General features: G+C 45.3%; 1 protein-coding gene and 1 long non-coding RNA gene across 4 annotated transcripts; both read left to right on the forward strand.

The window, feature by feature from the left end:
* The first annotated feature begins 13,727 nt into the window (after positions 1–13,727).
* Positions 13,728–88,471, forward strand: LOC141083076 (receptor-interacting serine/threonine-protein kinase 4-like). Of its 3 annotated transcripts, XR_012230643.1 has the most exons (11): positions 13,730–13,920; positions 45,717–46,035; positions 57,490–57,626; positions 67,528–67,577; positions 74,304–74,462; positions 75,622–75,737; positions 76,046–76,094; positions 77,214–77,281; positions 77,479–77,536; positions 78,269–84,041; positions 86,706–88,471. XR_012230643.1 is itself a non-coding variant. In XM_073567247.1 (10 exons), the coding sequence occupies exons 1-10, from the start codon at positions 13,787–13,789 to the stop codon at positions 78,508–78,510; spliced, it is 1,332 nt and encodes a 443-aa protein (XP_073423348.1). In that variant the 5' UTR covers positions 13,730–13,786; the 3' UTR covers positions 78,511–88,471. The 3 variants fall into 3 exon arrangements, 2 of the variants coding, with proteins under 2 accessions (XP_073423350.1, XP_073423348.1); XM_073567247.1 differs by having other exon boundaries at positions 78,269–88,471; XM_073567249.1 differs by lacking the exon at positions 74,304–74,462 and having other exon boundaries at positions 13,728–13,920; positions 78,269–88,471.
* Positions 88,472–134,274: 45,803 nt separating this feature from the next.
* On the forward strand, positions 134,275–141,201 carry LOC141083077 (uncharacterized). Its single transcript, XR_012230644.1, has 2 exons — positions 134,275–137,775; positions 138,991–141,201. It is a non-coding gene; the product is annotated as an uncharacterized lncRNA (long non-coding RNA).
* The last annotated feature ends 2,978 nt before the right edge of the window (positions 141,202–144,179 follow it).

A 144,179-nucleotide genomic window follows, 5' to 3' on the forward strand; every position in this document is an offset into this window, starting at 1 on the left:
AGAAACATGTAAAAGTTACGGTTCTGGGAAGAATGGGCAGAAACGCAAAGATGCAAAAATGGAAATTGTCCGCGTTGTGAAGGGGTAAATCACAGGGTTTATGCCGGCATCTGACACACATCTTGTCAGTCATATCTCCTAGTATGCCGACATCTGACAAAGTCATGTCTGTCATGTCCCCTAAGTACGTCTTCGTCTGACACAGTCATGTCCCCTAGTACGCATAAAACCCCTTCCGTCACTGCCAGCTAGCCCACCTGCCCAGAGCACACTTCGCTGCCACCAGCTCCGATTCTATATTAATATTACTCACTTAATAATAATTAATAGAGGGGTCCGAAACCAACCCAAATTAGTAGCGTAATCACTTCAGGCACATAAGAATTCACAGAGCAAGGAGACAGAACTGATAAATTTTATGTTTACAGAAGGTATAGAAAGGATTTTACAAAATGAGACAATTAAATGATGTACAATGCAATTACAAATAAAAGAAAGGATTAGCAGAAGAGGCACTCACATGTTACTTAGATCATCTTAGGCAGAACCATGTTGGGGGAGGAGCCAGATGTCACAATGCATTGGGGTCTTGAGGCACCAGTTCCCCAGGCTAGAAGTGACTGCACATTGAGGGAAAGTACCTTATAGTTAGGTCCATATATATTTGGACAGAGTCAACATTTTTCTAATTTTGGTTCTAGACATTACCACAATGAATTTTGAACAAAACAATTCAGATGCAGTTGAAGTTCAGACTTTCAGCTTTCATTTGAGGGTATCCACATTAAAATTGGATGAAGAGTTTAGGAGTTTCAGCTCCTTAACATGTGCCACCCTATTTTTAAAGGGACCAAAAGTAATTGGACAATTGATTCCAAGGCTATTTCATGGACAGGTGTGGGCAATCCCTTCGCTATGTCATTCGCAATTAAGCAGGTAAAAGGCCTGGAGTTTATTTGAGGTGTGGTGCTTGCATTTGGAAGGTTTTGCTGTGAAGGAAACAACAGTCAAAGGAGCTCTCCATGCAGGTGAAACATGCCATCCTTAAGCTGCAAAAACAGAAAAAACCCATCCGAGAAATTGCTACAACATTAGGAGTGCCAAAATCTACAGTTTGGTACATCCTGAGAAAGAAAGAAAGCACTGGTGAACTCATCAATGCAAAAAGACCTTGGCGCCCACGGAAGACAACAGTGGTGGATGACTGCTGAATAGTCTCCATGGTGAAGAGAAACCCCTTCACAACAGCCAACCAAGTGAACAACACTCTCCAGGAGGTAGGTGTATCAATATCCAAATCTACCATAAAGAGAAGACTGCGTGAAAGTAAACACCGAGGGTTCACTGCACAGTGCAAGCTACTCATAAGCATCAAGAATAAAAAGGCTAGAGTGCACTTTGCTAAAAAAACATCTAAAAAAGCCAGCACAGTTCTGGAAGAACATTCTATGAACAGATGAAACCAAGATCAACCTCTACCAGAAAGATGGAAAGAGAAAAGTGTGGCAAAGGCGTGGTACAGCTCATGATCCAATGCATACCACATCATCTGTAAAACACGGCGGAGGCAGTGTGATGGCTTGGGCATGCATGGCTGCCAGTGGCACTGGGTCACTAGTGTTTATTGATGATGTGACACAGGACAGAAGCAGCAGAATGAATTCTGAGGTATTCAGAGCCATACTGTGTGCTCAGATCCAGCCAAATGCAGCCAAACTGATTGGTCGTGGTTTCATACTACAAATGGACAATGGCCCAAAATATAAAGCCAAAGCAACCCAGGAGTTTATTAAAGCAAAGAAGTGGAATATTCTTGAATGGCCAAGTCAGTCACCTGATCTCAACCCAGTTGACCATGCATTTCACTTGTTAAAGACTAAACTTCAGACAGAATGGCCCACAAACAAACAGCAACTGAAAACCACCACAGTGAAGGCCTGGCAGAGCATCAAAAAGGAGGAAACACAGCGTCTGATGATGTCCATGAGTTCAGGACTTCAGGCAGTCATTGCCAACAAACGGTTTTCAACCAAGTACTTGAAATGAACATTTTATTTACAATTATTTAATCTGTCCAATTACTTTTGGTCCCTTTAAAAACAGGGTGGCACATGTTAAGGAGCTGAAACTCCTAAACCCTTCATCCAATTTTAATGTGGATACCCTCAAATGAAAGATGAAAGTCTGAACTTCAACTGCATCTGAATTGTTTTGTTAAAAATTCATTGTGGTAATGTCTAGAACCAAAATTAGAAAAATGTTGTCTCTGTCCAAATATATATGGACCTAACTGTACCTCTGGGCTTGTGACATCACTAAAGGGGCTGAGTCATGGCGGCCCTCCCCTTCTCTCAGAGTACAGACTTGGTTCTGAAAACTTATATTAATCATAACTCGCAGAGGGTACCTCGCATAGAAATGCACATAGTATCATCTTATCCAGCTTGTCACTGGCATTCATTCAAAACCAAACACGGAGCGTCGGGCTTCCCCGGCTGTGCAGGAATCTACTTCTCGGTTTCTGTTGAAGTTAGAACTGGGGAAAACACAGGTTAAATAGTCCTGTCGAAGAACATTCCAAAAATGTAGTTTTCATCTTTCTAGTACAACCGCACACCGTTTTATGACCAAATGATTAGAATCTCATTATTGTCTATGGGCAGTGAGAGCACATGAGAGGACAAAGAAGTCCCCTGCTGTGAGGAGGGAAATCAGTCACTGGTATTTCAGGTAAGGCCTGTTTCACACTTCAGTTTTTCAGGTCAGTTGAAAGCCGCCAAAATGGCAGAAAACGGATCCGTGGCTGACGAAACACCAACGGGAGCCACCGGACCGTTGGTGCGCTGGGATCCGCCGATACTGTAATGTTAAAGGAACCGCGCCAGGCAAAAAAGAATAAATAATACCGGGGATGTAGCGGGCTCCTGGAGCAAGCATCTGCATCTCGCGGGAGCGGGCATCTCGGGGATGATGTGGATCTCGCGGGAGCGGGCACTCGGGGATGAAGTGGATCTCGCGGGAGCGGGCATCTCGGGGATGAAGTGGATGTGAGGGGGAGAGGAGAGAGAGAGAGATTTTTTTTTCTCCAGCGGCCAGATTGGATTTAGGGTTAAACATGTATCAAAAGGCAAAATGCGGATCCGGGCACAAAAAAAACGTTGCATTGTCCGTTCGGTGTTCTCTGCGGACACCAAAATTTTGGTGGATCCGCAGAAATATGGATGCAACGTACGACCGTCAGTCAAAATCCGCCGATAATGCAAGTCTATGGGGAAAAAAACGGATCCGCCAAGAAAAATGGCGGATCCGTTTTTTTTGCAAAACGGTGGATTTTGACTGATGGTGAAAAACTGAAGTGTGAAACAGGCCTAACACTGATTGCGTGTGAGCTGAGGTGGGGGCGGAGGAACAAGGGGGGTGAGTGACTGCAGTCTCAGGTTACAGGCTGGGAGTGAGCCGAAATTTTCAGGCAAAGGGAAAAGCCTCACCACTGACATAGCAGAGTTCAGTATGTGAATAGAAGAGTCTGGACTGTGATAAACAGGGGAATCTTACGTCATATTTTACAATATAGTTACACGTATCTCCTAGTATGCCGGCGTCTGACAAACGTCATATCCTCTAGTACGTCGGCATCTGAAACACTTCGTGTCCCCTAGTATGCCGGCGTCTGAAACGCATCGTGTCCCCTGGTACACCGGTGTCTGATACACATGGCATCCCCTGGTATGCTGGCGTTTGACACTCGTTGTGTCCCCTCGTGCGTCGGCATCTGACACGTCGTGTCCATCATGTCACCTAGTACGCTGGCGTCTGAGAGACGCCATGTCCCCTAGTACGACGGCGTCTGACACATGTCATGTCCCCTAGTACGCAGGTGTCTGACACACATCGTCTCGTGTAGTATGCTGGCGTTTGAAAGATGTCGTGTTCCCTAGTACGCCGGCGTCTGACACATGTTGTGTTCCATAGTACGCTAGTGTCTGACATACGTGTCCCCTAGTATACCGGCATCTGACACACATCATGTTCCCTAATACGCTGACATCTGACACACATCGTGTTCCCTAGTGCAGGCGTGTGACACACGTCGTGTCCCCTGGTACGCCGGCGTCTGACATGCATCGTGTCCCCTGGTACACCGGCGTCTGATACGCTTCGTATCCCCTGGTACCCTGGTGTCTGACACGCGTTGTGTTCCCTAGTACGCTGGCATCTGACACACGTTGTGTTCGTCATGTTTCCTAGTACGCTGGCGTCTGAGACATGCCATGTCCCCTAATACGCTGGCGTCTGACACACATCGTGTCCCCTAGTATGCTGGCATTTGACACATGTCGTGTCCCCTAATATGCCGGTGTCTGACACACATCGTGTCCCGCAGTATGCAGGCATTTGAAAGACATTGTGTTCCCTAGTATGCCGGCGTCTGACATACATCGTGTCCCCTAGTATACCGGTGTCTGACACACATCGTGTTCCCTAATACCCTGGCGTCTGACACAAGTCGTCGTCGTGTCCCCTAGTATGCCGGCGTCTGACACACATCGTGTTCCCTAGTACACCGGTGTCAGACACACGTCATGTCCATTAGCATGCTGGCATGTGACACACGGCGTGACCCCTAATATGCTGGTGTCTGAAACACGTCGTTCCCCCTAGTATGCCGTTGTCTGACACATGTTGTGTCCCTAATACGCTGGCATCTGACACACGTCATGTCGCCTAGTATGCTGTCATCTGACACGTCGTGTCCCCAAATACGCTGGCATTTGACACACGTTATGTCCCCTAATATGCCGGCGTCTGACACACATCATCTCCCGTAGTATGCCGGCGTTTGAAAGACATTATGTTCCCTAGTACGCCGGCATCTGACATACATCGTGTCCCCTAGTATGCCGGCATCTGACACATGTTGTGTCCCCTAATACGCTGGCATCTGACACACGTCCTGTCCCCTAGTATGCCAGTGTCTGACACACGTCGTGTTCCCTAGTACGCCGGCGTCTGACATACATCGTGTCCCACAGTATTCTGGCGTCTGACACATGTCGTGTCCCCTAATACGCTGGTGTCGGACACACGTCCTGTCCCCTAGTACGCCGGCGTCTGACATACATCGTGTCCCATAGTATGCTGGCGTCTGACACACGTCGTGTCCCATAATACGCTGGTGTCGGACACACGTTCTGTCCCCTAGTATGCCAGTGTCTGACATATATCGTGTCCCATAGTATGCTGGCGTCTGACACACGGCGTGTCCCCTAATACACTGGTGTCGGACACACGTCCTGTCCCCTAGTATGCCAGTGTCTGACATATATCGTGTCCCATAGTATGCTGGCTTCTGACACACATCAGGTTCCCTAGTACGCCGGCGTCTGACACACATCAGGTTCCCTAGTACGCCGGCGTCTGACATATATCGTGTCCCATAGTATGCTGGCTTCTGTCATATATCGTGTCCCATAGTATGCTGGCGTCTGACACACATCGTGTTCCCTAGTACGCCGGCGTCTGACATATATCGTGTCCCATAGTATGCCGGTGTCTGACACACATCAGGTTCCCTAGTACGCCGGCGTCTGACACACATCATCTCCCGTAGTATGCCGGCATCTGACACACATCATCTCCCGTAGTATGCCGGCATCTGACACACATCATCTTCCGTAGTATGCCGGCATCTGACACACATCATCTCCCGTAGTACGCCGGCATCTGACACACATCATCTCCCGTAGTATGCCGGCATCTGACACACATCAGATTCCCTAGTACGCCGGCGTCTGACACACATCATCTCCCGTAGTATGCCGGCATCTGACACACATCATCTCCCGTAGTACGCCGGCGTCTGACACACATCATCTCCCGTAGTATGCCGGCATCTGACACACATCAGGTTCCCTAGTACGCCGGCGTCTGACACACATCATCTCCCGTAGTATGCCGGCATCTGACACACATCATCTCCCGTAGTATGCCGGCATCTGACACACATCATCTCCCGTAGTACGCCGGCATCTGACACACATCATCTCCCGTAGTATGCCGGCATCTGACACACATCAGATTCCCTAGTACGCCGGCGTCTGACACACATCATCTCCCGTAGTATGCCGGCATCTGACACACATCATCTCCCATAGTATGCCGGCATCTGACACACATCATCTCCCGTAGTACGCCGGCATCTGACACACATCAGGTTCCCTAGTACGCCGGCGTCTGACACACATCAGGTTCCCTAGTACGCCGGCGTCTGACACAAGTCGTGTCCCCTAATACGCTGGTGTCGGACACACGTCCTGTCCCCTAGTATGCCAGTGTCTGACACACGTCGTGTCCCCTAATACGCTGGTGTCGGACACACGTCATGTCCCCTAGTATGCCAGTGTCTGACACACGTCGTTTCCCCTAATACGCTGATATCGGACACACGTCCTGTCCCCTAGTATGCCAGTGTCTGACACACGTCGTGTCCCCTAATACGCTGGTGTCGGACACACGTCCTGTCCCCTAGTATGCCAGTGTCTGACACACGTCGTGTCCCCTAATACGCTGGTGTCGGACACACGTCGTGTTCCCTAGTATGCCAGTGTCTGACACACGTCGTGTCCCCTAATACGCTGGTGTCGGACACACGTCGTGTTCCCTAGTATGCCAGTGTCTGACACACGTCGTGTCCCCTAATACGCTGGTGTCGGACACACGTCGTGTTCCCTAGTATGCCAGTGTCTGACACACGTCGTGTCCCCTAATACGCTGGTGTCGGACACACGTCCTGTCCCCTAGTATGCCAGTGTCTGACACACGTCGTGTCCCCTAATACGCTGGTGTCGGACACACGTCGTGTTCCCTAGTATGCCAGTGTCTGACACACGTCGTGTCCCCTAATACGCTGGTGTCGGACACACGTCGTGTTCCCTAGTATGCCAGTGTCTGACACACGTCGTGTCCCCTAATACGCTGGTGTCGGACACACGTCGTGTTCCCTAGTACGCCAGTGTCTGACACACGTCGTGTCCCCTAATACGCTGGTGTCGGACACACGTCCTGTCCCCTAGTATGCCAGTGTCTGACACACGTCGTGTCCCCTAATACGCTGGTGTCGGACACACGTCCTGTCCCCTAGTATGCCAGTGTCTGACACACGTCCTGTCCCCTAATACGCTGGTGTCGGACACACGTCCTGTCCCCTAGTATGCCAGTGTCTGACACACGTCGTGTCCCCTAATACGCTGGTGTCGGACACACGTCGTGTTCCCTAATACGCTGGTGTCGGACACACGTCCTGTCCCCTAGTATGCCAGTGTCTGACACACGTCGTGTCCCCTAATACGCTGGTGTCGGACACACGTCCTGTCCCCTAGTATGCCAGTGTCTGACACACGTCGTGTCCCCTAATACGCTGGTGTCGGACACACGTCCTGTCCCCTGGTATGCCAGTGTCTGACACACGTCGTGTCCCCTAATACGCTGGTGTCGGACACACGTCCTGTCCCCTAGTATGCCAGTGTCTGACACACGTCGTGTCCCCTAATACGCTGGTGTCGGACACACGTCCTGTCCCCTAGTATGCCAGTGTCTGACACACGTCGTGTCCCCTAATACGCTGGTGTCGGACACACGTCGTGTTCCCTAGTATGCCAGTGTCTGACACACGTCGTGTCCCCTAATACGCTGGTGTCGGACACACGTCGTGTTCCCTAGTATGCCAGTGTCTGACACACGTCGTGTCCCCTAATACGCTGGTGTCGGACACACGTCGTGTTCCCTAGTACGCCAGTGTCTGACACACGTCGTGTCCCCTAATACGCTGGTGTCGGACACACGTCCTGTCCCCTAGTATGCCAGTGTCTGACACACGTCGTGTCCCCTAATACGCTGGTGTCGGACACACGTCCTGTCCCCTAGTATGCCAGTGTCTGACACACGTCGTGTCCCCTAATACGCTGGTGTCGGACACACGTCCTGTCCCCTAGCATGCCAGTGTCTGACACACGTCGTGTCCCCTAATACGCTGGTGTCGGACACACGTCGTGTTCCCTAATACGCTGGTGTCGGACACACGTCCTGTCCCCTAGTATGCCAGTGTCTGACACACGTCGTGTCCCCTAATACGCTGGTGTCGGACACACGTCCTGTCCTCTAGTATGCCAGTGTCTGACACACGTCGTGTCCCCTAATACGCTTGTGTCGGACACACGTCCTGTCCCCTAGTATGCCAGTGTCTGACACACGTCGTGTTCCCTAATACGCTGGTGTCGGACACACGTCCTGTCCCCTAGCATGCCAGTGTCTGACACACGTCGTGTCCCCTAATACGCTGGTGTCGGACACACGTCGTGTTCCCTAATACGCTGGTGTCGGACACACGTCCTGTCCCCTAGTATGCCAGTGTCTGACACACGTCGTGTCCCCTAATACGCTGGTGTCGGACACACGTCCTGTCCCCTAGTATGCCAGTGTCTGACACACGTCGTGTCCCCTAATACGCTGGTGTCGGACACACGTCCTGTCCCCTAGTATGCCAGTGTCTGACACACGTCGTGTCCCCTAATACGCTGGTGTCGGACACACGTCGTGTTCCCTAGTATGCCAGTGTCTGACACACGTCGTGTCCCCTAATACGCTGGTGTCGGACACACGTCGTGTTCCCTAGTATGCCAGTGTCTGACACACGTCGTGTCCCCTAATACGCTGGTGTCGGACACACGTCGTGTTCCCTAGTATGCCAGTGTCTGACACACGTCGTGTCCCCTAATACGCTGGTGTCGGACACACGTCCTGTCCCCTAGTATGCCAGTGTCTGACACACGTCGTGTCCCCTAATACGCTGGTGTCGGACACACGTCGTGTTCCCTAGTATGCCAGTGTCTGACACACGTCGTGTCCCCTAATACGCTGGTGTCGGACACACGTCGTGTTCCCTAGTATGCCAGTGTCTGACACACGTCGTGTCCCCTAATACGCTGGTGTCGGACACACGTCCTGTCCCCTAGTATGCCAGTGTCTGACACACGTCGTGTCCCCTAATACGCTGGTGTCGGACACACGTCCTGTCCCCTAGTATGCCAGTGTCTGACACACGTCGTGTCCCCTAATACGCTGGTGTCGGACACACGTCCTGTCCCCTAGCATGCCAGTGTCTGACACACGTCGTGTCCCCTAATACGCTGGTGTCCGCTGGTGTCGGACACACGTCCTGTCCCCTAGTATGCCAGTGTCTGACACACGTCGTGTCCCCTAATACGCTGGTGTCGGACACACGTCCTGTCCTCTAGTATGCCAGTGTCTGACACACGTCGTGTCCCCTAATACGCTGGTGTCGGACACACGTCCTGTCCCCTAGTATGCCAGTGTCTGACACACGTCGTGTCCCCTAATACGCTTGTGTCGGACACACGTCCTGTCCCCTAGTATGCCAGTGTCTGACACACGTCGTGTCCCCTAATACGCTGGTGTCGGACACACGTCGTGTTCCCTAGTATGCCAGTGTCTGACACACGTCGTGTCCCCTAATACGCTGGTGTCGGACACACGTCGTGTTCCCTAGTATGCCAGTGTCTGACACACGTCGTGTCCCCTAATACGCTGGTGTCGGACACACGTCGTGTTCCCTAGTATGCCAGTGTCTGACACACGTCGTGTCCCCTAATACGCTGGTGTCGGACACACGTCCTGTCCCCTAGTATGCCAGTGTCTGACACACGTCGTGTCCCCTAATACGCTGGTGTCGGACACACGTCGTGTTCCCTAGTATGCCAGTGTCTGACACACGTCGTGTCCCCTAATACGCTGGTGTCGGACACACGTCGTGTTCCCTAGTATGCCAGTGTCTGACACACGTCGTGTCCCCTAATACGCTGGTGTCGGACACACGTCGTGTTCCCTAGTACGCCAGTGTCTGACACACGTCGTGTCCCCTAATACGCTGGTGTCGGACACACGTCCTGTCCCCTAGTATGCCAGTGTCTGACACACGTCGTGTCCCCTAATACGCTGGTGTCGGACACACGTCCTGTCCCCTAGCATGCCAGTGTCTGACACACGTCGTGTCCCCTAATACGCTGGTGTCGGACACACGTCGTGTTCCCTAATACGCTGGTGTCGGACACACGTCCTGTCCCCTAGTATGCCAGTGTCTGACACACGTCGTGTCCCCTAATACGCTGGTGTCGGACACACGTCCTGTCCCCTAGTATGCCAGTGTCTGACACACGTCGTGTCCCCTAATACGCTGGTGTCGGACACACGTCCTGTCCCCTAGTATGCCAGTGTCTGACACACGTCGTGTCCCCTAATACGCTGGTGTCGGACACACGTCCTGTCCCCTAGTATGCCAGTGTCTGACACACGTCGTGTCCCCTAATACGCTGGTGTCGGACACACGTCGTGTTCCCTAGTATGCCAGTGTCTGACACACGTCGTGTCCCCTAATACGCTGGTGTCGGACACACGTCGTGTTCCCTAGTATGCCAGTGTCTGACACACGTCGTGTCCCCTAATACGCTGGTGTCGGACACACGTCGTGTTCCCTAGTATGCCAGTGTCTGACACACGTCGTGTCCCCTAATACGCTGGTGTCGGACACACGTCCTGTCCCCTAGTATGCCAGTGTCTGACACACGTCGTGTCCCCTAATACGCTGGTGTCGGACACACGTCGTGTTCCCTAGTATGCCAGTGTCTGACACACCTCGTGTCCCCTAATACGCTGGTGTCGGACACACGTCGTGTTCCCTAGTATGCCAGTGTCTGACACACGTCGTGTCCCCTAATACGCTGGTGTCGGACACACGTCGTGTTCCCTAGTATGCCAGTGTCTGACACACGTCGTGTCCCCTAATACGCTGGTGTCGGACACACGTCCTGTCCCCTAGTATGCCAGTGTCTGACACACGTCGTGTCCCCTAATACGCTGGTGTCGGACACACGTCCTGTCCCCTAGTATGCCAGTGTCTGACACACGTCGTGTCCCCTAATACGCTGGTGTCGGACACACGTCGTGTTCCCTAGTATGCCAGTGTCTGACACACGTCGTGTCCCCTAATACGCTGGTGTCGGACACACGTCCTGTCCCCTAGTATGCCAGTGTCTGACACACGTCGTGTCCCCTAATACGCTGGTGTCGGACACACGTCCTGTCCCCTAGTATGCCAGTGTCTGACACACGTCGTGTCCCCTAATACGCTGGTGTCGGACACACGTCCTGTCCCCTAGCATGCCAGTGTCTGACACACGTCGTGTCCCCTAATACGCTGGTGTCCGCTGGTGTCGGACACACGTCCTGTCCCCTAGTATGCCAGTGTCTGACACACGTCGTGTCCCCTAATACGCTGGTGTCGGACACACGTCCTGTCCTCTAGTATGCCAGTGTCTGACACACGTCGTGTCCCCTAATACGCTGGTGTCGGACACACGTCCTGTCCCCTAGTATGCCAGTGTCTGACACACGTCGTGTCCCCTAATACGCTTGTGTCGGACACACGTCCTGTCCCCTAGTATGCCAGTGTCTGACACACGTCGTGTCCCCTAATACGCTGGTGTCGGACACACGTCGTGTTCCCTAGTATGCCAGTGTCTGACACACGTCGTGTCCCCTAATACGCTGGTGTCGGACACACGTCGTGTTCCCTAGTATGCCAGTGTCTGACACACGTCGTGTCCCCTAATACGCTGGTGTCGGACACACGTCGTGTTCCCTAGTATGCCAGTGTCTGACACACGTCGTGTCCCCTAATACGCTGGTGTCGGACACACGTCCTGTCCCCTAGTATGCCAGTGTCTGACACACGTCGTGTCCCCTAATACGCTGGTGTCGGACACACGTCGTGTTCCCTAGTATGCCAGTGTCTGACACACGTCGTGTCCCCTAATACGCTGGTGTCGGACACACGTCGTGTTCCCTAGTATGCCAGTGTCTGACACACGTCGTGTCCCCTAATACGCTGGTGTCGGACACACGTCGTGTTCCCTAGTACGCCAGTGTCTGACACACGTCGTGTCCCCTAATACGCTGGTGTCGGACACACGTCCTGTCCCCTAGTATGCCAGTGTCTGACACACGTCGTGTCCCCTAATACGCTGGTGTCGGACACACGTCCTGTCCCCTAGCATGCCAGTGTCTGACACACGTCGTGTCCCCTAATACGCTGGTGTCGGACACACGTCGTGTTCCCTAATACGCTGGTGTCGGACACACGTCCTGTCCCCTAGTATGCCAGTGTCTGACACACGTCGTGTCCCCTAATACGCTGGTGTCGGACACACGTCCTGTCCCCTAGTATGCCAGTGTCTGACACACGTCGTGTCCCCTAATACGCTGGTGTCGGACACACGTCCTGTCCCCTAGTATGCCAGTGTCTGACACACGTCGTGTCCCCTAATACGCTGGTGTCGGACACACGTCCTGTCCCCTAGTATGCCAGTGTCTGACACACGTCGTGTCCCCTAATACGCTGGTGTCGGACACACGTCGTGTTCCCTAGTATGCCAGTGTCTGACACACGTCGTGTCCCCTAATACGCTGGTGTCGGACACACGTCGTGTTCCCTAGTATGCCAGTGTCTGACACACGTCGTGTCCCCTAATACGCTGGTGTCGGACACACGTCGTGTTCCCTAGTATGCCAGTGTCTGACACACGTCGTGTCCCCTAATACGCTGGTGTCGGACACACGTCCTGTCCCCTAGTATGCCAGTGTCTGACACACGTCGTGTCCCCTAATACGCTGGTGTCGGACACACGTCGTGTTCCCTAGTATGCCAGTGTCTGACACACCTCGTGTCCCCTAATACGCTGGTGTCGGACACACGTCGTGTTCCCTAGTATGCCAGTGTCTGACACACGTCGTGTCCCCTAATACGCTGGTGTCGGACACACGTCGTGTTCCCTAGTATGCCAGTGTCTGACACACGTCGTGTCCCCTAATACGCTGGTGTCGGACACACGTCCTGTCCCCTAGTATGCCAGTGTCTGACACACGTCGTGTCCCCTAATACGCTGGTGTCAGACACACGTCGTGTTCCCTAGTATGCCAGTGTCTGACACACGTCGTGTTCCCTAGTACGCTGGTGTCGGACACACGTCGTGTTCCCTAGTATGCCAGTGTCTGACACACGTCGTGTTCCCTAGTACGCTGGTGTCGGACACACGTCGTGTTCCCTAGTATGCCAGTGTCTGACACACGTCGTGTTCCCTAGTACGCTGGTGTCGGACACACGTCGTGTTCCCTAGTATGCCAGTGTCTGACACACGTCGTGTTCCCTAGTACGCTGGTGTCGGACACACGTCGTGTTCCCTAGTATGCCAGTGTCTGACACACGTCGTGTTCCCTAATACGCTGGTGTCGGACACACGTCCTGTCCCCTAGTATGCCAGTGTCTGACACACGTCGTGTTCCCTAGTACGCCGGCGTCTGACATATATCGTGTCCCATAGTATGCTGGCGTCTGACACAAGTCGTGAACATTAGTATGCCGGCATCTGACACACATCATGCTCCCTAATACTCTGGCTGTCTGTGTCACATACACGGATAGACTGTTGCAGCAAAAATGGTGACCAAATACTCTTCCTGCCCGACATGACTGAAATTGACTATTTTTTCCTGGCAGAAACCATTTTGCGACGTCAGTGACCTCTCTCTCAATAATGTATGGCAGTAGCTCGGTCAGGGTGATTGTGACACGTCAGTCTACGTCCTTCCCCCTACAGGGCCTGTACACGGGGTTTCCCAGCCTGCCCCTGCCGTCACAACGCAGCCCCGCAGGACGATGCAGCCGCTGCCGCCTGGGGACCTGACCCAGCTGGAGCTGGTGGGCTACGGCGGCTTCGGGGTGGTCTACAGGGGGCGCAGCACGAAGCTGGGGATGGACATTGCCCTGAAGAACACACTGAGAGACGACTTGTGAGTCAGCCAGGCGGTGGCGGGTGGGCGGAGTTTGGGGGTCACGTGGCCGCACTCTCCTGCAGTAGTCACAGTGGCCGGTGCTATATTATTACCTCCCCCTTGAAGGAGGACAGACCATAGACTATAGCTTCGCTTTAAAGTTTTTTTTTTTCAGGTCTTTGGTACATGTATGAATCCTTTATCTTCGTCTCCTCCATTCTCTTTTTACACCTGTCAGACGAAGATGCGCACTGGTGTCTCGTGCTTTGGTGGTCTCTGAGTCCCCTCAATCCATCACTTTAAAGGGTTATTTCCCAGTATAGTAAGTTATTGTCTATAATAATAATCTTTATTTTTATATAGCTCTAACATATTCCGCAGCGCTTTACAGTTTGCACACATCATCATCACTGTCCCTGATGGGGCTCACAATCTAAATATCCCTGCCATCCCGAGAACGGGGGCTCTACCCCATCTTCAGAGGAGCGGAGGGGCTACGAAACTGCTCCGACTGGAGGAGCGATGTGCGCGGCTTTGTCTGACTGTCTCATGGAGGTCACGTGCTCAGGACCGGCCCTGCGGAGCATGTTTCCTGGTAGTCATGGCCAATCTGACTCTTTTTGGTGACCTGGATCATTTTTCTCCGCGTTTTTGGATCCCGATGCAGTAGAAACCGCCCACCTGTAGCTAGCCAATGGCAGATCTTGGTTTAGGTTGGGTTGGCGCATCCACTGCCAGGTCATAAGGGTCATTTAGAAACACTAGGGACTCTCACTGCTCTGCCAGCTCCCAGTGCTCAGAGAAAGGAGCCAACTGTGCTGGATCGGTCACCAATGACCCATCACTATTTCCCAGCCTTCTGTGGGGTTCCCAGGAGTCAGACCCCAAACTATCAATGAGCTATCCCAATCCATGGAGTAATAACCCTTTAAAGTGAACATGTCACCAGGTTTGGCCGATATAAGATGCGACCACTGCCTTTCAGGGCTTATTATCTACAGCATTCTATAATGCTGTAGATAAGCCCCCGATCTGACCTGAAAGATAAGAAAAATAAGTTTTATTATACTCACACAGGAGTGGTCCGGTCCGATGGGTGTCGCAGGTCCGGGTCCGGCGCCTCCCATTTTCTTATGATCACCACCCTCGTGCTTGAATCATGGCTCCTCGGCATCGTACTCCTGCGCAGGCGTACTGATCTGCCATGTTGAGGGCAGACCAAAGTACTGCAGTGCGCAGGCGTTGGGAAAGGTCAGAGAGACCCATTGCCTGCGCATTGCAGTACTTTGGTCTGCCCTCAACAGGGCAGAGAAGTACGCCTGCACAGGAGCGCTATGGCGGGAAGCCATGGTTCAAGCAGGAGGGCGTCAATCATAAGAAAATGGGAGGCGCTGGACCCAGACCTGCGACACCCATCGGACCGGACCACTCCTGTGTGAGTATAATAAAGCTTATTTTTCTTATCTTTCAGGTCGGACCAGGGGCTTATCTACAGCATTACAGAATGCTGTAGATAAGTCCTAAAAGGTAGTGGCCGTATCTTATGTTGGCCAAACCTGGTGGCAGGTTCCCTTTTAAAGTATTGTCCAATCAAGACAAACCCTTTCCTTGAATCTAGGTTTCCGATGGTGTCTCTTGGTCACACGGTGGTCAGGTCTTTTGGGAAGTAAGTCACGGCAAATTGTGACATATTGAGGCTGTGTGATAAATAAAAGTTACCATGGACCTGTGGTCTAACAGCTTTTTCTGGGTTACGTAAGGTCCCGAGCATGGGATCTCCTTGTATTGCATTCATATGTCTCATTTGGGCACATGGCCATGGGTTGTCCTCAATAGACAATCCATTAACCTCTTAATGACAATCGATACTTATTAAAAAGGCGGCCACTAAAGGGCCTTATTCCCAATCGGGAATAAGTCTATAGCACCCCGAGAGTCCAAAAATCTCTGGGGTCTCAGCCAAGAGAACACAATTGATAAGCTGGATGATGCGGTTTCTGTTTCCTTGGGAAATTGTCTTCATGCTGCTCCTCGATTCAAACCTGCGACTTTTGCTTGGGAACCAACCTAATAACACACTGAGCTATTAGATAATGTGAGAGAGAACAGGTTGTAATTTGTAGTATTCAGGGAGAAAAAGATTATTCCACTACTAAGAGCAATACAGTAACAATGCAGCGACATGATGAGAATCTGCATAACTAATCATATGTTGAATGGTTGCAAATCACATTTATGTACAGTATAAGACAGCCAAAATATTTTTTCATTTTCACAGTTCAACGTTATACTCTTTTGTGAAGGACCTGTGGGTTCAAGGTGCTCACCACAAATCTAGATACATTCCTTGACAGGTCTAGTTTCCAAAATGAGGTCACTTGTGGTGGGTTTCCGCTGTTTAGGCACATCAGGCCTTCTCCAAATGCAGCATGGCGTCCACTCATGATTCCAGCACATTTTGCATTCAAAAAGTCAAAAAACGCTCCTTCCCTTCTGATCCATGCCATGCGCCCAAACAGTAGTTTTTTCCCACTTAAGGGGTATCAGCGTACTCAGGAGAAATTGGACAACAAATTGTATTGTCTGTTTTCTCCTGCTGCCTCTGGTTTCCAAAATGGGGTCACTTGTTAGGGATTTCCACTGTTTAGGTACATCAGGGCCAATTTTTTTCCCGCCTTTTTGTTGGAGGAAAAAAAGATTAGCTGTAGCAAAATGGCAGTGACGTTTGCCCAGTAGCATCTAAGGGCAAGCGATAGATGCTACTGCACATGCACCCCCATCGGCGCCATTTTGCTGAAGTTACATTATTTTTTTCAAAGCCAAAGACTATTATGTGCAGTATGTAAAATAGGCAGGTCACTGAAGGATCAGTGACCTGTCATAAGCCCATAAGGATGAATAAGTGAACAGAGCACCAATTAAAGCCCCGCTCACAGACTGCTCCAGAGCACAAGAATCTCATTAACTGAAAACTATAAGGCTGTGTGCCCACGATGCGATTTTTAAGCATTTTTGGCGCGAAAACGTTTAAAAATCGTGTACATGATGCACCCCATGCATTCCTATGGCATTCCGCACATGCTGTGCTAATGCTGCTCTTTTTTCCGCGGCGGAAACGCATCGCGGAAAAAATTGCAGCATGGTCATTCTTTTGTGCGGAATCGCAAAGAATTGCCGCGATTCCGCACCCATAGGAATGCATGAGAATCGCTTACTTCCCGCATGTGGCTATGCCCACCATGCGGGAAGTTAAGCGTCTCATGTGCGGTTGGTACCCACGGTGTGGAGGAGAGGAGACTGTCCTCCAGGCCCTGGGTACCATCCCCCTGTAAAAAAAAGAATAAAAAATAAAAAATCGGGGTATATTTACCTTCCGACGTCCCGCGCTGCATTCCCGGCCTAAGCGTTCCCAGTAATGCATTGCGGCAAGGTCCTGTGATGACGTAGTCTCGCGTGACTCTACGGTCTCGAGAGATCGCTATAGTAAAGCGAGACCAAAGTCATCACAGGTCTCGCACGGCATTACTGGGAACGCTGAGGCCCGGGATGGCAGCGCGGGACGTCGGAAGGTAAATATACCCCGATTTTTTTATTTTTTTATCATTTTTAACATTTTATCTTTTACTATTGAGGCCGCATAGGCGGCCTCAATAGTAAAAAACTGGTCACACTTGTCAAACACTATGTTTGACGAGTGTGACCAACCTGTCAATCACTTTCCAAGCGATGCTTCAAATCGCTTGGAAAGTGCTTGAGAAAATCGCGGCAGAATCGCGGTGAAATCGCACGGAAAAAAACATGCGATTTCTGGGAAGGAGTCCGGTTTTTAGTGTGCGTTTTAACACGCAACGTGGGCACATAGCCTTAATACAGAGAAACAACAACAACATGACTGATTTCTTCACCCCGGCATCATTTTAATTACCGTATTTTTCGCTTTATAAGACGCTCCGGATTATAAGACGCACCCCAAATTTTGAGGAGAAAAATAGGAAAAAATGTTTTTTTAATAAAATGGTGGTGCTTCTTATAATCCAGGCGTCTTATTGCTTACCGGTCTGTCCCCGGGGTGCTGTCGCCCACTCTGTACCTGGTGCTGCCGCCACCGCGCTGGGTCCTCCGGGTGCCGCCGCGCTGGGTCCCTCGGGTGCTGCCGCCGCCGCGCTGGGTCCCTCGGGTGCTGCCGCCGCCGTCGGGCTCTGTCCCGTGCTGCGTGGGAGGCTCTGCCGTTCCATCCATGCCTGTGCGGTGGCTTGCTTCCTGGAAACCCAGCGCGGCGGCGGCAGCACCCGGAGGACCCAGCGCGGTGGCGGCAAGTATCGGACACCCGCAGCGGCAGCACAAAAAAACGTATGTTTGCATTGTAAGACGCACCCCTATTTTCCCCCCAAATTTGGGGGAAAAAAAGTGCGTCTTACAAAGCGAAAAATACGGTAGTATAACAGCGCCAACCTAACACTGTCTGTAGTTTATTTAGCAAAATCCTGCTGAAAGTTTCGCTTTCAGACCAAACTTAGCTCCATCACTAGGGGGTTAAAGTTAGGGTTGGGCTTAGGATTGAGCTTAAGGTTGGGGATAGGTGTTTTTCAAAAGTTAAAAAAAAATTGCGATATGACTTCTGCTGTGTGCATGTGCTCGCTACTCAAGTTTGCTTCGGATGTTGCTGGTGCTCGATCAAGTGGCATGCTCTAATCCCCACATGTTTTGCAGCTGCTAGGCTACTTTCAGACTTGCGTTAGGAGGCGCAGTGCAGGGCTGCCGCTAAGCTCCGCCCCCGACTCCGCCTCCTCCGGTCAGCTCCTCCTATGGCGCATGGGCAAAAAGGGCGCATGCGCCGGCAAAAACATACCAGCGCATGGCCAGCGTACCCAACGCTAAATATAGGGTGCGCCGGTCACATGCAGCGTCATGCGCACATAGGAGGAGCTGACCGGAGGAGGCGCGGCTGGGGGCGGAACTTAGCGGCGGCCCTGCGCTGCGCCCCCTAACGTAAGTCTGATAGTAGCCTTAGACACCCAAACAATATGCGTGGATTGCCTGCTATAATCCCGCATGTATTTTGGCTGTCTAACAGCCACTAAATATGCAGGGTGGGGACTCAAGTATGTCACTCGAGTACCCGCGATACTCGGTGCGTACATGAGCACTCAATGCAAACTCGATCAGCGAGCACATGCTCTCAACATTAATGACGACATATTCAAAATGATGACATAAAATTATCAAATTCTATAAAAAAAAATGATGCAGATGTAAAGTAGAAATATGGAAAATGTTATTAATTATATATTTTTTACAGCATGACTAACTGGTATAAGAATCTAAAGATTGAAAATTTGAAAATTGCATTTTTCTTCAAAATTTTTGCCAAAATTCCGATGTTTTTGAAAGAAACGCAAGTCAACGAGAAAAAAATTCCACTTTCAAGAAGTACAATAGGTCACGAGAAAACATTTTCAGAATCAGTGAGATCCGTTGAAGTGTTCCAGAGGTATTACTTAATAAAATGGCACTGGCTAATATTGAAAAATTTGGCCAGGTCATTTAAGTCAAAATTTGCTTGGTCACTAAGGGGTTAAAGCGGGGGTAGACACAAAATCAAAAATTGTTCTAAATATTGACCGAAATATACCTCTTAAAGAGGACCTGTTACCAAAAGTATATCAGATTTTTTTCCTGATATAACCCACACCTTCTGACAGTATCACTTTCTCTAAAAAGTAAGGCTGTGTGCACACGATGTGGATTCTGCTGCGTTGTACAGTATCATTGTTTCCAATGGTAAAATCAAAAACGCTGTGCACATGCTACGGATTTTTCCGTGCGGATTTGCTGCGGGTTATAATCCATAGCATGTCAATTGTTTGTGCGGAATCCGCTGCGGTTTCACATCTCCTCCATTGTAGAAGTGTGAAACCGCAGGGCTAAATCGCAGATGTATGGCAAAATGTTTCCAAACTGTTAGGGAAGAAATGGCAGCCTTAAATATGTTATTTTATACCAGCTGTGAATGCCAGTGTTCTTTTGAATTAGGACTCTGTGTACCTGAGAGATAGCCCTCTTTTCCAGGCATATAAAGGTAGTCCTGTTAGCCAATTGGAGCTGGTTGTCCAGAAGACACCAACAGGGAAGAGTTTCGAATTCGAACCACTTTCCCTTCACTGCAAATTCTACATTTGTATACAGGGAAGAGGGTGCCATATCTCAGGAACGGAGAGGCTCAGAAAAACAATGCCGGAATCAGGAGAACAGTAGCATTCCCAACAGTTAAAAAATTACATATTTATGGCAAGTGAAAAGTCCCCTTTAAATCTACAAATTGGTCACTTCAGTTTGGAAACACTTTGCAATAAATTGGAAGTCCCTATATTACTTTATAGAGAAAGTGATGCTGTTAACAAGTGTCAGTTAATCTAAACTTATCTACAGTTTTTTACCCTCCTTAGGGTTTGTGCACAAAACATTTTTAAGATGCCACCACACCCACCGAAGTTTCCCTAGATGATGCCATTTCAGGAAAAAACCGGCTGTCCTTTTTCCTCAAGCGGCTTCGCTGGGTGATTTGGTGTCATTCGTCGTCACCATTGTCTTCTTTTAGTATTCAAATTATAATTAGCAAGTGAATTCCTATTGGCATCTGCCTGACAAATGGACATGTTACTTTTAAGGGTATATGCACATGTTGCGGATTAACAGTACAATGCTATTCTATGGTAAAAAACAAATGCTGCGGAAAAATCCACACGGAAACGCTGCGGTTTATTTTCCTCAGCATGTCAATTCTTTGTGTGGATTCCACAGCGTTTTTATACCCATTCCATTATAGGAATCCGCAGGTGTAAAAACACAGGCCAAATCTGCAATAAATCCGCAGGAAATCCGCATAAATAATGTGCGGATTTTGACCTGCGGATTCTGCCAAAAAAGCAGATTCCACGTGGAAAATTCCGCACACGAATCCGCAACGTGTGCACTTACCCTTATAACCACCTCACGGTTTCCGACCTCCAAAGTGGGGAAAAAGGAGTAACAAAAGACTACAGAAGTGTACGGAAGTGTAGTTTTTAGCACTATGTGTCAGGAACACTGCACTGCATGCCCCAACCACAGCCATTTCACAACTAGTCACACCCATGTCCACGCCCAACCACACCCTTTTAGCACTGCTGATCACACTGGTACTGAGGGCACAGTGGCTGGCATTATGGGCACAGTAACTGGTACTGTGGGCACAGTGATAGGTACTGAGGAAAATAAAGAAAACAGAGAGAAAAAAAGAAAACAATAAGAAAGAGCGAGAGAGAAAGAAAAAACAGAGAGTGAGAAGAAAGGCCAGAGAGAAAGAAAGAGGGGAAAGAGAGAAAGAAAGGGGAAAGAAAGAACAGAGAGAAAGAAAGAGGGGAAAGAAAAAAAAAAGAACAGACAGAAAGAAAGAGGGGACAGAAAAAAAGAATGGAGAAAGAAAGAGGGGAAAGAAAGAAAGAACAGAGAGAGAAAGAGAGGAAAGAAATAAGAGAGAAAGAATGAAGTAAATAAAGAAATAACAGAGAGAAAGAAGGAGGGGAAAGAAAGAACAGAGTGATAGAGAGAAAGAAAGAACAGAGAGAAAGAAAGAGAAAAGAAAGAAAGAACAGAGAGAGAAAGAAAGAGGGGAAAGAAAGAAGACAGAGAAAGGAAGAACAGAGAGAAAGAAAGGGGACAGAAAAAAAGAACGGAGAAAGAAAGAGGGGAAAGAAAGAACAGAGAGAGAAAGAGGGGAAAGAATGAAGAGAGAAAGAATGAAGTAAAGAAAGAAAGAACAGAGAGAAAGAAAGAGGGGAAAGAAAGAACAAAGTGATAGAGAGAAAGAAAGAACAGAGAGAGAAAGAAAGAGAAAAGAAAGAAAGAACAGAGAGGGAAAGAAAGAGGGGAAAGAGAAAGAAAGAATGAACAGAGAGAGAAATGAAAAAAAAGATTAGAGAGCGAAAGAAAGAACTGAGAGATAAAGAAACAGAGAGAGAAAGAACAGAGAAAGAAAGAAACAGAGAGAGAGAGACGTAAAGAACAGAGAAAGAAACAGAGAGAGAAATAAAGAAAGATTCTATAAAGATACTATAGCAGCCCAGCTCCCATTGTAATGCCCTCCTAAGCCTCCCGGTGTATCATGATCCGCTCACATTGTCGGCATTCCCGATTCCAAGGTGATCCCGCTGTCCGCGCTGTCGGAGGAGGACATGGTGATGGATCTGAAGCATTCCCTGAAGTGCCTCCATGGTTCCGTCACAATCTCCTTATGAAATTACCTCATTTCCGGTCAGCTTCCAGCGCATCACTTCCAGTGGAACGTCATGTGCAAGTTTTAAAGTGCTCCTCATTTCTCCGCCGTGTACTCCTGTGTCCGCGGGAAAAGCCTACTTTGTATGGCTCGTACACACTTGGCTCTGCTCCATACATCCTGTACACACATGGCTCCACTCCGTACACACACGGCTCCGCTCCACATACCCCATACACACGCAGCTCCGCTCTGTACACCAAGTACACACACGACTCCGCTCTGCACACCTCGTACACACACGGCTCCACTCCGTACACCTCATACACACCTGGCTCTGTACACACGCGGCTCCGCTCCGTACACTTCGTATATGCGCGGCTCCACTCCGTACATTTTACAGGGGGACCCCCTAAAAAATTACGTGGAGTCCCCCTACAAATTGAAGCCAGCAAAGGCTAGCCTCTTTGCCTTTTATGGCTACTATACAAGGAGACCCCAAAAAATGACGTGGGGTCCCCCTATAAATTGTAGCCAGCAAAGGCTAAGCGAACAGCTGTGACCTGATATTAATAGCCTAGAGAAGGGCTATGGTTATAGGCCCCCCTAGGCTATAATGTCAGCCCCCAGCCGCCCCAGATTTGGTGCATCATTTTTGTGCGTCAAATCTGGTGATTAGCCCCGCTCTTCCACACTGCCCTGGTGTGGTGGCAGGGGGTAATGGCGGTGGGGTTCATGGTGGCGCCAGCCGCCATGAAGCCCAGGTTAGTAATGAGGGGCGTCTATAAGACACCCCCATTACTAACCTACAAAGAGTTAAAAAAAAAGGCACAACACCCAGAAAAAAATATTTTATTTGAAATAAGACACCATTTTATTTGATTCTTAATTAACTTAAAATAAAATATTTACCTGTCCATGTTCCTGTGATGATCTCCCATGACAGCTGTCACATCTGCAGATGTTGCAGCTGTCATGGCTGCTGCATGCTCACACTGCCGGGAACACGTCCGCTCCCTGCATCGTGAGCCTCCGAATGAGGTCACCTGAGTGCATTGAACTTGAGCTGCTTCGGTGACCTAACTTACGGCCCTGCTGTACCGTTCGGGTCCGTAACGAGTTCACCTGAGCAGCTTTACGGCCCCTTTCATTGTATCGGCGGCAGCAGTTTAGAGCAGCCACATGTTATGTGGCTGCTCTAAAGTTTAGATCATCGTGGGACACTCAACTAAAATGGATTCTACGGAGGGTAGATACCTTTTGTGGTTTGTTATTTTACTTTTTTTTCAGGTGAACCAGGGCTTCGGGGAATTAGGTGTCTAGGTGAGTATATGCTATAATTTTTTTTTTATTTTATTTTAGGTGGCGATCGGCGGGGACAGTAAAATTTATTTACACAGGTAACCACTGGCCACCAAGAAAATTTATTTTTGGGGACAAATAAAAAAATAAAATAAAAAAGGGGGACATAAAAAAGGGACAAAATAATAATGTTGGGGCAGGCAAAAAAAAAAATATAAGGGAAAAAATATTTTTTAAAAATAAGGGGGAGTAAAAAAATAGGGACAAATATTAAAAAAAAATATATAGACAAACAATATATGTGCCAAAAATTAAAAAAAAAAATAGGGGACAATATAGTCTTCCTGGAATATGGGATGCTCATGGGATGGCAGGAACGCCTTCCATGATGTCATTTCCCGTTTGCTGCGGTTTTGATTTACAAAACCGCAGCAAATGTGCTTGAAATCCGCAAAAATTTTCATATTTGCGGATTTCAAGCTTTCCAATGCAAGAAATTTCCAACGGAATTCGGCAACTCCCTGCTGCGGGAAATACGCTAGAATTCCGCATGCGTAATTCCCGCGTATTTCCCGCGTTGTAACTAGCGTTTTGCATGCGTAATTAGCTTGCAGAATGCTAGCGTTTTCCAAGCGATCTGTAGCATCGCTTGGAAAACTGATTGACAGGCTGGTCACACTTATCAAACATAGTGTTTGACTAGTGTGACCAACTTTTTACTATTGAGGCTGCCTATGCAGCATCAGTAATAAAAAGATATAAAGTTTAAAATAATTTTAAAAAAATTGTGTTTTTCTCACCTTCCGGCGTCCCATGCAGCGTTCCCGATTCGCGCGATGCTCTCGGCAAGTCCCATTCCCAGCGATGCCTTGCGACAATGACCTTTGATGACGTAGCGGTCTCGCGAGACCGCTACGTCATCAAAGGTCATTGTCGCAAGGTATTACTGGGAACGGGAGTTGGCGGGAGCATCACTGAGGCCTGGGGACGCTGCGTGGGACGCCGGAATGTGAGAAAAACACCATTTTTTATTTTAATTCTATTTTTACCGGGATATGGTACCCAGAGCCTGGAGGATAATCTCTCCTCCAGACCCTGGGTACCATCCGCACATTTTCCGCTTACTTTGCGCATGGTGGAAATAGTCACATGTGCATACGCAGCATTAGCCCAGCATGTGCGGAATGCCATTGAATACAATGGCTTGCTTATTTTATGCGTTTTCACAGTGTTTACGCCGTGTTTTTGCGGCGAAAAAACGCGGCAAAAATGCATAAAATACGCAGGAATTCCAGACGTGTGCACATAGCCTAAATCTTCTGCCTGGGCAAGTGTGAACGAAGCTTAAGTGCGAACGGTGGTAAATGTGTGACTTGTGATTCAGTGACTTTGGATTCAGGGAGGTGACAAGGGAGTTATTACTGAATTGCTGTTATATTTTATTAATCTTTTTATTTCTTTTTACTTAGCTTTTCTGTCTGGTGCAATCCCCATTAGGAAATGTGCTCCATTATTGACAATGCCATCCAGTGTACGTCTTGCCACATGTATGCAATCCTTGAACAGCCAGTCGACGGTGCATACTGCTCTGCGAGATGTGAGTACGTTGTGCATTTGGAAGCCCAGATACTGGATCTAAATGTGCATCTGGCAAGACTGAGATCCATACACAATATGGAAAGGAGTCTTCTGCTCACTGAGCAGATGCTCAATGGGATAGATGTGGGGGAGGATGGTAGTATGGAGCTGCAGGACAGTGAGGCAGCTAGCTAGGTGACAGTAGTCGGGGGTAGAGGGAAGAGTGCCAGGGAGGCTAGTCCTGATCTGGCACACCTCAATAAGTTTGCTAAGTTGGCAGCCCAGGGGAGTGTCAGTACGGGGGTAGTAGTGCTGCTGCAAGGCAGGTTCTCTGAAAGCCGGAGGAGTGTCTGCTCCAGTAAGGGGGGAAATAGGAGAGCAGGGCAGGCCAGACATGTGCTGGTAGTGGGGGACTCAATTATTAGGGGAACAGATAGGGCAATATGTCACAAAGGCAAGGATCGTTGAACAGTGTTCTACCTACCTGGCGCTCGAGTCCCGACACATCGATGAGGGGCTGGTGATGATCCAGGGCATGGTGCACATTGGCACAAATGACAAATTTAGAGGTAGGTGGAAGGTCCTTAAAGATGATTTCAGGAAATTAGGCCGCAAGCTTAAAGCAAGGACCTCCAAGGTGGTATTCTCTGAAATACTGCCTGTGCCACGCCAGACAGGCAACAGGAGATTAGGGAGATAAATAAGTGGCTCAGGAATTGGTGTAGGAAGGAGGGGTTTGGGTTCCTGGAGAACTGGGCCAACTTCTCAGTTGGCTACAGGTTCTACTCTAGGGACGGGCTGCACCTCAATAGGGAGGGTGCAGCTGTGTTGGGGGAGAAAATGGCTAGAAGGTTAGAGGAGTGCTTAAACTTGGGATTGGGAGGGAGGGTATACATTTTATAGGACGGGAAGATAGTGACCTGGGCACAAATAATGAAATGGGAGGTGGGGTTAGAACAGTTAAGATTTTAGGGAAGCATAGAGGTAATGAGAGATACATAAAGTGCATTTATACTAATGCCAGAAGCCTCACCAACAAAATGGAGGAATTAGAATTAATTTTGTTAGAACATAATTATGACATTGTGGGGATATCTGAGACATGGCTGGACGAGAGCAATGACTGGGCTGTTAATTTACAGGGCTATAGTCTGTTCAGAAATGACCGTACAAATAAGCGAGGGGGAGGCGTGTGCTTCTATGTAAAACCCATCCTGTGTGATAATTTATGTGAATCTAACTAAAATGTAGAGTCCCTGTGGGTGGAGATAAGGGGAGGGGGAAAAAATAATAAATTACTGACAGGGGTTTCTGATAAGTCTCCAAAAATAATGGAAGCAATGGAGAATATCCTCGTAAAGCAAATAGATGAATCAGCGACTCAAGAAGGCATTATTATGGGGGACTTCAACTCCCCTAAAATACATTGGGGAACCGAAACCTGCAGTTCCAGCACAGGTAATAGGTTTTTGACAACTATGATCTCTCATAGTTACCTTTCACAACTAGTTTAGGACCCAACAAAAGGGGGGGCACTGCTAGACCTAATATTAACCAACAGGCCAGACTGCATATCGAATATAAGGGTTGAGGGTCACTTGGGTAATACTGATCACAAAATAATAAGTTTTCATGTATCTTTTAAAAAGATGTGTGTTATGATTCGGTCACCGAGGAGGATTACGGGACATTAGCTAAGCAACCAGGAAACCAGAAAGGTTGGCAACTTAGCGGATTGCAGACCCCTAACCCTAACAACACAACTAGCATTAGCCGTGGGATGTGCCTACAATGCCCTAGACGCCTCGGACAGCCAAAGAGTTAACTAAGCCTAAAGCAAGAAAGGGGAAAGCTAAACTGCCCCGGAGCAGAACCCCAAAGGAATAGAAAGCCCCCAAAAATATATTGCCGGTGAGTCAAGATGAGGCACAAACGCAGGCAGAAAATAGAGTGAGCAAATAATGGGGCCCAAAGTGTCTAGATAGGACAGGACAGAAAAGGTACTGTTTGCAATCACGCAAAAACCCTAAAAAATCCAACACGTCTGATATACAAAAACACTGAGGCCACATGACCTCTCCCCCGCTAGATCAGCATTCTGGTGTGAACTGGAAGCAAAGCAAAAGATACTAATATAACAGGGGATTAGCAATACTGAACAGAATGACATAAGCTGTGACATATAAGCGGGGTCCAGCACAAATCCCAGCAGGGAATAATGCTGAACCCACACTGCAAAGCAGAAATCATGATTACGTGACTAGTACATGTGATATCTTAACCTGGACTTGTGGTTCAGTCTGTGTGTTTATTGGGAGAGAGGTGGAACTCACATGTGGCTCCCATAGGAGCTAAAGACGATGCGTGCATTAGGCTAGTTTCACACTTGCTCCTTTTTGCGCAGCGTATCGAGCGCACATGAAACGCGTGTCAAAAGCGCAAGCAAGCGCTTGTAAACGCTGTGTTTTTTTGTAGCATTATTGTGCACATTATGACAAAAAATCGCAGCGTTTTTATACGTTTGTAAGCGTTTTTCATGCGTTTGCATTTTTTATGCGCAATGGTGTCACTTCACAGGAGAAAAAATCCTTGAAAAATTCTTGCAACACACTCCACCAATGGGACAGCAGTGGGCGTGTCTTATGGAAATTCTTTATATAGACCCTGTTTACAGCTGAATTCTTCACATTTGCTTGCATTTGCCTTGATAAACATGGATCTGGACATGAGGATGGCTCAGGCTTATGCAGTTGCTTGCCATGAACAAAGGGAGAGAGAGAGGCAACGAAGACGGCAGCAGCGGCGTTTGTGGATACATCCCATTATTGAAATCCGGGAGAGCCGTGGAGCGTACCACACCCTCTACAGTGAGCTACAGGCAAACCCGGAGAAATTTACGGATTATACCCGGATGTCCCAAGAAACCTTTAACTATTTGCTTGGTTGGGTCCAAGAAGTCATCCAGAGACAGGACACGCAGCTCCGGTGTGCGATTACTCCTGAGGAACGTTTTGCAAAACCAATGCCTTCATAATTTTCTTTGTTGTGACATGTACTCTTCCAAATCTGGCAGAATTATAGTAATGCCATGTAATTAACAAAAGGCTGCGGTAATTTTTTTATGGCATGTATTGAACAAAAGGCTGCAGGTATTTTTTTTTAATTTTTTTTTTTTATTATTATTGAGTTTTAGGTGTGTACAAAAATCCCTATACACAAATATTAATTTTTGTTTTTTTCTTTGTGTCACAGATTCCTGGCTACTGGAGAGACCCTCTCTTCACTGCACTTCCAGTACCGTATTGGAATCTCCACGTTGTCTGGAATTGTAGCGGACACCTGCCGGGCTTTGTGGAACGTTCTCTGTCCAGAATTCATGCCCCTGCCCACCGCAGAAAAGTGATTGGAAATCGCCGAAAGATTCTGGACAGTATGCAGTTACCCCAACTGTTTGGGAGCGGTGGATGGGAAACACATCCGTATTATCAAGCCCAAAAGATCTGGATCTGAGTACTACAACTATAAAAAGTACTTTTCTACTGTACTCATGGCCATTTCTGATGCAGACTGTATGTTTATTGCAGTGGACATTGGGGCATTTGGCCGTGGGAATGACTCCCAGGCTTTTAAGAACTCGGACATGGTCAGGAGGTTGTATGGCAACCACTTCAATTTCCCCATGCCACGGCCTCTTCCCAACACCGAAGGTTCGCCTCAGCCCTTTGTAATGGTTGGTGATGAAGCATTCCAGATGTGCCAAAACCTGTTTAAGCCCTACTCCAGCCGGGACTTGGACCACAACAAAATAATTTTTAATTACAGACTGACCAGGGCCAGAAGAACTGTAGAGTGTGCATTTGGAATACTTGTCTCCAGATGGCGCATTCTTGGCACAGCCATTAGTCTGAAACTGGAAACAGTGGATGAGGTGGTGAAGGCCTGTGTCGTTCTACATAATTTTGTAATTGCTAGAGAGCACCCGAACTTAGATCTTGATGATGTTGCTCCTAACCCATTGCCTGAATTTACTCAGCACCCTCTCAGGTCATCCGTTGAAGTTGGCCAAATGAGGGACCAATTTGCAGCCTACTTTAACTCAGATGTAGGACGGGTGGAATGGCAAGAGCAAATGGTGTAAAAAAATTGTCTTGTTGGTATGTGAATAAAAAACACTGTTTTGATACCTGTACTGAGTGCATTCTGTGTTTTTTCACTCCCAATACTATTAGCAAGTAGCCAGGTGTATCAGTGAATTTATGATGCTGTGTTTTGTGCATCATGAATTCACAAATACTCCTGAGTAGGTGACTATACATACACACACAAGTTGTATTACCTTTATAATCTCTAGCGACGGTGGAGATAATACAACTAATATTTGTGTCACATGGGGCGATTTTACAAATAGTGATTTTTGGATGCATTGGCATAATTCACTTTTTATGACACCGAAACATGTGACTATAAATATTATTTGTAGGATCAGCACTGTGGCTTGGATTTTGAAAGTACACTGGTAAAATACCCAGGCCTGGTGTTATGCTGAAGTGACGAATACTTCACAAAGTTATCACAAATGGGCAGGAGAATTCACATTAAACTGCAGCATCGCTACACTCCTCTTCAAATATATGGAGAGTTAAGCAACGCTGCATGTTAAAACTCATGTGTATTCACCTGCCCAGGTGTAATAGTGATGATGATACAAGATCAGGGTATTTGTGAAGTATATATAACATTTATTTTCACCATCATGTCATCAGTTTCTTCAACACACACGTAATAGAGTATGTGGTTAATTACAAGTTATATCTACAGTTCCTTGCCTTGTCTCTAATAGTTAAATGATGATGGTACAAAAAAGGCAAGGTAACAATAGATATGCCTTGCACTCAACACCGTCCTCTATGCCAGGGTTTCCAAAATCTAGTCCTAAATGTCTACCAACAGATCATGTTTTAAGGATTTAATTTTTTTTTTTGCTCAGGTGATGCAGTCATCACCAGAGTAATGGAATTACTTAAAACATGATTTGTTTGTTGGAATTGAAGACTGGAGTTGGGGAACCCTGCTCAATTCAGTCTGTGCAATACACCAGATATCTCCATTACTGATGTTTCTTGTGTCAGTCTTGGAGATATGTGTTGTCAAAAAAAACAATCTATATGACTTGTCTTTTCCACACCAGTCTCTACATTCTTGTAATATTGCACAGACTGGATCCAGCTGGGTTCCCCAACTCCAGTCCTCAAGGTCCACCAACAGATCATGCTGTAAGGAAATCCATAGCTCCGTTGATAACTGCTTCACAAGGGCAAAAAAAAAAAAGAATTCCATACAACATGATCTGTTGTTGGCCCTTGAGGACTGGAGTTGGGGAACCCAGCTGGATCCACTCTGTGCAATATTACAAGAATGTAGAGACTAGTGTGGAAAAGACAAGTCTTATAGATTGCTTTTTTTTTGACAACACATGTCTCCAAGACTGACACAAGAAACATGTCTCAGTAATGGAGATATCTGGTGGCAAAAACGCTAAGTGTATGGCGCAGTGTGTGTAGTCAGCGATTGACACAGTAACCAATCCAAATATTTTGAAAGCAGAATTGCACATTTATTTTTCCACCAAAAAAAAAACAAAAACAAAGATTTTATTAGGAATGACGTTTGGGGGAAGATTGGGATACTTTGGGGGTGTGGAGAGACGAGGAACGGCTGGAGGTTGAGGAAGGGGTTCTAGGAGAAGGGGCGACAAAAGTACTGGGTGAAGGGAGCTCTGGAATGGACATGGAGACAGGTTGAGACACATTAGGAGGAGAGGGTGGATGGACGAACAAAGTTTTTTTTTTTTTTCTTTTCTTTGGCGCAGGAGTATCCTGCCTGGACCGACTTCCACCGTGTTACCGCCTTACTTTGCTCGACCGCTTGACGATGATGGACCGTGGCGTTGACCTGTAAAATATCGAATGCGGGTCACCACTCTGCTGCTCTGTGGTGGCGGTGCTCCTAGAAGTGGCTGTGGCGGTGCTCCTAGAAGGAGACAAAGTGTTGTCGGTGCTCATAGTAGTGGCGGCGGTGGAGGTGAAACGAGGAGACAAACTCGTGTCGGTGCTCAAAGAAGTGGCGGTGGCGGTGATCCTTGGAGATGTAGTCGTGTCGGTGCTCCTAGAAGGAGGCTGCGTGTCGGTGATCTGAGCAGCAGTTCTGGCGGGACTCTGAGGAGTGGATGAGGAGTGCTGGTGGTGCTCCTTTGATGAGGCGTGCTGGTGGTGCTCCTTTGATGAGGAGTGCTGGCGGTGCTCCTTTGATGAGGAGTGCTGGCGGTGCTCCTTTGATGAGGAGTGCTGGTGGTGCTCCTTTGATGAGGAGTGCTGGTGGTGCTCCTTCGATGAGGAGTGCTGGCGGTGCTCCTTTGATGAGGAGTGCTGGCGGTGCTCCTTTGATGAGGAGTGCTGGCGGTGCTCCTTTGATGAGGAGTGCTGGCGGTGCTCCTTTGATGAGGAGTGCTGGCGGTGCTCCTTTGATGAGGAGTGCTGGAGGTGCTCCTTTGATGAGGAGTGCTGGCGGTGCTCCTTTGATGAGGAGTGCTGGCTGTGCTCTTTTGCTGAGGAGTGCTGGCTGTGCTCCTTTGATGTTGACTGGTGGTGTCGGTGGCCCAAGCAGGTTCTGTGGTGGTTTTGCTCCAAGCAGGTGGTGCTGTGGCGGTGGTGGTGCTCCATACAGGAGCAGAGCTTGCCATAGTGGTGGTGGCGGAGGAGTGTCCAGCAGCACTCAGACTTGGTGTGGTGTAGTGGTGTCCGGCTTCACTGGGAATGCTGGTGGCCGTGCAGTGGTATGCAGCAGAAGTCGGTAGGGAGGTGTAGCGAGTCAGCGGTGGCTCTGTTGGAAATGACACCACTGACTGCTGCACATACCGATTCTGCTGCATAGCCTGCAAGTAAGCAGTGTTGCAGGCCTGTAACACACTCAGCTGTTTCTCAGGACTAAGGTGTTCCGCCATGCCCTGTTCAATTTTACTGGAAAAATGGTGCGCTGGTCTGTTGAGTTCGGCCTCCAGACGGTCAAGGCGCTGGTCGACTGAGTGGAAGCGGTGTTCCATGTGGTTAAAACCACGTTCAATCAGGGAAAAAACGCTTTCCATTCTGGTGGACAGCGTCTTGAGGCTGGCCTGAAAGGCCTCGCTCAAGTGCATGAACTCGGGCATGACAGGCCTGTCCAAGGCCCTCTGCCGCTGGCGGGTAGTGCCCGCATAACCAGTGACAGAGACCTGGGACAGGGGAACACCTGATGGACCAGCTTCCTGGTCACCAGCTGTCCGTGTTGCTGACCTGCAAGATGCTTCCTGGCTGTCGGATGGCTGGGACGGGTCCGAGGTCAATTGATGAAGAACCGCTCCCGGGACAGGTTGCAGGGTGCTGCTCCAAGTGCTGTGGAAAGAAAGGGAAAACATTACTAACATGCATTAACAAGAAGCATCAGCTGTGGAATAGAAAAGCACATAGTAATAAAAAAAACAAAAAAAAAACGCTCTGCTGGCAAGGACCGGTCTCAGGAAAGCCAACTCATGATGATAGCGGTACTTTTTTCTGCTCCTTTGCCGCTGAACCACTCCGAACATGTCCCTCAGCACGAACATCAGTGTTGAAGCGGTCCTTCATCGAGCGCCAACGTGTGCGGACTTTGTTTCACTGTTGGGCAAAAAGAAGAAAAAAGACCATGCAATAAAGGCAACATAATTATCAGCACACACCTTATAGAACTTTGCAAACAGTCAATGCTGCAGCCCCAAAAAATTCTATACCCAATGCAGTCACTGTTGATCCTGAGGACACTGTTATGTGTCCTGCTAGAATATATGTGTATCAGCCAAAACAACAGTATCATCAGGAGCAAGAGTGAAAGCAGGATCAAGACAGCAGTTCAATACACAAAGCAATCACTGTTTTCCAGAAGGCATTGTTGTGTTTGATGCAAGAATATATCTTGCCACAAACACACCAGTACCATCTGGACCCAAAATCAATTCTGCTTCAAGACAGCAGTTCAATACACAAAGCAATCACTGTTTTCCAGAAGGCATTGGTGTGTTTGATGCAAGAATATATCTTGCCACACACACAACAGTACCATCTGGACAACAAGTACATCTGGACCTTCAAGACAGCAGTTCAATACACAAAGCAATCACTGTTTTCCAGAAGGCATTGGTCAGTGTTTTATGCAAGAATATATCTTGCCACAAACACACCAGTACCATCTGGACCAAAAATCAATGCAGTATCACTGAGCATCTTTTTACTTACTGAACGCCCTTTTTGAAGTTGGAGAGGCGCTGTCCCAGCCATCCATCATCGCTGTGGCTACCTCATTCCAGAGCTGCCTGGTCACCACTGTCTTTGTACTGCTGGTCACGGCTGTCCAACAATGGGATGCGCTCCTCAACAAGGCGGATCAGGTGCTCGTTGTCTATGTACACTTCGTCATCCCGTTGTGGTACCTAGAAAAAAAAAAATATTAGAAACTTTGTAATTTTGGAGAGTGAAAAAGATAGAAAAAGAAACAGAGAAAAAGCAAGATAAAAGATGAAAAAAGGGCAGATTATATACTAACATTGCGTCTTCTCGCCATGACTTGACTACGCTGCTCCCGCTCAGAATCCTCCCGCTCAGACTGCTCCCGCACTTCAACTTCACTGGCCATGTCCGATGTCTGTAAAGAAAAAAAAAATTATTACACATTTCTAGAGGCAGCTAAACTTACCCAAAGGCAGCAACATCCTCACCTCACAATCATCTTGGGCCAGTTCTTGCCGAGATGGCTTATAGACCGATCCAGAAGAAGACATGCTGAAATTTAAACAAAAAATACATTAGTACATTATAAAATTGTACAGGGCACACAGACATTATGTTGAAGAATACTCACATTTTGGCTTCTGAAGTTTGAATCCACATTTGGAAGGCTCTTCTATTCTTGTCTGGTCTCTGCAAGGCTGTCTGTAGAGTATTGGTCTGGCCCTGAATACACATTCTTTTATCTAGACTCCTCTCAAACAATTAAAAACATATGTGACATGCACAAGTGTGAACAAGTCGGTCAGACAATGCTCACACCACCCAATGGCTGAAACACAAGAAAGCACAAAATGACAAATTTGCAAAAATACTCTGCAGTAAAAAACATGACAGTAATCAGCAAGGGCTGTATAACGAATACAGGGTATTTAGTCGATACGTTTTTTGCAAAAAATGTACTGTATACCAAGCCGCTTCACCACGTCACGGTAACCCTTCACGAAGCAGTCCCTATCTAATGTATTTAAAACCTGAACATGTGAACATTGTCTAAATGAACAGGATACAGACAGGCGCCTCCTAGCATATGGGCTTGTGGTGTAAGATAGCTCATTTATGTGCATGTCACACAGGAGAGGGGTGGGGTCTCCCAAACCATGCTGAGCAAGGCAAAAACGGATTAAAAACGTTTGTGACATGAACAAGTCGGTCAGGCAAAGCTCACACCACCCAATGGCTGAAACACAAGAAAACACAAAATGACAAATTTGTAAAAAACTCTGCAGTAAAAAGCATGACCGTAATCAGCAAGTGCTGTATAACGAATACAGGGTATTTAGTCAATAAGTTTTTTGCAAAAAATGTATACCAAGCTGCTTCACCACATCAAGGTAACCCTTCACGAAGCAGTCCCTATTTAATGTATTTAAAACCTGAACATGTGAACAGTGTCTAAATGAGCAGGATACAGACAGGCGCCTCCTAGCATATGGGCTTGTGGTGTAAGACAAAAAATGTATCGACTAAATACCCTGTATTCGTTATACAGCACTTGCTGATTACTGTCATGTTTTTTACTGCAGAGTATCTTTGCAAATTTGTCATTTTGTGTTTTCTTGTGTTCCTCTCAAACAGTGTTGCTTGTTTAGGGGGAGGTTTAGACAAGTGTCTAGACATTGTTTACTGAAATCGCGTGCGCTCACAAAGCGCTGACGTACGCGCATCTAAGCGCACGTCAGCGACAACATAGACTGTAATGTTATTTTTGGGCGCACACCGTGCGCACACAATTTTTTTAACGATATAGGCGGAGCAAAAAATGCAACATGTAGCGTACGGCGCGTCTGGGCGCACACCTGCAAAATGCGCAGCGCACACTAAATGCTGATGAGCACGTGCAATCGCAAGACCCTGTGACCACCATGTTAGAGATAGGGGAACATTGCGCGTGCGCCCGATAGCTCACAATACGCTGCGCGATAAAATGTTAGTGTGAAACCAGCCTTACCTGCAGTGAAGCCTGCAGAATAAGGACGCTGAGAGACGTCATTTTTGTTTTACCATTATGCCAGAAAGGCCCTGTTTATGTTTATGAACTCTGATAAGGTTCATGTTGTCTATAATAAACCAGCAGCTGAATTATGACCAGAACTGTTCCTCCTGTGACTACCTTGTGAAGCAGCAGAGTGAGTCAATTCTTCACAACTCTTTTATGCTTTGTTTTGCACATGCAGTCGAGTGATCATGTAGCTATTTATACTGTTTGTTAAAATGGAAATGAATCATTTTTTAGCTTCCCATATTGCACAATGTCATATCATCTTCTGAGCAAGAAAAAAGATTCCACTTACATTAGCTACAGTTTCTTTTTGTTAGTAAAAGGTTATTAAAAAAAACTCAGTAAATGATCCCATATCTGTAACATAACTTACTCTCCACTGAAACCCTCAAGAATGTGGCTGTTGAACACTGGTACTAGGATGTGCAGAGTCCCTACTTTAATTTAGTGCCGGTGCTTATGCTTGACTTCTACTCCATTCACTACTATTTCAAGCAGTCTCTTAGACAATGAATGAAATGATTATTGAAAATGTGCACCACTGCTCCATTCAAGATGGAATTTTCAGAGTCCTGTTCTTGGGATAACTGGTGAACCCAGTTGTCTACACTTTAAAAACCCCCTTATGACATGCGCCGTACTAGTACGGCGCATGTCGTGTCTCCCCCTTTGATGTGGGCTCCGACGGTGAGCCCACATCTTACCTGGGACATGTCAGCTGTTTTGAACAGCTGACGTGCCCATAATAGCTGTGGGTGGAATCGCGATCCACCCACAGCTATTAACTCATTAATTTCCTCTGTAAAACTCTGACAGCGGTATTTAACGCGCACTTCTGGCCATCGGGTCGGAAATACTCCCACTGATGACCCCGTCACGTGATCGCTGGAATGACAACCCGAGGTCTCCTGCAGAGCCAATCGGGTTATGGCAGCTTCTAGTCTTCCGTGGAGACTATTGAAGCATGCCAAAAGTAAAAAAAATATTTTTAAAAATATTAAAAAATAAAAAAGATATAAACGTTCCAATCACCCCTGTGATGAAGGAGCAGCCGCCATCTTGGATATGGGGCATAATTCTCGCCTCATGTCTGAGCTTGGCCTGTCCCAGTGATACCAGTTTGTCTGACACCTAACTGCTCCTACCCCCCATGGCCTGCAAGCATATTGAAGAAAGCAGGATTTGGTGCTCCAATGTTGAATAGCAAGGTCTTTTAGTATGATAATGAGATAAGGCCAAAACAGAACTTCAAAGCTTGAGTAGGAGCCACGCCAGCATGGGGCATGAAGGTGCCTGGGGGCTTCAATTAGAATATACCTGTCAGCTGGACACAGAAATACACATCCATTGTTTCTCCCAGCCACTCCGACTCCATCCTAGGATCATGGATTATGAACACACCTTTCGAGTTACAGACTCATAAAAAATATCCGCGTGACCCTGAGGAAATCGCGCATCTGGCAGTGCGACTCCTGAGTCGGTGAGGGCTCTGGGACCTGAGACATAGAGATTGGCCCTCCACAGCAACCCAATGGGGCCATGTTTGCTCTCCACATGACAGGCAAAACAAACCGCATTCACTGGTACCTCTCGTGTCCTGATCCGATCATCCTGGAGAAAGTTACCCCCTTTCTTAGATATTGGGAATAAGTTCTGCAGGGAGCTAAAGGGTGGAGATTATTAGCCCACCCTCTGACACGGGGAGGAACCCAGCATGCTTAAGAACTGGGAGCACATGGCAGAGACTCTCTCACAGAAGAACCAGATGATGATCTAAGAAGGAACTGGGGACAGATCTGCCAAGGGAGCAGCAGCACGCGCTTTGGGGTCTGTCCGGCAACTAAGATTCTTGTACCTGTGGACTGCAGAGCTCCCGGCATCCACATGCAACCTACAACCTGGTAAATTGACCTCCAGCTTAATATCTCTAAGTCTTGTACCATTATTGTTATATTTTACTCTGACTGCAAATCCACTGTAATTCCGTTGTATAGCTTACTGTATATTTATGTAATTATCTAGTGAGCCCTTAAGGCAGTTAAACCATAAAATTAATCTTGGGCTGATGCTTTTACTCTGATTACGGATCTTAGAATACCCAGCGGGTAACAGGACATCCTCCCCGGCGGCCATTTGCTCTAGGTGCAGTTCCCTTACTGACCTGAGAGACAAAGGGGGCGCCAGAGAGCTGTGCCTGTGTAGTTACGTCACATTGGTGATGTGGGAGGAACCGGTCTTCCTTCACATTGGTTGCAGCACTGGGATCAGAGTAATAGTGTGCGTGGGACCCATACTCCCAGACACTAAAGACTACCAGCGGTAACTTTCACTGCTGGGGTCTTAAGGTCAGCCCAGCACTAGACGGTCAGAGTGTAAATATAATAAGTTGTGTGCGAGGTCAGGGTTGCAGCTGTGTCAGTAACCAGAGGTTCCGGAAGGCACCAGGAGTAAGACAAAGGGGGAGGCCAATGCTATGGTCTATGAGTAGGTGGTGGAGGACAACACCAATGAAGGCGAGGGGGAGCTCAGCCACAGTGGACTGTCCACCACCTGCCCGCCCCAGCCTGTCCAGATCGGAGGCCCTTTGCCAAGCGGCTATGGCACAGCTAGAGGCTGGTAACGACGCCGCTGGTAAGCCCAATTCTGCCCCTGTCCCACCCAGCCTCCGGAGTGCAAGGGGTGTACCCCCCTGCTGCCCTCTGCAGACCAGGAGCAGAACCCATGCGTTGTCATCATTGCAACCAGCCGGGACACTTTAAGGCTGCGTGTCCCCAGCACCATAAGGCCCCATCCCTGTCCCAGAAACCGTCCACTGTTTTGTGTGTGGGAGGGGGTGGTGGGAGGTCCCTGGACAATTACGAACCCGTCACCATCGGCCGCTCAGCGGTCATGGGACTGCGGGACACAGGCGCTGAACGAACCCTGGTATGTCCTGAGGTGGTGTCCCCTCAAGGCTTGGTGCCTGGGAAAACTCTCCGTCTCCAGAATTGGAGGCGTTGAACCGGCACTGCCTGTCGTCAAGGTGTTTTTGGACTGGGGCGCCATGGAAGGGAATGCGGGAGGTGGGAGTAACGCCAAATATTCCTGCCAATGTGTAGCTTGGGACTGATTTGGGGTGGCTAGTGTCTCAGTATGTGGCCACTGAACCCCCAAGTCCGGCTCCCCAAGAATGTCATGACTCTACTGTGAATGCTAATGTTAATGTGTTGAATGTGCCTCCCAACAGTGGAGGAGGGAGTGAAACCTGATGGTAAGCCATGCACTGACACTACGCACATAGGGCTCGCAGTGAGGACAGGTGAGAAGACTGCAGGGGAGAGCTCAGAGGTGGAGGGGGGGGCTGCTATGGGCAGTGTAGGGCCCCTAAGTGAATCCAGCCTGCTGAGTCTAGGGCCTCCGCAGAAAGAGGAACAGGCCATGGTGGGAGGGGGCGTCCCGGGAGAGGAGCCACCAGGTAAAACCCCAGGGCAGGAGTTCCCCGCATCCAGGATGTCAGGAGGCCAGGGAAGTCTGCCTGACCCGGTGACTTGGTTGGGGGCCGAGGGGAAGCAGACGCTACCTGTGGTCTCAGCGGTCATAGCCGCTGTAACCAGGAGTAGGAGCGCCGGAGCCCAAGGAGCCTCGCGGAGGTCCGACGGTTTCCCCCTCTCCGACCAAGTGGCTGCCGAGTCAGACAGCGGCCAGGAGACAGATCCCGGGGAGCTGACAGAGGATGTGGCAGTTTCGTCAATATTTGCCACATCGAGTCAGGGATTTCAGGCAGCGTTGGAAGCTGACGCTAGCCTGAAAGCTCTCAAGGAGCAGGTGGCACAGCACCCCCTGGAGTCCGACCGTGAGCGAGTGGTCTGGGACCAGGGACGGCTGTACCGGGTAACAGTCCAGCAGGGTTCACCGGAGGCGTGGCCCAGGGACCGACAGTTAGTGGTACCCTATCCGTTCAGGGAGGAATTGTTGCGGATCGCACATGAGATTCCCATGGCCGGAAATCTAGGGTTCACTAAAACCAGGGCCAGGCTAGCTCAGCATTTCTACTGGTCGGGAATGAGGACCGAGGTGATTACTGCCGTTCATGTGACACCTGTCAGCGGGTGGGGAAGGCGGGGCGGCGCCCCAAAGCCCCACTGGTAACTGCCCATCATCGAAGAGCCTTTCTTTAGGGTGGCTGTGGATCTCATTGGACCTCTGTCCACTTCCAGCCGCTCCGGGAAATGCTTCATACTAACGGTAGTGGACTATGCCACCCGGTACCCGGAGGTGGTAGCTTTGTCGTCCATTCGGGCCGACAAAGTGGCCACTGAATTACTGGAGATTTTCTCCAGAGTGGGGTTTACCCAGGAAATGCTCACCGACCGAGGGACCCAGTTCATGGCGCAGCTGATGGAGTCTCTCTGTAAGCAGATACAGGTGCAACATCTGGTAGCCAGCCCGTACCACCCACAGACCAATGGCCTGTGTGAGCGGTTCAATGGCACCTTAAAGCAGATGCTGAAGATGTTGGTCGACTCCCACGGGAGAGACTGGGAGCGGTATCTCCTACACCTGCTGTTTGCCTACCGGGAGGTCCCACAGGCCTCAACGGGGTTCTCCCCCTTTGAGCTCCTGTACGGGCGACATGTACAGGGGCCCCTTGCTCTGGTGAAGGAAGCATGGGAAGGGGATTTGGCCACCCCTGGAGTGTCAGTCATTGAGTAAGTCGTGCGCTTCCGGGACAGAATGATGGCCTTGACACGGCTGGTGCATGACAATATGGCCCCACCCCAGGCTGACCAGAAGCGGTGGTATGACCAGAATGCTTGTGAGCGGACCTACGAGGTGGGTCAAAAGGTGTGGGTACTGGTCCCCGTACCTCAAAACAAGCTTCAGGCAGCCTGGGAGGGTCCATACCTCGTGCACCAGCGGCTCAACGCTGTCACCTATCTGGTCACCCTGGTCCACACCCGTGGAAGGAGGAAGGCCTTCCACGTGAACTTGATGAAGGCCCATCATGAGCAGGAGGCTTGAACCCACCCAGTGTGCAACCTTCCCGAGGAAGGAGAGGTAGAAACCCTCCCTGACCTGCTCACCCAAGCCAAGGTGGGTGGATCCATCGAAGATGTGGGGATTGGCCACCAGCTCTCAGAGGACCAACTTTCCCAGCTGGGGGTCACCCTACACCCCTTTCGGGAGCTGTTCAGCAGCCTGCCCGGAAGGACTGAGACAGCCGTCCATGACGTGGACACCGGCAATCACCCCCCGATCTGGCGTTCAGCATATCGGGTCTCTTGAGGTGCAGCAGCACATGTGCCAAGAGATAGACGAAATGCTGAAGCTGGGGGTGATCCAAGCGTCCAACAGCGCGTGGGCTTCGTCTGTAGTCCTCGTCCCTAAAAAGGACCGAACTACGCGGTTCTGCGTGGACTACAGGGGGCTCAACGCTGTGATGGTCACCGATGCGTACCCAATGCCACGCATCGATGACCTGCTCAATCAGCTGGCCGGGGCCAAGTACCTGACCATCACATTGGCAGATTCCCCTGACCCCTGGGGCACGGGAATGCTCTGCCTTTATCACCCCATTCGGACTGTATGAGTCCACGGTGATGCCATTCGGCATGAAGAATGCCCCTGCCACTTTTCAGAGGATGGTCAACACGCTGCTCGAGGGACTGGAAGGGTATGCGACCGCGTACCTGGATGACATTACCATCTTCAGTCCCACCTGGGAGGATCACCTAGAGCACCTGGCGCAGGTGCTCTGGCGGATCCAGCGAGCAGGCTTGACCATTAAGCTGGAAAAATGCCAGCTGGGTATGAGTGAGGTCCACTACCTGGGACACCGGGTAGGTGGGGGAGCTCTGAAGCCAGAGCCCGGGAAGGTGGATGGCATCGCATCCTGGCCCACCCCAGGACCAAGAAGCAGGTGATGTCCTTCTTGGAGACTGCCGGGTACTATAAGAGGTTTGTTCCACACTATAGTGCCCTGGCCAAGCCCCTGACGGACCTCACCAAGAAGAAGCTGCCCCTCGCAGTTGACTGGACAGTCACCTGTGAGACAGCTTTCCAGGCGCTCGACCGCCCTTTCTAGCTCTCCTGTACTACAGGCAGCCGACTTCACGCGGCCGTTCGTAGTGCAGACCGACGCCAGCGACTTCGGCCTCGGTGCTGTGCTCATCCAGGTCGACACTACAGGCCATGAACACCCAGTTCTGTACCTGAGCCGGAAGCTTCTGCCGAGGGAAGTGGCCTATTCTACGATGGAGAAGGAATGTCTGGCTATTGTGTGGACCCTGCAGCGTCTGCAGCCTTACTTGTATGGACGCCAATTCACCATGGAAACAGACCATAACCCGCTCAACTGAGTACACATGGTCTCTGGGACGAAAGGGAGGTTGCTAAGCTGGAGCCTCGCTCTCCAGCAATATCACTTCACCATTCGCCACAAAAGAGGAAGGGACCATGGTAACGCTGATGGGTTGTCCCGGCAAGGAGAGGGTGCGGAATGGCGCATGGGCGCACACAGGAATGTGATACCCCTAGCGCCCTCTTAAGCAGGGAGGTGTGATGAAGGAGCAGCCGCCATCTTGGATATAGGGCATAATTCTCGCCTCATGTCTGAGCTTGGCCTGTCCCAGTGACGCCAGTTTGTCTACAGCTAACTGCTCCTACCCCCCCATGGCCTGCAAGCATATTGAAGAAAGAAGGATTTAGTGCTCCAATGTTGAATAGCAAGGTCTTTTAGTATGATAATGAGATAAGGCCAAAACAGAACGTCAAAGCTTGAGTAGGAGCCACGCCAGCATGTGGCATGAAGGTGCCTGGGGGCTTCAATTAGAATATACCTGTCAGCTGGATACAGAAATACACATCTATTGTCTCTCCCAGCTACTCCGACTCCATCCTAGGATCATGGATTATGAGCACACCTTTCGAGTTACAGATTCAGAAAAAATATCCGCGAGACCCTGAGGAAATCTCGCATCTGGCAGTGCGACTCCTGAGTTGTGAGGGCTCTGGGACCTGAGACATAGAGATTGGCCCTCCACAGCGACCCAATGGGGCCATTGTTATGAATGGGTCACCGAGGAGAAAAAACAACACAAGCTAAGTCTCAGAAAACCAGAGAGGCTGGTAACTATGCAGATTGCAGATCCCTGATCTTAACCACACAACTAGCAGCAGTCGTGGAGCGTACCTACGATGATCCTAGATGCCTCGTCACAACCGGAGAGCTAAATAAGCCTAAAGCAGGAAAAGAGGAAAACTAACTGCCCCAGAGCAGACCCCAAAGGAAAGACAGCGCCCCACGTGTATTAATGGTGAAACAAGATGAAAACACAAACAAAGGCAGGAAAATAGGCTGAGCAAACGATGGGGCCAAACTAACTAGAAAGGACAGGAAAGGAAAGACACTGTCTGCAATCTGCCAAAAACCCTACCAAAATAATGTCCAACACTTCTGATAGCAAAATTAACCCTGAAGTCACTAGACTTCTCCCACTATATCAGCACTCTGAAATATTCTGAGACAGAGCAAAAAGAGGCCAATCTAATAAGGGACAAAAAGGCAAATTGGCAAATACAGATAAATAAGAGTGGAAATTCAGCACAGCCCCAGTCGGGGCTGGCTGACCACACAAAAAACTGAACTGACAAACAAGAGCAAGTGTGAACATTAGCAAAAACAAACTTAGCTTTCAAAAACTGGAATAGAGCTGAAGTCCAAGACCTGAGAAGCAGACTGAATCACCAGCACCAGGATAGGGCGTCGGCTGTCTTATATCCAGTCTGATACTCCAGAGATCCAATCGTTATCCTCGTCATCAGGTGGCAGATCACTACCAATTAAACCAACCTCACTACCTCCTGTCACCACCAGAGGGAGAAGGAAGGAGAACTCTCAACTGGTGGAGCAGAAAATGAGTTCACAACAGGCCATGTTTGCTCTCCACACGACAAGCAAAACAAACCGCATTCACTGGTACCTCTCGTGTCGTGATCCGATCATCCTGGAGAAAGTTACCCCCTTTCTTAGATATTGGGAATAAGTTCTGCAGGGAGCTAAAGGGTGGAGATTATTAGTCCACCCTCTGACACAGGGGGGAGGTACCCAACATGCTTAAGAACTGGGAGCACATGGCAGAAACTCTCACAGAAGAACCAGATGATGATGATCTAAGAAGGAACTGGGGACAGATCTGCCAAGGGAGCGGCGGCACGTGCTTTGGTGTCTGTCCGGCAACTGAGATTCTTGTACCTGTGGACTGCAGAGCTCCCTGCATCCACATGCAACCTACAACCTGGTAAATTGACCTCCAGCCTAATATCTCTAAGTCTTGTACCATTATTGTTATACTCTGACTGCAAATCCACTGTAATTCCGTTGTATGGCTTACTGTATATTTCTGTAATTATCTAGTGCGCCCTTAAGGCAATTAAACCTTTAATCTTGGGCTGATGCTTTTACTCTGATTACGGATCTTAGAATACCCAGCGGGTAACAGGACATCCTCCCCGGCGGCCATTTGCTCTAGGTGCAGTTCCCTTACTGACCTGAGAGACAAAGGGGGCGCCGGAGAGCTGTGCCTGTGTAGTTACGTCACATTGGTGACGTGGGAGGAATCGGTCTTCCTTCGCAACCCCCCTTTTGCCCCATTCAAAATAAAACAATAAAAAAACAAACATATACATATTTGGTATCGCCACATTCAGAATCGCCCGATACATCAATTAAAAAAAGGATTAACCTGATCGCTAAACAGCATAGCGAGAAAAAAAGTCAAAACTCCATATTTATGGTTTTTTTGGTCACCACAACATAGCATTAAAATGCAATAATGGGTGATCAAAAGAACATAGAAATGGTATCAATAAAAACGTCAGCTCGGCGTGCAAAAAATAAACCCTCACCCAAACCAAGATCACGAAAAATTGAAATGTTACAGATATCGGAAAATGGCTCAATTTTTTCTTTTATTTTTTAACAAAGTTTGGAATTTTTTTTCACTACCCGAAGAATCATAATGGCAGGTCAGTTTTAGCATTTAGTGAACCTAGCAAAAAAGCCAAACAAAAAACAAGTGTTGCATTGTATTTTTTTTTTGCAATTTCACCGCAATTGCAATTTTTTTTACTGTTTTCTAGTACATAACAAGGTAAAACCAATGGTGTCTTTCAAAAGTACAACTCGTCCCGCAAAAAACATGCCCTCACATGGCCATATTGACGGAAAAATAAAAAAGTTATGGCTCTGAGAAGAGCGAAAAACATGAACGCAAAAACTAAAAAGGGCTGCGGAGTGAGGGGGTTAAGGATCAGTAAGTTATCCCCTGTTTAGTGAATAGAGCATTACCCTTTCTGAATGGGGATAGCTGGGACTTTAAGGAAAAAGTGTGCTAACAGAGGCAACTACCTGTCTGTTGTACCTGGCATCGGTCATTGACCCTTTCTGCCAGAGATTCAGCTACTCCCTGTCAACAGAGCAGCAGTTACTCTTCCTGTTAACAGGGTGGGACTACTAATGTCATCCTGATTTACAGCCGTCTCTCTGCTGCCTAATTGGGGGAAGCCAGCTGTCAATAAAAAAAATAGCTTGGATATCTGTGTAAGTGCCTCTGAGTAGACAAAAAAATATTCAGGATTGAGAGTCCTCAGTGGTTGATACCTTTTAATGGCTAACTGAAAAGATGGTAATACATTGCAAGCTTTCGAGACTACTCAGGTCTCTTCATCAGGCTAGACTAATACAAAATCTGAAGTCACATATTTATGCACAATACAGCCTAGAAAAAATGCAATAGATAAGACAAGTGACGTTTACATCAATTAAGGAATTTCCTTTTAAAACCTTGCGGGGCAACACAGAACTAGACCCCAATCAGAGGACCATAAAACATCCAGACTCCTTATCTATGAACTGGTCCAATGTTTATATTTATGTTTCTCCCTCTCCCATATTGATAGTTCTGCTTCACGTCACTTGTCTTATCTATTGCATTTTTTCTAGGCTGTATTGTGCATAAATATGTGACTTCAGATTTTGTATTAGTCTAGCCTGATGAAGAGACCTGAGTAGTCTCGAAAGCTTGCAATGTATTACCATCTTTTCAGTTAGCCATTAAAAGGTATCAACCACTGAGGACTCTCAATCCTGAATATTTTTCTATCTACTGGCTAACACGGTACAAAGATATACATCTTTCCTGTATCTGAGTAGACAAGGCTTAAGTAGGAATGTCCTATAAAATGCATAGATATGCTCTGCTATTTCTTGTTATGCAAAATGCCTAATTTCCACTAAAACATTATGATCCTTTCAGGAATCCAATTTTTTTTCTTTTTCTTTTTTTAGTGACAACTTTAAGAGCCTCATGAAAGAGAAAGAGATGATGGCCCAAACAAATTACACCTATGTTCTTCGTCTACTTGGATTGTATGAGACGCAAGGAAGAACAGCCTGTAAATATGGCCTGGTCATGGAATACATGCCTTACGGTTCTATTTGCACCCTTTTTGACCGCATCAAAGAAGTTCCATGGGCATTAAAGTTTCAGATTATTCACCAAGTGGGGCTAAGTATGAATTATCTCCACCACGTTCTTGAGCCACCCATTATTCACCGTGACCTGAAGCCGCATAATGTTTTATTAAACAAGTCCTTAGATGTTCAGGTAGGTGTGTGATCATAGTATTGTAAGCAGGGGCGGACACTGACAGCTTGGGGCCCCTCCTTTTATGGCGACAAAGCTACACACATATACAGCTCTGGCAAAAATTAAGAGACCACTGCATAATTTTATAAAAATCAGCTTCTCTACATGTCTGACAGCCATTCCAATCCAGTGTCAGTTGAATTCCAACCAGAGTACACCTCATTCTACTTAATGTGCTTCTGATTAGGTGATCATCTGAACCAAATCTTATTTAACGAAGGAAAGTATAAAAAACCCTGCTGTGGTGTTCACAATCTTGTAATAGGGCAAGCTGGATGGCAAAACAAGTGCTAGTAATATCCCAAAGTAATAGGAATGAAAAAATAACTTTTAACCATGCTAAAGGAGTTGAAAAGAAAAGTCTTGAGTGAGGAAAAGAAGGGCTCTATTCTGGTTTTACTACTAGAGGAATACAGTGAGCATCATGTTGCCTCCATCCTTAAAATTTCTAAGACGGCAGTCCATTACAAAAAGGTCAGGCAGCAGACTTTGGGGACAACAAAGCTACAGACCGGCAGGGGGCGAAAACGACTCTCCACTGACCGGGATGACAGTCATCTTATTCAAATGTCACTCAGCAACTGCAGGATGACATCAAGTGACCTACAAAAGGAATGGCAAATGGCAGCTGGGGTGAAGTGCACGGCAAGAACAGTTCGTAACAGGCTCCTAGAGGCAGGGCTCATGTCATGTAAAGATAGAAAAAAGCCTTTCATCAATGAGAAGCAAAGTAGAGCCAGGCTGAAGTTTGCCAAAGACCATAAGCATTGGACCATAGAGTGGAGTAAGGTAATCTTCTCTGATGAGTCTAATTTTCAGCTTTGCCCAACACCTGGTTGTCTGATGGTTATACGGAGACCTAGAGAGGCGTACAAGCCACAGTGTCTTGCACCCACTGTGTAATTTGGTGGAGGATCGGTAATGACCTGGGGATGCTTCAGCAAGGCTGGAATTGGGCAGGTTAATCTTTGCGAAGGACATATGAATCACCCACATACAAGGCAATCCAGGAAAAACAGTTGATTCCTTCTGCTCAGGCAATGTTCCCAAACTCTGAGGACTGGTTTTTCCAGCAATACAATTCACCATGCCACAGAGCTAGGTCAATATGTGGATGAAGGACCCCCACATCAAATCCCTGTCATGATCAGCCCAATCTCCAGACCTGAACCCCATTGAAAACCTCTGGAATGTAATCAAGAGGAAGATGGATAGTCACAGGCCATCACGCAAAATAGAACTGCTTAAATTTTTGTACGAGGAGTGGCATAAGGTCACCCAAAATCATTGTGAAAGACTGGTGGAAAGCATGCCAAGACACATGAAAGCTGTGATTAGAAATCATGGCTATTCCACAAAATATTGATTTCTGAACTCTTCCTGAGTTAAAACATTAGTATTGTTGTTTCTAAATGATTATGAACTTGTTTTCTTAACATTATTTGAGGTCTGCAAGCACTGCATTTTTTTTGCTGTTTTGACAATTTCTCATTTTCTGAAAATAAATACAAAATTTAGTGCTTGGAAATTCAAAGACAACATCACTAATTTATAGAATAAAAGAGCAATTTACACTTTACTCGAAAATATATCTATAAAGTGAAAAATCAGACAAACTGAAAATTTTGCAATGGTCTCTTCAGTTTTGCAAGAGCTGTATATAACCTAGTCTCCTTTATTATGTACAGGGTGGGCTATTTATATGGATACACCTAAATAGGATATGAATGGTTGGTGATAACAACTTCCTGTTTATGGCACATTACTATATGGGAGGGGGGAAACTTTTCAATATGGGTGGTGACCATGGTGGCCATTTTGAAGTCAGCCATTTTGGATCCAACTTTATTTTTTTCAATGGGAAGAGGGTCATGTGACACATCAGACTTATTGAGAATTTCAAAACATACACGGTTACAGAGCTTCCAGCCCTACATAATCCAAGATCCACAAAAAGTGTAATAAAAAATATATCTTTTATTGGTAATCATATAAAAATACAAAAAATTGCAGTAATTGCAGATACAATGGTTGGTAAGAGGAGACAAAAATGACACCTGGAAACACTCAAAAATGGACACTAGAAAATGCACAGCACAAATCCTAAAAAGGGCAATCCAGGGGAATAAATTGCAAGGCAAGCCTTACTCAATCAGTGTACCATTTCCACAACAGAACCTGTACCCATATATATCTATTCAAATTTCTCATCAAGTGAAGTACAAAATATGCCAAAAATAGAAGTTTTTGGGAGGTAATAGGGCTGTAATGGAATTATAAATGGTGTGGCTTCCATAAAGCAAAAATCCCCAGGAAAGATTACATATAACTGAATGTCAGCCAGAGTCAGATGGAATAAATCCAATAAATCAAAACATCTGATAAAGTGATAGGAACAGTGCAGATTAAAGTGCCGCTAGTGCTCACCCATATAGGAGAGCGCCCCAACGCACGTTTCGCCAGTATGGCTTCCTCGGGGGGCAGTGTGGATAGGTATGCTGGCCGGGAATAAATAACCCATTACCCAGGTGTGTGAGAATTAGCCACGCTAAAGCGGCACATGAGGGGCGGGACTTCCACGATTATCGCGTCACTGCCAGCCCTCCAATGATAGCGTGGGTCAGGAAAAACTTCCTGTGACGTGAGTGACCCGCGCCGCCATTACAAGGATGCCTTCGGCGACGAGAGACAATGGAGCCGCCCGCGCATGCGCACACCCGCGGCAGCCATATCCGTGACTGGCAGAAAGGAAGGGCAGAAGATCCCAATGCATGGAAATGTAAAGAATCGTAATCCACTATTATTACAGGGACATATGACCCATTGTGTTGCACAATTATGAAAAGGGAGGAGAAAAGAAAAAGAAAAAAATGAAAGAAAAAGAAAAAAATAATAAAGAATGAAAAATAAAAAATAGCAAAAACCGAAACAGTAAACTAATATCATGGACTGGTATTAACAATAAAAAAGTCATCCATCTGCATTATACATATTGGGAAAAGAACAAAATGTAAAAATTAAACATTTCATGCAATGCCAGTCCATAGTGATTCTCAGCACCTAATGATAATAATAAGTGCAGGTACAATTAGTACAAAGGTTGTTTCGATCCAATAGGTTGTCCACATGGGAATGTACAAAATCCATGACACAGGAGCTGATGCCCATCACTGCTATCAATCACACATCTGGATAAGTCACTTGACCCATTTGAAATTACTACAATAAATGCAAAAAGAAAAAATTAAAAAATTAATTAAAAACAGCACACCATAAAACGAAGGAAAGAAGAGAGAGGTGCGAGAATACCATATTACAAAAAACAGGAAAAGGATAATTTTTCATTTAAGCCATTGGGTACCATAGTACCCAAGGTGACGATCCAGCGACACTCCAGCTGCGCAAGTGTGCGTTTGAGATCACCACCTCTGATGCCCCCACGCACACGGTCAATGCCAATTTCAATCCTGAAGAGTTGCACTTGTGGCGCAGCCTGAAATGTCGAGGGATCGTCTTTAAGGTAGCAAGATCTGTAGCCTCCTCAGCGGCCCTAATGTCTCGAATTTGTTCTCTAACGCGAATACGAAATTCGCGTGAGGTCAAACCTACATAGCTCAGTCCACACGGACATGTGGCTAAATAAATCACGTAGCAGGTGCTACACGATATGTAGTTGGTAATCCGATGGTTCCCACCTCCACCCGCAGCTGGAAAGGATATAGCCCGATTGATGTTCTTGCAAGCCAGACATGAACCACATGGATAACAACCCCATCTCTGCACAGCGCATGGGAAGCGGCACATGCACCATCCCCGAAAAAATCCCAATGGCCAAGGAAGAGGTTTGCGTAGGATGGCGCACATGCCGCCCCCATCGCCGTGCCCCGTTTCTGTAAATAAAACATATCCTTGAAAGTAAAAAAATTGTGAGTAAGAATGAATTCCAGCAGCTCCATGATCAGGGAACGCAGGGGTGGCTCAAGATCACCCATATTGAGGAAGAAACGTACAGCCTCCAGACCGTCCGTATGATTGATGCTGGTGTACAGAGACTCTACATCAGCCATAACAAAGAACATGTCCGGCTCTAACACCAACCCGTCTATTTTTCTCAGGACGTCCGTAGTGTCCCTGACATAGGAGGGCAGGGTCTCAACTATAGGATGTAAATAATGTTCAATGAACTTGCAGACCGGATCACATAGCCCCCCCGTGCCAGAGACAATAGGACGCCCAGGAGGCTCAACTGGATCCTTGTGGATCTTGGGCAATAAGTAGAAGGTGGGAACCACCGGACTAGTCACTAACAGACCGTCAAAGATCTTTAAGGTATAATCCCTTGGGAGAAAGCTCTCTCCACAATGTCCAGAATGACCCCTGAAAAGGCCTTCATAGGATTACCAGGGAGAAATGTGTTGGAGTCCTGATCTCTCAACTATCTATAGACCTTTTCATGCTTCATTGTTGGCCAGAAATCAAAAACTAACAAATTAGAGGTAATTAATTTATCAAGCCACACATTGACAGAGGCCCAATTAGATGTATTGGGTTTGGGCCTAACTTTTGTCCCCTCTAACAGATTTGACTTTTTTGCAGCTATGAAGGACCTACAGCTCTTTTTGAGAAAGGTTATCCTCCGGAAATTGAATACCAAAACAGTTAACAATCAGGGTATGAATACAGTTGAAGAACAGGAGGCACTATCCATTTTGGAGGAACTGGAGCGGGAGAGTTCCCCCAATTTTTCAGGTACCTTCCCCAGTTCAATTTGTCCTAGATCCGCCACATTTCCCCCCTTCTCCTTATGCCCACAGGTGGAGATCTTCCACCAACTAGTATTGGAGGATTTCAAAGCAATCCCAAATCAGTGGAAGGGTGATAACCTTACCAGAACATAAAGGGAGGCTTTAAAACAATTAAGAACATTACGTGATGTGGTAATTAAGCCAGCGGATAAGGGGGGGAATGTGGTGATCTGGCCGACAATGAAGTATGAAAAGGTGGTCTATAGACAGTTGAAAGATCAGGACTCCTACACACTTCTCCCTGGTAATCCTATGAAGGCCTTCTCAGGGGTCATTCTGGACATTGTGGAGAGAGCATTCTCCCAAGAGATTATACCTATTTTACATCCTATATCCTTATTTACATACTATAGTTGAGACCCTGCCCTCCTATGTCAGGGACACTACGGACGTCCTGAGGAAAATAGACGGGTTGGTGTTAGAGCCAGACGTGTTCCTTGTTATGGCTGATGTAGAGTCTCTGTACACCAGCATCAATCATACGGACGGTCTGGAGGCTGTATGTTTCTTCCTCAATATGGGTGATCTTGATCCACCGATGCGTTCCCTGATTATGGAGCTGCTGGAATTTGTTCTTACTCACAATTTTTTTTACTTTCAAGGATAGGTTTTATTTACAGAAACGGGGCATGGCGATGGGGGCGGCATGTGCGCCATCCTATGCAAACCTCTTCCTTGGCCATTGGGAGAGGGATTTTTTCAGGGATGGTGCATGTGCCGCTTCCCATGCGCTGTGCTGGTACAGGTATATTGATGATGTTTTGTTTATTTGGCAGGGTCCCGAGCCTACTCTTCATGAATTCATCAGTAATCTCAATCATAACAACCTTAACATTAAACTTACATATAGGGTTTCCAGAGAGGCAATTGACTTCCTGGATATTAAAATAACGGTGTCGGACAGTGGCATGGTGTTGACTGATGTCTTCCGGAAGAAGACCTCGGTCAACGCGTTGCTACATGCCACGTCAGCATACACACCTTCTGCAATTCGAGCCATTCCAACTGGCCAATTTTTGAGATTGAAGCGTATTTGTTCCACCGATGGAGTTTTCGAGGAGCAGGCCTGGGACCTTTCCCAGCGGTTCTATGGTCGGGGATACAGTAGGCGATCTATTAAAAGGGGTTATTTACGGGCAAAAAAACACCATGTAACCAACTGTTAGGGGTGAGACATAAAGCAACAACTCAAAACCAACCTATTAGGTTTATATCTACGACAGGTCATGTCTAGGTATTGGCCCGTTTCACGATCAGACCCGATATTGAGGAATATTCTACCTGAACGTCCCCTTCTTACAGCTAGGAGAGCTCAAAATTTGAGGGATATCTTGGTTAGGAGCCACTATGTGGCCAGTCCTCCGGATCCCTTTGGTGCTGGTGTGCAGAGATGGGGTCTTTATCCATGTGGTTCATGTCTGGCTTGCAAGAACATCAATCGGGCTATATCCTTTCCAGCTGCGGGTGGAGGTGGGAACCATCGGATTACCAACTACATATCGTGTAGCACCTGCTACGTGATTTATTTAGCCACATGTCTGTGTGGACTGAGCTATGTAGGTTTGACCTCATGCGAATTTCGTATTCGCGTTAGAGAACATATTCGAGACATTAGGGCCGCTGAGGAGGCTACGGATCTTGCTACCTTATAGACGATCCCTTGACATTTCAGGCTGCGCCACAAGTGCAACTCTTCAGGATTTAAATTTATCGGCATTGACCATGGGGGCGCAAGAGGTGGTGATCTCAAACGCACACTTGCGCAGCTGGAGTGTCGCTGGATCGTCACCTTGGGTACTATGGTACCCAATGGCTTAAATGAAAAATTATCCTTTTCCTGTTTTTTTGTAATATGGTATTCTCACACCTCACTCTTCTTTCCTTCGTTTTATGGTGTGCTGTTTTTAATTAATTTTTTAATTTTTTTCTTTTTGCATTTATTGTAGTAATTTCAAATGGGTCAAGTGACTTATCCAGATGTGTGATTGATAGCAGTGATGGGCATCAGCTCCTGTGTCATGGATTTTGTACATTCCCATGTGGACGACCTATTGGATCGAAACAACCTTTGTACTAACTGTACCTGCACTTATTATTATCATTAGGTGCTGAGAATCACTATGGACTGGCATTGTATGAAATGTTTAATTTTTACATTTTGTTCTTTTCCCAATATGTATAATGCAGATGGATGACTTTTTTATTGTTAATATCAGTCCATGACATTAGTTTACTGTTTCGGTTTTTGTTATTTATTATTTTTCATTCTTTATTATTTTTTTCTTTTTCTTTCATTTTTTTCTTTTTCTTTTCTTTTCTCTTTTCATAATTGTGCAACACAATGGGTCATATGTCCCTCTAATAATAGTGGATTACGATTCTTTACATTTCCATGCATCGGGATCTTCTGCCCTTCCTTTCTGTTAGTCACGGATATGGCTGCCGCGGGTGTGCGCATGCGCGGGCGGCTCCGTTGTCTCTCGTCGCCGAAGGCCTCCTTGTAATGGCGGCGCGGGTCACTCACGTCACAGGAAGTTTTTCCTGACCCACGCTATCATTGGAGGGCCGGCAGTGACGCGATGATCGTGGAAGTCCCGCCGCTCATGTGCCGCTTTAGCGCGGCTAATTCTCACACACCTGGGTAATGGGTTATTTATTCCCGGCCAGCATACCTATCCACACTGCCCCCCGAGGAAGCCATACTGGCGAAACGTACGTTGGGGCGCTCTCCTATATGGGTGAGCACTAGCGGCACTTTAATCTGCACTGTTCCTATCACTTTATCAGATGTTTTGATTTATTGGATTTATTCCATCTGACTCTGGCTGACATTCAGTTATATGTAATCTTTCCTGGGGATTTTTGCTTTATGGAAGCCACACCATTTATAATTCCATTACAGCCCTATTACCTCCCAAAAACTTCTATTTTTGGCATATTTTGTACTTCACTTGATGAGAAATTTGAATAGATATATATGGGTACAGGTTCTGTTGTGGAAATGGTACACTGATTGAGTAAGGCTTGCCTTGCAATTTATTCCCCTGGATTGCCCCTTTTTTAGGATTTGTGCTGTGCATTTTCTAGTGTCCATTTTTGAGTGTTTCCAGGTGTCATTTTTGTCTCCTCTTACCAACCATTGTATCTGCAATTACTGCAATTTTTTGTATTTTTATATGATTACCAATAAAAGATATATTTTTTATTACACTTTTTGTGGATCTTGGATTATGTAGGGCTGGAAGCTCTGTAACCGTGTATGTTCTGATTATGTTGGGAGTTGCCCATTCCCTTGGTGAAATATGTAGGTTTTCTATTACCCATTATGTCGGCTGTATTAAACTTATTGAGAATTTCACAAGAAAAGCAATGGTTTGCTTGGTTTTAAAATAACTTTATTCTTTCATGAGTTATTTGCAAGTTTATGACCACTTATAAAATGTGTTCAAAGTGCTGCCCATTGTGTTGGATTGTCAATGCAACCCTCTTCTCCCACTTTTGACACACTGATTTGTCCCGCCTCCAGCCACTCCCTCGGTTATCACGTGTTGCGGGTCCTGTTAACCTGTGGCGCACTCTAGGCCGCGGCCGCACGTTACAGGAGGAGTCCTTCGGCTTCCGCCACAATTCCCTGTGCACACATTCTGACTCTGTTGCTGTGTCCATTACACATCATTTCCTCCTCCCCACCCCCCCACCCCCATTATTGCCCTTTTCACCACCCCCATCATTGTCCATTCCACCACCTCCATCATTGCTTTCTCCCCCATCATCCCCATCTTTGCCTTCTCCCCCATCAGCTGCATGATTGGCCTCTCCTCCACCTACACACACAGACACACACCATTCATCTCTCTGCACGTTCCCCCGCAGTGCTACGCACGCACACACCACACCACCACTACTCATCTGTACAACTTTATATTAGTTTACCCCCCTTGAGAACAAGCAATTTTTTTGTTATTGGTCTTTCATTTTTTTTGCCTTCTTCCAAGTGTCATAACTTATTAAATTTTTATAATTTTTCATTGACCTAGCTGTACAAGGGCTAGTTATTTGTACAATTTTGATTAACATAGTTATGTTGTAAATAGTGAAAAAATGTTCAATTTTGGTGACACGGTGAACAAAAAAAAAGTTCTGCCACCACTTTTTTGGGTTTCATTTTTGGTGTTCTGATTTGTGGTAAAAAGGTCTTACCAACATGATTTTCCATGTCAGAATGATTATGTCGATGCCAAACTTGTAAAGTTATTTTTTTATTTAAGTTATGAAAAAATTGCATATTTGCTTAAAAAAAAATTTGTCTCCATTTCCTGCTACATATAACTTTTATTTTTGTATCAATTTAAGTGTGTGAGGCCTGTTTTATTCATTGCAAGCTGACCTTTTTATTGATACCAGTCTGAGTTTCATACAATATTTTTATCGCTTTGTATTAGGAGGTGCACTAACCGAAAAATTGCAATTTTTTTCATTTTACCGTAATTGTTTTTCATTATGATGTTTACCATGCATGTGAATTATTTCTTTTTATTAGTTTTTATTCTCTTTAAGCGGCTTGGACCTGTTATCACTTGTACCATACACTGCAATACCACCATATTGCAGGATATAGTCAAAATAATGTTCTCCTGTAAAGTCCAGCCACAGGTCAAAGGCACTGCTTTTTATTAGTAAATGGCAGCCATGGTGGACTTAGTTAGGCCTCCAGCTGGCATGGCAATTTATCGGCACCTCTGATCACATTTTAATAGTTAAACAGCCATGATCAGAGCTTGCTCCGGTTGCTGATGTTACAGAAAGCTTTGTAAGGCATCCTTCACATGTCAGTGTCTCTGGAGACACATAGACCAATTATAATCTGTGGTTCTGCGCACATGTACATGCGTTCACATGGACCACGTGTCCGAATGCAAAACACATAGATATGTCCTTTATATGACGTTAAATAGACATGTGAACATACCGGCACCTTGGAAAATCAGTATAATTAGCGCTTTTTCCAGACGTCGTGTGTTGAGTGCAGCTCATCATTACCACGAGACCAGGCGACGCTAATGGGAGTTGGAGTCAGCACCCGATGTCTGTGTAGTGTGTGTTACAAAAATAATTAAATTAAAGAAATGGCGTGCTGTACCCCGTAATTTTCCTAACCAGCTGAGGTAAAGCTGACGGCGGGGGGTTGGTGTTGACCACTGGCTCTGTCTATTTAATTACAATACTCCACACCTCCCCTTGTGTTGATTGACAGCACTTGCTTCAAAGCGCGACCGATCTGAATCTCCAGCCCTGCACACACTGACACTGCAGAGACTGGAAGCTCACAGTGTCAGTGTGCACAGGCGTGTTCTCATTCCTCTCGTGTGTAGAGGCCACTCACTGCACATAGCCGAAGTTAACAGGAGAAGGTGGTGAAAATGCGGACACACGGATCTCCCTTTCTTGTAGGCATCGGCCACCCATTACTGTGTGATCCTGTGTGCAGCGAGTGGCCATGCACATAGAAGAGGGATTGGAATGCATCTCCATGCAGTGACACTGTACACTCTTGGTCCATTCAGTGTCAGTGTGCAGGACTGGAGATTTAGATCAGGGAGTACTCCACAGCAAATGCTGTCAATTAACACAGGTAGAGGTGCGGAGGATTATAGAGGGCGGAATAGTGCACTGAACCAATGGGAATGCCAAAGGGGCACCAAAAGCCTCTCATTACATATCTAATGAAATTGTTTTTATCTAAAACATACAGTGCTGTGCAAATTAATTGGGACAAAGCATTTTTTTAAGTAAAAATGTAAGTTGGTTACCAGTCAGTGATTCAAACCAGTTTTAACTGCTTTGAACAGAGCACTCACACCTGTTCAAAGCAGTTAAAACTGGTTTGAATCACCAACTGGTAACCAACTTATGATTTTACTTAAAAAATGCTTTGTCCCAATTAATTTGCACAGCACTGTAGCAAGTTAAATCTGAAGGTACAAGTGTAATTTTTATAGTGGATTAGTGTCCTCATATGAATGTACAATTGGTTCAATTTGTGTTTTGGGGGTGACAGACTCACTTTAAGGCCGGGAGCACACTACCGTGTGTGATGCGAGAAACTTGCATGAGTCTCTCGCATCAACACCTGGCACTGCCACCGGCACTCAGGACTGGAGCTGCGGCTGCATGTATTTCTATACAGCTACAGCTCCAGTCCCGAGTGCTGGCGGAAGTGTCGGGTGTTGATGCCAGAGACTCGTGCAAGTTTCTCGCATCACATACGGTAGTGTGATCCCAGCCTAAGACTAATAATAGTTACCTTAGATCTCCTAGGCTGATTGGCACTAGGATCTGATATTGATCAGCCATAAAATTGGTGAAAAGTGATTCTGTATTCTGAATGTGACATGTTTCAAGGGAGGAGATATACTAGGCAGAAACTGACTAGTTAGTTCTTGAAATTGACAACTTGGAAGCAGGAAAAATGAGCAAGCAGAAGGATTTAACAACTTTGTCAAAGGGCAAATCGTTCTTGTTAAATGTATGGATCAGCTGAGATGCTCTTACTTTTTTGGCCAAACGCAAGCTGATCTTAGATGTTGTAATCATCTTCTTATTCTAGTTAACAGATTTTGGCCTTGCTAAAAATGAAACCTCTATCTCTTTGAGTCAGTCTATGGTGGGCTCTCTGCCTTACATGCCACCTGAAGCCCTAAAGTCCTACACTTGCAAGCCTACAAAAGAGTTTGACGTTTATAGGTGAGGTTTTTCTCTTGTAATTTGCAAGTTTCATTTTCTGTAAATTTGTCTCAAGGGCAATTTTTCTGTTTCAATGATAAGAGGGTCAAGTAAGTCTTACGGGATTATCCCATCTAGAATAATTATGGCATATTGCTTGCCATAAGTGGCTATTAGAAGCGTGCCTTATCGATTTGGAGATTAAATTGCAATACCAAGAAGGAAAACATGGTATGATGATGTGCAAATGATGAAAACATGGAAACATCATTTTACAGTTCATGGACTGACAGCACCATGGAGGACGTTCATCTTATCCTCATTGGGACAGGAAACAACGAGAGGTTAAAAGGACCCTGCCTTTACCACTCTTCAGTGTTTTTCCTGTCCCACTGAGGATAGGAACGATGAGAGCTCCTATTCCTGGCTGTACCTGGCAGATGGTGAGGATCGGGGAGCCCAGCCTTCCTGCCTCAAGAGATCTGTGGCAGACACCCTTCCTTTTAGTCCCTCAGCCTACCTCAGTGTAGCGCTGCTCCTGAGGATTGGGCCACTTCGTCCTACTTGGGGGCTCTCGGCTCAGGACGATCTGCCCCCCTACTTGCTGCGGTCCCCGGGGCGTACTTCCAGCTGCCACCTCGCGGACCGACGTGCGCCCGCGGTGGATCCGGGCATGCGCACTTCCGGCCCCTTCTCCCCTACACTTCCAGTTCGTGGCCGGCTACAGCCTATACTGTGGCAGCGTCTCCTCTGCTGGCTGGGCAGAGGACTTCCAGGTTACGGTCAGCGGTGCGCTCCAGTGTGCCTTCCAGGAAGCCAGCGCTACATCAAGGAGGGTATCATATAAATAGGGTCATTTGCGGCGTGCAGGCTACCCTACTGTAATCAGGGACCGCTTCCATCAGGGACCCCACTAAAGCGGAGGTTGGCTCAGAACAAGGCCAGGGGCACTTGAGTAGGCTTCCAAAGCATTACCACCATTAACCCCTTCCCTACACTTAAAAACACATATCCTGTACGCTGTGTATTCTAGGGGGAGAAACCTACCTTGACAGCTGCTAAGAAGGATAGCAAAAAATCGGGGAAAAATAAGAAATGCCCCATCGGTACTACTAAGCTACCCGAAACCTGGCAGAAGCACCTCTGCGATGCTTGTACTATGAAGATTGTCGGAGAGGAACAAACCTCCTTAATGGCCAATATGAGATCCATCATAAGGCAGGAGGTCCAAGCATCTATTTCGGGCCTATTGTATTCCCAGACCACGCAATCGTAACCTCAGTGATCTCGTAAGAGACAGAGGGAATCTGACATATCCTCTGAAGATGAATTTTCAGAGGGATCCGACCAGGAGGAAGGGGATGCCCTTATTGATCCAAAGGAAGGGGGGAAGCAGTACCTCTTTTTATCCGAAGACACAGATGAACTCCTCTGTGCAGTGCGTGATACTATGCAGGTGGAGGAAACCCCGAAAGCCTACACGTAAAAAATGACACCATCAGAATAGGGGGTTGACTAAGAGGGTTCCTGGGAGGCTGGGAAAAAGTATCTAAAAATCCATGGGTTTTACAGACTGTCTCCCAAGGTTACAAGATAGATTTTGCCTGTCTACCTGCAGAGAGGTTCATAATAACCAACCCTTGCCTTCCCTCAACCTCCCCAATGTGGTCAGACACTCAGGACCTAATAAGAACTGGGACTATAGTCCCGGTTCCCGTTCAGGAGAAAGGCAGAGGTCATTATTCAAGCCTTTTCTTGATAAAGAAACCTTCGGGAGAAACCAGGACAATAATAAATCTCAAACCACTAAACAAATGGGTAAAGTACAAAAGATTCAAGATGGAGTCCATAAGGTCCACAATACCCCTCATAGACAAGGATATGGTGATATGCACTTTAGATTTGAAAAGTGCATACTATCTCGTCCCGATTCATGAATCCTTCCAGAGATATCTGAGGTTTGCCCTGAGAGTTCAGGGGAGCGTCCGTCACTACCAGTTTCGGTGTCTTCCCTTCGGTCTAGCTATAGCCCCAGGGTGTTTACCAAACTAATGGTAGAAGTGGTCGCCTATCTGAGAAATCGCGGCATCATAATTGTACCTTATTTAGACGACTTCCTGATAGTGGCCAATTCCAAAGATCAGCTCAGGGCCAATTGCCATATGTCGATCTCCTCACTGCAGAATCTAGGATGGATCATAAACTGGGAAAAGTCTAACCTGGTCACAGAGCCAAGGATAAAATTTCTGGAGGTCTTGCTAGACTCCCATCTGAGAGCATCTTTTTTTACCAGAAGAAAAACAGACGATGATGGTAGAAATGGTTCACCAGTTCGCAAGAGACCGCTGCTGTATCAGGGAAGAGATGAAGATTCTGGGCCTGATGACATCTTGCATCCCCTGCGTGAGGTGGAGTCAGTTCCTCTCTCGATAACTACAGAAAGCGGTCCTATCAACCTGGGACAGAATCAGCTCTTGCTGGACAAGGGAATGTCCCTATCCGCCCGGGTGAGGAATTCCCTGCGCTGGTGGACCATTCCGGGAAACCCCCAGATGGGAGTTCTGTGGATTCTCTCCCCGTGTGTCATCATCACCACTGACACAAGTCAGCTAAGCTGGGGCAGTCACGTGGAAGGGAGATACTTCCAAGGAGAGAGTTATACGCAGTGTGGAAAGTGCTTCTCCAAGTTCGTTCGCTGGTCAAAGGCAAGCATATAAAAGTTTTATCTGACAACACAAATGGCAGTGGCATTTCTGCATCACTGAACGGCAGGTCCAAAAGTCCAGAGGTCTGTCCATGGATGTAATCTCCACACTTCAAGCAAGTAGGAAACCAGTGACCTCCGCCATTTACAACAAAATATGGAAATAATTCTGCAGTTATTGTGGAGAGGCGCCAGTAGATACTACCCATCCAAGCATTCCTAAAATTCTTGACTTCCTGCAGTCAGTATTCAAGAAAGGCCTTAGACCCAGTACTTTGAGGGTCCAGATCTTGGCCCTTAGTGTATTCTTTGACTCTGTCCTTGCACCCTTGGATAGCTAGGTTTTCCAGAGCCGTACAGAGGCTGAAGCCTTTCATACGAAGGTCGGTTCCACCATGGGATCTTAATCTAGTCCTTAATGCCCTGTGTAAACGCCCATATGATTTGTCAGAGGATATAGATATTAGCAAGCTTTCATTCAAAACTGTCTTGGTTCCTATTACGTCAGCAAAAAGACTAGGGGAACTGCAAGCCCTGTCCATTCAGAACCCGTACTTACAAGTGTTTGAAGATCGTTTAGTTTTGAGACTTGACCCAGCTTTTCTCCCTAAGGTTGTCTCAAACTCAAACATAAATCAGGAAGTTGTTCTTCCTTCATTTTACCAACACCCTAGAAACCCAAAAGAAAGGGCCTATCATAACCTAAATGTTATGGAGACGGTTCTCAAATGCCTAGAAGCAACGGAGGGTTGGAGGCAGGCCAACATTTTTTTGTATAGTACGGGGGTCCAAATAAAGGTAGAAAGGCAGCAAAATCCGCTATTGCTAAGTGAATCAGATCAACGATAAGTCTAGCCTACGAAGCACAGGGAAGTTCTCCCCCCGGATGTTCTCAGAGCCCATTCTACTAGAGCTATGGCCACTTCATGGGCAGAAAGAGGGGGGCATCAGCGGACCAAATCTGCAGGGCCGCAACTTGGTCTAGTCTTAGTACCTTTTGTAGACATTATAAACTAGACGTAGTCTCAGGGCAGTTAGCCTTCGGTAGGAAGGTCCTTCATGCAGTAGTCCTGCCCTAGACTATCATGCTTTGGTACTTCTCCATGGTGCTGTCAGATGGTGAACTGGAAGACGGTAATTAGACCTACCGGCAATTGTATTTCCAGGAATCCATCCTGACAGCACTACTAGTTCCCTCCCTACTGCAAATATTCTATACTCGTGATGTAACGTTTGTATAAGATTGTTTAATAGTATTTCTTTGCATCCATCCAGATGTGGTACTTGGTAAAGACACTCAAGGGTGGTAAGGGAAGGGTCCTTTTAACCTCTAGTTGTTTCCTGTTCCAATGAGGGTAACAAGGACGTCCTCCATGGTGCTGTCAGGATGGATTCCTGGAAACACAATTACCGGTAGGTCTAATTACCGTTTTCAAAACACCTTGATTTACTCAGTATGGAATATGAGCAGCATGCATAGATTATTCATTTTTATCTAAGAAATGGTCTGCCACACTAAATGCACTTGGCCAAAAAATCAAGATCCACTGCTGGCAGCCCTCTTTGCAATTGCTAATGATGTCACTAATGATGCTCAATGGAAGACAAGTCCAGAAATGCAGGCCTTGGAAGCACACAGGCTGCTTACAGTTGCATCAGAAATGGTGCTATGTTGAAATATGGGGCAATGTCACATTTCCTCGTGAATAACTCTTCTTAGACCACCGATGTGGTCCCCTGACCAATCTCTGTTTATCATTGCATCCAAAAGAAAATCAGAATTCAACACTGAAGATGATATGCCTCCATTCCAGCCTTCATTGCCGGCTTGCTCTGCACCAGGATAGCCTTTGAAAGTGGTGGTGTGAGATCTTGATCATAGTCCAATGTCATGCAAACGCCTTCTAACACTGTTTAAACCCTTAGACTAGGTATGTCATGTCTAATTTTACTTGCAGTACAAAATGATCCAATGCAAGCCACTCTTAAAATCAGAATTATGTGGACCACGCCATGAAGAGACCTTAACAAAGTAACTCTACTCCAGTTCTGATTTTGGGATTATTGTGTCTGGTAGCTTAATATGGTAGCAGGACCTCTCTAGTCTTCTACTCTTCATTCCAGATACATTAACACCTAGTGCTAACGTCATTTCTCCTAAGAATCCCTGGAGCTGTTTTCCAACAAAGCAGCACCAAGCCGCAAATTGCTTGTACCACTCTAGGCAGCCTGCGTGGCATGAATGTGCGTCTCCAGGCTTGTCTTCCACCAAGCAAATCTGGGACATCACTGCCTGGCAGCTGCGAAGAGAGGTTGATGATGTGTGTGACCAAGTGCATTCAGCGTGGCAGAATATTCCTTGAGCAGCTATTAGTATCCTCATTGATAGCGTCCAAGGCTGTAAGTGTTTGTGATTCTGTTCATGACGCTCATGCTCATGCTAAATCAAGATATTTTGAAAAGTTTGTTTCATTTTTGTCATCATTTGCATATCACTAACATATCCATTGATCATATGATCGTCATACTGCCATTACTTTATCCTAATGGTGTTGCAATTTCAATGTTGAAAAGTGTATATAGTTACCATATTTTTCGGACTATATGACGCACTTTTTTCCTCCAAAAATGTGGAGGAAAAGGGGGGGTGCGTCTTATAGTCCGGTTGTACTGGCTCTGGCAGTGGTGGGGAAGTGGGGGTGCGGCATCGGCAGAGCAATGGGTCACAGAGGCAGGAGCCAGCTGCTGCAACTAACTCCTGTGCCCGCTGCTAAAGAGAAATTAATATTCACTGCATTCCACACCCATGGGCGTGGAGGGCAATGAATATTCATTTCTCTTTAATAGCATCTTGGTATGATTGGCCTCCAAGCCCGGTCCTAGTATGCATGGCCCCATCAGAAAACATTAAAAAAAAAAAATTACACTTACTGTCCTGGCGCTCCCATCGCAGTATCTTGTTCCGATACCTGCAGTTGCTTTATGCCTGTAAGGCATGGCAGGGATGTTACAAACTGCTTGCTAGCCGAAGGGCAGCTGCCAGAATACTCACTGCTCTGCACACCGGGACTGTGTGCGCAGAGAGCAGTGAGTATTTAGTAGCGCACAGTGTCAGCTGGAGCCTTCCTGCAGCTGCCGGGCAGTCACGTGTGCCGCTACTTAAGAGAAATGTAATTTTTTTTTTTTTTATGTTTTCTGGTGGGGCCATGCATAACAGGCTGGGATGAAGGCAATCATACCAGAATAAGGATGGGGCCATGCATACTAGAATGACATGGGGCCCCTGCATACCAGGATAACGATGGGGTCCTACATACCAGGATAGGGATGGGACCATGCATACTAGGATGAGATGAGGGCCCTGCATTCCAGGATAGGGATGAGGCCATACATATTAGGATAGGGGTGAGGGGGCCATGCATACCAGGATAGGGATGAGGGGGCCATGCATACCAGGGTAGGGATGAGGGGGCCATGCATACCAGGCTAGGGATGAGGGGCTATATGTATCAGAATGGGGATGAGGTAACCAGGAAAGGGGATATTAAGTACAAAATTGACCACATTTTTTGCTTCAATTTATTTTTTCCTAATTTCCTCCTCTAAAACCTGGGTGCGTCTTATGGTCCAGTGCGTCTTATGGTCCGAAAAATACGGTATATATCAAAATAAAAGTAGTTAACTACATTACAGGGGTAATCCAATGGCACAAATGTTAGCTGTGTTATTAAATAATTATTATTTATTGGCACTAGGCTTGATCTCAAGCCATGGAGACTTGATAGATGAATGCTCTGTAGGATGTTCTATTTTGCCTAGATAGGTCCACCAGGGTCTTGTCTGTCATTATATTCAAAGTATCAAGCCATTGGGTTGCTGGTCTTCCTTTTTGATTTGTTTCTTCTATTAAATAAAGAAACTTCATAACTGCACAGATCATAGTCACGAAATGTGGAAAGTTTAAGATAATGGAGTTTTCCAAGCAACCCGCCCATTCCCATGAAAAAACGATTTGGCTGTCCCAGTGAAGAGTCATTAAACTCCTTGTTACATTTGTTTTCTTTTCTTAGCTCCCATTCATTTTTCCTGCAGCCATCCTTGTGGTTTGTTATTATTGACATCCTGAACTTCTTGCCAGCTCTCCCTACTTGCCCCTAGACTACATTTTCCAAAAGGTTGAGTTGTATCTGTCCCACACACTTCCTACCATTAGTGTCTGCCCACTTCACATACAAAACACCTTCCTGAGACTTCTATACAGTTTTAAGATGGATACATCACTGAACGTACAGTTTTCTCCTTCTTAATATCCCACTTTACCTAGGATGTGTTAACTGGAAACTTTCATGCAGTCAGTAATTTTACATGGGCTGACAATGGCTGGCACAGTGTACTGTAGGGGGAAATTACTCACATAATGTAATAATTTATTCCATTGTAATCCAGCCCTGTGAGTCTCTTAGCATCATCGCTTCAGGACATAGTCACAAATAGATAACGCTAACTTGTTTTAGTATGGAGCCTACAATCTGCTCTCCTTCCCTCCCTGTGCACATCCCCAGTCACTGTAAACTTGCTGAAGATCACAGGCCTAGTGATGGGTCATTCGCGAATGATCCGAGACAAAGAGCTGGCTCCCTGCTGTGAATCATGGGAGCCGGCACCCCAGTGAGAGCCACTAAATTCACTGAATGACTCACTGGGCTTAAAATCCTGGTGTTCAGCAGACGTATCCGCCCACCTGAGCAAGACTCCACCCACTCACCAATTGGTTACTAGCAAGTGGGTGGAGTTTTTGCCATAGTTGAGTGGGGTTTCGGGTGCATTACGTCAGCATAAATATGTGTTCACATATTGTAAATGTGCAAATTGCCTCTTCAGAGAGATAGAGGACTTAAACTCTATAGTGCCACCTGTTGGTAGTAGCGATCCTACAAGTCACAATCAACCCTTTAACAAGTCTTGTAATATGACTTTGGGTAAAAGCCAAATCAATGTATGGAGGGGGCGGTTGCCTGGTATGTTAATGCACAGCAAAACACTTGTATGCGGCGCTGTTCACACTAAGGCCATGCACAGCATCCAGGCCAGCCTAGTAGTGACACCCTTCTATTAGCTCAGGCGGGCTGGCCCAGCGCTATCAAAATGCATGCCATGTGAACAGACGCCGCAGTTTACAAGACCAGATGGGCCCAACTGCACCCTGAATAATAAGTGAAAAAAAACACATTAAAAAATACATTAATAATGTGGAGTATTAGCTGATATTTTGGCCAAAATACGTGAGCCCGTAACCTACGTCAAAGATCTCCACGCTTACGGGTACCTAACACTAATCCTAAGACTAATACAGCACAAAAAGAGGACTTGAAAGTCCACCAATAATGTGAAACAGCAAAAAGAGCAAAGAGGTTTACCCGTATAGGCCTCAAGACAAATGCACTATCAGGGTGCAGTGGACCCATATAGTTAAGATGGCAACACAGGTGCATGAATACCGATATAAAAAAACCGCTCACAGCCTACCAATGTATGGAGGGGGCGGTTGCCTGGTATGTTAATGCACAGCAAAACACTTGTATGCGGCGCTGTTCACACTAAGGCCATGCACAGCATCCAGGCCAGCCTAGTAGTGACACCCTTCTATTAGCTCAGGCGGGCTGGCCCAGCGCTATCAAAATGCATGCCATGTGAACAGACGCCGCAGTTTACAAGACCAGATGGGCCCAACTGCACCCTGAATAATAAGTGCAAAAAACACATTAAAAAATACATTAATAATGTGGAGTATTAGCTGATATTTTGGCCAAAATACGTGAGCCCGTAACCTACGTCAAAGATCTCCACGCTTGTACCCGTAAGCGTGGAGATTTTTGACGTAGGTTACGGGCTCACGTATTTTGGCCAAAATATCAGCTAATACTCCACATTATTAATGTATTTTTTAATGTGTTTTTTGCACTTATTATTCAGGGTGCAGTTGGGCCCATCTGGTCTTGTAAACTGCGGCGTCTGTTCACATGGCATGCATTTTGATAGCGCTGGCCAGCCCGCCTGAGCTAATAGAAGGGTGTCACTACTAGGCTGGCCTGGATGCTGTGCATGGCCTTAGTGTGAACAGCGCCGCATACAAGTGTTTTGCTGTGCATTAACATACCAGGCAACCGCCCCCTCCATACATTGGTAGGCTGTGAGCGGTTGTTTTATATCGGTATTCATGCACCTGTGTTGCCATCTTAACTATATGGGTCCACTGCACCCTGATAGTGCATTTGTCTGGAGGCCTATACGGGTAAACCTCTTTGCTCTTTTTGCTGTTTCACATTATTGGTGGACTTTCAAGTCCTCTTTTTGTGCTGTATTAGTAAAAGCCAAATCAGAACAACAGGTGGTGCTATAGAGTTCAAGTCCTCTTTCTCTCTGAAGACGCAATTTGCATATTAAATTTCCCAGAGGAGCATTGTACGGCGAATAAGCCTTCTTACCTTGACAAGCCAGAGCTGGTATGCCACTCTGCACAAGGAGAAACCTTACCACATATTGTGAACACATATTTAATAGGGATCCATTTAGGATCCAAAAAGAGCCGACTCTTTTTGGTGAGCGAAGCCATGAGAGCCGGGTCACCAAAAAGAGGCGGTCTGCCCATCACTACACAGGCCACGTCCCTATGACATCATCATTCAGAGCTCACTGCAAAGCTACTGGCTGAGCAAATCAGAGCCAGGAAATCTCTGTAGCAGGAAGTAAAGAGCTGGAGCTCACATCATCACTTGACAGTTCAGGAACAGAGCCGTATTTTAACACCAAGTAAATTATGAAGTTTCTTTATTTCTGATAGGCCTTACAATGCTTTACTTGTCTGTGAGCCCAGAAAAGCGCCTTTAGATGGGAAGCGGCATCAAACCCTTGAGCATTACAGAGGGCTAAATCTGTGGAGGCATGTTACAACTTACTTAAAGACCTCCGAACTTTCTTGCTAGTTTAAAAAAATGAATGGCTTTTAGCCACAAGATTACCTCTGTAATCTAGTATATATGATCTTCGGAACCAAAAAATGGCCATACACATTCAAGTTGACTGAAGACAAGATCAGCTAATTATTCAATGAGGAAGCCTACAGCTCACAGATTGTAGACCACATCCAGTTTTAGGAGCACTAAGGTTTGAATGTGATGTCACTTTCCATATTATTAATTCCCTCTCATTATATTGCAGTTTTGCAGTCTTGTGCTGGTACGTCTTGTCTGGTCAGGAGCCTTATAAAAGTAAGTCCCGGACATTGCTATTGCTATACTTTTTACAAAATCAGCTATGGTTCAAGATTCTTACTACCATACGAAAACCCTCAGGGGTTAAATCATCAATAGCTTGGATTCCCCACTTCATAAAACATAACCTTTAGGTTATTTGCCCACGTTAGCGTTTTTAAACACTCAGAAAACCGGACTCCTTCCCAGAAAACGCGCGTATTTTATGCGTTTTTTCCGTGCGGTTTCTGGGAACATTGGAAATTGCTAAAAATGCGGACCTATGCAGAAATTAATGAGCATGCTGCGTTTTTAGCTGCTAAGCGTTTTCTGAGCGTTTAAAAATGCATGCATTGGCACAAAAAGCCAAAAATGCATTAAATTTAATGGGAAGCTTCTTTTAAGTGTTTCTGAAGCGTCTGAGCCGGCACAAACGCTGCGGAAACGCTTAAAAAAACGCAACTTGGGCACACAGCCTAAATCAGTCATTAAAACCTGAGAAAACACAATAGACATGATAACAAACAAAGTAGTGCTCGGGCAAATCAGTGCTCATTAAAAAATGGTTTGGTCTCACCACTAATAACGTTATCAGTGGTGAGACCAAACCATTTTTTAATGAGCACTGATTTGCCAGAGCACTACTTTGTTAGTTATTGTGTCTATTGTATTGCTATACTTTTTACTCTACAAATATCAAAAACTGACCGTCACATCCAAACATAGTGTGAACAGGTGCTTAACCTAGAGTCACCAACTCATATACATTCAAGCAAAAAAGGAAGCACACTAACGTCATAACATGCAAATATGAAAAATGAATTGCATTACTGCATTAGAAATATGAAAAATTGAGAAAGTTTAGCGCATAAAATGGCCAAGTTATGTGTACCTGGAAGCCACGTTATGGGATTTCTCGTTTTCCAGGTCCCTGCCTATGCCAATCCTCACTAAAACTGAATGGGAACCTATGAAAAATCCTCTGTTTAACCTGTTAGCCACAGGCGTTTTTAATCAAAGCAGGGCCACTTCCCCTCCACAGAGATATAGACTTCAGTCTAAACAGAGGATTTTTCATAGGTTCCATTTCAGATGGAGACTTCAGTCTTAGTGAGGATTGGCATAGACAGGGACCTGGAAAACGAGAAATGCCTTAACGTGGCTTCCAGGTACACATAACTTGGCCATTTTATGCGCTAAACTTTCTCAATTTTTCATATTTCTAATGCAGTAATGCAATTCATTTTTCATATTTGCATGTTATGGCGCTACAGTGTGCTTCCTTTTTTGCTTGAATATACTTTTTACTCTGTTAGGCTTCATGATTCCTGGAAACGTCTCTAAGCTCATTGCTTGTGTTCTTCTTTTGTCTGGGTTGCATCAGTTTTGACAATCATTCTGCATCATCTCGGATTTTCCACATACACAATTCAGAGAATAGGACTGCTTGAAAGTAATGGTGTTCCTTATCTGTTCAATGGTCACCTTTAACAATCTTGTTTTTCATCCATTGTGGTTTGGGACTCCAGCCATTTTTTAAATCAGAATGGGTGCTGATGGTGATATTAACACCTTCACCCCTCAAGCCTGTTTTTACCTTCATGACAAGCCAAATTTTACAATTCTGACCACTGTCAATTTATGAGGTAATAACTCTGGAACACTTCAACGCATCCCACTGATTCTGATATTTTTTTTTTCTGACATATTGTACTTCATCATAGTGGTAACATTTGTGCAATGTGACTTGCATTTATTTGGGAAAAAAATGGAAATTTGGCGAAAATTTCACAATTTTCAAACTTTTTCTATGCCCTTAAACTAAAGAGATATGTCACAAAAAATAGTTAATAAATAACATTTCCCACATGTTTACTTTACATCAGCACAATTTTTGAAACATAAATTTTTTTGTTAGGAAGTTAGAAGGGTTAAAAGTTGACCAGCGATTCCTCATTTATGCAACAAAATTTGCAAAACCAATTTTTTAGGGACCCCCTCACATTTGAAGCGACTTTGAGGGGCCTATATGGCACAAAATACCCAAAAGTGACACCATTCTAAAAACTGCACCCCTCAAGGTGCTCAAACCAACATTTATGAAGTTTATTAACCCTTCAGGTTCTTCACAGGAATTAATGCAATGTGGAAGGGAAAAAATTAACATTTTACTTTTTTTCACAGAAAATTTACTTTAGCCCTAAATGTTTTATTATTACAAGGGTAACAAAAGAAAATGGATCCCAGAACTGTTTTTCCTGAGTACGCCAATACCCCATATGTGGGAGAAAACTACTATTTGTATGCATTGCCGAACTGATATGCTTAAACAGTAGAAACCCACCCACAAATAACCACATTTTGGAAACTAGACCTCTCAAGGAATATATCTTAAACTTTCTGGTACTTCACAGAGGTTTATAATGTTAAGCTGTAAAAATAAAAAATCATACTTGTCCCACAAAATTTTCTTTTTATCCCCAATTTTTTAATTTTCATTAGGGTAATAGGAGAAATGTGTTGTGCAATTTCTACTGATACCCCATATGTGGGGGAAAACTACTGTTTGGGAGCACGGCAGGGCTCGAAAAGGGAAGGATTGACTTTTTGAACGCAAAATTATCTGGAATCATTAGTGGACTCCATGTCACATTTGTAGAGCCTCTGATTTGCCTAAACAATGGAAACCCCCACAAGTGATGCCATTTTGGAAACTAGACCCCTCAAGGAATTTACCTAGACGTGTGGTGAGCACCTTGAACCTCAAGGTGCTTCACAGAAGTTTATAATGTTGAACTGTGAAAATAAGATACATTTTTCCCACAAAAATGGTGTTTTTTCCCCCAAATGTTTCATTTTCACAAGGATAACAGGAGAAAATGGACCATACAATTTGTTGTGCAATTTCTCCTGTATACCCCATATGTGGTCAAAAACTACTTTAGAGGCATGGTGAAGTGCAAAGCTCAGGAGGAAAATAGCTCCATATTGGAGTTCATAATCCCCACAAACTTTTAATTCAGTAAAAAGTTTATTTCTTTATCGCTTCATTGGGGGACACAGGTAACAACGGGTGTATGCTGCTGTCGCTAGGAGGCTGACACTAGGCAAAAAAAGGAAAAAGGCTCCTCCTAAGCAGTATACACCCACTGACAGACACAAAGCAACTCAGTTTTAGCTTAGTGTCTGTAGTAGGCGGACCTGGATCTGATCCCAGATCTGCAGTTTTTTCCTTTACAGGTTCCCTGTTTTGTGTGTATTAATCTTTTCCCTTTGTCTTTCAGATTCATCTTTCTAGTGTAACAGGGTGTAAAGCCTCACCCTGTTTTCCCACACGTATGCGACCGAGAGAGCAGTGTGGTGTCACCCACATTGCCCACTCTCGGACCTGCAGGCAGGTCTTTATCCTCTGTCACCCTGACCGGTGCTTCAGGGCGATTCCCGGTGGCCAGTACTTGCCTTATCCCCACCTCACCCCTCTCCTCGGAGAGGGCTGAGAGGATGACGGTGGTCACCAGCGGTGGCTTCCCCCCTTTTTGTAAGGGGTTAATACTGTCTTCTGCACTGTCTGGAGACAGTGCAAGAATGAGGATCCCCAATGCCAGTAACCCCCACCAATCCGAGGGTTCCTGATGTGATCCTCAGCGGTGAAGAGGACTAGTGGACTCACCTGTAGGTAGATATGTTTCCTCCCCAAGCAGCGCAGGCAGGACTTGTCCTCATTCCTGTCCTTTAACAGAGACAGGGCACCCCCAGCAGCAGTGGTTCCTTGTCCCTCTCCTTCACTGACAGCACCGCGCATGCAGACTCCTTTTCTTTTAGCCCTCTTTGAGCTATGGCCATTCTCCGCTGTCGGGGCGACCCCAGCAGCAGCAGCTACATGCCCTTTCCTTCCCTGGCACCGCACATGCAGAGATATCAGATTTTGCATCATCTTCAGCTGGCCCTCTTGTCTGCATGAGACAAGAAAACCGTCTCCCTGGACCGACCATTACTTCTGCCTCTCAAGGTGAGGCAATCTCTGACTTGGTGCTCACTATCCGCCTCAGTCCTGCATGGGAGGTCTTTTCTCCCTCTCCGGTGGCAGGTCAGCACCACCGACACCAGTGTCCTTGGTTAGGGAGCGGTCTTCTTTCATCACATAGTGCAGGGTCGCTGGGACGCTCAGGAAGTCCTTCTCCCCATCAATCTCTTGAAGATCAGAGCAGTCTTTCTTGCCCTTCTCTGCTGGCAGTCCCTCCTCGCAGGCAAGCCAGTCTGCATTCAAATGGACAGTGCCACGGCTGTGACTTACATAAACCACCAAGGCAGGACTCGCACCAAACAGTTTATGACAGAGGTGACAAAGATTCTGTGATGGGCGGAACGTCATGTCCCTGCCATATCAGCCGTTCACTTTCCGGGGGTGGAAAATTGGGCAGCCGATTTTCTGAGTTGTCATGGTCTTGCATCATGTGGTCTCTCAACCCCGCCATCTTCAACCAAATATGTCAGAGATGGGGCACTCCGAACATCGACCTAATGGCATCTCGGATGAACCACAAGGTTCCTCAGTTCGTAGCCAGGTCTCGGGATCCGATGGCCATTGGTCGCGATGCCCTAGTGATCCCATGGTCCCAATTTCAGCTGCCTTATCTTTCTCCTCCTCTCCCCATGATTCCGAGAGTCGTAAAGAAGATAAAGGCAGAAGGGATTCCCGTTCTTTTGATAGCTCCAGACTGGCCAAGACGGACCTGGTATGCGGAGTTAGTGAACATGCTCATGGACTTTCCCTGGAGGCTTCCAGACCGGCTATATCTTCTCTCACAAGGCCCCCTCTTCCACCCGAGTTCTCAGTCTCTGAGTTTAACGGCATGGCAGTTGAGGCCTCAGTCCTGAAGGAAGCTGGTTTTTCTCACAAGGTCATCCAGCCTATGATTAGGGCGAGAAAACCAGCATCCTCAGGCATCTACCACAGATGTTGGAAGGCCTTCTTCCGGTGGTGTAAGGAGAACAGTTGTTTCCAATGTGCTTTTCCCTTCCTTCCGTCTTTGGTTTTCTTCAAGCGGGTCTCGACTCAGGCCTTTCGCTCGGTACCCTTAAAGGTCAGGTGTCCGCTCTGTCAGTTCTCTTCCAGAAAGAACTGGCTTCTCGTTCCCAGGTGAAGACTTTTTTCTTCAGGATGTCTCCAACCTGGCGCCACCTTACCATCCTCCGGTAGATCCATGGGATCTCAATCTCGTTCTCGGCGCTCTTCAGCGCGCGCCCTTTGAGCCCATCCAGAATATCTCGTTTTCTCTCCTGTCATGGAAAGTGGCCTTCCTAATCCCCCTTACGTCTATCAGGAGGGTTTCCGAGCTAGCAGCATTGTCTTGTTCTCCTTTCCTGATCCTGCACCAGGACAAAGTAGTCCTCCGACCTGTTCCTCCCTTTCTGCCCAAGGTAGTTTCTGCTTTTCACATCAATGAAGACATTGTCCTCTCTTCTCTTTGTCCTCCTCCAGTTCATCCCCTGGAAAATCCCTCCACAAGCTGGACTTGGTCAGAGCTGTTCGAGTCTACCTTTCTAGGACTGCTTCCTTTCGTCAGTCTGATTCCCTGTTTGTCACCTCTGAAGGTCATCGAAAGGGGCTCCCAGCTTCTAAGTTCACTATTGCTCTTTGGATTCGTTCGGCGATAATGGAGGCATACCGCGTTCAGGACAAACAGCCTCCTTCGGGAGTGATGGCTCACTCCACCCTGGCCGTGGGGGCTTCCTAGGTTGTTCGTCACCAGGCTTCAGCTTTGCAGATCTGCAAGGCTGCAACCTGGTCGTCCTTACAGTCCTTTACGAGGTTTTACAGAGTTAATACCCACACCTTGGCTGATGCAGGCCTGGGTAGGAAGGTATTGCAGGCGGTGTCCCACCGGCCGACCTAAGTCCGTTTTTTCTGTACAAATTCTTTTTCCTTTTCCCACCCTTGGGATGGCTTTTGGATGTCCCATGGTTACCTGTGTCCCCCAATGAAGTGATAAAGAAAGAGTGATTTTTGGTACTTACCGTAAAATCTCTTTCTTGGAGCCTTCATTGGGGGACACAGCACCCTCCCTGGATGTTTGTACCGTTGTTGGCCTATGTGCCGTTGTTTTGGGTTGGTACATATGTTGATCTTCTGGTTCTTTCTCTTTCTTCTTTAACACCAACTGAGTTGCTTTGTGCCTGTCGGTGGGTGTATACTGCTGAGGAGGAGCTATTTTCCTTTTTTTGCCTAGTGTCAGCCTCCTAGCGACAGCAGCATGCACCTATTGTTACCTGCGTCCCCCAATGAAGACTCCAATAAAGAGATTTTACTGTAAGTACCAAAAATCTTTTTGACTGGTGGTCTACCTCATTGAACTGTTCAACATCTGGAACTGGTCAACCAAAGTCATCGGTAACATCGGTCTGCAAGACCATATCGCCCCTTAATTCACACATCCAGATAGGACCTGCATTTTCATGTAACATGCCAGGACACAAGAGACGAGTACATCGCCCATGGCTACCGCCCTGCGTCACGTTATAAAATCATCAGAACACCGGTGCTAAAGCAACGGTTGGGGGGCAAGAAAAGATGAGTAAATTGCTCAACAATTGTATAACTGATCATATGGAATTTTGGAATTTTGCTTAAAACGTTCATTTTCTTAAGGGCCGGCACATGGCTTGACGAAGTATTCAATAATATTGCTTCAATAGTGTCAATGGTACACCTTTTTACTAAGAATATTTATTTTCATATTTTAGATGCAAACAGTGAATTGATTAAAGTTCTGGTTCCGCGGAACCATCGACCAGATATGAATCTTCTCAGTCGGACAACATGTCAGAAGAACGTTCCTGAAGCTATGCAACTGATACAGGAGTGTTGGGATGCTGATCCGGGCAAAAGACCCAGCTTCTCCAGTAAGGATTCATACGACTGGAGATGGATGAATTTATTTAAGTGGAACTTATTTCTACTTGAATTTAACCAAAATCCATATTTTCAGAATACAGATATTTTTGTATTTCGCTCTGCAAAAATGTAGCAAAATTGTAACTAGTCGGCTTATATTTTGCTAAGCTATAAAAGGACAGTAAAACGTTAGCAAATAAAAGAAATACTAATGCTGACCTGACCACTCAACTCTCCAGCCATCTCTGATGCTCACTTCAACCTGTCATCTCTATTTACCCCTGCCGTATGCTGAAACATTGGGCCTCTTCAAGTTTGGCCAGGACATCCTGGACATCAATAAGTTGTGACCAGGTCAGTATCGTCCCTGTGCATGCTCGTCTTAAGGTCGCAACGCATGTCATGACATCACAACTTTACCATAAGCAGGGATGTCTCTTGCCTGATTACAGTGGAAGGCCCGGCTTAGCATGGAGAGGCCCTGGCTTTCAGTGCCTGATGGTAGTAAGAAGAGGCCCAAAAGATGAGTGGTGAGGTGAGTATTAGTTATTTTTTCTTACATCTTACATTTATTATGCTCTGAAGTCTTCAGAAACCCCAGAGATTAAGAAGGGACATTAAATTTTTCATACAAATCGAAATTCCTGGTAAAATCTGCACTGTTTGGTGAATTCACCATGTCAACATCAGTCTGTTACTGATGTGTGATGAAATAACCTGCGGTAAGAACCAACCCATATCTATGCTTTACTGATGGGCAATTAACAGTGAGCAGGCTCCTGCTGCCCTAAACATAGGCAACCTATCACCTATCCACAGGATGTGCACTAGAAGCAGGTACCCAACGACATCTCTAGTGCCTAGTCTCACAGCCTTAGGATTGCAGAAGTTGCCTGGCATATGTAGCTCTCTTTATGAAAAATGGGGCCCATTGATGAGACCTTCATATATCAAAATAGAAATGTCCAAGATGGGACTACCACCACTTGAAATACTGACTGGTGCCCATGTTGCAAAGAGCTATTACTTATTCTATTTTGCACTACTGTATCTGTAGTGTTTCCAAGAAACACAAGGTTCCTTCTAGCCAATGTGTCTTTGGTGGTCACGAATTAGCCTAGCTTTGATAGGGCTTTGTAACTTATGGCAAATGTCTGTGTTTCATAGAAATTATTGAACAGACCAGAGATATGAACAAGGCCTACACTGCTGAGATCCAGGATGAAATTGATAACGTCTTGGTTCAACTTCGAAAACCTACCAGTAACGCTTCACATTCCCAGGTACAGGATATATTACTCAAATGTCATATGTATCACAAACTATGTACGATTAGTCTTGATTGAAAATGTTTTACCATTTTGGGTCTACAGCTTCTGTACAGACATAAGCATCTCCATGGTAACAGACTACAAACAAACCTTGTGCAGTCAGCTCCTCCCATACAACCCTCAATTCTTCCCATCCAACCTGCTTATAGTTGGTTAGAAAGAAGTAGAGTGCTGATGGAACAGCGTTTCCTTGTAGACTGTTTCCACCAGCTGTAGACAATTGATTTCCTACAATTTTCTTCTTGGTATTGTTCCTACAGAATACGGACAGCCCTCATGGTGGCGTAGAGATGAATCCTTGTATCCCAGGTGAGTGACTATGGTGTATCACTCATTCTCATCATTTGTCATATCATGTGTTAAAGGTAGAAATGATCGAATCTTCCCAGATTCAAATTTTGCAGTTAAGAGTTAATTTATTCCATGCAAATTATATATTCCTTATGATACTATTATCTATACTCAATCCAGACCTAAAAGCATAATATAGGTGGGGTGTTAAAAAAAAAAATACTCACTTGTCCCTTTGCCGTCCCTCTTTTCCACCGTCTCCCACTGCATGACATCCTATTTGTCCTTTACTTTGCTATGAATAGGCCTTAGATGCAAGGTTGCATTTCATGCGTCGCTCGAGACCTACTCAGTGCCTCAAGTGACTCACTTGATAATGCATGATATTATAGGATGTGCTCTGACAGGGCATGGAGGGAAGAAGAGGTGGGACTGAGTGGATTACCTGATGGCATTGTGCAGTGGCAGGACAGGTGAGTTTTGAGGTATTATTTTTTTACACCTTTCCAGGTTGCCATTTCCCTTGAATTTAAAGGTGAGGTCTGCTTTGGCAACAATTTTTTCTTACTGAAACTCATGCAAGTGGGGCTAAAGATCATTTTTGCAATTGGGTTGCATTACAAATTTTGCACCATTTGCCTTCTTTAGCCGCTGGACTACACGGTCTGTTGCTGTCTGCAGAATGTGTTAACACGTTCGCCACATTTTCCTTATTTTATTAGATTTGTTGGACACCTGATTTCGTGGCACTTACTATTATATACTGTAGGTATGACAGATTCTCCTTCTGCCCGTGTTACTGCAGATTTCCTCACTGACTGCACAGCTCTCCAGTTCACACAATGGCTGCTGATGGATGATCATGTGATTACACCTCCTCTAATAGAAAAGCAGTTTTCTCATGTGAGGTTTGCAGTTGGAAAATGCTGATGGACAGGTCTGTAATACAGCGGCTATAGGAGGCAAACGGTGAAAAAATTCTAATAAAACCTAATTGCAAAAATGAATTTTAGCTCAATTTCTGTGCATTTAAGTAAGAAAAAAATTTTCCACAAACCCCTTAAAATTGGAAGTGGACACATTTGCTCATTTCTAGTCAAAGATAACCAAAATGTAACTTCTTGAATTATTCTCCAGATACCAATTCCATCAACATAAGTATCTTCAGAGAAATTTTTATGCAAGCTGAAAAGGAAGCAGCACAGGTGAGTGTGATGTATGTTACATGTGATTGTGTATGATAGTACATCATGATGTAGGCAGACCGCGCCTTGTGCTGCAGCTGTCAGCCTGGTGACTGCTACATCTGAATTAGTTGTATTTGCAACTATTACGTTTATGGTTAAGTGGAGAAATCTATAATATTCTAATTAATGAGTCTGAATCTTGTGATTGCTTTCAGGTCCCACCCAGCTCTGTTACCCCTGAACCCTCCACTCAGGACACTGTGGATGCAGAAGGTAGGTGCTTTGTTCCACGATTTCTTGTGTGGCTTTTCATACTTTCCGTGGATACACTTGTACGAGGGTTGTTTTTTTTTTTTTTTTTGAAATGCGAGCTGTAGTTATTATTTTTATTTTGGAATCCCATACAAATTTTTAATCTCATTCATTTCGGGGTGGAAGTGTCATTTACAAGGAACAGCAAAACTACCATTTGATTTTTTTACTCCTTTTCAACACTGAATAATTATTTTTCTATTTTATTAGTTTCGATACTTGCACGCGAGTAAACCCATTTTTTTTTTAATTAGCTTGTTAGTTTATTACATTGTTGTCGCCTATGTACCTGAGTTTTAGAGTTTTAGGCTGGGCTTTATAGGTGTACAAACATGTCAGATACATGTTTCCCATGCATGTTAATGGATGATGGAAATGCCCAATTCCCCGTTCCTAACCTGTTAAATGCCTCTCATTATTGACAGCTCCATCTTTGAGGTTAAACTGTTGTGATCTAAGCTAGCTGGTCCATGCCTGCACTGTATGGGGTGTGATGAAATCTTCATCATGCTCCATACATAAGAGCACACATCATTCATAAATGTAATATGGACGTCGCCCGTTCCATCATGACATCACATAAGGCCTAGCTGCTGGTCCTCATGCGACGTCATGAAATGCGTTGCTCCCGCTTCCCTGTTTACTTTACATGTTTATTGAGTGTCCCCATAACACATTTTCTTCTTTTCTCAGATTTCCTACAATCACGTTTTTCTCAGATTGTTCAAGCCAAACCTGACCTGGGTGAAGTATTAGATGTCCTCTTCTCTAAGCGTATGATCACACAAGAGGAACTGGACTTCATAACAGCCGGCACCGTCCAGGGACAGATCAGAAACACTTTACGCATGATCATGAATAAGGGACCTGAAAGCTGTATGGAGTTCCTTCAGCTCATGAACCGCCTCCATGCAGAATTGATGAGAACACTGTAGGAAGATGTCATCTGAAGGACAGCCTGAAATAATAGACTTGCTGCTTGGGAAGGATCCGAGTCCAGACAACAATAATACAAAAACATCTGGCACTCCCATGATGGTGAACATTTTCTAGGAAACAATCCAAAAGAATATATAACGTTTTGGTCTCACATTAGACCATCATCATATAATTTTTCATAATGTTATAGTATCTACCATGCTACCACAGAAGCCAGGATATTTTATAGTTGTACTACACTAACTGTAAAGAACCTTTTCTTATGTAGAGGTCTAAATCCTGTTTTCTTCAAGAATATACCATTGTGCAAATGTTTCAGGTCGTTCCCAACATCTTGGAGAATTAACCGTAGACCTTCTGTGGATTTAGACTTGTGCAGGGCTCTATGGGGCCGGATCATTACTGCCAGGCTCCTCGTTCTTCCTTACCCTAATGGCATTGGCTGTATGTTTGGGGTCATCGTCATGCATAATGACACTTTTGACATGGAAACAATGATTTTTGTATGTTAATTATTACTACTTTGTTAGTAAAATTGCAGTTTAACCTCTTTCTGCCATATGATGTACTATCCCGTCCATGTGCCCTGGGACTTAATTCCCAAGGACGGGATAGGACGTCATAGCGATCAGTGGCGCCCCCCGGGTGGAGCGCCGTTGATCGCGGCCGAGTGTCAGCTGATTATCACAGCTGACACCCGACACTATGTACCTAGGGCGGACCGCCCCCAGCACGATAACCCCTGGCACACTGCAATCAAACATGATCGCAGTGTACCGGGGGTTTAGAGAAGCATCAGCGGTGAGGCGGCTCCCTCCGTGCTTCCCTGAGACCCCCAGCGCAGCGCGATGTGCTGCGCTGCACTAGGGGCCTCCTTCCCTGGAGGTCCCCGGATCCAATATGGCTGGGGGGGCCTGCAGGGAGGCGGCTTCCTCAGTGCCTGCAGAGAGCAGGTAGTGAGGAAGCCTCTGCAGCACCTGTCAGATTGCTGATCTGACACTGCGCTGTGTAACGTGTCAGATCAGCGATCTGACACATGACAGTGATGTCCTCCCCTGGGACAATGTAATAGAGTGAAAAAAAAGTGTAAAAATAATTTATAAAAAATCGCTAAATGTAAAAAAAAAATATTCCCTAATAAATTCATTTTTTGGAAATAAAAAAAACAATAAAAGTACACATATTTAGTATCGCCGCGTCCGTAACGACCCGCCCTATAAAACTGTCCCACTAGTTTACCCCTTTAGCGAACCCCTTAAAAAATAAAAATAAAAAACAAAGCAAAAAACAATGCTTTAACATCATACCGCCGAACAAAAAGTGCAATAACGCGCGATCAAAAAGACGAATATAAATAACCATGGTACCGCTGAAAACGCCATGTTGTCCCGCAAAAAACGAGCCGCCATACAGCATCATCAGTGAAAAAATAAAAAAGTTATAGCTCGCAGAATAAAGCAATGCAAGAATAATTATTTTTATATAAAATTGTTTTCATTGTATAAAAGCGCCAAAACATAAAAAAACTACATAAATGAGGTATCTCTGTAACTGTACTGACCCGAAGAATAAAACTGCTTTATAAATTTTACCGCACGCGGAACGGTGTAAACGCACCACCCAAAGGAAATTCATGAAATGCTGTTTTTTTTTTTCATTCTGCGTCCCAAAAATCAGAATAAAAAGCGATCAAAAAATGTCACGCACCCGAAAATGATACCAATAAAAACATCAACTCGTCCCGCAAAAAATAAGACCTCACATGACTCGGTGGGTCAAAATACGGAAACATTATAGCTCTGAAAATGTGGTGATGCAAAAACTATTTTTACAATAAAAAGCGTCTTTTAGTGTGTGACAGCTGCCAAATATAAAAACCGCCATAAATAGTAAATCAAACCCCCCGTTATCACCCCCTTAGTTAGGGAAAAATAATAACATTTAAAAAAATGTATTTATTTCCATTTTCCCATTAGGGTTAGGGCTGAGATTAGGGTTAGGGGTGTGTTGGGGTTAGGGTTGGAGTTAGAATTGTGGGGTTTCCACTGTTCAGGCACAACAGGGGCTCTCCAAACGCAACATGGCGTCTGATCTAGGGATGAGCGAGTAGTGAAGTATTCGGACTCGCTGTACTCGTTACGAGTACCTCCTAATACTAGGGTGCTCGTAACGAGTAGCGAGTCCAATGTAAGTCTATGGGAAATGAGATTAATGGGCTATGTGTGTGTGCTGGGCTAGGCGGGGACCTTGCGAAAACTGTGCGGGACTGTGCTGGCCTGTGCAAAGACTGTGCGGGACTGTGCTGGCCTGTGCGAAGACTGTGCTGGCCTGTGCGAAGACTGTGCCGGGCTGTGCGGGACTGTTCTGGGCTTTGCAGTTACTGTGCGGGCACTATGCCAGGCTGTGTGGGACTGTGCTGGGCTTTGCAGGTACTGTGCGGCCACTATGCCAGGCTGTGTGGGACTGTGCTGGGCTTTGCAGGTACTGTGCGGGACTGTGCTGGGCTTTGCACGTACTGTGCGGAGACTATGCCTACCTGTGTGGGACTGTGCTGGCCTGTACAGGACTGTGCTGGGCTGTGCGGGACTGTGCTGGGTTGTGCGGGACTGTGTCGGCCAGTGCAGGACTGTGCTGGGCTGTGCAGGTACAGTGCGGGACTGTGCTGGGCTTTGCAGGTACTGTGCCGAGTTGTGCGGGACTGTGCTGGCCTGTGCGGGACTGTGCTGGCCTGTGCGGGGATTGTGCCGAATATTGCGAGGCGAGTAGTGAAATACTCGCCAGGATTCGAGTACCGCATTACTCGCCGAGTACCAAATCCTAACGAGTATACTCGCTCATCCCTAGTTTGATCTCAATTCCAGCCAATTCTGCATTGAAAAAGTCAAACGGTGCTTCTTCCCTTCCAAGCTCTGCCATGCGCCCAAACAGTGTTTTACCAAGCAATGTATATGTAAGAGAATGGTCAGTCATAATATACTGAGCGGCCATGTTGTCTCTAGCAGCCATTTTGTTGAAAGTTAGAGAAGATTCAACTTTTACAAAAGAGCTGATAAAATGTATTAAATGGAGGATGGAAAATGAGATCATGTCTCCTAGCAACCTCAGCCGATGTGCGTAGAGGAAGATTGGATCAATCAATAGGGTCACAGGTTACCAAATATATGGTCAGTATGCTTATACGTGATAGTGTGGTAGCGAAGAGTAGAGTAGTTAAAATGTCAGGATGTAAGAATTTAGGGACCTAGACTTGAGACAATGATAAGATTTTAGGACAGTAGCCATAGATACCAATGACTTATGGGTTTTAGTGTTGCTTGAAGAAATGTTAATTAATATCTTCGTATTATGTCATTATATTCTCTTTTCTAAACCACGTTTCTGTAGATTACCATGAAAACGCCTTAGAATTATAATGTTAACGCCCTCTGCGGCAAAATGCAGCTTTCTTTGTTCTAATAATGTATAAGAAGCCCCTGTTACTGTCGATTGGGGCCATTCCATCGCCATCATGCCACTGTGCCTCACCATGGCCAGGGCACAGAGCCTTATCATCGCCAGACTTCCTAGCGAATCTCTGCCTGTCTGTATTCCTGTTTTTGCCCGCATATTCCAGCTCCTCTGTTATTCTGTATCTGTCTTGCTGTGTATCTCCGAATAAACCTTCAACCTCAGCTTGATAAGAGATCGTCTGTGGAACTTCTTCCCGACTCTTCCAGCTCTCAGTAGGACTTTTTCTTACAAGTGGCGATTGCCAGCCAGGAGGAGCAGCTCCGGAGAGTGGCCTCCAGAAGAACCTTTGTGGAAGAAGCCGCAGATGAGGGCTTGGAGGTGGGAAGAGGAAGAGAAAAAATAAAAGAAACGCGTGTGGCCACACGTGAAACCGATCAAAGTAAGCCAGCCTGAAGGAGAACCTCTCGTGATCGCTCCGAGACCGCCTGCCCGATTTTTTTTATAAGAAAACCACGGACAAAGAAAAAGACTATAAAAGATGAGTAACTAAGAAGAAGCTATCTACAAGGACGTGAGAATTTTTTTGTGCCCGGTAGCAAGAAGCTTTAAAAGGGCGTGGGGAGACGCCTGGCAAGCTAACGAGTGAGGCTGGAATCACGGCTGCACCTCTTTTGATATCTGGTCGACCCCCAAACAGCCGGCAGGAGGTCTTCCATTCGAGAGAGGTGTGAGTATCTAACTTTGCTTAAATTGCATTTGTTGATACTAGGACAGAGTAAAACTCGTCCTTGTAGACCACTGTAAATATCGAGTGGTTACGGAAGCAGGCAGAGAAATATGCTGGCACACCCCAGCTGGAGGGGGTTAATGTGGAAACCACGTGGTTAAATTGTATGCGATGGTTTACCACAAAGAACAGGGAACTAGATAGAAAAAATTCGCTAGGTTAAGCTAATAGCCAAGTAGTGGCTTTGTGTAAGACAGTCATAACTTTTGATCAGGCTCTTGATAGGTAGCTTACACAGCAATATGTTAACATGATCACCCGGGGAGGGGCAGCGTATAGGGAGAGATCAGAACAGCTGAGCGAGATGCTGGAGCTAGCAGCGAAGCACAGAGAGGAGGGGTGCGAGCAGCAGCAGCTGAGAGCAGTTATGTCACAGATGGACACTGCAGCTTCGAAACACAGTGCTGATGTAAATACACTTGTAGACTGGAGAAGAGTTAGGAGAATGAGTGAAGATATAGTGTCCCAACAGCTCCAGCTTATGCAGATACAGTTGAGGAAAGATATATTGTCCCAACAGCTCCAGCACATGCAGAACCTAGGTTAGGTGTGAAGCTGCTTCAACCCCGAGAAAAATATCCCTGACCAAATGTTCCTGGTCCATCTTAAATTTATTAAAAAAAAGTTGCCTAATTGGGAGGAAAGTAGGTGAGTGTTTTGTTAGGACGATGCAATCCGAGGTGAGGGGTGATGAGTCTAATGTTTTTGCGTACCATTCATCTCGGGGTGTATCTGCTGATTCCGGGAGGCCAGGAGTTCCGGGGGGGTACGGCCAGCTGCCGAGAATGGGCAGGTCCCGTTCGGCAGAGCCCCCAAGGGATCCCACGAGAGGTCCTCCCGTGTGTTATCTTTGTGGGCAGTTGGGACACTTTAAACGGTTTTGTCCCCTCTTTGTGCCAGGGATTGTTCCCCAAGAACCCCGGGCACCATTTAATCCCCAACAGACCCGGGAGTTCTTTAGACCACCTGTCGGAGTTAGACCTCCGTACCCAGCAGTGAATGACCCTAGGCAGTATCAGCATTACAACGGTCTTCAAATGGTTAACCCAGTTTCCCAGGAGCCTTCTGCTCCTGCTCCCTCTCCAATAGCTTTCACTCATCCGCGCCCGGAAGTCCATGCTGTTCAGGGAGGGGTCACTCCTCCTCGTCCCTATGCTCCGCTGATTAAGGAGCTGCGGGAACATGAGGACCGGACCCTGACCAAGGATCTCTTTGGGGCGGAGGTGGCAGCTGTTGGACGGAAGCCGTGCCCAGATGGGGATGATGGATTTTTCGGGCTTCCCACGGCAGGTAACACTGATTGATGGAGTGTTCCCCCTGTTCCCCTCACCCTCCTTGCTCCCCTTTCCCTGGGCAGGGACGGTAGACCTTATGTCAGAGGGAGAATAGAGGGGCTGCCTTGGGAAGACATCCTCATCGATACAGGAGCCTCAGTTTCAATAACACGACACAAATTGCAGTCACCCCCTGGACTGCCTGAAACTACAACTTTGGTAGGATTCGAAGGATCCTGTATTGAGGCGGTAAAAAGTCGTACAGTAAACCTGAGATTTCAGGACACAGGGGGATCGAAGCAAAGGGGTCTTCGATGCGCTTTTTGGGTAAACCCACAGTTACGGTACACTATTTTGGGAACTGATGTTTTGGAAGCAATGGGAATTGTTGTTGATTTATGTAACAAAGTCTTGTGGCGGAACAAAGAAGCCACTATCTGTTCTGTAATTGTCCCTGTGGAGGAGTCATAAATTAGCCATTGCTAGTTTCGGAGTATGTACTGGTGAAAATGTTGAAAATGCTAACAATAATGCTTTAAAGAATGAATTGAAGCAAAAGTTCCCTGAATTGTGGATCTCAAAGAAAACTGATTGTGGGTTAATGCAAACTCAGGTTAAAATTGATGGTGAAAAACTGCCACCTTTCCAGCGTCAGTACCGTATTCCGGAGGACGTAATCCCTTACATAAGGGTAGCAGTCAGTGAATTGGAGAAACAAGGTGTTGTTGTGAAAGGTAATTCTCCATGTAACAGTCCTATTCTACCTGTAAAAAAGGAAGATGGCAGTTTTCGAATGGTAGTAGACCTGAGACTTGTAAATAAGTACACTCCCTCAGCAGCCCACCTTGTTGCATCTGTCCCTGAAGTTATGTCACAGCTGAGGAGTGATTGTAAGGTATTTTCTTGTTTGGATATTGCAAATGGCTTTTTCTCAGTACCCCTAACACCTGAATCTGCACTCCGCTTCGCACGCGGTTGCCCATGGGATTTCACAGTTCTCCTGTGTATTTCCATCAGGCATTAGATCAGATGTTAGAGCCCCTGGGTTACGGAGACAAAGTCTTACAGTATGTGGATTATTTATTGATTCAAACTGTCGATGAATGTGAACACAGAGAAACCCTTGAAAATGTTTGTCAGGCTTTACGAGAGGCAGGACTCAAAATGAGTCTAGATGAAGTACAACTGATGAAATCAGAGGTTAAATTTCTGGGTGTGTCTGTCTCAGCAGAAGGAAAGAAGCCCATGCATGATAGGGTTAAAGCTATTCAGGCTGTCCCCATACTAACTGTATGATTTATTGAAAAATGTTGATAATGACTTTGACCCTGTTAATGTAGAGGGAACCGCCTTACAGGCTTTTGAGGGATTGAAGCGCGCCCTTACGGCAGCTACTGCATTGGTTAACCCTGACCCTTCCCAGCCTTTCTACATTCAGACTCACACCGGTGATATCTCTATTTCTTCAGTGCTCCTACAAAAATGGCCCAAAGAAAGCCCCGAGGTATCTAGTCAGTTGTATGCCCTAGGTTATTACTCCAGGTTGCTGACTCCCGTGGAAAAAGGATTCACTCAGTGCATGAAGCACCTACTGGGCGTGCACTGGACCATGAATCAAGTGAAGCATATAGTGGGATTTGCTCCTTTAATTCTACAAACCCTGCATGTCACTTTAAAAACTTTGCTGAAGGGAAAAGCTTCAGGTATTAGTTCACAGAGAATGGCCCAATGGATCATTGATTTTGAGACTAGAGACTTACAAGTTGAGGTGGGTGAGAAATATCACTTAGCCCAGATGATGCAGTATGCAGGAAAAAGTCACGATTGTCAAATTGAACAGGCTAATGTTACTCCCTCTCCCTTCCGAGCAGATTTTCAAGAGGGAATCCCCTGTGCCTATATTGACGGAGCTCGCTATTGGCATGAGGGGCATTACGTCACAGGCTTCGCTGTGTGGTTTCCAGCTAAGCCATTGCTGCTGCAGTATAAACTCCCTGGTCATTTCTCCGCTCAAAGAGCTGAGTTGGAAGCAGCTCTACAGGTCATTCTCGTGTGTCCAGAGCCAATGAATATCTTCAGTGATAGCGCATATGTCGTGTCGTCACTCACTCTATATCTTAATGTATGGGCCCTTAGGGGGATGGTTGATTCTCAGAACAAGCCCTTGCAGCATGCAGACATTCTAAAACAAATTGAGCAACGAGGTAAAGAATTCCCAAAATTATGGTCCTTCTGCAAAATTAAAGGACACCAAAGGCTAATTCCTGACCCTCACATCCTTGGCAATGCATATGTAGATCACGCAGCCAGGGAAGCTGCACTCACAGGCGAGGACAAATATCCCCAAGAAGTCATCGCTGCAGTTACTAAAAACCCCCCGAGAGCCCCCCCTTGTTTATTCTTCTCTTCAAAATCTCGTAAAAGCACAGGAGAAGGATGGAGACTCATCTCTGTTCAATTCCCTTGAGTCCCTGCCCATTGAGGGGGAGTGCTTGTACTACAAACGGGTTAATGATAGACTTGTGCCTTATATTCCAACTACAATGATTAAGTCTTTGCTCAAATTTCAAGCTACAAAGTTGTTAAAATGGTTCATATCAATCAGTGTAGACTTCTTAATTATTTTACTGAGATTTCTGGTAAGGACTGATACTCCACTTTTTTTTTCTATTTCCTCCAGGTCAGCTGAAGATTTTCATATTCGACTCCTGGGACCATGAACCTATTGGATGATCAGGAGAAGATGTTTCACACTATACAGTGGGACTCTGATAGTGTGAGAGGGGGAGAAGATCAGGAAAATCCAGAAGACAAAGAATGAGAAGAAATAGACCAAAAGACTTGACTATTGTGCAACTTATTTTCGGGACTATTTGAATTATTTTTTTTATTATGTGTTTGTTCTATTTTTAGGGACTTTTGCCTTACACACACACACGTGCATAAAGTGCTGAATTACCTCCATATTCTTATTTTCAATAATTCACCCATGAATATTACAGTACTGTATGTTGTACTCTGGATAGAGTACAAGAGGGGGACTTGTAAGAGAATGGTCAGTCATAATATACTGAGCGGCCATGTTGTCTCTAGCAGCCATTTTGTTGAAAGTTAGAGAAGATTCAACTTTTACAAAAGAGCTGATAAAATGTATTAAATGGAGGATGGAAAATGAGATCATGTCTCCTAGCAACCTCAGCCGATGTGCGTAGAGGAAGATTGGATCAATCAATAGGGTCACAGGTTACCAAATATATGGTCAGTATGCTTATACGTGATAGTGTGGTAGCGAAGAGTAGAGTAGTTAAAATGTCAGGATGTAAGAATTTAGGGACCTAGACTGGAGACAATGATAAGATTTTAGGACAGTAGCCATAGATACCAATGACTTATGGGTTTTAGTGTTGCTTGAAGAAATGTTAATTAATATCTTCGTATTATGTCATTATATTCTCTTTTCTAAACCACGTTTCTGTAGATTACCATGAAAACGCCTTAGAATTATAATGTTAACGCCCTCTGCGGCAAAATGCAGCTTTCTTTGTTCTAATAATGTATAAGAAGCCCCTGTTACTGTCGATTGGGGCCATTCCATCGCCATCATGCCACTGTGCCTCACCATGGCCAGGGCACAGAGCCTTACCATCGCCAGACTTCCTAGCAAATCTCTGCCTGTCTGAATTCCTGTTTTTGCCCGCATATTCCAACTCCTCTGTTATTCTGTATCTGTCTTGCTGTGTATCTCCGAATAAACCTTCAACCTCAGCTTGATAAGAGATCGTCTGTGGAACTTCTTCCCGACTCTTCCAGCTCTCAGTAGGACTTTTTCTTACAGTATATATATATCACTTCCCCTGACAAAGCCGTACCTGCTACGGCGATACGCGTGGGGCCACCGTTCGGGTCCCCAGGACGGGTCCTGCCGTTCCTTGTGCATGTATGATTTTGGTCTGGTAATCATTTTGCCTTTTATGCTCTCACCATGAATCATTTATTGTGGCTACTGCTCCCAGGTCTATTGTGACCGCTGCTCTGTGGCTATACTTAGCCCACATGCTATGGTTTGGAATGCATTCATCTCTATATGCTCATTTGTGGGATTGACCACAGTATTATTGTGAACCTTTTTATAGCGGTCTTTTTTATTATATATATGACTTGCAATCTTCTGGTTCCTACTCCTATAGCAGCCTGGCAGTTCAGCAGCTAGTACCATTATATATTATGTTACTCTGATTGATTTCTCGCATTAGCCTTAGCTTAAGCAAGCATTGTTCTTTGCATTGCATATTTGCTCATCGGGTCTCCAGCATGATTTTTTGTATTGTATTATATTATGCGACATGTCTGCACTTTGGCAGGTACCCGGTTCTGGGTCCTTGTTTTTAATTGAGTTTTATTATGCACTTTTCTATTGTGTGTACCAATAAAGCTTTGTTTTCACTACTTTGTTTATTAATTGGTGTAGTGTGCATGTTATGGTAGTGCTTTCTTTTCACTTTTAGCAAACAGTGTTTTACCGCCACATATGGGGTATCAGCCTACTCAGGACAAATTGCAAAACAACTTTTGGGGTCCAATTTCTCCTGTTACCCTTAGGAAAATAAAAAATTGGGGGGAAAAATATCATTTTTGTGGAAAAAAATGATTTTTTTATTTTCACGCCCGGGCATTATAAACTTCTTTGAAGCACTTGGGGGTTCAAAGTGCTCACCACACATCTAGATAAGTTCCTTGGGGGGTCTAGTTTCCAAAATGGGGTCACTTGTGGGGGGTTTCAACATTTTAGGCACATCAGAGGCTCTCCAAACGCGACATGACACCCGCAGACCATTCCATCAAAATCTGCATTCCAAAACGTCACTACTTCCCTTCCAAGCCCCGACGTGTGCCCATACACAGTAGTTTTCTCCCACATATGGGGTATCAGCGTACTCAGGACAAATTGGACAACAACTTTTGGGGTCCAATTTCTCCTGTTACCCTTGTCGAAATAAAAAAATTGGGGACTAAAAGATCATGTTTGTGGAAAAAATATGATTTTTTTATCTTCACGCCTGGGCGTTATAAACTTCTTTGAAGCCCCTGGGGGTTCAAAGTGCTCAGCACACATCTGGATAAGTTCCTTGGGGGGTTTAATTTAAAAAATGGTGTCATTTGTGGGGGGTTTACACTGTTTTGGCACATCAGGGGCTTTCCAAACGTGACATGGCTTCCGATCTCAATTCCAGCCATAAAAGTCAAATGGTGCTGCTTCCTTTGGAGCTCTGCCATGCACCCAAATAGTGGTTTACCCCCACATATGGGGTATCAGTGTACTCATGACAAATTGCACAATAACTTGACAAATTGCACAATAACATGACACAATAACTGCACAATAACATGACAAATTGCACAATAACTTGCACATAACTTCTGTGAAGCCCTTGGGGGTTCAAAGTTCTCACCACACATCTAGATAAGTTCCTTGGGGGGTCTAGTTTCCAAAATGGTGTCATTTGTGTGGGGTTTCCACTGTTTTGGCACATCAGGGGCTTTCAAATTGACAAATTGCACAATAACATGACAATAATTGCACAATAACATGACAAATTGCACAATAACTTGCACATAACTTCTGTGAAGCCCTTGGGGGTTCAAAGTTCTCACCACACATCTAGATAAGTTCCTTGGGGGGTCTAGTTTCCAAAATGGTGTCATTTGTGTGGGGTTTCCACTGTTTTGGCACATCAGGGGCTTTCCAAACGCGACATGGCATCCGATCTCAATTCCAGCCAAAAAAGTCAAATGGCGCTGCTTCCCTTCCAAGCTCTGCCTTGCGCCCAAATAGTCATTTACACCCACATATGGAGTATCAGCGTACTCAGGACAAATTGCACAATACCTTTTAGGGTCCTATTACCTTTGGGAAAATAAAAATTGGGGGTAAAAAGATCATTTTTGCAGAAAAAATATGATTTTTTTAATTGTACGGCTGTACATTTTAAACTTCTGTGAAGCCCTTGGAGGTTCAAAGTTCTCACCACATATCTAGATAAGTTCCTTGGGGGGTTTAGTTTCCAAAATGGGGTCACTTGTAGGGGGTTTCCACTGTTTAGGCACATCAGGGGCTCTCCAAATGTGACATGGTGTCCAATCTGAATTCCAGCCAATTTTGCATTGAAAAAGTCAAAAGGCGCTCCTTCCCTTCCGAGCTTTGCCATGTGCCGAAACAGTGGTTCCCCCCACATATCAGGTATCAGCGTACTCAGGGCAAATTGCACAATAACTTTTGCAGTCCAATTTCTTCTGTTACCCTTGGTAAAATAAAAAAAATTGGACCTGAATTAATTTTTTCGTGAAAAAAAGTTAAATGTTCATTTTTTTTTTTAAACATTCAAAAAAATCCTGTGAAGCACCTGAAGGATTAATAAACTTCTTGAATGTGGTTTTGAGCACCTTGAGGTGTGCAGTTTTTAGAATGGTGTCACTTTTGGGTATTTTCTATCAGATAGACCCCTCAAAGTGACTTCAAATGTGATGTGGTCCCTAAAAATAAAATAGTGTTGTAAAAAGGAGAAATTGCTGGTCAATTTTTTAACCCTTATAACTTCCTAACAAAAAAAAATTTTGGTTCCAAAATTGTGCTGATGTAAAGTAAACATGTAGGAAATGTTGCTTATTGAATTTTTTGTGTGCCATATCTCTGTGATTTAAGGGCATAAATAATTCAAAGTTGGAAAATTGCGAAATGTTCAACATTTTCGCCAAATTTCCGTTTTTTTCACAAGTTATATGAATGAAATTTTACCACTAACATGAAGTACAATATGTCATGAGAAAACAATGTCAGAATCACCATGATCCATGGAAGCGCCCCAGAGTTTTGACCTCATAAAGAGACAGTGGTCAGAATTGTAAAAATTGGCCCGGTCATTAATGTGCAAACCACCCTTGGGGGTAAAGGGGTTAAGTCTATAATCTTCAATCCTTTCTCCATCCACAGACTCCTGAGATGCAGTTCACAGCCTGATCTAAGTTTTTTTCTTGTGGGAGTTTCCCTCCCAGTAATACAGGGTAGATGTTGCCATGCTCATATATTAGCACAGCTTCTATCCTGCTCCTATTTCTTTTTCTTTCTTTCCTGTCTATAGACTCTCTTCCCCAGTCTAAATATATTTTTAGATATCCTCTCCTTTCTTCACAGCAGACAAGGGAGTGGGTGAGCAAATAGACAGCAGTCAGATCTGAGCCAGAGGGAGTTCTCTCATATTTTTGACATTTGTACAGAGAATTTAACTAAATAAAGGACCTACAGACCCTCTGACTTAGTCTTCATTAGATATTTTCTTCCAGTTTGCTATTAGAAAGGTGCTTAACTTTGCATTTACTTAGGAAACGAATGAGCAATAAAAATGATTTGCCAAGATGTATACAGTCTTTAAATGTCTTCTGGAAAACTATTGCATAATGTCATTGTTCCATCAGGGTAATAATATACTAGAAAGCCTTACATTCATACTGTACTGTTAAGTTGTTCTTACAGATTTTTCCACAAGAGAGCGCTGTAGCAGTATTTTTTCTAAGTCAAGCACAATTGATGTTTTCCACGGTGTAATCACCAGTCTACGCCGCCGTATCTGCTTATTTCTTACAGCCATGACATCAGTGAGTGTGAAAGTGCTGGCGACATAGACTAAGGATATAGAACATGACATGAAAGAAGAAGGATAACAGTTCATAGGTTGTAGCTTGCAAGCAGCAGGGCCCTCGGTCTTTTTCATATCTGATTTATGCTTATTCTGTAATGTCTTCATTGCTGCAGAATATGTTAGTGCTATAAAAATAAAAAATGTTAATTATTAACAGTCTCTCCCTCAATTTATTACGCATCACATTGTACAGGGTGGGCCATTTATATGGATACACCTAAATAAAATGGGAATGATTGGTGATATCAACTTCCTGATTGTGGCACATTAGTATATGGGAGGGGGGAAACTTTTCAAGATGGGTGGTGACCATGGGAGCCATTTTGAAGTCGGCCATTTTGGATCCAACTTTATTTTTTCAATAAGAAGGTCATGTGATTCATCAAACTTATCGAGAGACCACGTGTAAAATGTGTTCAAAGTGTTGCCCATTCCAGACAGGGTTGCCCATTGTCTCCGTTGCTTTTTGCATTAGCTATTGATCCTCTGGCCCAACTAATCAGGAACAGCACAAAGATCTCAGGAATCAAAACTTTGCTCAGAGATTTTAAAATAGCGTTGTATGCAGACGATATTATTCTTACCCTCACAGATCCAAGCAACTCTATCTCTGCCTTACAAACCTTAATCCAGACTTTTGCTAAAATCTCTTATATTAATATAAACGACTCAAAATCCAAAATACTTGGCTTTAACCTCGGATCAGACCAAGAGGAAATTGAGGGCCTCTCACCTTGGGGGTGGGCCACTGATGGGCTGACATATCTACAGTAGGCCTAAAATTCGTCAAAAACGTAAACTCTATAATAAAAGTAAGCTTAGAGCTGCTTACTAAAAAGCTTTTTAATGAATTCCGTACATCTAGAGATGATGGGCTTTCTTGGTGGGGAAGAATCATGATGGTCAAGTCGTATATTTTCCCAAAAATCCTATACTTACTTCACTCACTGCCTTTAAAAATACCCACTTCCTCTCTCACAAACCTTCAAGCCTCATTAACCCCTTCACCCCCAAGGGTGGTTTGCACGTTCATGACCGGGCCAATTTTTACAATTCTGACCACTGTACCTTTATGAGGTCATAACTCTGGAACGCTTCCATGGATCACGGTGATTCTGACAGTGTTTTCTCGTGACATATTGTACTTCATGATAGTGGTAAAATTTCATTCAAATTTCTTGCGTTTATTTGTGAGAAAAACGGAAATTTGGCGAAAATTTTGAAAATTTTGCAATTTTCCAACTTTGAATTTTTATGCCCTTAAATCACAGAGATATAGCACCCAAAAAACTTGATAACTAACATTTCCCACATGTTTACTTTACATTAGCACAATTTTGGAACCAAAATTTTTTTTTGTTAGGAAGTTATAAGGGTTAAAAGTTGACCAGCGATTTCTCATTTTTACAACACCATTTTATTTTTACGGACCACATCACATTTGAAGCCACTTTGAGGGGTCTATATGATAGAAAATACCCAAAAGTGACACCATTCTAAAAACTGCACCCCTTAAGGTGCTCAAAACCACATTCAAGAAGTTTATTAACCCTTTAGGTGCGTCACAGGAATTTTTTTGAATATTTAAAAAAAAATGAACATCTAACTTTTTTTCACAAAAAAAATACTTCAGGTTCAATTTTTTTTATTTTACCAAGGGTAACAGGAGAAATTGGACTGCAAAAGTTATTGTGCAATTTGTCCTGAGTACGCTGATACCTGATATGTGGGGGGAACGACTGTTTCGGCGCATGGCAGAGCTCAGAATGGAAGGAGCGCCGTTTGACTTTTTCAATGCAAAATTGTCTGGAATTCAGATCGGACGCCATGTCACGTTTGGAGAGTCCCTGATGTACCTAAACAGTGGAAACCCCCTACAAGTGACCCCATTTTGGAAACTAGACCCCCCAAGGAACTTATTTAGATATGTGGTGAGAACTTTGAACCCACAAGGGCTTTACAGAAGTTTATAACGTACAGCGGAACAATTAAAAAATCATATTTTTTCTACAAAAATGATCTTTTCACCCCAATTTTTATTTTCCCAAGGGGAACAGGACCCTAAAAGTTATTGTGCAATTTGTCCTGAGTACGCTGATACCACACATGTGGGGGTAAACCACTATTTGGGCGCATGGCAGAGCTCGGAAGGGAAGCAGCGCCATTTGATGTTTTTGGCTGGAATTGAGATCGGACACCATGTCGCGATTGGAAAACCCCTGATGTACCAAAACAGTGGAAACCCCCCACAAATGACACCATTTTGGAAACTAGACCCCCTAAGGAACTTATCTAGATGTGTGGTGAGAACTTTGAACCCCCAAGGGCTTCACAGAAGTTTATAACATAAAGCCGTACAATTAAAAAATCATATTTTTTCCACAAAAATGATCTTTTCACACTCAATTCTTATTTTTCCAAGGGTAACAGGACCCTAAAAGTTATTGTGCAATTTGTCCTGAGTACGCTGATACCCCACATGTGGGTGTAAACCACTATTTGGGCGCATGGCAGAGCTCGGAAGGGAAGCAGCGCCATTTGACGTTTTTGGCTGGAATTGAGATCGGACACCATATCGCGATTGGAAAACCCCTGATGTACCTAAAAGTTGTTGTCCAATTTGTCCTGAGTATGCTGATACCCCATATGTAGGAGAAAACTACTGTATGGACACACGTCAGGGCTCGGAAGGGAAGTAGTGACGTTTTGGAATGCAGACTTTGATGGAATGGTCTGCGGGTGTCATGTTGCCTTTGGAAAGCCCCTAATGTACCTAAACAGTGGAAACCCCCCCACAAATGACCCCATTTTGAAAACTAGACCCCCTAAGGAACTTATCTAGATGTGAGGTGAGCACTTTGAACCCCCAAGGGCTTCACAAAAGTTTATAATGCCCGGGCATGAAAATAAAAAAATCATATTTTTTCCACAAACATGATCAATTAGTCCCCAATTTTTTTCTTTTCCCAAGGGTAACAGGAGAAATTGAACCCCAAATGTTGTTGTCTAATTTGTCCTGAGTACGCTGACGCCCCATATGTGGGAGAAAACTACTGCATGGACACACGTCGGGGCTCGGAAGGGAAGTAGTGACGTTTTGGAATGCAGACTTTGAAGGAATGTTCTGCGGGTGTCATGTTGCCTTTGGAGAGCCCCTAATGTACCTAAACAGTGGAAACCCCCCACAAATGACCCCATTTTGGAAACGAGACCCCCTAAGGAACTTATCTAGATGTGTGGTGAGCACTCTGAACCCCCAAGGGCTTCATAGAAGTTTATAATGCCCGGGCATAAAAATAAAAAAATCGTATTTTTTCCACAAACATGATCAATTAGTCCCCAATTTTTTCATTTTCCCAAGGGTAACAGGAGAAATTGGAATCCAAAAGTTGTTGTCCAATTTGTCTTGAGTACGCTGACACCCCATATGTGGGAGAAAACTACTGTATGGACACACGTCGGGGATCGGAAGGGAAGCAGTGACGTTTTGGAATGCAGACTTTGATGGAATGGTCTGCGGGTGTCATGTGCGTTTGGAGAGCCCCTGATGTAGCTAAACTATTGAAACTCCCCACAAGTGACCCCATTTTGGACACTAGACCCCCCACGGAACTTATCTAGATGTGTGGTGAGCACTTTGAACCCCCAAGTGCTTCACAGAAGTTTATAATGCTCGGACGTGAAAATAAAAAAAAATCATTTTTTTCCACAAAAATGATATTTTTGCCCCCAATTTTTTATTTTCCTAAGGGTAACAGGAGAAATTGGACCCCAAAAATTGTTTTGCAATTTGTCCTGAGTAGGCTGATAACCTACATGTGGGGGTAAAACACTGTTTGGGCGCATGTCAGAGCTTGGAAGGGAAGGAGCACCATTTGACTTTTTCAACTCAGAATTGGCTGGAATTGAAATCAGACGCCATGTTGCATTTGGAGAGCCCCTGATGTGCCCAAACAGTGGAAACCCCCAATTCTAACTCCAAACCGAACCCCAACACACCCCTAACCCTAATCTCAGCCCTAACCCTAACCCTAGCCCTAACCCTAGCCCTAACCCTAGCCCTAACCCTAACCGTAATGGAAAAATGGAAATAAATACATTTTTTTTATTTTATTATTTTTCCCTAACTAAGGGGGTGATAACAGGGGGTTTGATTTACTATTTATGGCGGTTTTTATGTTTGGCGGCTGTCGCACGCTAAAAGACGCTTTTTATTGTAAAAATAGTTTTTGCATCACCACATATTGAGAGCTATAATTTTTCCGTATTTTGACCCACTGAGTCATGTGAGGTCTTATTTTTTGCGGGACGAGTTGACGTTTTCATTGGTACCATTTTCAGGCACGTGACATGTTTTGATCGCTTTTTATTCTGATTTTTGTGACGCAGAATGAACAAAAACCAGCGTTTCATGAATTTCTTTTAGGGGGGTGCGTTTACACTGTTCTGCGTGCGGTAAAATTGATAAAGCGGTTTTATTCTTCGGGTCAGTACGGTTACAGCGATACCTCATTTAGGTCGTTTTTTTATGTTTTGTCGGTTTTATGCAATGAAAACTATTTTATATAAAAAATAATTATTTTTGCATCGCTTTATTCTGCGAGCTATAACTTTTTTATTTTTTCACTGATGATGCTGTGTGGTGGCTCGTTTTTTGCGGGACAAGATGACATTTTTAGCGGTACCATGGATATTTATATGCGTCTTTTGATCGCGCGTTATTAGACTTTTTGTTTGGTGGTATGATAATAAATCATTATTTTTTGCTTCGTTTTTTATTTTTATTTTTTAAGCGGCTCGCTAAAGGGGTTAACTAATGGGAGAGTTTTATAGGGTGGGTCGTTACGGACGCGGCGATACCTAATATGTGTACTTTTATTGTTTTGTTTTTTATTTATTTTCAAAAAATGGATTTATTTGGGGGAATTTTTTTTTTTTGTAATTTATTTGGCGATTTTTTTTAAATTATTTTAACACTTTTTTTTTATTTTTTTTTTACTTTATTAAAGAGTCCCAGGTGGGACATCACTGTTCTGTGACAGATCGCTGATCTGTCACATCACAGATCACTGTGACAGATCAGCGATCTGTCACAGGCAGTGCACAAGGTTTCCTCATGCCTGCGCTTTGCAGGCACTGAGGAAGCCAGCTTCCTGCAGGCCCCCGAAGGCCCCTGTCACCATCTTGGATTCGGGGGCCTGCAGGAAAGGAGCCCCCGGCAGCAGCGCTGCACATTGCGCTGCCGTGGGGGGCTCAGGGAAGCACGGAGGGAGCCCCTCCCTGCTGATGCTTCCCTTTAACCCCCGATACACTGCAATCATGTTTGATCGCGGTGTGCAAGGGGCTAACGTGTCGGGGGCGGTCCGTGACCGCCCCTGACACATTGTGCCGGGTGTCAGCTGTGATAATTAGTTGACACCCGGCCGCGATCAGCGGCGCTCACCACGTGGGCGCCGCTGATCGCGGTAGACATACTATCCCATCCATGGGCATAGGGGCCCGGGTCCCATGGACGGGATAGTACGTCTGATGTCAGGAAGGGGTTAAACTCCTTTATATGGAATAACAAAAGACCCAGAATAGCAAAAAAATTCTTCTATACAACCATAAATCTTTTGGTGGAGCTGGTTCCCCAAATATTACGGCCTATTACATTGCAAATTTAGTCAAACAAAGCTCATACTGGTGGCCTCATGATACGACACCAGCTTGGCATGAATTAGAACTGTTCTTTATTAATTATAAACCTCTTCACCTACTAATTCTGAACCAACTCCTTCATAAAAAATTAATTACAAATTCTCATCCGATTTTTCAAGCTATTTCTGAAGCTTGGAAAAAAATTTCTGCTCCAAAAAGAGGCTCTAACAAAGAAGTCACAATAAAAAATTTGGCTCTATCAGTTATCTTTCAAGCGTCTAATCAGACCATTAAGAGGAGGATGAATGAACTCATGGAGATCAACATCCGACACTGCGGAGACACCATCACGTGTTTCTCAACGCAGTGATTCTAGAGCACTGCCCCCATCCCTTATGGGAAATATGCAAAACATGCAAAACAGAAGCCGCGGAGACACCATCACGTGTTTCTCAACGCAAGCAATGACCAGCCAGGTCTTTGTCCGGGAAGGAACAACCACGGGAAGGGCAGTCTCCAATGAAGGAAACCACCTATGCCAAAACATGGTATCCATCCACATACAGCTGTTTCGGGGTATTGCCCCTCATCAGTGTGGAGTAGGAAACTGGCTGGTAGGAGCAATGCCTAGTAAAAAGACTATGAAGAGGAGGATGAATGAACTCATGGAGATCAACATCCGACACTGCGGAGACACCATCACGTGTTTCTCAACGCAGTGATTCTAGAGCACTGCCCCCATCCCTTATGGGAAATATGCAAAACATGCAAAACAGAAGCCGCGGAGACACCATCACGTGTTTCTCAACGCAAGCAATGACCAGCCAGGTCTTTGTCCGGGAAGGAACAACCACGGGAAGGGCAGTCTCCAATGAAGGAAACCACCTATGCCAAAACATGGTATCCATCCACATACAGCTGTTTCGGGGTATTGCCCCTCATCAGTGTGGAGTAGGAAACTGGCTGGTAGGAGCAATGCCTAGTAAAAAGACTATGAAGAGGAGGATGAATGAACTCATGGAGATCAACATCCGACACTGCGGAGACACCATCACGTGTTTCTCAACGCAGTGATTCTAGAGCACTGCCCCCATCCCTTATGGGAAATATGCAAAACATGCAAAACAGAAGCCGCGGAGACACCATCACGTGTTTCTCAACGCAAGCAATGACCAGCCAGGTCTTTGTCCGGGAAGGAACAACCACGGGAAGGGCAGTCTCCAATGAAGGAAACCACCTATGCCAAAACATGGTATCCATCCACATACAGCTGTTTCGGGGTATTGCCCCTCATCAGTGTGGAGTAGGAAACTGGCTGGTAGGAGCAATGCCTAGTAAAAAGACTATGAAGAGGAGGATGAATGAACTCATGGAGATCAACATCCGACACTGCGGAGACACCATCACGTGTTTCTCAACGCAGTGATTCTAGAGCACTGCCCCCATCCCTTATGGGAAATATGCAAAACATGCAAAACAGAAGCCGCGGAGACACCATCACGTGTTTCTCAACGCAAGCAATGACCAGCCAGGTCTTTGTCCGGGAAGGAACAACCACGGGAAGGGCAGTCTCCAATGAAGGAAACCACCTATGCCAAAACATGGTATCCATCCACATACAGCTGTTTCGGGGTATTGCCCCTCATCAGTGTGGAGTAGGAAACTGGCTGGTAGGAGCAATGCCTAGTAAAAAGACTATGAAGAGGAGGATGAATGAACTCATGGAGATCAACATCCGACACTGCGGAGACACCATCACGTGTTTCTCAACGCAGTGATTCTAGAGCACTGCCCCCATCCCTTATGGGAAATATGCAAAACATGCAAAACAGAAGCCGCGGAGACACCATCACGTGTTTCTCAACGCAAGCAATGACCAGCCAGGTCTTTGTCCGGGAAGGAACAACCACGGGAAGGGCAGTCTCCAATGAAGGAAACCACCTATGCCAAAACATGGTATCCATCCACATACAGCTGTTTCGGGGTATTGCCCCTCATCAGTGTGGAGTAGGAAACTGGCTGGTAGGAGCAATGCCTAGTAAAAAGACTATGAAGAGGAGGATGAATGAACTCATGGAGATCAACATCCGACACTGCGGAGACACCATCACGTGTTTCTCAACGCAGTGATTCTAGAGCACTGCCCCCATCCCTTATGGGAAATATGCAAAACATGCAAAACAGAAGCCGCGGAGACACCATCACGTGTTTCTCAACGCAAGCAATGACCAGCCAGGTCTTTGTCCGGGAAGGAACAACCACGGGAAGGGCAGTCTCCAATGAAGGAAACCACCTATGCCAAAACATGGTATCCATCCACATACAGCTGTTTCGGGGTATTGCCCCTCATCAGTGTGGAGTAGGAAACTGGCTGGTAGGAGCAATGCCTAGTAAAAAGACTATGAAGAGGAGGATGAATGAACTCATGGAGATCAACATCCGACACTGCGGAGACACCATCACGTGTTTCTCAACGCAGTGATTCTAGAGCACTGCCCCCATCCCTTATGGGAAATATGCAAAACATGCAAAACAGAAGCCGCGGAGACACCATCACGTGTTTCTCAACGCAAGCAATGACCAGCCAGGTCTTTGTCCGGGAAGGAACAACCACGGGAAGGGCAGTCTCCAATGAAGGAAACCACCTATGCCAAAACATGGTATCCATCCACATACAGCTGTTTCGGGGTATTGCCCCTCATCAGTGTGGAGTAGGAAACTGGCTGGTAGGAGCAATGCCTAGTAAAAAGACTATGAAGAGGAGGATGAATGAACTCATGGAGATCAACATCCGACACTGCGGAGACACCATCACGTGTTTCTCAACGCAGTGATTCTAGAGCACTGCCCCCATCCCTTATGGGAAATATGCAAAACATGCAAAACAGAAGCCGCGGAGACACCATCACGTGTTTCTCAACGCAAGCAATGACCAGCCAGGTCTTTGTCCGGGAAGGAACAACCACGGGAAGGGCAGTCTCCAATGAAGGAAACCACCTATGCCAAAACATGGTATCCATCCACATACAGCTGTTTCGGGGTATTGCCCCTCATCAGTGTGGAGTAGGAAACTGGCTGGTAGAAGCAATGCCTAGTAAAAAGACTATGAAGAGGAGGATGAATGAACTCATGGAGATCAACATCCGACACTGCGGAGACACCATCACGTGTTTCTCAACGCAGTGATTCTAGAGCACTGCCCCCATCCCTTATGGGAAATATGCAAAACATGCAAAACAGAAGCCGCGGAGACACCATCACGTGTTTCTCAACGCAAGCAATGACCAGCCAGGTCTTTGTCCGGGAAGGAACAACCACGGGAAGGGCAGTCTCCAATGAAGGAAACCACCTATGCCAAAACATGGTATCCATCCACATACAGCTGTTTCGGGGTATTGCCCCTCATCAGTGTGGAGTAGGAAACTGGCTGGTAGGTGGTTGTTCCTTCCCGGACAAAGACCTGGCTGGTCATTGCTTGCGTTGAGAAACACGTGATGGTGTCTCCGCGGCTTCTGTTTTGCATGTTTTGCATATTTCCCATAAGGGATGGGGGCAGTGCTCTAGAATCACTGCGTTGAGAAACACGTGATGGTGTCTCCGCAGTGTCGGATGTTGATCTCCATGAGTTCATTCATCCTCCTCTTCATAGTCTTTTTACTAGGCATTGCTCCTACCAGCCAGTTTCCTACTCCACACTGATGAGGGGCAATACCCCGAAACAGCTGTATGTGGATGGATACCATGTTTTGGCATAGGTGGTTTCCTTCATTGGAGACTGCCCTTCCCGTGGTTGTTCCTTCCCGGACAAAGACCTGGCTGGTCATTGCTTGCGTTGAGAAACACGTGATGGTGTCTCCGCGGCTTCTGTTTTGCATGTTTTGCATATTTCCCATAAGGGATGGGGGCAGTGCTCTAGAATCACTGCGTTGAGAAACACGTGATGGTGTCTCCGCAGTGTCGGATGTTGATCTCCATGAGTTCATTCATCCTCCTCTTCATAGTCTTTTTACTAGGCATTGCTCCTACCAGCCAGTTTCCTACTCCACACTGATGAGGGGCAATGCCCCGAAACAGCTGTATGTGGATGGATACCATGTTTTGGCATAGGTGGTTTCCTTCATTGGAGACTGCCCTTCCCGTGGTTGTTCCTTCCCGGACAAAGACCTGGCTGGTCATTGCTTGCGTTGAGAAACACGTGATGGTGTCTCCGCGGCTTCTGTTTTGCATGTTTTGCATATTTCCCATAAGGGATGGGGGCAGTGCTCTAGAATCACTGCGTTGAGAAACACGTGATGGTGTCTCCGCAGTGTCGGATGTTGATCTCCATGAGTTCATTCATCCTCCTCTTCATAGTCTTTTTACTAGGCATTGCTCCTACCAGCCAGTTTCCTACTCCACACTGATGAGGGGCAATACCCCGAAACAGCTGTATGTGGATGGATACCATGTTTTGGCATAGGTGGTTTCCTTCATTGGAGACTGCCCTTCCCGTGGTTGTTCCTTCCCGGACAAAGACCTGGCTGGTCATTGCTTGCGTTGAGAAACACGTGATGGTGTCTCCGCGGCTTCTGTTTTGCATGTTTTGCATATTTCCCATAAGGGATGGGGGCAGTGCTCTAGAATCACTGCGTTGAGAAACACGTGATGGTGTCTCCGCAGTGTCGGATGTTGATCTCCATGAGTTCATTCATCCTCCTCTTCATAGTCTTTTTACTAGGCATTGCTCCTACCAGCCAGTTTCCTACTCCACACTGATGAGGGGCAATACCCCGAAACAGCTGTATGTGGATGGATACCATGTTTTGGCATAGGTGGTTTCCTTCATTGGAGACTGCCCTTCCCGTGGTTGTTCCTTCCCGGACAAAGACCTGGCTGGTCATTGCTTGCGTTGAGAAACACGTGATGGTGTCTCCGCGGCTTCTGTTTTGCATGTTTTGCATATTTCCCATAAGGGATGGGGGCAGTGCTCTAGAATCACTGCGTTGAGAAACACGTGATGGTGTCTCCGCAGTGTCGGATGTTGATCTCCATGAGTTCATTCATCCTCCTCTTCATAGTCTTTTTACTAGGCATTGCTCCTACCAGCCAGTTTCCTACTCCACACTGATGAGGGGCAATACCCCGAAACAGCTGTATGTGGATGGATACCATGTTTTGGCATAGGTGGTTTCCTTCATTGGAGACTGCCCTTCCCGTGGTTGTTCCTTCCCGGACAAAGACCTGGCTGGTCATTGCTTGCGTTGAGAAACACGTGATGGTGTCTCCGCGGCTTCTGTTTTGCATGTTTTGCATATTTCCCATAAGGGATGGGGGCAGTGCTCTAGAATCACTGCGTTGAGAAACACGTGATGGTGTCTCCGCAGTGTCGGATGTTGATCTCCATGAGTTCATTCATCCTCCTCTTCATAGTCTTTTTACTAGGCATTGCTCCTACCAGCCAGTTTCCTACTCCACACTGATGAGGGGCAATACCCCGAAACAGCTGTATGTGGATGGATACCATGTTTTGGCATAGGTGGTTTCCTTCATTGGAGACTGCCCTTCCCGTGGTTGTTCCTTCCCGGACAAAGACCTGGCTGGTCATTGCTTGCGTTGAGAAACACGTGATGGTGTCTCCGCGGCTTCTGTTTTGCATGTTTTGCATATTTCCCATAAGGGATGGGGGCAGTGCTCTAGAATCACTGCGTTGAGAAACACGTGATGGTGTCTCCGCAGTGTCGGATGTTGATCTCCATGAGTTCATTCATCCTCCTCTTCATAGTCTTTTTACTAGGCATTGCTCCTACCAGCCAGTTTCCTACTCCACACTGATGAGGGGCAATACCCCGAAACAGCTGTATGTGGATGGATACCATGTTTTGGCATAGGTGGTTTCCTTCATTGGAGACTGCCCTTCCCGTGGTTGTTCCTTCCCGGACAAAGACCTGGCTGGTCATTGCTTGCGTTGAGAAACACGTGATGGTGTCTCCGCGGCTTCTGTTTTGCATGTTTTGCATATTTCCCATAAGGGATGGGGGCAGTGCTCTAGAATCACTGCGTTGAGAAACACGTGATGGTGTCTCCGCAGTGTCGGATGTTGATCTCCATGAGTTCATTCATCCTCCTCTTCATAGTCTTTTTACTAGGCATTGCTCCTACCAGCCAGTTTCCTACTCCACACTGATGAGGGGCAATACCCCGAAACAGCTGTATGTGGATGGATACCATGTTTTGGCATAGGTGGTTTCCTTCATTGGAGACTGCCCTTCCCGTGGTTGTTCCTTCCCGGACAAAGACCTGGCTGGTCATTGCTTGCGTTGAGAAACACGTGATGGTGTCTCCGCGGCTTCTGTTTTGCATGTTTTGCATATTTCCCATAAGGGATGGGGGCAGTGCTCTAGAATCACTGCGTTGAGAAACACGTGATGGTGTCTCCGCAGTGTCGGATGTTGATCTCCATGAGTTCATTCATCCTCCTCTTCATAGTCTTTTTACTAGGCATTGCTCCTACCAGCCAGTTTCCTACTCCACACTGATGAGGGGCAATACCCCGAAACAGCTGTATGTGGATGGATACCATGTTTTGGCATAGGTGGTTTCCTTCATTGGAGACTGCCCTTCCCGTGGTTGTTCCTTCCCGGACAAAGACCTGGCTGGTCATTGCTTGCGTTGAGAAACACGTGATGGTGTCTCCGCGGCTTCTGTTTTGCATGTTTTGCATATTTCCCATAAGGGATGGGGGCAGTGCTCTAGAATCACTGCGTTGAGAAACACGTGATGGTGTCTCCGCAGTGTCGGATGTTGATCTCCATGAGTTCATTCATCCTCCTCTTCATAGTCTTTTTACTAGGCATTGCTCCTACCAGCCAGTTTCCTACTCCACACTGATGAGGGGCAATACCCCGAAACAGCTGTATGTGGATGGATACCATGTTTTGGCATAGGTGGTTTCCTTCATTGGAGACTGCCCTTCCCGTGGTTGTTCCTTCCCGGACAAAGACCTGGCTGGTCATTGCTTGCGTTGAGAAACACGTGATGGTGTCTCCGCGGCTTCTGTTTTGCATGTTTTGCATATTTCCCATAAGGGATGGGGGCAGTGCTCTAGAATCACTGCGTTGAGAAACACGTGATGGTGTCTCCGCAGTGTCGGATGTTGATCTCCATGAGTTCATTCATCCTCCTCTTCATAGTCTTTTTACTAGGCATTGCTCCTACCAGCCAGTTTCCTACTCCACACTGATGAGGGGCAATACCCCGAAACAGCTGTATGTGGATGGATACCATGTTTTGGCATAGGTGGTTTCCTTCATTGGAGACTGCCCTTCCCGTGGTTGTTCCTTCCCGGACAAAGACCTGGCTGGTCATTGCTTGCGTTGAGAAACACGTGATGGTGTCTCCGCGGCTTCTGTTTTGCATGTTTTGCATATTTCCCATAAGGGATGGGGGCAGTGCTCTAGAATCACTGCGTTGAGAAACACGTGATGGTGTCTCCGCAGTGTCGGATGTTGATCTCCATGAGTTCATTCATCCTCCTCTTCATAGTCTTTTTACTAGGCATTGCTCCTACCAGCCAGTTTCCTACTCCACACTGATGAGGGGCAATACCCCGAAACAGCTGTATGTGGATGGATACCATGTTTTGGCATAGGTGGTTTCCTTCATTGGAGACTGCCCTTCCCGTGGTTGTTCCTTCCCGGACAAAGACCTGGCTGGTCATTGCTTGCGTTGAGAAACACGTGATGGTGTCTCCGCGGCTTCTGTTAATCAGACCATTGACCCCATTTGGTCTGAACTTGGACTTAAAAAAATTAAAGATTTATACGATGGCGTTACTTGTACACCTTACAATAAGCTCAAGGAAAGATTTCAATCTACTACCCCTGCTTTCTTACAATATGTTATCCTCAAAGACATAATCCATGAGTTCCTTACTATCTACCCGAGAATCTCTGAACCAGCAGTTAACCTTATTTGTAATGTAGATCATAATATTTTTTGGAGTTTTGAATACACGTACAAATGGTGTAACAATAGCTTTGAAGCGGTAAGACTCAAAATATTGTCAAATGGGAAACCGAATTGCATATGACAATTGAGCCTTCTGACCTTGAACAGGCATGTACCCTTTCGAATGCCTCATCCATTTCCTTATCACTACAAGAGTCCCACTTCAAGCTTTTAACAAGATAGTATTATACCCCCGTTAGACTTCATAGAATCAACCCTGACAATTCTCCGCTCTGTTGGAGGGGTTGTGCAAGGCCAGGAAATATCTTGCATATATTTTGGCAATGTCCCAAAATTGTTCCCTTTTGGAGAAAGATTTCTAACCTTATCTATTTTATCCTAGGAGCAAGACTTATTTTGTCTCCTCGTCTGGCCCTTCTTTCTCTGGACGCAGACAAAATTGATACTTCTAACAGGCTATTCATTATGCACATTTTTCTAGTCTCCAAACATAGTATTGCTCCCACAAATTAATGAAATTATAGACACACTTAGCCTTCATTCTTTTGAATTTAAATTTGCGAATGTGCATGACCAATTTGCTAAATATTCTAGGAAGTGGTCTAGATGGCTGGAGTTGTTCTCTTAAGTCTTCACCCAGAGTGCACCTGCCTAAGGCCCCTTGTGTTTGGGTCTTTGGAACATATATATTAATATATTATATGCTTGAATACCTACCTTTGTAATAATTCACTGCATAATATGCTTCTGCAATAACTTGTTTCATTTTATGTCTTCTTTATATTTGGACGTTATTGTCCTTCCTTTTTCCTTCTATCCCTTTGCATTTTTCCCTAACCCACCTTTTTTTTTTGCCCATCTTTCCTCCCCCATCCTCCCCATTTATTGAAACTCAAATAAAACATTTGGAAAACAAAGTGCTGCCCATTGTGTTGGATTGTCAATGCAACCCTCTTCTCCCACTATTGACACACTTGACACGTCCTGCATTTAAACTGTCACTGCGTGTAAACTTGCAGTGACAGTTCCATGCTGACATCTGTCACAGACAGACAGCCTCTGAGACCATGCTAACAGCTTTCAGCATAGGGTATAATACTTTGCAATGCTTGAGCATTGCAATGTATTATACCTGCAGTGAAAGTGAAAAAGTGAAAGTCCCATAAAAGAAAAAGGTAAAAATAATGTAAAAATACCCATAATAAATACACATTTTTTATGTAAAAAAATAAAATAAACAAAAAAATACACATTGCAGGGTGATTTCATAATTTTTTCCTCAGAATTGAGTGATTACATAATTTTTCCCTATGCTTGGTTTAAAAAAGTAACCATTACTGACTAACACATTTTTTGTTTCTGATTTCTTTTAGTGTTTCTTAACCCCTTCATGACCCAGCCTATTTTGACCTTAACGACCTGGCCATTTTTTGCAATTCAGACCAATGTCCCTTTATGAGGTAATAACTCAGGAACGCTTCAACGCATACTAGCGATTCCGATTGTTTTTTCGTGACATATTGGGCTTCATGTTAGTGGTAAATTTAGGTCGATAATTTTTGCATTTATTTGTGAAAAAAAATGGAAATTAGGTGAAAATTTTGAAAATTTTGCAATTTTCAAATTTTGAATTTTTATTCTGTTAAACCAGAGAGTTATGTGACACAAAATAGTTAATAAATAACATTTCCCACATGTCTACTTTACATCAGCACAATTTTGGAAACAACATTTTTTTTCGTTAGGTAGTTATAAGGGTTAAAAGTTGACCAGCAATTTCTCATTTTTACAACAAAATTTACAAAACCATTTTTTTAGGGACCACCTCACATTTGAAGTCACTTTGAGGGGTCTATATGGCAGAAAATACCCAAAAGTGACACCATTCTAAAAACTGCACCCCTCAAGCTACTCAAACTACATTCAAGAAGATTATTAACCCTTCAGGTGCTTCACAGGAACTAAAGCAACATGGAATGAAAAAATGGACATTTTAATTTTTCCAACCAAAATTTTCTTTTAGCATCAGTTTTTTCATTTTCACATGGGTAACAGGATAAAATGTATCCTAAATTTTGTTGGCCAATTTCTCCTGAGTACACCGATACCTCATATGTGGTCATAAACCACTGTTTGGGCGCACGGCAGGGCTCAGAAGGCAAGGAGCGGCATTTTACTTTTTGAATTCAAAATATGCTTGAATATTTAGCGGTTGCCATGTCGCATTTGGAGAGCACCTGTGTGCCTAAACATTGAAGCTTCCCCACAAGTGACCCCATTTTGGAAACTAGACCCTCCAAGGAACTTATCTAGATGCATAGTGAGCACTTTGAACCCCCAGGTGCTTCACAAATTGATCCGTAAAAAAAAAGTAGTTTTTTTTCACAAAAATTTTATTTAGCCTCAGTTTTTTCATTTTCACATGGGCAACAGGATAAAATGAATCCTAAAATTTGTTGGGCAATTTCTCCTGAGTACATCGATACCTCATATGTGGTCATAAACCACTGTTTGGGCGCACGGCAGGGCCCGGTAGGGAAGGAGCGCCATGTGACTTTTTGATTGGAAAATTAGCTCCAATCGTTAGCGGACACCATGTCGCATTTGGAGAGCCCCTGTGTGCCTAAACATTAGAGCTCCCCCACAAGTGACCCCATTTTGGAAACTAGACCCCCGAAGGAACCTATCTAGATGTGTGGTGAGCACTTTGAACCCTCAAGTGCTTCACAGAAGTTTATAACGCAGAGCAGTGAAAATAAAAAATCATTTTTTTTTGCTCAAAAATGATTTTTTAGCCCATTATTTTTTATTTTCACAAGGGTAACAGGAGAAATTGGACCACAAAAGTTGTTGTGCAATTTGTCCTGAGGACACCGATACCCCATATGTGGGGGGAAACCACTGTTTGGGAGCACGGGAGAGCTCAGAAGGGAAGGAGCGCCATTTTGGAATGCAGACTTTGATGGAATGTTCTGCGGGCGTCATGTTGCGTTTGCAGAGCCCCTGTGTGCCTAAACAGTAGAAACCCCCACAAGTGACCCCATTTTGGAAACTAGAACCCCCAAGGAGCTTATCTAGATATGTAGTGAGCACTCTGAATCCCCAAGTGCTTAACAGAAGTTTATAAATGCAGAGCCATGAAAATAAAAAAATATTTTTTTTTCCTCAAAAATGATTTTTTTAGCCCGCTATTTTTTATTTTCCCAAGGGTAACAGGATAAATTGGACCCCAAAAGTTGTTGTCCAGTTTGTCCTGAGTACACTGGTACCCCATATGTGGGGGGAAAACACTGTTTGAGCGCACGGCATGGCTCAGAAGGGAAGGAGCGTCATTTGACTTTTTGAATGGAAAATTAGCTCCAATCGTTAGCGGACACCATGTCGTGTTTGGAGAGCACCTGTGTGCGTAAACTTTAGAGCTCCCCCACAAATGACCCCATTTTGGAAACTAGACCCCCTAAGGAACTTATCTAGATGCATAGTGAGCACTTTGAACCCCCAGGTGCTACACAGAAGTTTATAACGCAGAGCCGTTAAAATAAAAATATTTTTTTTTCCTCAAAAAATAAATTTTTAGCCTGCTATTTTTTATTTTCACAAGGGTAACAGGATAAATTGGACCCCAAAAGTTGTTGTCCAGCTTGTCATGAGTACGCTGGTACTCCATATGTGGGGGGGACCACTGTTTGGGCACACGTTGGGGCTCGGAAGGGAAGTAGTGACGTTTTGAAATGCCGACTTGATGGAATGGTCTGTGGGCGTCATGTCACGTTTGGAGAGCCGCTGATGTACCTAAACAGTGCAAACCCCCTCACAAATGACCCCATTTTGGAAACTAGATCACCCAAGGAACTAATCTAGATGTATGATGAGCACTTTGAACCCCCAAGTGCTTCACAGAAGTTTATAACGCAGAGCCGTGAAAATAAAAAATATATTTTTTTCCTCAAAAAATGATTTTTAGTCCACTATTTTTTATTTTCACAAGGGTAACAGGATAAATTGGACCCCAAAATTTGTTGTCCAGTTTGTCCTGAGTACGCTGGTACCCCATATGTGGGGGGGGCCACTGTTCAGGGACACGTTGGGGCTCGGAATGGAAGTGGAAATGCCGACTTGATGGAATGGTCTGTGGGCATCATGTTACATTTGCAGAGCCCCTGATGTACCTAAACAGTGGAAACCCCCCACAAATGACCCCATTTTGGAAACTAGACCCCCCAAGGAACTTATCTAGATGTGTGGTGAGCACGTTGAACCCCCAAGTGTTTCACAGAAGTTTATAACGCAGAACCGAGAAAACAAAAAATCATTTTTTTTCCACAAAAATAATTATTTTAGCCCCCATGTTTTTATTTTCCCAAGGGTAACAGGAGAAATTAGACCCCCCAAAGTTGTTGTGCAATTTTTCCTGAGTACCCTGATACCCCATAAGTGGGGGTACACCACTGTTTGGGCACATGTCGGGGCTCGAAATGGAGGGAGCACCGTTTGACTTTTTGAACGCAAAATTGGCTGGAATAAATGGTGGCTCCATGTCGCGTTTGGAGACCCCGTGATGTGCCTAAACAGTGGAAACCCCTCAATTCTATCTCCAACCCTAACCCCAACACACCGCTAACCCTAATCCCAACCCTAATCTTAACCCTAACCTCAACCCTAATCCCAACACACCCCTAACGAAATCCCAACTCTAACCCTAACCACAAGCCTAACCGTAATCCCAACCCAACCCTAACCCTAATCCCAATTACAACCCTAACCCTAATTCCAACCCTTAGTCCAACCCTAACCCTTAGTCCAACCCTAACCCTATTTCTAACCCTAACCCTAATACCAACCCTAGCCCTAACCCTAGCCATAACCCTAGCCCTAGCCCTAACCCTAACCCTAGCCCTAACCCTAACCCTAACCCTAGCCCTAACCTCTTGCCCTAATGGGAAAAAAAAAAAAAAATTTTTGTTTTTTTTATTATTTGTCCCTACCTATGAGGGTGATAAGGGGGGCGGTGATTTACTTTTTTTATTTTGATCACTATGAAAGTTTATTATAGTGATCAAAATAAATGAATGAATCTGCAGCGTTGCAGATTCGATTCGGATCACTGCGCATGCGCCCGCCATCTTCCAAGGCATGACGCTGGACGGCGGGACACCGGAACGGATAGCGGGAGATCAGAGGCACAAAGGAGGGTGAGAGGGGGTGATCGGGGGGCTAAGGGGGTGATCGGAGGGCTGGGGGGTAGATTATGACGGCGGCTGCAGATCGGTGCCGTCGGACGGTGGCGGCAGCCGATTGGTGCTGTCAGTCGGTGTGGGGGGGGTCGGGTCTCGGTGTCCAGCCATGTCCGATGCTATTTCAGCATCAGCCATGGCTGGATTGTAATATTTCACCAATTTTCATTGGTGAAATATTACAATTGCTCTGATTGGCAGTTTCACTTTTAACAGCCAATCAGAGCGATCGTAGGCATGTGGGGGCTAAGCCACACCCCCAGGTGTTAACTCTGAAGGGTCCTTTGTGTGCGGGTCGGGTGACCTTTCAGTGACCCCGGTCACCCGAACCGCAGGGGGGCAATCAATTCATGACGCCACATAGGCGTCATGGGTCGTATTGTCACGACTTTTCATGACGCCTACGTGGCGTCAAAGGTCGTGAAGGGGTTAAAGTCAGAATGTTGCCATTTGAAATTACTTTAGTTTTGTGCCATGCCTGTAATCTGCTTTTTTTCTACAAGATTAAACAACTGAATGAACATCCTCCAAGGCCGGTGATTCCATAATTTTTGCCAGGGGTTGTATAAGGCCGGGATCACACATGCGAGAAACACGGCTAAGTCTCGCATGTTAATAACCGGCACTCGGATCGGAGCACGCGGCCGCATAGCAATACATTCAGCTGAGCGCTCCGCTCCTGAGTGCTGGCGGCAGTGCCGGGCATTAACATGCGAGATTCGGCCGTGATTCTCGCATGTGTGATCCCGGCCTAAAAGTTTTTATTGTGTAAAAACGCCAAAACATAAAAAAAACTATATAAATGAGGTATCACTTTAATCGTAGTGACACGAAGAAAAAAGCTGCCTTACCAATTTTACCACACGCGGGAAAAAAAAACTACTCCTGAATTGCTGGTTTTTGTTCATTCTGCTGCCACAAAAATCAGAATAGAAAGTGATCAAAGAACGTCATGTGCCCAAAAATGGTACCAATAAAAACGTCAGCTCGTCCCACAAAAAAACCTGTGCATGACTCTGTCGACTGAAATATGGAAAAATTATAGCTCTCAAAATACGGCGATGCAAAAACTTCTTACAAAAAAAGCGTCTTTTAGTGTGTGACAGAAGCTAAACATAAAAAAAAGGATATAAATCTGGTATCTCTGTAATTGTACCGACCCGAAGAATAAAGTCTCCTATTCATTATTACCCCATGAGGAACGGTGTACAAAATAAAACCAATTCTTCAGCTGTTGTGGATTTTCTCATTCTGCCTCCCAAAGATCGCAGTAAGGCGATTACTGTGGTTCTCTCACACATATGGAGTGACATGATGCCCGCAGACCATTCCATCAAAGTCTGCATTCCAAAACGGTGCTCCTTCCCTTCCAAGCTCTGCCATGTGCCCAAACTGTGGTTCTACCCCACATATGGAGTATCAGCGTACTCAGGACAAATTGCACAACACCATTTGGGGTCCTATTTCTCCTGTTACCCTTGTGCAAAAAAAATTGGGGGAAAAAAATGATTTTTTTGTGGAAAAAAATAATTTTTTTTTCCACGGCTCTACGTTATAAACTTCTGTGAAGCACTTGGGGGCTCAAACTGCTCACCACACATCTAGATAAGCTCCTTGGGGTGTCTAGTTGCCAAAATGGGGTCACTTGTGGGGGTTTCCACTGTTTAGGCACATCAGGGGCTCTCCAAACGCAACATGGCGTCTGATCTCAATTCCAGACAATTTTGCATTGAAAAAGTCAAATGGCCCTCCTTCTCTTCCGAGCTCTGCCATGCACCCAAACAGTGGTTTACCCCCACATATGGCGTATCAGAGTACTCAGGACAAATTGAATAACTTTTGGGGTCCTGTTACCCTTTGGAACATAAAAATTGGGGGTGAAAAGTTCATTTTTGTGGAAAAAAATATGATTTTTAATTTTACGGCTCTATGTTATAAACTTCTGTGAAGACCTTGGGGGTTCAGAGTTCTCACCACACATCTAGGTAAATTCCTTGGGGGGTCTAGTTTCCAAATTGGGGTCACTTGTGGAGGTTTCCACTGTTTTGGCACATCAGGGGCTCTCCAAACGCAACATGGCATCCAATGTCAATTCCAGCCAAAAAAGTCAAATGGCGCTCCTTCCCTTCTGAGCTCTGCCATGCACCCAAATAGTGGTTTACCCCCACATATGGGGTATCAGCGTACTCAGGACAAATTTCACAACAACTCTTGGGGTCCTGTTACCTTTGGAAAAATAAAAATTGGGGGTGAAAAGATCATTTTTGTGGAAAAAAATATGATGTTTTTATTTTACGGCTCTACGTTATAAACTTTTGTGAAGCCCTTGGGGGTTCAAAGTGCTCTCCACACATTTAGATAAGTTCCTTCGGGGGTCTAGTTTCCAAAATAAGGTCACTTATGGGGGGTTTCCATTTTTTTGGGTATCAGGGGCTCTCCAAATGTGACATGGCGTCCGCCCTCGATTCCAGACAATTTGACATTCAAAACCTCAAATGATGCTCCTTCCCTTCTGAGCACTGCCGTGCGCCTAAAGATTGGTCTTCCTCCACACATGGGGTATCGATGTACTCAGGCGAACTTGCACAACAAATATTGTGGTTCATTTTCCCCTGATATCCTTGACAAAATAAAAAAAAACTGTGTCCGAAGTAAAATTTTTGGGAAAAAAAGTTAATTGTTCATTTTTTCCTTCCACATTGCTTCAATTCTTGTGAAGTACTTCTTGAATATGGTTTTGAACACCTTGAGGGGTGCATTTTTTAGAATGGTATCACTTTTGGGTATCTTCTGTTATATTGACCCCCCCAAACTCACTTCAAATGTGAGGTGGTCCCTAAAAAAATGGTTTTGTAAATTTTATTGGAAAAATAAGAAATTGCTGGTCAACTTTTAACCCTTATAATGTCCTAATAAAAAAAATTATGTTTCCAAAATTGTGCTGTGCTGTGCTATTTATTAACTATTTTGTGTGACATCGCTCTCTGATTTAAGGGTACAAAAATTAAAAGTTTGGAAATTGCAACATTTTAAACATTTTTGACAAATTTCCGTCATTATCATAAATAAACACAAGTCATATCGAAGAAATTTTACCACTAACATGAAGTACAATATGTCACAAAAAACAATCTCAGAATCAGCGGGATCCATTGAAGCGTTCCAGAGTTATAACCACATAAAGTGACAGTGGTCCGATTTCAAAATTAAGGCCGGAGTCACACTAGCGATTAAATCGGACGAATGCAATGGGATAAAAAATCGCATTGCATTCGTCCCAATGTTATTCTATGGTGCTGCTCCCATCATGCGCTTTTTTTTCTGAACGTTTCCTTGGACCGAGACAATCGCAGCATGCTGCGATTGTCACCGATTTTTGGATCGGACTCGCCAATGCAAGTCTATGGGGGCGTTAAAAAATCGGATTACAAACGGACCAGATATGTGAGTTGCGATAAAATCGCACCCGGTGTCCTTTACATAAAGCCGGCAATTCATTTAGCAATACAGTAAAATCACACTGACCGGTTAAAGAAAGAAACGAAAGAATAGATATTGACACAATAGAATACAATATATATATATATATATATATATATAATTCATGCAGTTCTTCATTGCAGAATAGCCACTGTAACATTTGCCGGCTTCTGTAAATTCATTCCCCTACCCGACCCGCAATTTTTTACAACGAATTAACCCCTTAAATTAACACCTACAACTCCAAAATTTTACACAAAAACCCTCATCTAGTTACTAGTGATAGACATAAAAAAAAACATGAAATGAAATAGTTAACTGTATGTAAACCATGTGTCATTTCATGTCGGGTAGGGGAATGAATTTACAGAAGCCGGCAAATGTTACAGTGGCTATTCTGCTATGAAGAACTGCATGAATTATATATATATATATATATATATATATATATATATATATATATATATTGTATTCTATGTGTCAATATCTATTCTTTCCTTTGTGTTTGAAAACCTGTCATAGGGCTCCATTAGATGTCCATTTTGCAAGTCTGCGAGAAAATCTCGGCAGATGGATGTCAAACGGATGCTTACATGCAAATAAAATCGGTTCTACGCTGGAAAATCGGATCACAGACGGAGCCATGGTGAAGAAACCTTTGTGCGATTTCGGACCGATTTTTTAATGGTTGTCTGTGACTCCAGCCTAAGGCCTGGTCATTAACCTACAAAGTGGCTAGGTCCTTAAGGGGTTAAGCAAGGGACATTTAATGTAGAATTTTTATCCCTGATCATGTTATCCGTCATCGGATTTTCTTTAGTAAATACTGTTGAAAAAAAGTCATTTAGCATATTGGCTTTTTCCTCATCCTCATTCACCATTTCACCCAGACTATTTTTAAGGGGACCAACACTATCATTTTTTAGCTTCTTACTATTTATGTAGTTAAAGAATATTTTGGGATTATTTTTCTTTCTATGGCAATGAGCCTCTCTGTCTCAATCTTTGCGGTCTTGATTTGCTTTTTACAGAATTTATTTAATTTTCTGTATTTATTTAATGCCTCATCACTACCTACTTGCTTTAATTCTCTAAATGCTTTCTTTTTTTATCTCTTATTGCGCCCCTTACAGCTCTATTTAGCCATAGTGGTTTCCTCCTATTTCTCGCATGTTTATTCCCATACGGTATATATTGTGCACAGGTCCTATTCAGGATGCTAATAAACGTCTCCCATTTTCTTTGTGTATTTTTATGTCTCAGGATATCGTCCCAGTTAATTGCACCAAGATCATCTCTCATCCGTTGGAAATTTGCCTTCCTGAAGTTTAGTGTCCTTGTAACCCCTCTACTACACATCTTATTAAAGGATACATGAAAACTTATTAATTTGTGATCACTATTACCCAAGTGACCCCCAACCCTTATATTTGATATGCGGTCTGGCCTGTTGGTTAATATTAGGTCTAGCAGTGCCCCCCCTCTTGTTGGGTCCTGAACCAGTTGAGAAAGGTAATTGTCTCGGTGTGTGCACAGGCTGCAGATTCTGCTGCGGATCCGCAGCGGTTTTTGCCCTGCGGATCCGCAGCGGTTTTTGCCCTGCAGATCCGCAGCAGTTTCTTCTGCGGTGTACAGTACCTTTATATTCTATGGAAAACAAAAACCTCAGTGCAGACGGTGCGGATTTTTCCACGCGGATTTGCTGCGGTTTCTAATCCGCAGAAAGAATTGACATGTCACTTCTTTGTGCAGATTCCGCTGCGGTTTACCATCTCCATTGTCCAGGTGTCAAACCGCAGGGGAAAACCGCAGGCTAATCCACAGATAAACCACAGGTCTTTTGACCTGCGGATTTTGCAAAACCTGAGCAGAAAAATCCGCCACAGAATTGGCAGCGGTGTGTGCAGACGCTGCGGATTCTGCTGCAGATTGATCTGCGCGGATTTTGCAAAATCCGCAGGTAAATCCGCAGGTCAAAAGACCTGTGGTTTATCTGCGGATTAGCCTGCGGTTTTGCCCTGCGGTTTATCACCTCTGCAATGGAGGAGATGGCAAACCGCAGCGGAATCCGCAGAAAGAATTGACATGTCAATTCTTTCTGCGGATTAGAAACTGCAGCAAATCCGAGTTGAAAAATCCGCACCGTCTGCACAGCGATTTCCATTTCCCATAGGATATTATGGTACTGTACACACCGCAGCAGAAACTGCTGCGGATCTGCAGGGCAAAAACCGCTGCGGATCCGCAGCAGAATCGCAGCGTGTGCACACACCCTAATAATTTTTGCAATATATTTTTTTACTTTTTTATTCCAGGATATTTGTTTTGTGTTTTGCTTTTGGTTTTCTATGTGTAAAGGTCATGTGTTCATATGCAATTACATTTTGCATGCACATTAATTTACTTTTTCTGCTCAGACCCAGTTTCTCATTTGTTTCATTGTGCATTCTGTGCATATAAGGGTGTGACCGCCCTGTTTCTGAGCTGGAAAATCCATCCTGTCTGGCCTATACTATTACTGGTGGTTCAGTCCCTCTGTTCTTGTTCACATTTACGTCACTTGACAAGTGGAAAGGTTTTAAATACAAGAGTTAGGACTGTCCCACAAGGGTTGCCGTGACGTGGCGGGATGGCTTCTACATTATTTTGATCAAAATTATGTTAACTAAATACCCTTATTATTACTATTATTACTACCTTCATGCAATTTTTGCAATATATTTTTTTACTTTTATATTCCAGGATATTTGTTTTGTGTTTTGCTTTTGGTTTTCTCTGTGTAAAGGTCATGTGTTCATATGCAATTACATTTTGCATGCACATTAATTTACTTTTTCTGCTCAGACCCAGTTTCTCACACCCTAATAGTTGTCAAAAACCTATTACCTTTGCTGGAACTGCAGGTTTCGGTTCCCCAATGTATTTCAGGGTAGTTGAACTCCCCCATAATAATGACTTCTCCTTGAGTCGCTGCTTCATCTGTTTGCTTTATGAGGATATTTTCTGTTGCTTCCATTATTTTTGGAGACTTATAACAAACCCCTATCAGTAATTTATTATTTTTCCCCCTCCCCTTATCTCTACCCACAGGGACTCTACATTTTCATTAGATTCACATACATTATCACGCAGGATGGGTTTTAGGGATGATTTTACATATAGATGGGTCGCCCTCCCAGGGCTGTGGGGTACTCGGTACCGGGCCGGTGTCAGCGGGATGTGTCACAGCAGCGGTGACCCGGTCTGTGGCCCTGGGCTCCCAATGTAAAAAGGGGAGATTGGAAATGATGGAATGTAAATGAATAGTTCGTGACGCCACCTGTGGTGTTCGGCAAGTGAGATGTTAGGCCGATGCTGCATGCAGATCCTCCGGGACTGATGGTGTGGTGCAGCAAAGATGTAAAAGCTCCCCACAGGTGAAGCTGTAGTCCCAGGGCAGTGTAGATGTGGTTGGCACGGGGATGTAGCAGTGCCAGAAGGGTAGGAAGCAGACAAGACACAGCGGGGTGCAGTTTCTGTACCTTTACTTGACAAATGCAGTCCATGGTCCTGATTACAGATGGTACCGGAGCAGGCTAGCCAGGAAGCAACTCAGGGATTCTCTCTCAGCAGATGGGCTGTGCAGTCTTCTTCCTAGTGCTTATTTGAGTGAAGTACTCCTAGTACTGAGTTACACTGAAGTTCCTCTCAATTCTCTTCTACTCTCACTCCTCATATGGCAGACAGCTGTAGCCGCTATTCCTCTCTTGGCTCACTCCGTGCTGTTGTGCCTCCGAGTCTTAGATGGGGGTAGGGAATTTACAGCCTCCTACTCCTCTGGTGTCTGTTGCAGGATCATTAGTATCCATACAACCGTGGAGACCAGGCTCCAGTTCATGCGCTCTCACTGGAGATGAGCCTTTCCTCTCTGCTCAATCTCCTCGCTTCTCCCACACGTCTGCACACTTCACCCTCCTCACACTAACTGACCACTCCTTCCTCTTGGCCCTCAGAGAGCACTCCTCCCCTTAATTCCGGTTCAGAGTCCCCCCTGCTGGCCTGGAGTGGAACTGTGTTGCATGTATAGGTTAACTGCGAGAGAGACCCTTCATTGCCTCCAAGCCTGGCATTACCCTCCCTGGAGGAAGGCAAAGCCACTGTGGTGGCCATACTCCTGAGGGCACCACATTCCCCCCTAGTGCAAGTCAGCACTCCTGGGCTGAATAAGACATGGAAAACATATAAACAGTTAAACAAGGTGAACAATTATAATTGTACAAGATTTGAAAAAGGAAAAATGCACAAAAACCAAGAGCTCCAAAAATAGTCCTATGATGATAAGTCCAGCATCAATGTCCATGGTCCATTCCTGGGCAAATGGTAAACTATTTACAAAGAAAGTTTTTGACCACCCAAGTCCTGTGGTCCAATGTCCATAAAAACGTGAAACAAGAACTTCAAAAAGGTTTCTTACAGATTACCTATAGGCACAAAACTTGAGAACAGTTACATATATACATACATTTTAACAGTCATATTACTTTATATGCAGAATCTAATGGGTGGTATACCTTGTGTAGTACAGGTAGACCTGCGTAACACTGATGCTGTTATGGACTGGACTGGTTGTCTGGTTCTAACTACTGGTGTTGTGTGTGAACTGGGTAGCATACGTCTACTAGATCTTAGAGTCACTGTGGGCATGTCAGATTCTCTACTGGTAGGGCGAGGGTTCTCTGACTCCACTGCTGATGTAGCATCTGCTGCCTTTTTTTCCTGATCTTCATGATTTTCTTGAATCACGTCTTCCTGTGCTACCAATTGGGGAAATGTCAACACTGGCACCACTATAGCATCATTTACTTTAGTCCAACTTGCAGGGAATTCTCCAAGTATGGTGCTGACCTTTTCTTCTTCTTTGGGTTGGATGTTATCTTGTTCTTCCATTCTTTCTCTTAACTGGTCAGGACATAATTTCAAATGATCCCTTGACATGGCTGCTGAGGTTTCTCCTCCATCTTTGCTAATAAGGCACACCTTGGCATTGTCGAAGTTTGAGGTTAGAATGGTGTAGGGTTCAGCTTTCCATTGGTCATCCAATTTATGCAGTCTTCTTTTCCTCTTGAGGACTTGTTCTCCTGGCGACAAGGGAACTGCAGGGGCATGCTGGTTGTAGTGCTTTTCTTGTTTTTGCCTTGCCTGAGCTAGACTCTTCTCCACACACTCTTGTACTCTTCTGTACTGTTGCTGCCTCTCTGTGTCCCAATCAGCATCTGGTGACGTTACTTCAGGTGTCAGGACTCCCATGTCCAAATCAATAGGCAGCTTACCAGGTCTTGCTCTCATTAGGTAGCCTGGGGTGCAGTTGGTTGAATTCACAGGAATGTGATTGTAGAGGTCTACCAGATCTGGCAACTTTTCTGGCCACAGATTCCTCTCCTCCAAAGTCAAGGTCTTCAGTAGGTCATTCACCACCTGGTTCATCTTTTCACACATGCCATTGGTCTGTGGATGGTATGGCGTTGTCCGGATCTTCTTACAACCATACAAGTTACAGAATTCCTGGAACACTTGTGCCTCAAAGGCAGGACCTTGATCTGTAAGCACTTGCTCAGGATATCCTTGTGGTCTACAGAAGTGCTGTTGGAATGCTCTGGCTGCCTTCCTGGCTGTTTGATCTTTGACAGGCACAACTACCTGGAATCTTGAGTAGTGGTCCACGATGGTAAGAGCATAGATGTAGACTGAGCGTGTCATGATCCAGTGTTGGATCTGGCGGTATTAAATGCATTAAGTGAACTTTTTTTCCTTTGCTTCCAAAGTGTGTCGTGATTGCCCCCGGTGGCCATTAGAATCATCACGTGGTGTCGTTCATTCTAAGTTGCCCGGTGGTGGGGAATGGTATCGCACCTTAGGTTTAGGTTAATGTTCACTTAATTATGGATCAGGTGTGACACCCTATAAAGGTGTGCTCAGGGTGTTCACTCACTGCCTGTGACATTGTGAGTTTGTGTTTCACTCTGGTTTGGAGAGCCTGGAGGAAGGATGGAGCTGGTGAGGAGTCCTGCGCAGCTTAGCCAGGGGGGACGTGTTGCAGCTATGGTGTCTGGACGAAGGGCTCGCATGGCGTGGTGGGGTCGCAGTGATGGAGTCAGCGGGAAGTGTCTGCATGGTCTGGTGGAGTGGCTACTATGGAGAGTGGCACTCACCATGTGGGACTTGGCCGCTGAGCTGGACTCAAGCATGCTTGACTTCGTGGCAGAAGCTGAACACTTCCTTGGGACTCTGGTACTAAGCAGCTGCAACTGGTGTTGGACTCTGCTCCAAGGCTGCACTAAGGTGAAGGATCCTGTTACGGTGATGGATCCAGGTGGAGGAGAAGATGCACTCAGGTGGAGGGCTCTGTTGCTAGGAGCGCACACAACAGAGCAAAGCTAAGTGGTGTTTCCCCTGTATTGTCTCTTTCCTCATGTGTGTTATTAGTGCAGTGGTGGGATTAGTCTCCGCACCGACCCATTCCCTAGTGAGGGTTTAGGGTCAGGGTGAGCAAGGGCGTTAAGGTACGCGTGCGGCGACAGGTGCGGAGCCTATTTAGGGAATGTAAGGAGTGCAGGGACACTGGCTCAGGGGAGCTTAGGAGGTTTCCATGTCTCCATTCCCTATCGCAGGGCCCACCATTGTTAAAGTTTCCCAGGTTCCCCCTTTATTATTTGATTATTGTATGTATAACGTGTAATACCTAAATTCGCCAGGTGGAGGCGGCGTATCCACCTGCACGTTTTATTATTTAAATGCGCCCCACTGGAGGTGGTGTATCCAGGGTCACGTGTGCTATGGGTCCGCCTTGCGGTATCATCTGCGTCTTGACACACGTGACCATGACATAGCGGCTTGGGACCAGCTTCACATGGTCCAGGGCAACCAACTCGTTTGACTGTTTGGTTACTATTGGCTGCAGAGGAGCTCTCTGGCTGTTTCAATCCTTTCTGCGCAGGTTACATTGTCCACACTCTCGGCACCACTTTTCAATGGCTTTCCTCATACCAGCCCAGTAGAATCTCTCCCGGAGCAATGGTTCCAACTTCTTCCATCCGAAGTGTCCAGCTCCCTTGTGGTATGCTTCCAAGACCATTGATGCCTCTCTCTTTGGGACTACTACCTGCCAGACCAGCTCATGAGTGCGGGCATTGATACTCCTCCGACACAGCTTTCCTTCATAAATGAACAGCCGACCTCTTTCCTTCCACAACTGCTGGGTTTCTTCTGGAGCATCCAACTCTGGGCGTGAGTCAGCTTGTGACAGTAACTCCTTCACCAGGCGGACTGCGGGGTCATCATCCTGAGTTTCTGCCCAGTCATGATGGGGCAATGGATTTAGAGTGACCTCTTTCAAGCCAGACCTTCTGTTTCTCACCCTTGAGCACGTTGAGCCGCAAATGGCCGGTGGAAGGGAGGTAACTCTATTTCTTCCAGAGCCTCAGCGTCTTCTGCATCCGGCAGATTATGCATTCTGGACAGCGCATCAGCATTGGCATTCTTGTGCCCTGCTCGGTACTTGATGGTAAATTCATAGTTAGACAGCCGAGCCATCCATCGCTGCTCCAGTGCACCTAGTTTCGCAGTTTCCAAGTGGGTGAACGGATTGTTGTCCGTGAAGATAGTAAACTTGGCTGAAGCTAGGTAATGCTTTAACCTTTCAGTCACAGCCCAGACTATGGCGAGGGACTCCAGCTTGAAGGAACTGTAGTAGTCAGAGTTCCTTTCAGTGGGACGAAGCTTTCCTGCTGGCGTAGGAGATCACTCTTTCTTTGCCATTCTGTACCTATGACAGTACTGCACCCAGTCCCACGTTGCTGGCATCAGTGTACAACACAAAGGGTGTGTCATAATCTAGGTAGGCCAGAACTTCATCTCCTGTGAGAGCCATCTTCAGTTGGGTGAAGGATCTCTCCAACTCCTCAGTCCATTCAAAGGTGGAACTTTTCTGTTTAGCCTTCTTGGACTGCCCCACCAGAAGATTTTGCATAGGGGTGGCTATTTCGGTAAAGTCCTTGATGAATCTTCGGTAGTAGCCTACCAGTCCGAGGAATTGGCGTACTTCATGGAGGTTACTGGGCTTCGGCCAGTCCCGGATGACTGTGACCTTGTCAGGATGTACCTTGGGCTTCAGGAGGTGGCATTTGGAAGGCTTCACCTTCAGGCCAAAGTTGGACAAGGCTTCAAACACCTCAGCCAGGTGCTACAGATGGTCTTCATAAGTCTTGGAGAAAACAATGACATCATCAAGGTACAACAGGACTGTCTCAAAGTTCATGTGTCCCAGGTAGCACTCCATCAGCCGTTGAAATGTTCCTGGGGCAGTGCAGAGCCCGAATGGCATATAGATGAACTCACAGAGACCAATTGGGGTGGTAAATGCTGTTTTCTCCTTGTCTGCCTCTGCCACGGGAGCCTGCCAATACCCACTAGTGAGATCTAAGGTGGAAAAGTAGTTAGCAGTTTTAAGTGCAGCTAACGATTCCTCAATCCTAGGTAATGGGTAGGCATCTTTATGTGTAATGCTGTTAATTTTCCTGTAATCAACACACATTCTTATGGTACCATCCTTTTTCTTTACAAAAACTATTGGAGCTGCCCAGGGGCTACAACTGTCTCTGATAACCCCTGCTTCCTTCATCTCTCTCAACATACCTTTAGCACATTGGTATTGTGTTGGGGGTATAGGCCGGTACCTTTCTTTAATGGGTGGATGACCTCCAGTGGGGATATGATGTTGAACCCCTTTTGCCTGCCAAAAATCTAGTGGGTGTTTGCTGAATACCTGCTCATATTCTTGTGTCACTCTGTAAACCCCATTTTTCTGGTATGAGGTGTAGAGTCAGTCCCCACCTGCAGTTGCTGACACCACTCCTCCAGCTGCTTCACGGAGCCATTGTCTTCCACCTGATCAGATGAGACCAAGGGCTCTGCTGCCTGCAATAAGTTGTTATTAACAGTGAGCAGCTTAGCAACTGTGGCGTACCGAGGTATTGTTGCCTCCTCCTCCCCACGGTTCAAGAGACGTACAGGTACTCTCCCTTTACGTACATCAGCCACCCCTCTGGCTGTCAGGACAGTGGGCCGGCTATCAGAGTATACTGGTTCTACCAATGCCTGGTAATCTTTCCCTCTGAGACCTATGGCTGCCCGACACCAAATCATCTTTTCACATCTTGGGGGTATTGCAATGGGGAAAGAATCACTCACTCTGACACTGCCAATTTCTCCACCAGAGAGTTCTACCTGTTGTCTTTGCATCAGGGCCTTGATCTCCTTCTGCAGGACTCGTTGTTCACTGGAACCAGCAGTCTCAGCCACCTGTTGCAACAAGACAATAACCTCGGAAAGACAATTTTCAATTACATTTGTACCAAGAGTCATCATGGGATTACATTCTCATCGATCAATATCTACAACTATCAGACCTTGAGATTTTAGCTCTACCCGACCCACTTTTACAGTAATCTCTTTACATCCAATCTGCGGCAAAGACTGACCATTACTGGCAACTACTGTCAGGTCATCAGTGGGGCCACGGGTAAGTTCAGAATCAGCCCAATACCACTTGTTAAGGATATAGGGCATAGTGGTCACCTGGGAGCCAGTGTCCAGCAAATCGTTCATGGGGATGCCATCAATCACCACAGGGAGAATCGGTGTCCCTCCAACATACTTGGCTCTCCAGTTCTTTGGGTCTGGGGATCCTATTCTTGGGGGTTGGCCCTCTGTCCCAGGGGTTGCTCGTTAAAATGACAGTATCTGGCGATGTGGCCTGGCCTGCGACAGTTACGACAGATGGGGCGTCCATCCTGGTCATAGTGATCGTTGGTTCTTCTTCGGAGTGGCGGAATCCTCTTCTTCCGGAGCCACGGGACATCCTCTGGACTGGAAGCCAGCTGGATCTTCTCCTTGGAGGACACTTGCAGGGACTGCACAGTTTTAGTAAGTGCAGCCATTCCTTTAGTCAACTCCTGGACTTGAAGACGCAATTCTTCAGTTGGATCTTTATCCAGAGTCTGTGCATCAGCCTCCACAGGGATGGAAGGGAAAGATGTTGCTTCCTGGTGGTAGGTGATCGCTGGGCGCCTTGGGGGCGCTGGACGGCTGTCAGTGGATTCCTGCAGTACCCGAATAGCCCTGTCCTTAAAATCAGCAAAGTCCAGGTCAGGGTCTTGTAGGGTTATGATGCGCAGCTGTGCTCTGTGGGTACTTGATAGGAGTCCTTCAATGAACTGCTCCTTTAACAATTTATCTTCCTCCTTCACACTGTCAGGATCAACTTGCTTAACTGCTCGCAGCGCCTCCTGCAGGTTAAGAGCACAGTCCCTTATACTGTCCTGCACTTTCTGTTTACACCCAAAGAACCTCATCTTGATCTCAGCTGCGGTGCTGGTGTCAAAGGTGTTTTTTAGCTTGGCCAAAATCTTTTTAACAGTCTCTTTGTCAGTGTCCTGCCAGGCTTTTACTTCTCTCTGCGCTGCACCTGTTAGCTGCCCAATCAGGATGTTCACTTTCTGACTCTCGGACAGGGGGTATACTTCAAACAAACTGCACAGTCTCTCTTTAAATTCACTCAGGGTAAGTGACTCCCCTGAATACTGCGGTAGCCATGCTGCTCCCGGAAGGTAGAGCATAGACAGCGGCATTGTGGGGACCGCTGCGGTGGGCGCTACTCCCGCGCGGGACTTCACTGCTTCGCGCTCTCGGAGGGGCTCCACCCACGAAGGCCTGCCCCCTTTTCTTCCCATGCGTCAATCAGCGGGATAATGGCGGCGATGGCGCCAATTTCACACACAGTCTATAGCACACAACAGTCTCTGGCACACAGGACCCGGGGATACCGGGCTCCGTAATCCTGTTCGTGACGCCAAAATGGGTCGTCCTCCAAGGGCTGTGGGGTACTTGATATCGGGCCGGTGTCAGCAGGATGTGTCACAGCAGCGGTGACCCGGTCCATGGCCCTGGGCGCCCAATGTAAAAAGGGGAGATTGGTAATGATGGAATGTAAATGAATAGTTCGTGACGCCACCTGTGGTGTTCGGCAAGTGAGATGTTATGCCGACGCTGCATGCAGATCCTCTGGGACTGATGGTATGGTGCAGCAAAGATGTAAAAGCTCCCCACAAGTGAAGCTGTAGTCCCAGGGCAGTGTAGATGTGGTTGGCATGGGGATGTAGCAGTGCTGGAAGAGTAGGAAGCAGACAAGACAGCGGGAGGCAGTTTCTGTACCTTTACTTGACAAATACAGTCCATGGTCCTGATTACAGATGGTACCGGAGGAGGCTAGCCAGGAAGCAACTCAGGGATTCTCTCTCAGCAGATGGGCTGTGCAGTCTCCTTCCTATCGCTTATTTGAGTGAAGTACTCCTAGTACTGAGTTACACTGAAGTTCCTCTCAATTCTCTTCTACTCTCACTCCTCGTATGGCAGACAACTGTAGCCGCTATTCCTCTCTTGGCTCACTCCGTGCTGTTGTGCCTCCGAGTCTTAGATGGGGTAGGGCATTTACAGCCTTCTACTCCTCTGGTGTCTGTTGCAGGATCATTAGTATCCATACAACCGTGGAGACCAGGCTCCAGTTCATGCGCTCTCACTGGAGATGAGCCTTTCCTCTCTGCTCGATCTCCGCGCTTCTCCCACACGTCTGCACACTTCACCCTCCTCACACTAACTGACCACTCCTTCCTCTTGGCCCTCAGAGAGCACTCCTCCCCCTAATTCCGGTTCAGAGTCCCCCCTGCTGGCCTGGAGTGGAACTGTGTTGCATGTATAGGTTAACCGCGAGAGAGACCCTTCAGTGCCTCCAAGCCTGGCATTACCCTCCCTGGAGGAAGGCAAAGCCACTGTGGTGGCCATACTCCTGGGGGTGCCACATTGACACCCCCCTCGCTTATTTGTACGGTCATTTCTGAACAGACTATAGCCCTGTAAATTAACCGCCCAGTCATGGCTCTCGTCCAGCCATGTCTCAGATATCCCCACCATGTCATAATTATGTTCCAACAAAGTTAATTCTAATCCCTCCATTTTGTTGGTGAGGTTGGTGAGGCTTCTGTCATTAGTATACATCCACTTTATGTATTTCTATGTACTTCTACAGTAGTTTTCCCTAAAATCTTAACTGTTCTAAACCCTCCCCCCACGCCTGCATTATCTTATTATCTTTCCCTCCAATAAATTGAATACCCTCCCCCCAATCCCTAGTTTAAACACTCCTCCAAACTTCTAGAAATGTTCTCCCCCAGCACAGCTGAACCCTCCCCATTGAGGTGCAGCCCATTCCTAGCGTAGAACCTGTAGCCAACTGAGAAGTCGGCCCAGTTCTCCAGGAACCCAAACCTCTCCTTCCTATACCAATTCCTGAGACACTTATTTATCTCCCTAATCTCCTGTTGCCTCTCTGGTGTGGCACAGGCAGTATTTCAGAAAATACCACCTTGGAGGTCCTTGCTTTAAGCTTGCGGCCTAATTCCCTGAAATCATCTTTAAGGACCTTCCACCTACCTCTAACTTTGTCATTAGTGCCAACGTGCACCATGACCGCTAGATCCTTACCAGCCTTTCCCAATAATCTGTCAACCAGATCAGCGACATATCGGACTCAAGCACCAGGTAGGCAGCACACTGTTCGACGACACCTGTCTTTGTGACAGATTGCCTTATCTGTTCCCCTAATAAATGAGTCCCCCACTACCAGCACCTGTCTGGCCTGCCTTGCTCTCCTATTCCCCCCCTTATTGGAGGAGACACTCCTTTGGCTTTCCGAGGACATGCCTTGCTGCAGCAGTGCTACCCCTGTACTGACACTCCTTTCAGCTGCCAACTTAGCAAAATTACTGGGGCCTCACTGTCCTGCAGCTCCATACTACCATCCTCCCCCATCAATCCCATTTAGCATCTGCTCAGTGAGCAGAAGACTCCTTTCCATATTGTCTATGGATCTCAGTGTTGCCAGCTGCACATTTAGATCCAGTATCTGGGCTTCCAAATGCACAACGTGCTCACATCTTGCACAGCAGTATGCACCCTCGACTGGCTGTTCAAGGATTGCATACTGTACATGTGGCAAGATGTACACTGGATGGCATTGTCAATAATTGAGCACATTTCCTAATGGGGATTGCACCAGACAAAAATGTTAAGTAAAAAGAAAAATAAAGTATTAATAAAATTTAACAGCAATTTAGTAATAACTCCCTTATCAACTCCCTAAAACCAAAGTCACTGAGTCACAAGTAACACATTTACGTTTGCACTTATGCTTCGGTCACACTCAGCTCGTTCACACTTGCTAAGGAAGAAGATTTAAAGAGATTTTTTTTTCCTTCAGCAGTAATCCACCCAGCAGCTCAATGCACTTCCAAGGGACTCAACATGGGTGACTCACTGTTCGGATCCCTATCAATGCGGGTCTCTACTCCCTGTCCATAATATATCCATAGTATTACCAATATATCTGTGTTCTACAACATTCACAATATACAAGGTATGCAGAGAAACCCCACCTACGTATATCAGTGCCTATAACAGCGCAACTACAAATACACAGCAAGGTGTTACTTATTGCCTCAACAAAAGTTACCTACAGTGGTACTAATTCAGAAAAACACAAATATTAGTATTGATAGTGTTATAAATAGTGTTATTAACGTGTCAAGGCTCCAGCGACCGATCCTTGCTCCCTCTGAACTAGTCACTCAGCATCAATCTCTGATATCATCACACAAAACCTATTAAGGTCAGCTCAGGCAGTCATGAGCTGCTTCAGTATTCATGAAAGTATAGCACCTTGCAGCCCTGTGCTTTTGCAGGAGTAAGCCTCATCTTCCTCTAGACTGCTCTACTTTGTATTACAGCCTTGGACTGCTACTTCATAGGTCACAACAGTGAATCTTGTTGCCATTGCTCTCAGCTCTGGTGTGTCAAGTGTGATGGATTGTCTCACTCAGCTGCTTGCAGAGGTAGACACAGGAACACTTCTTGGGTAAGTGTCATGATCTGCTTAGTTTGTGGGAATAGGTAGTTCAGAGGTTAATCTGGACAGCCTCACTCTGAATTTCTGGGAGGCTTTTTATAGCCTCATTGTGGGCTCTTTCCTCGTCGCTTATACTCAGACCCTTGGCCGAGTGTGTGTGTGACCCTGGTGTGCTTTGTGACTGTGATACTTTATGCTTGTTTGGTTTTGAACCGGATCCGTCCCTGTTACGAGTTCTGCCTGTTCCTCTTGTACTGCGCTATCCTCTCTGTGTATGATTCATTGCCTTTGACCTGACCATTCTCTGATTACCCCTCTTGTACTGTGCAGCTATCTCCGTGTATGACTTATAGGTTACGTTCTGACTACTCTCTGCTCGCCCCTCTGGTACCACGCCGCTCTCTCTGTGTATGACCCCCCATTTGTCTGACCTGAGTTCCTCTCACCTCTACTCCAGGATTCCTGTACTAGAATCCTACAATCATCTACAGCAGTGGGACACTAAGCCCCGCCCCCTTTGGTCACTTGATCGTAGGTCCTTGTACTTCTTACTACTGATATAGAAGAGTTAATGGTTTGCTTTTATATCCCTTTAAATGCCTTTAAGACTTCAATTGCCTTTTGCCTTATTATTGCTAGAATTATTCTTATGTAGACTAGTAGTCTCTGTCTTCAAGGAAACTATACTTGTTATCATATTTATTCTCAACAACATGTTCTGGCTATATTGTAAACAAGATACGACCCTGAGGTGATGGTGGGGGCCAAATGAGCTCCACATATTGAGTCACATATTGCTGTAAATGGTATAAAAACATGTCTTATATTTCATTACGTCAGATAAAGTGATTTGACCACGACCCGTGTGTGTTGAGTCCTTTGTCTCCAAGCGCTTGTCATCAGAAGGGCGACAAAACCTCTCAATCCGGCCTCACTGGTGATCTGGAAAGATCTGACGCTTGGTCAGAACAAAAACAGCTACGACAGTTTGGCGCCCGACGGGGACCGTGGCAACCAGTCTATTCGGAATCCGTATGTGGGAGCTTCCTGGGAGGTTGAAAATGCAGAATCCAGGCTGCAGCAGGTGAGAACATTTATTCTTACATTGATTCTGCATCTGCAACCTCTCTAAGGATGTCCACATACCTCTGGGAAAGACTGTAACAGCACGGTTCAAAAGAACCCACATCACCAGTGAGGGGTGAGTATGTCTGTATGAGAGTTGAATAATAGAGTAATAAGATAATAATTGTCATCTGTATTATCTGTTAAACTGTTCTGGCAATATACTAATATACTAACTTGTTGTGTACTGGTGTACTGTGTAGCACAAAGTCTGGGATAGACTCTGTGCAGTGGTTATTGTTTTGGATTGGCAGTAAATCATATGAGGCTGTATTTTGTATAGGACTGTGGTTTTTTGGTTGCTCTGGTTTTCAATGTTTCTTGTTGTTTAAGAAGTTGGCTTTGGTGTTCTCGGAGTGTCAGTGGACACTGCTGTAGGTTAAAGTGTCAATCAAATCCAAAGTGCAAGATAGTCAGGCTGTGTGAATCCTTGTATGTATGTCTATGAGAACCTCTGAATAAGATGAGAGATGAGTAATTGAGAAAAAAAAAAAAAAAAAATCCGTGAATGAGCACGTATAAATGAATCATCACACATCATTTTTGTGTCAAGAGATTTGTTACCATTCTAGTTGTGGTGGAATCCCGGACAGATGCGTTATAGATATTTCAAATCTACATCAGAGACTGAATGAATTGAGTAATGATATAGCTCGTGTTATATGTGGCATTATATTGTAAAGTTTCCTGAATGCATTTGGCCAGGAAAAAAAGGGCAAGGCATGGTTAATCTCATTATACAGTTATCTGCTCTTACAGTGAAATCCCGTGATTTTGAGTTTCTTTGTAGAAATTGATTTTGATAAGTCTAAAGAACTACAGAATTCTGTGAAGGACGACGCTGCATTCTGATGGGAGGGGGGGAAGGATGGCGCTGCGCAGTTTCTTCTCCCTTCGCTCTTATCTCTGCTGAGTGTGAGCTGTGCTCAAAATTCTCTGTAATTCTATCCATTTTCAATTAACTTTATTAGATTTCAGGGTAACAGTAATGTATCTTTAGTTGCATTTAAATGTAGATGTGACACTTATAAAAAGGGGGGGGGAGACGGGAGGGGGGGGGAAATTTGGAATGAGTTTAATTGTTTTATTAGACAAACAAAGGTCAAAACAAAGGGAAAGAGGAAGAAAAAAGGGGGGGGAGGAGGGAAGGGGAGGGGGGGAGGGAGGGAAATATAACAGTAATGTTACAAATATGAAATAAGTAGAGACATATATCTAATTATAACAGTACAGTCACAAATAAAATTGCAGGTACAAAACATGTATTTAATACAAAAAAGGAAAAGAAAAACTTAACCATTGTTTAGTAAAACAATAGTATCGTTAGAGATTTGTTTAGAATAAACAGTAGTGCAGATAATCAAATTGGACTAGGAGTAGGAGAGAGACCAAGGCTGAAAACTAGGAAGCGCTAAAATCTGTCCAACATTTCCATCTCTTACTATAAGTTATATAGTAGTTGTTTGCAGTAGCATGGCTTCTTTCGTAAGACTCGTGAAGATTCATTTTATCAATAATGTCGTTAATTTTGGGGATTGAGTCATCTTTCCAAAAAAGTGCTATAGCATTTTTAGTTATTAAGAATAGATGGATAATGACGGAGCGATGAGAGGGATGAATATCTTCGAGATCAAGGGATAGCAGGGCTTTATGTGGAGTTAAAGTGATTTTAGTTTTGGTGATTTCATCAATTAAACCAGAAATTTCAGACCATAAAGGTCTGATTTTTGGACAGTCCCAAAACATATGGAGTAAACTACCTATTTCACCACAATTTCTCCAGCATTCAGGGGATCTACCAGGAAAAATTTTTGCTAGTTTAAAAGGGGTGAAGTACCACCTAGATAAGATTTTAAAGTATGATTCGTGAAGATTTGCACAGATATTAGACGAGTATGTTAATTTTAATGCTTTGGACCACTGTTGTTGAGTTCTTGAAGTGTTGAGGTCCTTTTCCCAGTTAAGCATAAAGGTAGTTTTTTCGGGACTATTACTAGAGTTAAGAAAATCGTAAATGTTTCTAGATTTCCAATAATACTTATTGCCAGGGTTACATATGAGCAAACTAGTGGAATCTGTTATGCATGTTCTTTTTTTCAAAAGCTTCTTAATGAGTTTTTTTAAGTTAGATAAAAGGTAAAAATCATCAGTGGCGAATTTAAATTTAGTTCGGAGTAGATCATCACTGATGAATTGTTTACCATCATGTATATCCACTAATTTTTTAATACCGACTTGTTTCCAATTAGAGGGAATTTCCGTCTCTAATATTAACCCAAAAATTTTGAGGGGTACATTTTTGATTTGTTGAAACTTTGAACCTTTTTTAGTGTGGATTTGGGATTTAGCTAAGTATTTCCAAGCTAGTAATGTGGCTGAAAATGTCAGAGGAAGATGTGGTAAGTTACTAAAAGATACCAATCCATCCAGAACCAATCTTGATAGTGGAGTGTTATTGTTCCAAACTCTCTCTATATCTGCCCAAATCGGACAGTTACCCTGACTGAACCATGATAAGGATTGTATTATGAGATTTGTATAGTAATAGTTAACTAAGTTAGGGAGGGCCAGACCTCCCTCAACCTTCCTCCTAGTAAGTGTTAGAAATGCTATTCTAGCTTTTTTTTGGTTGGAGATAAATCTGTTAACTAAGGACTGCAGTTGTCTAATATATTTAAGAGGAATGGAGAGAGGCAAAGACCTAAAAACGTAAAGTATCTTGGGAAGGGTAAGAAGTTTGAAGAGGACTATCCTCCCCAACCACGAAATTTCGTGCTTAGAGAGAGCATTAAATTCAGTTTGAGTGTTTTTAATAAGATTCTGCATATTTACTACTATTGTTTTGGCAAAACTCCTAGTTATGGAGATACCTAAATACAAAATTGCTTCTTTTTCCCATTCGAATTTTGTAATATTTTTAATACTAGAGATGACCTCATTGCATAAGAAAAAATCTAATATTTTGGATTTCGTATCATTTATTTTATAAAATGAGACCCTTGAAAATTCCTCAAAAACAGGGAGTACACCTTTAATTGAATCTAATGGGTTTGAGAGGCTTAATATAATATCATCGGCAAATAATCCTATCTTATACTGTGTCTCACCTATTTTGATACCCTCAATAAGCTCATTGGATCTAATTGTTTCTGCTAGAGGTTCCATAATTAAGGCAAAGAGTAAAGGCGAGAGGGGACAACCTTGTCTAGTACCGTTAGTAATCAGAATCTGCTTAGATAAATGGTTATTGGCATATATATTAGCAGAGGGGGATGAATAAAGTGCCATTATAGTATTTATTAATTTAGAACTAAAACCGAATTTGTTTAGAGTGGCGGTTAAAAATTCCCAATTGACTCTGTCAAAGGCTTTTTCAGCGTCTAATGCAAGAAGTAGTGACGAGATCTTTTTAGTTTTGATATGGTTAATTAAGTTAAATACTCTCCTGGTCCCATCGCTTGTTTGTCGACCACCTATAAAGCCCAATTGGTCTCTATGAACTATGTTTGGAAGGAATCTTTTCATTCTTGTAGCAATTATTTTTGAATAAATTTTAACATCTGTATTAATTAATGAAATGGGCCTGTAATTTTTAACAGATTCTGAGTCTCCTTTAGGCTTAGGAATTAAAGAAATGATGGCCTGTAGCATTTCATGAGGGAACTTCCCCGTCTCAGAAGCCTTATTAAAAACCCGAGTCAGGTATGGAGTCAATATCGAAGCAAAAGTCAGATAATAGTCGTTTGAGAATCCATCAGGACCTGGCGATTTCTTTGTTTTGAGTGATTTTATGGCTTCTAAAACTTCTAGATCTGAAAAGGGAACCTCAAGGGATGATAATTGTTGAGTAGAGAGTTTGGGTAGATTAAGACGCATGAGAAATTCGTTAATTTTTTGTTTACTTGGTTGCGGAGTACTTTGGTCGTCTTTAAGGTTATATAGTGAGGTGTAATAGTCAGCAAATTTATTAACTATATCTGCCGGATTGACTAGGGATTCACCGTTATGTTTAATTTTGTTAATTCTTTTCTTTATTCTATCCATCTTGAATTTTTGGGCCATAATCTTGGTCGGCTTGTTGAATGAGGAGTAAAAATTTGATTTCATGCTTTTGGCAAATTTTTCATATTCATTAAAGAGAATCGCCCTTAATTTGGTTCTAAGTTTGATAATTTCCAAGTGGAGAGTCGTAGAAGGTTGGGGTAAGTTTTTCTGAGTATCCTCTTTTTCTTTTAGCTCTAATTGTATTTTGTTTATGTCTTTTATATTTTGCTTTTTAATTTTACCAGAAATATGTATCATCGTACCTCTAATAACTGCCTTATGGGCATTCCAAATTGTAAAAGGGCATATGTCATCTGTTTCATTTTCTCTGAAGTAATTTGTAATGGATAATTCGATTTCCTTCTTTAAGTCGGGTTTATATAAAAGTGATGAATTACTTCTCCATAAGGGGTGGTGACCCGTTGTTCTACCTAATAGTACTTCACATAGAACGGGAGCGTGATCAGAGAAGGTTCTAGGAAGGATCTCTATCCTCTTAAATTTGGAAATAGAAAGAGAATCAGTGATAAAAAGATCTATTCTAGAAAAGGTCTTATGAATCGATGAGTAATGAGTGTATTCCAGAGAAGAGGTATTGAGACACCTAAAAATATCTAAATACTCATGATTAATAAGCCAATTACCCAACTCTGGAAATGCTGATCTGGTGGGAGAAGTGGAATCATATACGCCGTTAGGGACAATATTAAAGTCTCCAACCACAATCAATGTACCTTTTTTAACCTCTTGTATTTTTTTTTCCAAATTATTAAAGTAGCGCATTCGACCATCGTTAGGTGCATAAACATTCACTAGAGTAGTTAACTGGTTCTCTATTAAACAGATTAAAATCAGGAATCTACCCTCTGAATCAGAAAATTGTTCAACTACTTCAAAAGAAATAGAATTTTTAATTAAAGTAATCACACCGGCCTTTTTAGTTTCGTTCAAAGATTTAAATGAGTGAGGGAAATTCTTATTTTCTATCCCGGGATGCCCTGACCTAGCTAACTTCACCTCCTGTAGACAGATTATATCTGCTTTGCTTCTTTTGATCTCTCTCCACGTCCAGTACCTCTTGACGGAATTCTATCCATAAGGTACGCGCTGAAAGATTTGTGCATTTTAAAGCAACAGTACTTAATTGAAGTTGGAAGTTAAAAGTAAAATATGGTGCCTAATTTAGAAGGAAATTGCAAGTGATTGATGGTCATTGTAAGTGATTGTTTGGTCATTAATGTGTTTGAACCTGCTTCTAGTTGTGTGATTGATTTGTATAGCAAATTGTGTATCAACAGAGGAGGTAGCCGACTGTACGGCTGATAAAGTGGGTTAGAGTCCTATCACACCTGGGACTTCTTACTTTAGTCAGCAGGTTTTATTGTTGTGGGTGAGAGGCGAGGGTGAGGAGCCCTCTGGATATACCTTGGCAGGCTCACTCTGACTTGCTAAGTGTGGCCTGTAAGACAGAGGTCCAGGCACACTGGGAGGGCATTTCAGAAAAAAGGTGAGCTGTCTAAGGTTGAAATAGCCTTCCCACAACAATCCATGGAGCTGGGCTGGAAGGATGCAGGCCTGATCCTATTCTAGCCAGCTGATCTAGCGGGTGAGAGGCAGAGAGCCTTCCCGCTACATCCTGTAGGTCTACCGGGTGAGAGGCAAGGAGCCTTCCCGCTACACCTTGGCAGGCTCTCTCTGACTTGCTAAGTGTGGCCTGTAAGACAGAGGTCCAGGCACACTGGGAGGGCATTTCAGAAGAAAGGTGAGCTGTCGGCAGAAAAAGGTTGAAGCCATGGCAACTTTTTCTGTGTACCGTCGGTGCCCCCAATGAGATCCAAGAGAGCTATGCAAATTGAAAAAGACAGAGAAGAAAGGAAGCAGTAATACAGGTTGGACCAATTTAAAAAAAAAAGGCAAAAATACCACAGTGTGAATGTTTGGATGTACAAAAAGGCACAGACAAGGGAAGAAAATAGCAAGTGAATAAATGATGCTTGAGAATGAATGTGCAGCAGTGTGGAAGGTGTATTATGAATGTTTTGATTGACAAAGAGTAACCAGAGACTCAGACAAAACAGATGGACTTGTAAACACTGTGATCAGACTCAGACAAACCCAGACTGAATAGCTACTTGTGTGACCTGTGCTACTGACCTAAGCGAGTTGCGCTAAATCCTGTCCAGACAAGATCATATGTAGTGACATAAGAAGCTGACATAATAGAGTGGGTAGTGGGGACATTGACCTTTGAGGAGTAAGCTGACAGTAGACATCAGACGACCAACCCCATCAGTGCGACTAGAATAAGAAAGATGCAGGAGGTGTATTATCCCTGGAGCCCCTCTGACCAGCTAGCTTTGTTGAAACAGTTGCCTGACCCTGAAGACCAACCATTCCCGTTTTACAGACACATAAAGGAAGTACAGCAGACATATACTGTAAGTGTACCTGGGCAGACCTAGAGAGGTTGGTGAGTTTAAAGGCAGGTGACGCACTAGGACATATAATTAAGACACACACAGATGTGACAAAGAATCAGGCTTGGGGCATGGATGATAAATCTGCACTGTCTGGGGAGACATACTGTGAGTCACTAAGACAATGGGCTACAGTGGAACAATCAGAGCAGTCTGTACTCCTGATTAACGTGACACAGCAAAGAGGAGAGAGTGTAGAGATGTACTTTGGACGGTTACAGCTGAAATGGGCAGACATGGGGTACATTTGCATAAACCCACTTGATGTTAGAATACTGGTGAATGCATTCATTGACGGTATGAACAAAGACTTGCGAGACGCAGTACAGACAGCCAGACCTGAATGGAGACATGTAGATCCGAAAGACCTCCTTGAGGTAGCTAAAGAAATTGAGCAAACAAGGACAATAAGACGACCTGTCATGTATGCTGGAGCACAAGGAAAACAGTGGAGACGTAGTAAGGTACCAAGGGACCTAGAAACAGTGAGGTGCTGGAATTGTGGTACTTACAAAACTTATTGTTAGTGACAATACCCCTATGAATTTACTGGGAGCAGATGTGCTGAGTGCGATCCAGGCCACTATACAGTACTCTCCTGAGGGTATTACAGTCACAAGTCCCCTCTCAGATAAACATTTGTGTAAGATTACGGCAATGGTGTATATGACAAAAGCGGTGAAACTAACACCTGACACCAAAATGCCTGAGGATGAGGAAATGGGACAGGTGCCAGACACTGTTTGGGCAAGGGGAAAAACGGATGTGGGTCAGTTGCCCATTCCCCCTGTCATGATTAAAATGAAAGAAGGAACCACTCCCCCTTGTTTAAAGCAATACCCCTTGAGCCTAGCAATATCAATAGCCAAATCAATTGCCCCGAGCAGAGATATTAGAGAGTATGTTAAGGCAGGGGTTCTGGTGCAAAGAAACCCCCCCTTTGGACTGCAAAGATCTTCCCCCTGTGACACCACTTTGTATCCCATTAGGAAAAAAGAAAAAAAAAAAAAAAGGAACTCAAGGGTTTGCTGACACTTACAGAAAGGTTCATGACTTAAGGGCTATTAATGATGATACAGTGAGTGTGACCTCAATCGTCCCTAACACACACACACAATATTGTCACAGATCCCAGTAATGTCAAAATGTTTCACAGTCATTGATTTAGCAGGTGCATTTTTCTCTGTAGCCCTGCACACAGACTGTCAGTATCTTTCTCCTTTACTCATAGAGGTGAACAATATTGTTGGACAGTCCACCCACAAAAGGGGGAAAGAAACCCCCTGCCATCTATTCAGCAGCGATGGCAGGGATCCTTGAGTAGTGGCCATCACCTCATCCGCTGATTGTACTATTACAGTACGTGGATGACTCTAAGGGTTGCAAGGTCTCACGTGACAAATTACAGTATTACAAACAAAAGGTGACATTTGTTGGGACATTATATTGCCGAAGGTACCAGACACCTGACAGGAAACAGGCAATTCAAGATCTCCCTCTACCCAGGTCACCTAAGCATCTATGCATCTTCCTAGGTTTAGTGACCCGGGACCTCACACAAAATTGATTGTGTCTGTGCGGTAGGAGCAGCCGCACTACTAGGAAAGGCATGTGAGATCACACTGACGCTTCTTTTGACAATCTATTCCCCACATGACATCCATGCCATACTCCTACAAGTTCAACCAAAACATCTGTCTATGGCCAGACAGCTCCGACTTGAGTGTGCTCTACTAATTCCTGAGTATGTCACCCTCAAAAGGTGTAACGTTCTGAATCCAGCCACCCTCCTGCCTGTGGATTCAGAAAAGGGGGAATTGGTGACCGTATTAGTGAGTGAGGAAGGATACTTTGACATGACACATGAACATGTCTGCATAGAACTGATGAGTCAGGAGACAGTTGGGTTTGCACACGTTTATGAAAAAAACCTGTTCTTAATGCAGATTTTGAGTTTTTGTAGATGGCTCCAGATACCACCAGGATGGACGATTCTACACTGGATATGCAGTAGTATCCTCACATGAGGTAATCCAAGCTGAACCACTCTCTCCTCACATGTCGGCGCAGGAGGCAAAGTTGAAGGCACTCACTGAGGCATGTAGAGCCGCTGCAGGTAAAGTCGCTAATATTTACACTGATTCGAATTATGCATGGGGAATAGCCCATGATTATGGCCCTATCTGGAGAAGCAGAGCGTTCCTTACATCAGCCGGTAAGCCCATTAAAAATGCAGAGCTGGTGAAACAATTGATGGAGGCATTGATGTTACCAGTCCAGGTTGGCATTGTCAAGGTAAAAGCACACGCAAAAGGTGACTCCATGGAGGTAGAAGGCAACAGAAGGGCGGACGAGGCTGCTAAAATAGCAGCCAGGCGGCCTAGGAAGCAGTGGACGGTGGCGGGGAGTCAGCATATTCCAGCCACGCTGAGTTTAGATGTCCTGAAATCTCTCCAGCAACAGGCTGCCCAAACAGAGAAGGAACACTGGGGGAGACTGGGAGCTGAGCTGAACTCAAATGGAGTATGGGAGAATAAGGATAAGTTGTGCCTACCGAAGTCCCTGTTTCCGATTATGGCGCAAGCAACACATGGCCCCACGCACGCCTCCAAAAGTCACGTGTGCCATGGTGGATGCCTTCTGGATCGCTCCTGGTTTCAGTTACGCAGCCGCGAAACTTGTACAATCATGCCTCATCTGTGCACAGCACAACCCAGGTAAAACAGTAAAAGTCCCTAAGAAAGCGACACCTAGGCCTCTCTACCCGTTTCAGAGACTGCAGATTGATTACATACAGCTACCAAAGGTAGGAGTGTATGAATATGTCCTAGTATGTGTAGATCTCTTCTCTGCGGTAAAATCTGCAACTACTAAAACAACTGCAGACAAACTGATGACAGAACTGATCTGCAGGTATGGTGTCCCAGAAACCATAGAAAGTGATAGGGGTACACACTTCACGGGAGAAATAATGAGGGAAGTCATGCAGGCCCTGGGTGTACAGCAAGCATTTCATACACCATATAGGCCACAAAGTAGTGGGAAGGTAGAAAGACTAAATGGGACACTTAAACTGAAAATTCAACAGGCCATGGCAGAGACAGGAAAGAGCTGGGTAGAGTGCTTGCCTCTTGCACTCTTTTCAGTCAGACACACTCCAAATAGAAGACAGACTTGTCTCCATTTGAAGTCCTGTTTGGTAGTGCACCAAAGACTGGTCTGTACTTCCCACAGGTGCTGCAAATGCAACACGGGTCTATGACAGCCTACGTCCAGGCCTTACAGGAAAGACTTAATGTGGTGCATAAACATGTGTTCTCATCCATTCCAGATCCTAATGCCAGTGCAGATGTGCATCAGCTGAATCCAGGTGATTGGGTGGTTATACGCAGGCACATGAGAAGGAGCCTGGACCCACGATTTGACGGCCCCTTCCAAGTCCAGCTGACCACATCCACCTCAGTAAAACTGGAGGGAAAGCTCACCTGGATCCACGCCAGTCACTGCAAGAAGGTCCTGTCAACAGCAGAATGACTGTACTCCTCATCACCTTGCTGGCAGTGACAGGGTTACTGCACTCTACAGAGACACAGGATAAACTCTTAAATGCTGACTGGGACAACAAACTCATTCGGCATCATGCTCTTCTTATAAAGGACATGGAAGGACAGAAACCGAAGGACTGTTGGATCTGCACACACAGCCCTGTATCTGCGAGGACTATGCCGCACTTAGCCTTACCTCTGGAGCCATGGGAGGTATTAACCCCACACTGCATACACCATGAGACTTGGACTCAATCTAGGTTTTGGGGAAAAGATGTGCCCTGTGATATATCTGCCTCATTGGCTATAATCGGATGGGCCGCTAATCCCTGGTTTCAGTTTAATATAACGCGGCCTAAGGTACAAATGTGGTGGCGGGAATATGACTCAGATGTCGGAAATATGGTCGCCAGGAGGAGGACTGAAATCCCTCACTCAGACTCTATTCCCAATGATGGACTGTGGTTCAGTCTTCAACACACTGGAGCAGACACCTGTGGTGAGGACAATAATTGCTTCCGCATATACACTCGCGATCAAACACAGGTTAATGAGACGGTGTACCAGGATGGTGTTGAAGGCTGTAAAGCATCTACGGGTAAAATAATAAGGAAAGAAAGGGGTAAATGTACATCTGGTATAAGCGGAAAACAAATGAATAATACTTGGTGCGCCCATAAGCCTATGTCAGGACTTTTGAGTTTATACCAATGTATACAGACCCCTGGTCACGTTTGTGTTCTCCCTGAAGGAGTATTCTTGGTTTGCGGACATCGCACCTACAGGTGGGTGAGCCCAGACATAAGAGGGGTTAGCACTCTTGCCAAACTAACACCAGCCACTTTCATAGTTCCTCATAGTAAAATAGACACGGCAGCAGTCCCAATTCATACTTGGTATAGAAGGGCTGCAGACAATAAGCCCCGGCCAAATGGTAGGCCGCATCTAGTAGAAATGGGGATAACAAATAAAATATTCAGTAGTATGCTAATATACCCCTTCATAACACAAATGTGGGATAAATTAGTGGAAGCTACTGACTACCTGGACGATCAGATTTTCGAGATTCTTGAAGTTCTTAATGAAACTAATACAATACAGAGACAATTAATCACAGTTACTAACCAGCATTCTATAGTACTAGATTACCTGACAGCAAAAGGAGGAGGAATGTGTCAAATAATTGGTCCCACCTGTTGTGACTATATTGACCCTGCTGGCAATATCCAGATCGGGGCCGGTATAGACAGAATAGGTGAACTTAGAGACCAATGGTTAAAACAGCACAGCGCAAAGAGAGACTCCTGGTGGGGTAACACATTCTCTTTCCTAAATCCAGTAAATTGGTTTAATGGCTTAGCAGGATGGATTTTTGGCATTATATAGACTTGTATGCAAATTTTGTTGGTTTGCTTATTGCTTTATGTAGCCGTAAAAGCGCTAATATATGTATTACTTAAGCTACTGAATAATGTATGCATAAAAAAAGAATCTAAGGCTGAACCTTCTGTAGTGTACCATAGACCCCAGGTGGCCATTGCTGATGGGGAAAGTGAGTGTCCACACTGAGGGTGGATGGGCGAAGCAGGTAGGAAGCCCCCTTATGGGTACTAGACCCATGAGACAGTAGCTCCTATGTGGACATCAGCTGACCCTGTGGCAAAGGTTATACCATTTACAAAAGGGGGAAATTGATATAGAAGAGTTAATGGTTTGCTTTTATATCCCTTTAAATGCCTTTAAGACTTCAATTGCCTTTTGCCTTATTATTGCTAGAATTATTCTTATGTAGACTAGTAGTCTCTGTCTTCAAGGAAACTATACTTGTTATCATATTTATTCTCAACAACATGTTCTGGCTATATTGTAAACAAGATACGACCCTGAGGTGATGGTGGGGGCCAAATGAGCTCCACATATTGAGTCACATATTGCTGTAAATGGTATAAAAACATGTCTTATATTTCATTACGTCAGATAAAGTGATTTGACCACGACCCGTGTGTGTTGAGTCCTTTGTCTCCAAGCGCTTGTCATCAGAAGGGCGACAAAACCTCTCAATCCGGCCTCACTGGTGATCTGGAAAGATCTGACGCTTGGTCAGAACAAAAACAGCTACGACACTACCTTCAGCATCGCAGGTCCCATCTGTCTGAACCTTCCCTGCAGTATCTGACCCCGGGCCCTCCCGCAGTGTGGGTAAGTCCCCCTGCTCAGCCGTCGCAGTTCGCTTGCGCTAAGAAGATCCTGATAGTAAGGTTCCTTTTATTAAACCCTTTCTGACATTAGACGTACTATCCCGTCCATGTGCCCTGGGTCCGCATGCGCATGGACGGGATGTATGTCATGTGTGATCAGCCGCACTCTCGGGGGGGGGGGGAGCGCGGCTGATTGTGGGCGGATGTTAGCTGATTATCACAGCTGACACACAGAACAAAGTGCCAGGAGCAGTCACGGACCATTCCCGACACTTTAACCCCTGGAACACTGCGATGAAACATGATCACAGTGTTCTGGAGCCAGCAGATAGCCCCTCTGCCTTTGGATAGGAGACCCCTTGGCATGACGCGGGGTCCTGATCGCTGCCATGGGAACCGGATGTCATCATGACGACCTCCGGGACTCCGGACCTGAGAGACTTCCTGTCATGCGCAGTGAAAAACAAGAAGTCTCTCAGGTTAGTGTAATAGAAGCTGCAGTGCTGACAGCTTCTATAGCATTCTATGGAATGAAATTTAAAAAAAAAATGTAATAATTGTAAAAACGTTAACCCTTTCTCAAAATGGACGTACTATTCCGTCCATCTGCCCTGGGACTTAATGCCCATGGAAGGAATGGTATGTCATAAGCGATCAGCCGCTAATCGCGGCCCGGTGTCAGCTGATTTTCACAGCTGACACCCGGAACTGAGTGCCAGGAGCGGTTACGGACAACTACCAGAACTTTCACCCCCGGCACACTGCGAACAAACATGATCACAGCGTTCCGCGAGCCAGCAGAGGGGCTGTTAGCTGTGACAACCCCTCCGTCTTTGGATTGGAAACCACGCAGCATGATGCAGGGTCGCGATCGCTTCCATGGTAAACCGATGTGGTCATAATGACATCAGGGTTACCAGAGCTCAGAGACTTCCTGTCATGCATAAGTGTATGTCAGGAAGTCTCTGAGGTTAGTGACAAATCCCTGCAGCGCTGACAGCTTATATGGAATGCAGATCTGCATGCCATATAAGCGATCAGTCTGCACAAAATGAGTGTACCATAGTAGGGCACAGTGTTAAACATAGAATGAAAAAAAAAAATGTAAAATAATTGTAAAACTATATAAAAAAAATAATAATAAAAAAAATCAATATTTATTCTATCATTAAATCAGTATTTGAATAAAAATAAAAAATCTAAACAATAAAAGTACACATATTTAGTATCACCACGTCCGTAATGACACAACCTATAAAACTGTCCCACTAGTTAACCCATTTACTGAACACCATAAAAAAACAAGGCAAAAAAATGCTTTATCATCATACCTCCGAAAAAAAAGTGGAATAACACGCAATCAAAAAGAGGGATATAAATGAACATGTTACCGCTGAAAATATCATTTGTTTCGCAAAAAACAATCCACCATATAGCTCCATCACCGGAAAAATAAAAAAGTTATAGCTCTCAGAATAAAGCGATGCTAGAATAATTATTTTTTCTATAAAATAGTTTTTATTGTATAAAAGCGCCAAAACATAAAATAAATATAAATGAGGTATTGCTGTCATCGTACTGACCTGAAAAATAAAATTGCTTTATCAATTTTACCACATGCGTAACGTTATAAACGCCCCCCCAAAAGAAATTCATGAAATGCTGGTTTTTGTTCATTCTGCCTTCCAAAAATCGGAATAAAAAGCGATCCAAAAATGTCATGTGCCCGAAAATGGTACCAATAAAAACGTCAACTCATCTCGCAAAAAACAAGACCTCACATGACTCTGTGGGCCAAAATATGGAAAAATTTTAGCTCTCAAAATGTGGTGATGCAAAAACTATTTTTTGCAATAAAAGCATCTTTAGTGTGTGACAGCTTCCAAACATAAAAACCCACTATAAATAGTAAATCAAACTCCCCTTTATCAACCCCTTAGTTAGGGAAAAATAATAAAATAAAAAAATTAAGGTTTAGGGTTGGGGCTAATGCTAGGGTTGGGGTTAAAGTTAGGGTTAGGGTTGGGGCTAAAGTTAGGGTTAGGGTTGGGATTAGGGTTAGAGTTGGGATTAGGGTTAGGGTGTGTTAGGGTTATGGTTACTGTTGGGATTCGGGTTAGGATTGTGATGGGGTTAGGGTTGGAGTTAGATTTGGGGGGTTTCCACTGTTTAGGAACATCAGTGGCTCTTCAAATGTGATATGCATCTGATCTCAATTCCAGCCAATTTTGTGTTGAAAAAGTCAAACGGTGCTCCTTTCCTTCCCAGCTCTGCCATGCGCCCAAACAGTGGTTTACCCCCAAATATTGGGTATCAGCATACTCAGGACAAATTGTACAACAACTTTTGGGTCCAATTTCTCCTGTTAGCCTTGGGAAAATAAAAAAATTGGGGGGAGAAAACATCATTTTTGTGAAAAAAATAAGATTTTTTATTTTTACGGCTCTACATTATAAACTTCTGTAAAGCACTTTGGGGTTCAAAGTGCTCACCACACATCAAGATAAGTTCCTTAGGGGGTCTACTTTTCAAAATGGTGCCACTTGTGGGGGTTTCCACTGTTTAGGCACATCAGGGGCTCTCCAAACGTGACATGGCGTCCAATCTCAATTCCAGCCAATTTTGCATTGAAAAGTCAAACGGTGCTCCTTCCCTTCTAAGCTCTGCCAGGTGCCCAAACAGTGGTTACCATGCATATACGGGGTCTTAGCGTACTCAGGACAAATTGTACAACTTTTGGGGTCCAATTTCTCCTGTTACCCTTGGTAAAATAAAAC

Source organism: Dendrobates tinctorius, unplaced genomic scaffold (assembly GCF_039654945.1).
Source record: "Dendrobates tinctorius isolate UK_male_01 unplaced genomic scaffold, ASM3965494v1 ptg000019l, whole genome shotgun sequence".
Lineage (NCBI taxonomy): Eukaryota > Metazoa > Chordata > Amphibia > Anura > Dendrobatidae > Dendrobates > Dendrobates tinctorius.

Bases quoted from the DNA above. Each gene is read 5' to 3' on its own strand.
- LOC141083076 (XM_073567247.1), top strand. From the start codon at position 13,787: ATGCAGCCGCTGCCGCCTGGGGACCTGACCCAGCTGGAGCTGGTGGGC. The intron at 74,463-75,621 runs GTAAGGATTCAT...TGTGTTTCATAG, and splicing joins CAAAAGACCCAGCTTCTCCA to AAATTATTGAACAGACCAGA. The intron at 76,095-77,213 runs GTGAGTGACTAT...ATTATTCTCCAG, and splicing joins GATGAATCCTTGTATCCCAG to ATACCAATTCCATCAACATA.